The following is a 142,786-nucleotide window of genomic DNA, read 5'->3' on the forward strand; positions in this document are numbered from 1 at the left end:
ACTCTACATCAATGGGGTCTGCGTGGAAAGGGTACCAGCTTTCAGGTTCCTGGGTACGCACATCGCAGAGGATCTCACCTGGTCTACCAACACCATCACCACAGTAAAGAAGGCACAGCAGAGACTCCACTTCCTGAGGATCCTCAGGAAAACCAACCTGCAGGAGAAGCTCATGTTGTCCTTCTATCGCTGCTCCATCGAGAGTGTGCTGGCATACTGTATAACCACATGGTATGCCAGCTGCTCAGAAAAGGACAGGAAGGCCCTTCAGAGGGTCATCACGACGGCCCAGAAAATCATCGGCTGCTCACTGCCCTCCCTGGAGCACCTGTTCAGCCTGCGCTGCCTCAGTAGAGCAGGCAAAATAATAAAAGATCCATCCCACCCCGGCCACCGTCTGTTTGTTCATCTGCCCTCTGGTCGACGTTTCAGGTCAATCAAATCCCGAACAAACAGACTTAAGAACAGTTTTTACCCCAGGGCCATACGAGAACTGAACACTACCTGTGCACTAGGCAACACCTTTAAAAAATCTTGTACTTAATTTAATTGTATTTATGTATTTATTTGTTTTTGCATTTATTGCATATATGTTTGTACGCACCGTCAGGATTGGCTGTTTTTTAATTTCGTTGTACTCGTTGCAATGACAATAAATGAATATTATTATTATTATTATTATTATTACTAAGACGTTTGCATATGTTTGGAATTTTAAATTTCAGAGAACCAGTCATTATATGCAGTCAAAGCAGCGATATCAAGGGATACAGAAGTCAGGTGCAAAAGTGACCTTGAGATACCGGAACAGTTATTATCCAACTGCATGCTGGAGAAAGCATAAGATGCCCTATGTCCTACATTATTGTGGGTATCCATCTGTTTTCCCTTAGTGGTCATCACATTTCATTATAAGTTCAGTGAAAAAATAGGCCAGTGAACCATAGACTTCAGCAGTGCTTCAATCTCTCATCACCCAACAACCACCTACTTTCCTTTTTAATGTAATTAATTATTTAACAGGATCTATTAGGTTGTAGAATTTAGAATTTTTAATGAAGTGTAACCAATAAAGAGGCAAAGAACTTTGGAAAAGAATCTCAGCGTTTGATTGCCAACTAGCTAACTGTTCGATGCTCATGATGGACCTGAACACATTGCCACCTAACTAGCAGTTAGCTGGACTGCTTATCCAGACAGCTAGCTAGACAGCATTTCCATAGCACAGAAACATATTTTTACATAACAGTCTGCAGGTCAGGAGTGTGTTGGAGATTAGACGCATGAGTATCTGACCTCTTGGTCTATCCTTGGGCATTCCCTGAGATGAAGGATTGAATGCAATTTTATATGTGGTCTCAGCTTTATGCAAGCTGTAGTTGGTGCATATAGTGCAGCTTTTCATTTGAATAGAGTTGCTGAACTTTATTTAAAGGGGAGCACTTGTTAAGACTTTTGATGGTTAACCTGTATTTCAACATATATTTGTGTCAATTCCAGCAGAGTTTAACAACATGACTGCAAAATCGAGTAGCGTGACATGGCCTGGTGGAAATCATGGATGCACGATACCAGAACTAGAAGAGCCAGGCATTTCCAAGGGGCTGGAGATTGTTACCAAGTCAAGGAAGGAATAAGGTCGGGAAGCGATTACAACACAAGGTATGAAAATACCCAGATCCAGCCATTGCTCTGCTGCAAGTTGGAACTGTAGATCCGATAGCTGATATTTGAACCACTCAAATTGCGAAGAAATTATACTTAAAAATGTTGACCAAGAGCCCCCACCACAGACCTCCCTCCACTCTCTTTCCTGTACCCTGCCTGGATGCACACCCATTTCCCCCACTATCCCATCCTCCTTTCCAGTTCCATTTTTACCCCTCCACCAATATACCTTCTTCTGGCGTCACATTTTACATCTCTTCTCTCCTTATCTCACAACCTTTTGCCTTCTTTTCACTTCGAGCCTTTGTCCACCCATCAGCCAATCAACCCCCCCCCCCCCCCCTCATCCATGTCCACCTCTTACTTGCCTGGCTTTATTCCACCCCCACCTCTCTCTCCCCCCATTACTACAATCAGTCTGAAGAAGGGTCGAGACTCGAAACATTGTCTATCCATGTCCTTCAGAAATGCGGCCCGACTCGCTGCCTGTTACCCCAGCAATTTGTGTCTATTTTTCTTACAATATTGAGTGTGTTTTTGATGTTCCTGATTAATATTTGAATTCTTATGCATGATCTGATTTGTAACAGATGCACCAATCATTTTCAACAGTTTTGAGGAGCTATTTGCAGGGGAAATCCAATAGAAAATGAAATAAATGTTAACTGCATTCTTCAGGACAGGAAGGGGTGGGAGCATTGAAGCAGAGGGAAAGAGGACATGGAGCTCTGTATACAATACTGCTATTTTACCCAGTCCCAATTTAGAACAGTTTCCTGCAGAAAAAAAACTATTGTTCCTGCATAGTATTTAGCACTTACTATTCCAGATTAAAATAATGATTAGCAATGTCAATAAGTGCCTTGCTGCAACATGAGTGTGTTTCAAAAGCAAACTGAATTAAAATTGACAAAGTTAACATTAGATAATGAAAGATTTAGATCGGTCCTGTGAAGTTACTTGGAGATTTTTTTTTCTTGCCTTGGTCCATCTTGGCAGATTGTTCCTGCTGCTCAGCAATTTACTGCAGGATGGGAAGACCTTCCCTGCTGGTGCTGACTCTGAGTATGATCACATCAGAGAGGCGGAGCTCTGCAGAAACATGAAGCACCAGAGTGCAAGCAGCTCATTTCTCCCCTTATGTTTGGGCTAATTTCAACAGGAAGGCATTTTTAGCATAGGGGGAGGGTCAAAGACTGAGGCTTTACTGAACTGAAGGACTTTTGGTCAAAGAGGAAGAGGTAAAAGAAAAGATTGAGGGACAAACTGCAGCTTGACTGCAAATTTTCAATGGTAGAGAGTGCACAGTGAGCTACAGCTTCTGCCAGTCTAATGGTTAAAAGCTTTTAAGCACTGCAGATTTTTGACTGGATTCACTACAATGTCTGAGAAGGAGTCTGTGACTGAAGGCCAGACTGCGGGTAAGAGAGATTTTACTGTTGCCAGCGTAAAACCATGCTGCAGTGGCCTGAAATTACTATCAGGAACAGAACAGTACTTGCTGTCGTTTTCATTCACTGCTAGTTTATATATATGTATAGCTGTAGGATCCTGACTGCCTGTTATATCTGTTAAGTCTCTCTGGCTTCACTGCAGAGCCCAGCCATTGTGATAGTCACATGGATGTGGACTTGTGGGATTCAATGCCGCATAAGATTACAATAACTGATTTGTTCCAGGTGAAGAAACCCTGTGGCATAATCTGTTCGACCGGCCTTACATTTTTTTTAGTTATGTACTGTTAGCTTTCAGTTTTAACAGCCAGTATGAGAGCAGTACATACACAATATTCACTTTAATCTCAAATGTTACATTTTCTTATGCAAGTCAGTCATTTACTTCATTCCGTAAAATATAATGTATAGTTTCAGCATTGCTAACCTGCCTATTCTTCATGGAAGCAATAATATTTTAAATTAAATTACTTTAACGTGAATTCTAAATAAAACTAATGAAAATTTATTAAATCTACTATGACAAAATGGTTTGAGGCTTTTTTGCTTTTAGCTGTGTTTAAATAATGTTGACCACCATAAGAATATGTTTAGAGCTACTGTGCAGTACATGAATCAACAATCTCTTGAAAATAGGTTCAGTGAAACTCCTAAGTGGTCATTATAATTCTTATCATTACTTTGTTCATTTTTACAGTTATGATATTAGATTGTACCAACTTGAAAGGCTTTCTGCAAGATGTTTAATCTCCAGAGATGTATACTGTTTTACATTATTGTCTAGACACCATGCATTCTCCTCAGGACCTGAAAGAATGTAATAGCACTCAGGAAGAAATAGTTCCTTTGACCTGATGGGTCTGCCTGTACCCTAGAGATCACAGAAATGCATCACATCGACTGTTGATGCAGAAAGATCTAAACGCTAGTGAATATTCAGAGACAAGAATAATAAAAAGGTCAAAAATAAAGGAAAAATAGCTACACACACTTTAATTTCCATCAATACCAATGCTGTTTCCTCCTTTGAAAGCTAAGAGGAATAATTACAGCCTAGTGGTAACTGGACAGAAAAATATGTTTTAGTAGATTTTGCAATTAATGTTGTACTATTAAAAAAGATTGAGCATGTGTTCCTTCTGAATCACATAATGCTGGTGCTGTGATTTTTTAAAATTGTTACCTGACTAGATTTACATTCTGATAACGGGTGGGCAGAATGCAGCAAGCAAGGCCTGTTCATTCACTTAATGGGTAAAATTGTACATTGCCCCAGTAACACTGATGCAGTGGTTATCTTTCATTCACTTACTGCAGCAAGCAGCATCACTGAGAAGTAGGTGGGTATATAATGCGTAGAAAGGAACTTCAGATGCTGGTTTACACCAATGATAGACACAAAATGTTGGAGTAACTCATCGGGACAGGCAGCATCTCTGGAGATTTCTCTGAGTTACTCCAGCACTTTGTGTCTATCTTGGGTATAAAATCCCATTGAATTGCACTTCAAATTCTAAAGATTGTGAGGGGTACTTTTCACTCTTTCTTCATATACATGTGTATTCATATGTGACAGTGCTCTTCTCTTTCTCAGGTCATACTTAGGATGGAGGATGACTTGCACCAATGCTGGGTTTATAGGTTGTGAGGTGGTTGATGAACAGAGTATGGGAACCATAGATCTTTCCACAAATTCAACAGGAGGTACTTGGCAGGGTAGGTGGGTATGTGGTGAGGTGGTGATCTCTTCCGATCAACTGTGTTCAACTTCTGATCAACACTGTGCTCTCGATGCATGCACCCAAGATTCTCTACTATCCTGAAATCTCCTCTCCACTTTCAGAGGTCATGGACCAGTGGTTGATCGCATTATTTTTAAGGAGGTTTTGAGTAGTTCTTGGAATCTTCTCATCAGATAGGGCCCATCAGGTCATCAGAATCGAACCTTGATTGCACATCTCCTTTAAACTTTTTCACTCCCACCTTCAAGATATGCCCTCGAGACTTTAGCATTTCTACCCTGGGATAAAGAATCTGACTACGTATATCTATGCCTCCCATAATTTTTGAAACTTCTATCAGGTCTCCTCTTAGCCTCTGACACTCACAGCAAAGGATCCAAGCTGGTCCAACCTCTCCTTACAGTTAATTACTCTGTAATCCAGGCAACATCCTAGGAAACTTCAAGGACACCCTTTCCAAAGCCTCCACGTCCTTCATGGGACAACCAGAACTGCACACAACACTCCAAATGTAGCTGAGACATGTCTTTTATGCTCAGTATGCCAACTGATAAAGGCAAGTGTACCAAACAACCTTTTTATCACCACTTGTGTTGCCACATTTATAAAGAAAGGCTGAGATGTATTCCAGTGGAAGGGATGATTCCAGTAATGAGAGAGTCTAGAACCAGAGGGCACGGGCTCAGAATAAAATAATGTACCTTCAGAAAGGAGATGAGGAGGAATTTCATTAGCCACAGGATGGTGAATCTTTGCAATTCAGCTGTGGAAGCGAAGTTATTGGGTATTTTCTAAAGCAGAGATGAATAGATTCTTGTATAGTAAGGGTGTCAAAGGTTACGGGGAGAAGGTAGGAGAATGAGGTTGAGAGGGAAAAGTAGATCAACACTGATTGAATGGCAGAGTAGACTCAATATATATAGTATAAGAAAATAACTGCAGATGCTGGTACAAATCAAAGGTATTTATTCACAAAATGCTGGAGTAACTCAGCAGGTCAGGCAGCATCTCGGGAGAGAAGGAATGGGTGATGTTTCGGGTCGAGACCCTTCTTCAGACCAGAGTAGACTCGATGGGCTGAATGGCCTAATTTGCTTCTTACAGAGAGGTATGGACTTGCACCCCAAGATCCCTCTGTACATGAATGCTCATGTAGGTACTGCAATTTATTGTATACCTTCCTCTTACATTTGTCTTCCCAAAGTGCAACACACACTTGAGTTGATGAAACTCTGCCATTTCTCCGCCCATATCTGCAATTGATCTGTGTCTTGCTGTCTCCTTTGACAACATTCTTCACTGCCCACAATTCCACTAGACAGACTTGTGGCATCTGTCAATAGGCTTTACCCAGCAGAACTTTACCCAGCAGAGGCGCTTTACCCAGCAGAGGGGCTCTACTCAGCAGAGGGGCTCTACCCAGCAGAGGGGCTCTACCCAGCAGAGGGGCTCTACCCAGCAGAGGGGCTCTACCCAGCTGAGGAGATCTACCCAGCAGAGGGGCTTTACCCAGCAGAGGGGCTTTACCCAGCAGAGGGGCTCTACCCAGCAGAGGAACTTTACCCAGCAGAGGAGCTCTACCCAGCAGAGGGGCTCTACCCAGCAGAGGGGCTTTACCCAGCAGAGGGGCTCTACCCAGCAGAGGGGCTTTACCCAGCAGAGGGACTCTATCCAGCAGAGGGGCTCTACCCAGCAGAGGGGCTCTTGCCAGCAGAGGGGCTCTCGCCAGCAGAGGGGCTCTACCCAGCAGAGGGGCTCCACCCAGCAGGGGGCTTTACCCAGCAGATCTTTACCCAGCAGAGGGGCTCTACCCAGCAGAGGGGCTTTACCCAGCAGATCTTTACCCAGCAGAGGGGCTTTACCCAGCAGAGGGGCTTTACCCAGCAGAGGGGCTTTACCCAGCAGAGGGGCTTTACCCAGCAGAGGAACTTTGCTCAGCTGAGCTTTAACCAGCTGAGATTCTCAAGGATATTGCTAGGGAATTACCTCACAGATCCTGCGCATGGACCAGGATCCAGACCCCAATCATTTTCAGAGTGGATTGTGGGGCTGTGGGCATATGGCACAGGGGGAAGTGTTACTTTCTTAAGTTTCACTTCAATTTATATTTTCTAATTATTTATATATTTTTAATAATTTTATTAAATATTTTATTTAATCCATTATTCAGTTTTAAATGCCTCAGAACAACAGAGGTAAGTACCAATGAAAAAAATCCCTCCCAGGTTTGATGTCTGGTGTTTTCCACCTGTCAAGACATTCAGGCTAGTTACATGGAGGGGGCTCACTCATGCTCCATTGTTCAGGCCACATTGCTATGTACTGGGACATTTTGCTCCAGTGGGATTAGCCCTCTGAATGCAGACCAGGCGAGTTCTGTAGTGAAATTGCATGAGTGGAACTGAGCCAGCTGCGTTTGACTCCGTTATTTCAGGACATAAGGGGAGAGAGTTAGCAGTTGAGTTTTCCAGCTGAACTCAACAAGCATTTTATATTATTTTGATTTGGTAAAATACCATCAATATGTTTATACCTTCAGTTTGTGTAGCGAGAGGTCCAAATTGCAAACAGATGAAGGGAGTCTGTTTATGTGACATGAATCAGGTAATCAGAGGTACATCACAGGGAATGCTGGTATCCTAACTGTTATGCACATATGTAGATACTAATTATATCTCCTACTCTCATTTCCAAATCAAATATATATAAGCACACAATAAACATACTTTTACTATATGCAGTAAAATGCAGATAACATAAATTTTATGGTTTTGTGGATAGTATGCATGGTAAACTGGGTGACAGATTGATATTGAAGTGGGAAGACTGGTAGAGCTATGGCCGGAGGGATTTAGTGCTAATATGTGTGAGGACAAACAAAACCAGGATCAACACTGTAAGGGAAAGGGCCCTTGGAAGTATCCAGGAACCTTGGGATTTTCGTATTACGCCCAACTTTCCTGATTTTGACAGCACAGGTAGATAACTGTCCCCAGTGCTTAGGTGTATGGTAAAAAATGGAAGCAGTTGATGTAAGTGTGGGGAGAATAAAATGGGATTAGTGTAAATGGGTGGTTGATGGTTTGTGTGAATTTGGAGGGTTGTTTCCAAGCTACATGACTCTAGGATACTAGGCTGGTGACAACAAGCATATGGGATACTGGCTTTCAATAGCTGGGACATGGAATGGTGTGTAGATGCAGGTTTACACCAAAGATAGACACAAAATGCTGGAGTAACTCCGCGGGACAGGCAGCATCTCTGGATAGAAGGAATGGGTGATGTTTTGGGTCGACACCGAATATAGGAGCAGGCAGGTTATGATACAACTTTATATAGCATTGGTCAGACCACAGCTGGAATATTGCATGCAGTGCTATTTGCTACACCATAGGAAAGACATGATTGCATGAGATAGGTTGTCGAGCAGATTTACCAGGATGTTGTCCAGGATAGAGTACTTCCTTTGTGGGGACTGGGTTGGCTTCATGGAGTTATGGAGTTATACAGCATGGAAACATGCTCTTCGGTCCAACATGCCCATGTCGACCAACATGCCTCACACTAGTCCCATCTGCCTATGTTTGGCCTATAATCCCTCTAAACCTCTCCTACCCATGTACCTGTCCAAATGTATTTTAAATGTGTTGTAGTACCTCCCTCAAACTCCCTCCTGTGGCAGCTCATTCCAGCTTTTTTAATTATATGTATTAATATTAAAAATTATGAGGGACGTAGATAGGGTAGATGGTACAAGAATAAATCCCCCCCTCATAGCACATGTGAATGAAACCAGAGGGCAGTGTCGGATGTATCTGATGAACACTTGAATCACCAAAGCTAAGTGCTGGAAAGTGGGAAAAATATAGATGAGTATTGATGGTCATGAGCATGGACATAGTGGGCTATTATGGTTCAATGGTTCTTCATTAACATATGTACAGGTGTACAGTGAACCTTGAAACAGATGGGCTTTTCTATGCGGTTTAACGTAACCTAACATCTTTGGAATGTGGGAAGAAACTGGAGAACCCAGGGAAATCGACAAGGAGAACATGCAAACCACACATAGGCAACACCAGAGGTCATGATCATACCCAGTTTCTGGAGGTGTGAAACAGCTGCACCAAAGTGACATCATTGCACTGAGGTTTCTTGAAAATACATTGGAAGAGATCAGAACAAATAAGAATAATTAGGGGCCAAAGCAATAATAAGCTGATAATGCTCTTCGTGCTGTCAATGTATTGAAAATTAAAGTCAGAGGTAAACTAACCATCACCTAGACATAGTAAGCACAGCATGCTCAAGAAAAGCTGCAATAATGCAATACAGTCTGGTGCAATAAAAAGAGACAGAGAATACAGTATAGATTTCAGTATGGAGAAAATTTTAGAAATTACTGAGAAGTAGTTTAAAACAAACCAGAAGATGTGATTTAAGTCCTAATTTAATTATTCTTTTTGTTCTAGGTTTACAACGTTTTAGACAAGGACAGCTGCAGGGAGTTTGTGTCCTCCGTTATTTATGTCAGGATGCAGCCACATTATGGGTGGGGTCTTGGCAAATGTAACTTGGAAGCTAATTATTTTGGGCTGCGATGTCCTATCCATGTACCTGTCTAATTGTGTCTTAAACATTGCGATAGTCTGAACTATTGCCTGAACTACCTCTTCCAGCAGCTCATTCCATAAACCCGCCATCAATTACTTTCCAACGTATCAATTAAAAATTGGTACTAGATCAACTATGATGGGTCTCCCAGGTTTAGTACAAAAACTGACTTTTAATGTATAGCCTCAGATTTGAAGAATAGGCAATGAAGGTTCTTGAGCACTTTGACACTCATGAAACTTGCTGGAATATGGTTTGAACGGAAGGAAGAACATTGGTGGACAGATAACTTGCTTTTAAAAAGTTATTGATATAATATCAGTATATTATTATCTTGTGTACTGAGGTAAGGTGAAAAACTTTGTTTTGTGTCCAAGTCAGGCAAATCATTATCTTACATGAGTACATCATGCCATCCATGAGTATAACAGGTAGGGCAGTAGAAAATATGAACAAGGTACAGAATCTAGTGTTATAGCTACAGAGAAGGAACAGGTAAGAAAAAGCGCAATGGTCACAATGAGGTAGATTGGGAGATTGGAAATTCATCCCTCACATATGAAAGGTCCATTCAAGGGCATAATAACAGTGGGGTAGATGCTATTCTTGAATCTAGTAGTAATTGCTTTCAAGCTGTTACTTCTGCTCATTGGGAGAGTGGGCAAGAGAGAACTACCGGGTCAGTGGTTCTTGATTATGTTGGGTGATTTTCTGAGAGCGTGAAGTTTAGATGGATCTGATGTATGGTGGGGAGGCTGGTTTACATGATAGACTGGGCTGTGTCCACAGCTCTATGTAGGTTCTTGCAGTCTTTTCCAGAATGTGGTTGGACTTGGGACAACTTGTTGGTGATATTTACAATGACGAACTTGGTGTTACTAATGCTAATATTAACCACTAATCCACTAATATGTAGCAGATTTTCACAAATTGTGCGTAATATATATAAATAACTTGAATAAGACTATAGGGCGCATGATTGCAGATGACATGAAAATTGATGGAATGTTAGATGGTGTAATGGATAATTTAAGGATACAATGGAATATAGATTAGCTGCAAAGTTGGGCAGAGCTGAAGCAGGTGGAATTTAATCTAGACAAATACAAGATAATGCCACTTCAGGTCAAATTCTGGTAGGACAAATTGCAGGGAGTCTGGGAGTGTTGAAATACTGAAAAACCATGGGTTGCAAGTGCATTACTCCATGGAAGTGATAACATAGTTGATAGGGAAATGAAAAAGTAATTCAATACGCTTGTCCTTTTGGGCCAAGGCATTAAATTTAAGAGCGGGGACATCATATTGCAGTTGTGAGTATATGAGCATACTTGGTTAGAGTATCGTGAACAGTTTTGATTGCCACACTGCAGGTAGCAATAGAAAGTGTGCAGCAGAGATTTATTGGGATGTTGCCTAGATTAAAGGGCTTTAATTATAAGGAAAAGATTTGACAAGCTAATTTATTCTCACTAGAATGTAGGAGACTGAGATGTGACCTTATAGTAGGTGGCTGAGGGTTCATCTATAGAGATTTATAAAATCCTGGCAGGCACAGGTAGGATAGATGGTCAGAATCTATATTCAGGGGCAGGGAAGTCTAGATCTAGATAGGTTGAGAGGAGGAGAATTTAAAAAAATATCTAAATGAAGATCTGGAAGCAGTTTCTTTTATAACATTTAAAATATGTTTAGACAGGTATTTGGCTTGGAAAGGCATTGATGAATATGAGCCTAATGCGGACAAATGGGAATGGCGTAACCGGCATTGTGGTTAGCAATGACGAGGTGGGCTGATTTGGGCCTGTTTCAATGCTGTAAGTTTCCACGATTCTATGAATTTCACCTCCTCACTATGAAGGTCATAGTAAGCTGCTGCTCATTAAGGGTTATCAGTCTTGAACGTCGCCATTGCAAGTTCACTCTATTCCCTTGACACAGTCGATTCAGCAAACTCAGCAACCTCAGAGTACATGCATCGAACGTGCTGAGAATGGTGATATCACCTGCTGCAGATCTGGCACAGAAATAACTCTTCTCTGGTGCTATCAACATCAGGAAACTACTAAAATGATCACAATACTAAAACAAAAAAATGATCCTTTGCGCTTAAGCTAATGCACATTTGCTACAATTTAAATGAATATGTTTTTTCAATATATTGATCAAAGAAATGATTCCTTTTCACAGAAGTGTAAGCCTTTGTTAGGAATTAATAAATAATTAGAAAGCTCAGAAACAAAAAACCCAAAAGCAATCTGAAGGGCTTTCCACGTGGGGATGAGGCTATGTTATTCAATTTGCAAGGGTCTTGGCAAATGTAACTTGGGATCCAGGCAAATAATGTGGCATTGCTTCGATGGGAGCCTGACTTGAGTTACTTCAGGAAAAATCAGTGTTAAGAAATGTTCAAAATTTTAAAGGATTCGGCTTTAGAGAGCAGACATACTGAATTTAGAGTGGAGTTATTTATCCAAGCTTTAAAGAATTTAAAGTTTTATACAGTGGCAGAACACGTGCATTAAATTAGTAATTCTATCAGTCTGTGCTATTGGTGTGGGAGCCTGATTGCGTGCAAAATCAATCACAAATTTAGGTATTTACTGTCCATGATTAATACTCTTCAACAGTGGGAAGGTTGTGGGCAGAGTGGCCCCAAATTATAGTGTGTATGAGATGGTGTGAGGGGTGTTTTGAGGGATGGTGTGGAATAGAGCTTAGAGATATAGCGAGGAAACAGGCCCTTCAGCCCACTCAACTCCATGCCAATGATCAACCACCCATACACTAGTTTTATGCTCTTCCATTCTAAACACTAGGGTTAATTTACAGAGGCCAATTAACCCACAAAATCCTGCATGTCTTCGGAATGTGGGAGGATACTGGAAAAAACCTATGTGGTCACAGGGAGAACATACAAACTCCACACAGCCAGCACCATAGTCAGGATCGAACCGGGTCTTTGCTGTTGTGAAACAGCAGCTCTGCCGCTTCACCACTGTGTGGCCCTAAATACAATAGGATTTAATAAATCAAATCACACCTCAAATAGGGTCATAATTTACCATCACTGATAATATTGCATGAGCACTTAACACACTTGTACCAATTGCTCCTCTCTGCTACTTTCACAGAACTATTTGATCATTCTTTATGTGATACAGTTGAAAATCATTTTCAAAAGATTACCTTTCTTTAATAAATGCACGGTGATGGAGGCATCAGGTTGTTCTAATGACGCAGTACTGATATCTTGTTCTAAAGTAAGATTAAACCATGACCTTAACTCCCAGTATGTTTGATGGCCTTCAGTTGGTACACCCAAACACTGGAGCTGGCTTGCAGGTGTAGCCAAGGGGAGGAGGAGTGTGAACTGCTATAAGTAAATCAGAGGTATCACAAAAAGCTGGAGTAACTCAGCGAGTCAGACAGCATCTCAGGAGAGAAGGAATGGGTGACGATTCGGGTCTCGACCCGAAACGTCACCCATTCCTTTTCTCCTGAGATGTTGCCTGACCCGCTGAGTTACTCCAGCTTTTTGTGATACCTTCGATTTGTACCAGCATCTGCAGTTATTTTCCTATATAAGTAAATCAGTATTCTTTGTCCCCACCCTTTTCACTGAAGGAGAAAGCTATTAAAGAGACTGCAGACAAATTCTACTGTGAGAACAATAAAAGGTGACAAAGTGTACTTTGCCGTACAAATCTCCCAGACATTTGAGCAATCAAATTTATCCCAAAGACATTATGATCCTTTCTCCAATAGTTATAAAAAAAATCTCAAGCCATTTAATCCAAGTGTTCAATTAGAAGAATGTGACAGATGCTGGCAGCAACCCAAGTAATGCAATATTGCGCCAATAATACATGTTGCTCACAAATGGGGCATTAATTTGCTAAAAGCACTTATCCATTACAAAAAATCAATGGCACTGGGTTGTACCACTGAAATCAGATGCATTTGTGAGTTTCATTTTAAAGATATACCGGAAATTATTAACTGGTTGGACTGGAACATACAGTATTAGGGAATTGCTTTCATGCTTGGTATTTTAGCCACTGAAAGAAGATTTAAAAGGGAATAAGGTTTTCTTCTAAAAGGTGTTTAGTGATGGGGGGGGGGGGGGGGGGGGAGAGGGGGGGGGGAGGGAGGGGGGGGGGGGGGTGTTGCAGAATGACCCCACGCTTTCTCAGTATCTTTCAATGAAACGTTAACTATGTTGAGGTATACAATTATGCAGGCTTATAAATGGGAATAACAAAGGAAATTACTACAAGAATCTAAGTGTTTCAGCTCTTTAATCCATTAGGCAGTTGCCTCCTACCTAAAATGTATTCCTCTTCTTTCTCTGTACTTTCCAATATTGTCTACGAATCCTGGATGTGCATTCCACATCATCACAAATGTGTGGGCAAGGCTTATTGTAGTTTTCTGGGCCAGATCTCCTACATTCAATTTTGTGTCTATGGGCCTCATTCAGACACCTCACCATAGGAAACCTCTGCTTCTAACTATCCCACACTTGCACTTTTCTTCCATAATTGAAATTCTTTCAATCTCTGTAATTAGTATTGTCAAGTGTAAGAAAAGATCCATAGCAAATACTGAGGAAAGTGTTTTTTAAACATGTTGAAAGGAAAACTATTAAATCCAAAAGGAATGATTTTCTCCAGCTGTAACAGTTGTTTTCTGCCAGTGGCTTAATTAGCAATAATCAACAATAGTTAAGTTGTTAAAAATTCCTGGAATGATTTGAATTAACTTTCTTTGGACAGTTTTGCTTGTATCTCACATGCTGTTGCAATAATTTCCTAGCATGCAATGCATTTAACTGATTAAGTATTCAGCAGCTTTAGCAGAAAGCACATTTTCCTTCTCTGGGATTTTTTTTCAAAGGGAAAATTCAAAGTACACTGACATGTTGGATGATTGGTACAGGACGTGTATAGTATTGATTTCTGTATTAAAAACTGTGGCAGTATTTGGCATGTTATTCATTTATTTAATTGTCTATGCCCTCCACTATATGTAGCATCATGATGAATTGAGTGCAATAAAACAGATTTTGTTAAATTTAGGAATGCAGAACAATAACATATTATTCTTTGGTATAAAGCTAACCATGGGGCATTTTTCCTAAATTTTGTGTAAAATTATTTATGGGTTATTGCCACAGTTTAGACACAAATGTTACAAAAACGTCAGGTGAGGTTTGGTATGTTATTTTACATAGATTGCAAAAAGTTGCCAATGGCTTTACGGAAAACGTATCTTGCCAGTATTGGTTTGCAAGGTGAAAATTGGCTTTAAATTTTAATTTGTTTGTTGGTTTTGATAAACAATGTTAACAGTGCATTTTTACTTTTTCAGCAGGAGTCACACTATAGAATCATAGAAATCTTCTCCACATAGCCTAGTAAACCAGCCAAAATGGTGCTATCCAGTTTAATCCTGCCCCTTCAACTATTGGTCCATGGTTTAGCATGTCTTCATTCATGTGCTAAATGAATTTGATGAAGTATCTGGTTACTTTTTACATCATGAGTTCCCATCCCTACTACACTTTGGTTGAGATATGTTTTGTTGTTAAGGGAAAAAGCTTCTTCCTACCCATCATTTCTAGGCTTTTGATGACATTATGTAGCTCAGTTAAATCTCCCATCTGTCTATTTTGCTCAGAATAAATTACCCTATTCTAATCCATCTCATAACCATAATTCTCCAGAACAATGGAAGACACTTTAGAATCTTTGATATGGAAAGTGGCATCATTAAAACATGTGCAATGAAAATGGAGGAAGTGGGAAAATGAAATATGGCTGTTTCTGGAAGCAAGGTCAGAAGAAATGTAATCGTGGTTGCTTGTTGTAATCATTTTTATTTGCAAAGCATACAAGATTATGGTAGAAATGGTAGAACCATCCTTGGTAGGTTATTATCACTGAGGTATTTTTGAGCAGGACTTATTTATACCTGTTATTCTGATCCTGTCATTGATCAATGTCAATAACTAAGGGTGTGAAAGGTTATGGGGAGAAGGAAGTAGAATGGGGTTGAGAGGGAAAAATAGATTAGCCATAATCGAATGGTGAAGTAGGCTCAATGAGCTGAATAACCAAATTCTGCCCCTATGTCCTGTGCCTAGACAGATGGAATAAGCTTGCTGTGTTGTCTTCATTCTGTAGCAGGGCAATTAAAGACTGGTGCACTGAAATTCTTGAGCACCAAAAGAAAGGAACGTATGTCAAAGAGGACAGAGGCTTCCTGTTGAAACTATGTGCAGAGTCTAATATTACATATATTGATACAACCTGACACAGAAGGAGTAGCATCTCCCTTAGATTTCCCCATTGCATCATGTGAATTGGCATTTCAGTCACTACTTTCCTGTGGTTGTCCACTAACACAGTAATACTCTTTTGGGTTTTGGGGCAATAGAGATGGTTTTCCCCAGCACTACTTCCACCCACTCAGTCCAGAGGAGAGACAAAAGGCAGGGGTCCCATCTGTTGCAGGATAAATCTAATTATTATTGGTATATTAGCAGTATTTGAAGGAGCCTTCTGCCTAATTTGCCAACTGTATCCCAGCTATTTTGATTGAAAGCAGAAAGTTTAAGAGGTCATTCCTGTCTGATAGCAAATAGAGCCTGAAGTGCATTGGGGATGGGCCTTGCATCTCAATTGCTTAATTATGAGAAGGTCTTTTCTGCTCAGTAACTTACTGAAAAATCAAAATGACATTTAAAAAAAATGTTTCTTCAAACAATGGTGGCATTTTTACAATTGAATCTTTGCAAAATATTTCATTGAATGCCAACTTTCAATATCCTTTGTATTTTTCACATTAAAAGAGTGTGTTCTCAAAAATGGATCATTAAGAACAGCATCAAGGAAGTCGACTAGATCACATACTTTGCAGAAATAAAACAAATGTATACATGTTATCTTGTTTAATTTTGCTTTTCAAATGTTTCTGTATCCCTTCGATGTTAAGGGCATCCATGAAGGAGGATAAGATTAGAGGATTATTTAATTTTATATATTTTATGTGAGTGATTATATTTCATCAACTCTATTTTCCATTAAGGTTGAAAATCAATGTATTTTGTGGCACTGCGGTAAATTAGATTAAAATCAGATCTTTCAGACGATTTTTCTCTTGGGATTATCAAAATGATTATTGAATAAAATGGCTGGATCACTGTTTTTGTTACATTGCAGCTATTGTTAGACAATCGACAATAGACAATAGGTGCAGGAGTAGGCCATTCGGCCCTTCGAGCCAGCACCACCATTCAATGTGATCATGGCTGATCACTCTCAATCAGGACCCCGTTCCTGCCTTCTCCCCATACCCCCTGACTCCGCTATCCTTAAGAGCTCTATCTAGCTCTCTCTTGAATGCATTCAGAGAATTGGCCTCCACTGCCTCTGAGGCAGAGAATTCCACAGATTTACAACTCTCTGACTAAAAAGGGTTTTCTTCATCTCCGTTCTAAATGGCCTACCCCTTATTCTTAAACTGTGGCCCCTGGTTCTGGACTCCCCCAACATTGGGAATATGTTTCCTACCTCTAATGTGTCCAACCCCTTAATAATCTTATATGTTTATTACGTTTATTAGCTCATTACTTTGTTGAGAAATTCCTCTTTACTGCAGATTTCTGAATGCTCCCCTTTCCTGCTTATTCACCGGAGAAAGAACGTAGCAGTCCATACCCTGCAATTCTAATGCCTATTGGTGTAATAGATGTTTTCTCATGTAATATATACACATACACAATGTTAGGCTACAATGGACAATCTTGCCTTTTCAGGGTGTGGCAAGTTGACTACATGGTTGTTATATTATAATACTCCCTTTATAAAACAATTGTGTGCAAAGTTATTAACATTATTTCTCATGCTTGCTTCGTATACTCATTGCACCACTGATGAAGACGTGCCATCAGCTGCATTAGGCCTAAGCTCAGTGACTTTCAAAGATTGCAGATACAGTATGTTCACTCACTTTTCAGTGCCCTGGTGTGACTGTTGCAGGTAAACCAGGTCTCATAAGCTGAAATGAATCCTGGGATCACTGCAACCCTGCTGACCATTGGTTTTGTGTTAAGTCTGACCTTCAAATACCCTTTCTGCCTATTGACTCAAGGCTATGTGGGCACATTGAACGCAGTGAAGAATTCAGTAACGGGTGTCTACCATTGCAGAAGGTGTTTCCCAAGACACAGGAAAAGGTTCACATTTTCCATGTTCGTGCCGTGAACCTTTATTGCAGGAGGGCAGGTTGGAAAGATAACTTTTCACTTAAGGATGATCCATTTGGATCATAGCACGTCTGTACAGCACCTTGGGATTACTTTGTACTATGTCAAGGGTACAATATTAATGCCAGTGATTATCTGATAAATTCTCAGGTTTCCGTTTGGTTTGTGAAATAGTATGGTATGGTGGCGTAGTGGTAGAGTTGCTGCCTTACAGCGCTTGCAGTGCCAGAGACCCAGGTTGGATTCTGACTACAGGTGCTGTCTGTAGGGAGTTTGTACGTTCTCCCTGTGACCGTGTGGATTTTCTCAGAGATTTTCGGTTTCCTCCCACACTCCAAGGATGAACAGATTGTAAGTTAATTGGCTTGGTATTAGAGTAAATTGTTCCTAGTGTGTGAAGGATTGCGTTAGTGTGCAGAGATCGCTGGTCGGTGTGGACTCGGAGGGCCGAAGGGCCTTTTTCCTCACTGTATCTCTAAACTAAACAGAACTAAAAGTTACAGATTCGTATCAGTAATTGTGACTGTAAAATATCAAGTTGCTAACTGATTCATTTATGTGGTCGGAAAAAGGAAATCTGGTATTGTTTTCTGGTCTTGCCAATATGTTACTTCAAAAACAGCAATGTAGATATGTTCGGATGTATTTTTAACATTGATTCATGGGGTGCTTTTAACTCATTCATTCATTGGATATAAATATCTGTAGACCATCCCATGATTGAGCGTATTAAAAACTTTTTTAATCATGACTGGAACTGCCATAGAATTGTGGCCACAGCTTTACCTTGCTCATAGTGAGGTTGTAAATTATAGGGATCAAAAATAAAATGATTAGTTGAATTTTAGAACATTAGCTGCTTATTTTGTTTTCATGTCCCCCTATTTTTGAACATTTACTGAGGGGTGTTTGGATTTATGCTCAATATCAGCAGATGAGGAAAAAATTAAACGATGAATGGAACATAGTAACCAGTGCCACAATAGTTTCTTTTCATCTGGGAAATGAAGGAATTTTGAAATGTGATTCTAAAATATCAACAATACTCTCAGAAACTCATGAAGTCATGTAAAAATTGATAGGTAAGAAATTCAAAACACTAGGTTAGGGAATGAGCCCTGGTTCATCTATGTGCGTCGGAAAGGAAACCTGTTTTCTTATCTGGTCTTGTCATTATATGACTCCATCTCCAACAATGTTCAGCGGCCTTTTTAAAATTATTGAATTGAATTGAATTTATTTGTCATTCAAAATTAATTTGAACAAAATGTCATCACCATACAGTCATCATAACAATAAAAAGCAAACAAAGCATACAATTACTTACATTTAACATAAACATCCATCACAGTGACTCTCCAGGCACCTCCTCACTGTCATGCAAGGTAAAAAAGTCTTATCTCTTCCTTGCTTCTTCTCCCGCTGTCAGGCAGTCAAAGTGCTTCGTCGAGGCGAGCGAGGCTCCTGATATTGAAGCCCCCGCCAGGCGATGGAAGATCCCGCGGCCGAGCCGCGTTGTGCAATGAAAGTTCCTGCCAACGGGCTGATGCAAGCCTTGCGATTCAGGGCGGAAGAAGCTGCTGTAGCTGGAGCTCCCGAAAAGTCTGTTGCCAACCAGGGATCTGCGAGCTCCCAATGTTACAGTCCACAGGGCCCATGGCCGAAGCCTCCGAAAGTTGAGTTGCAGCAGCGATTGCAGTACCACCACAGCCTCCGAAAATCAGCCAGCTCAGCAAGTCCACAGGCTCTGCGACTGGAGCCCTCGAAGTCGATCCCAGCTGGAGGCTGCCAACTCCTCGATGTTAGGCCGCAGCGCGAACGGAGATACGACACAGAGAAAAAGTCGCATTTCCATTGAAGAGATAAAAAGATTTCCCCCGCCACTCCCCCACATAATACACAACTAAAAATAGACTATTACCTACATCTAACATGAACGATAAGACAAAGAAAGAAGAGAAACAGACAGACTGCAGGCGTGTCGCAGCCGCAGGCACAGCGCCACCACGTTATTCATTCACGGGATGTTATTGGTAAGCCTTTGGTAGAGTGATGTAAAGAAAGGATTAATCTTGTGGGAAAAAAAGCACAAAGTGTATGAAATAATATTCAAAGATCAATAGTCAATGGTACTTTATTGTCACGTGCAAAAGCCAGGCAGCATCTCTGAGCAACGTGCATTGGTGACATTTTGGGACAGGACCCTTCTTTGATGTGAGGTATGATGGCGAGTGTATGAAATATAGTGCCATCTAATGTTCACTGGAGAATAGTCAAAGGTGCTTTACTGTCACGTGCAAACGCACAGTGAATTTTCTTTTACATAAAGTTCAGTAAAGTATTGCAATACCTAAGCACAATTCCCGATTAGCTAAATGTACAGAATTGTACATTTAGCTAATCGGGAATTGTGCTTAGTTATTGCAATACTTTACTGAACTTTATGTAAAAGCTTTTGTTGCATGCTAACCAGTCAGCGGAAAGGCAATAGACCATTGAGACTGCATGTAAAAGGCGCCAAATTTGGCGACATTTTCAAACTCTGGTCTATGCACTAGGCTTTATGAGTAGCGTCTGATGAGGCAAGCCCTAGGCTGCTGCAAGAACTCCAGATGCCTTCCTTGGACATCTGGATTGACCAGTGAACAGACGTCCCTCTCCTTGCCCATCCACTGAGTATTTTAAATGGTCAGAAATATATGAACATTTATTTGGGTTCATTGGATCACCAGAGGGAATGTAATAGGAGTAGCATGTGGTAATACAACAATTGTAAGCAATAGCATTTTGAGATCGGAAATCGGGTGTTTTGCCAAGATTTAGTTTAGTTTTGTTTATTGTCATATGTACCGTGATACTGTGAAAAGCTTTTGTTGCATGCTAACCAGTCAGCGGAAAGACAATACAATACATAACTACAGTCGAGCCATACAGTGTGAACACATTTCAGACGTAACTAGATAAAAGATATATTATAACCTGGCTCAAGAAGGATACACAAAATGTAACAAGGAGGATATTATTGAAAGGGAAAACAAGTGACACCAAAACACAACAATTAGATTGAAAATATTCCAATAAGATCATGGCAATGGCAAATCCTTAGGAATGACAATGTTTTTAAACAGCACCCTGCTAAGGGTAACTTTCACAGTATCTTGTCATCTAATACAACTATATGTAGTCATCGCTTATTAGCATTATACAAATTACTACTTAATTAATATGGACTGACACCATCATCATTGCAACCGGTTCTTTGTTCATCGGCAATCAAACATCTTGTGATGAAGTCTGAATATTTCATACAATAGTGTAAATGTATAATATTCAGGAACCATGAATCAACAATAATGCAGTAATTATATGGCATGATGAACAACTCATATTGAGTATTTCATGCAGATGTTAGCAATTAGACGAAAATTGTTGGATTCTCCTGCCACTTCTTTTCACTTGATTCCGTTGCATCATCTTTATTTTGATTATCATTATCTAGTAATTGCATCTTTTATATGTTTGTGATTAGCCTTCTTCATGTTTACTGCAACAAAAATAGTTACCTTGACGATTATCTGAAAACAGTGTTAAAAATAACATTACTAGAAATTAATTCCTGACTGATAATATTTTTTAGAATGTGCTGAAACATTAGAATTGTTTGTCTGTAGAAACAAGGAACCGCACATGCTGGTTCACACAAAGGACATAAAGCACTGGGGTAACACTTTGGGTCAAGCAGCATCTCTGGAGCACATGGACAGATGATGTTTTGGGTCGGGACCCTTCTCAGACCCTCCTTCAATTGTTTGCCTTTCTGGTTCCCTTAACAGACTATTGACAGATAACAAAATTATCAAGTAATTGAGAACAAATTAAATTGAATTCTGATGTCTACCCATTACTCTGGAGAGAGCTACAATGCATAATGGGGAAGGGTGTTGAACACTATCTGAAACTGTGATATCGCAGAATCTAACTGTTCAGACGTCTGCTCTAACTGGCACTCGACATTCTCCTATCAGGACGGTGGTCAAACTATGTTACCATGGAAAGGAGCTCAGTCCTATCGATCATAAACTTCCCATATAATCCACAGAACAAAAATAGCATTTGCATTCACATTAGAATTAGGTACAATTGAGTCACAAAGAAATTCAGATGATGGTTTACAAAAAAAGACATAAAGTGCTGGCGTAACTCAGAGGGTCAGGCAGCATCGCTTCTGGCCTTGTCCTCCCATCTGCCAATCAAACCCCTCCCCTAAGTCTGAAGAAGGGTCTCGACCTGAAACCTCACCTATTCATTCTCTCCAGAGATGCTGCCGCTTAGTTACTCCAGCATTTTGTGTCTACCTTCGGTTTAAACCAGCATCTGCAGTTCCTTCCTACACCTATAACATGTCAGACTTTGTCCTGCCCCAACCTCTCTTCCAGCTTTCAGTCTGCAGAAAGGTCCTGACCCGAAATGTCTTCCATCCATGTCCTCCTGCAATGCTGCCTGACCCACTGTGTTACTTCAGCACTTTGTGTCTTTTTTAATAATTATGTACAAGCTAGTTTTAACTGTTTATGTTTCAGCAATACAAACAGCAATTGGCAACAAAGGTGAAGTAATAGTTTTATACATCTGATACGTATATTATTAACCATTATTATTAACAATCTGCACTGGTTATTACCAATTAGAGGTAAAGAACTTCAAAAGTCATGTCTTCAAAAAAATCAATGAGGGTAGATGTTGTGCACATGGATTTCAGTAAGGCATTCAACAAGGTTCCGCATAGTAGGATGCTCTGGAAGGTTATATCGCTTGGGATCCAAGGAGAAATAGCTGAAAAGATAGCAAATTGGCTTCATAGAAGGAAGCAGAGGGTGATAATGGAAGGTTGCTTCTCAGACTGGAGGCCTGTGACTAGTGGTGTGCCTCAAGGTTTGGTGCTAGGCCCGGTACTGTTTGTCATCTGCATCAATGATTTGGATGAGAACATATAGCGCAAGATTAGCAAGTTTGCTGATGATACAAAAGTGAGTGGTTTTGCAGATAGTGAAGATGGTTGTGAAAGATTGCAGCAGGATCTGGATCGATTGGCTAGGTGGGCGGCGGAATGGTTGATGGAATTTAATACAGAGAAGTGTGAAGCATTGCATTTTGGGACTCTACCAAGGGAAGGACCTACACAGTAAATGGTAGGCCTCTGGGTAGTGTTGTAGAGCAGAGGGATCTAGGAGTGCAGGTGTATGGTTCCTTGAAGGTCGAGTCGCAGGTAGATAAGGTGGTCAAAAAGGCTTTTGGCACATTGGCCTTCATCAGTCAGAGTATTGAGAATAGAAGTTGGGAGGTCATGTTGCAGTTGTATAAGACGTTGGTGAAGCCACATTTAGAGTATTGTGTTCAGTTCTAGGTACCGTGTTATAGGAAAGATGTTGTCAAGCTGGAAAGTGTACAGAGAAGATTTACGAGATTGTTGCCAGGACTAGAGGGTCTGAGCTATAGGCAGAGGTTGAGTAAACTGGGACTCTATTCCCTGGAGCGCAGGAGGATGAGGGGTGATCTTATAGAGGTGTATAAGATCATGAGAGGAACAGATCAGGTAGATGCACCGTCTCTTGCTCATAGTAGGTGAATCGAGGACCAGAGAACGGGTTTAATAGGAATCTGAGGGGTAACTTTTTCACACAAAGGGTGGTGGATATATGGAGCAAGCTCCCAGAGGAGGTAGTTGATGCAGGGACTATCCCAACATTTAAGAAACAGTTAGACAGGAACATGGATGGGACTAGTGTAGCTGGGACATTTTGGCCCGTGTCGGTAAGTTGGGCCGAAGGACCTGCTTCCACACTGTATCACTCTACAACTCTATGACTCTTTCTCACCAAGTGTTACATGCGCAGAAAGAAACAAAAATGATAGGCATAAAATGTAGATAAGAACCCGAGCCAAGAAAATGTGACTGATTTGTTGGACAAATTATAGGAGGTAATTCAGTTTTAGTTCAGTTGGCCAGCTCAAAGAAGTGAGGAGGGTTAGCATATTTATTGACGAAAGAGCTCAACTGTGTTGATTGAAATAAGAAACTGATCAATCAGAGGAGGAATGTGTGCACCTAAGGCATATGTCAAATTGCAATAATACTCTAAACAGAGTTTAGAGCATCAAAGGTACCTCTTCATATCATATCATATATATACAGCCGGAAACAGGCCTTTTCGGCCCGCCAAGTCCGTGCCGCCCAGTGATCCCCGTACATTAACACTATCCTACACCCACTAGGGACAATTTTTACATTTACCCAGCCAATTAACTTACATACCTGTACGTCTTTGGAGTGTGGGAGGAAACCGAAGATCTCGGAGAAAACCCACGCAGGTCACGGGGAGAATGTACAAACTCCTTACAGTGCAGCACCCGTAGTCAGGATCGAACCTGAGTCTCCGGCGCTGCATTCGCTGTAAAGCAGCAACTCTACCTCTGCGCTACCGTGCCGCCCTCTTTGGGTTTCTCAGGTTGTCGGATAACGTTTCACTTACAAAGGAAAAAATTATTGTGTTTGTGCACCAGGGCGAGTTGCTTCATAGATATTTACTTACATTGTATGATATTTTGATATTTGAGTATGGATGATCTTGTCGTGATTAATTTGATGTAGCAGTTCCTGTTTCCAGGTTGATCAATGTGTTTTAGTTTTTAGTTTTGAGATACAACATGAAAACAGGCCCACTGCGTCTGTGCCGACCAACGATCACCCATACTCTAGTTCTGTCCTACACACAAGGGACTATTTACAGGAGCCAATTAACCTACAGACCTGTATGTCTTTAGAATGTGAGTGGAAACTGGAGCACCCAGAGAAAACCCACCCAGTCATAGGGAGAACATAGAAGCTCCATACAGGCAGCACCCACAGTTAGGATCGAACCCGAGTCTGTGGCGTTGTAAGGCAGCAACTCTATCGATGAGCCAATGTGCCGCCCTACCTATGACAGTGAATGCAACAGCCATGTTGTACATAACAAGGTAGGTGACCAAGTAAATTGCTTTTAGTGATATTGGTTCAGACAGGAAGGTTTCCCAAGCCTGGATAACTCTATACTGTAAAGGCTGGCATGTCAAATCCCCATTATTAGAACTGATGCACCTATTGTCCATCACCCAACTGAATTCCTTTCCACTGTATAGGCCTCCACTGGAACTCCAATAGGGCACAGCCACCCAGTGTTTTTGTGTGTCTGCTATCTTCGACAGATGGACCTCAAAATATTGGCCTTCAGGAAGTAGTGCACCTGGTCTGTTGAATGACAGTAAGCACACTTGTGCTTACAGCCAGGAGCATACTGGGAACAAACTGGGAGCAATCTTCACACAGAATGGTGGCTCGACGGCCATTAGAGGATGTTGCTGCATTGGAAGTCGTAATTGTGGCCTCCGCAGTCAAGTAAAAAAGCATCAGAGAAGTTATTTGTAAATTCAACCGTTTGGATCAAACTGCAGATTTTATCATCTTTATGGCTTCAGATCAAAGCGTGCTCATTTTCTCATTAATGCAATCAGGAAAAACGTTCTTGTTTAAACAATCGATGGATTCCTGCATTGTCAGTCAGTTTAAAAACTTTTTGTCTAACATATAAGTTGTCAGCAATTTTTAGCCGTGAAATAGCAGCCACAAAGACCAATTAAATTTTGTTGATCCTGTGCATTGGCTTTAAAGGGACAGATTGAGTGAATGATTAACATTAAAAAAACAGCTGCAGTTCAACAGCTGGTGAAACATTTCTGGCAGTTTCGAGCTTTAGTTAGATGTTTGGAATCTCAGCAATGTCTATGCATCAGAAACAGGATCATTTTTACAAGGGAATAACAATGATCTTGGAAAACAAAATGGAATAAACTAATCTTCCTTCAGTCATAAAATGGTGGGGGGGGGGGGTGGGGGGGGGATTTGGGGTGGGAAATAGTACAAAACATTGAAAAAATATCTGATAGCAATGTTTTGCCAAATACCTTTGAGGAGTTTAATCACTTGTGTTTCAAATCAAAATAACTAGGATAAGGGAGGTTTGAAATAGAAAGATAAGCACAAATATTTGGGTGAGACAGTGGTGCAGCTGGTAGAGGTGCTGCCTCATACTGCTAGAGAACCAGGTTTGATCCTGACCTCAGTTGCATATATGGAGTGTGCACGTTATCCCTGTGACTATATGGGTTAACTTTGAATGCACCGGCTTCCTTCCACATCCCAAAAACATGCGGGTTTGCAGATTAATTGGCCTCTGTAAATTGCCCCTAGTACGGATGGCAGGCTGGGGAAATTGGGCATTGACACTAATGCTCAAGACTCCAACGCTAATGTTTGTGTGATGCAATTGCAGGATTGGGATCCTAGTACTTGTATTTACATGGTGATTAATGTGGATCAGGATACCGGTGATGACATTTGGTCGGTGGGATTAGGGGACTGGGTTATTGGCACTGATTTTTGAATGGATAGATGGGGGGGGATCAGATATATGGATGCTGGTGAGGGGATCAGAATGCCAGCATTGATTTGTATAGCGATGAGGTGATTGGAATATTGGCAATAAGATTTGGATGGGGGTGAACGCAAAGATTGTTATAGATGCATTTACAAGAAACATTTAGACTGATACATGGATAAGGTAGGTGTAGAGGGACATGGGTCAAACGTAGGCAGGTGAGACAAGTATAGATGGGACATATGGGCAAGTTGAGCCAAAGGGCCTGTTTCCTCACTGTATGTCTGGCCAGTGATTTTTACATCAAAAAATACTTTATTCCAGTAATAAATATTTACAAAACATTTTCTTTTCAAAAACTCCATCCGACATTCCCGGAGGTGATACATTCAATACAGATATTCATTGCAAGATTTACACAGAATCCCTCCCCTTATTTGGAGGGGCGTCTCCACCACACCCTGCCCCCATGTCCAGCAGCGGAAGGACTCTAGACTGTGGTCCTCCCCCACAGAGCCTTGGCGTTGGCTGCACCAAGCTTCAGTGCGTCCCTCAGCACGTACTCCTGCAGTCTGCTGCGGGGCAGTCGGCAACATTCCCCGACGGACAGCTCGCTCCGCTGGGAGGTCAACAAAGCTCGGGCAGGCCAAAGAGCGTCTTTCACCAAGTTGATGACCTTCCAGCAGCACTCAATGTCAGTCTCTGAATGCGACCCTGGGAACTGTCCGTAGATCACAGAGTCCTTTGTGACGGAGCTGCTCGGAATAAATCATGACAGGGACCCCTGCAAACCTCTCCAGACTCTCTTGGCAAATCCGCACTCTGTGAAGAGGTGGGCCACCGTCTCCTCTCCATAGCAGCCATCCCGAGGGCAGCGTGCACTGGTAGTGAGGCTCTGGCGGTGCAGGAAGTATCTGACTGGGAGGGCTCCCTCACTGCCAGCCAAGCCAGGTCTTGGTGCTTGTTGGTGAGTTCTGGCGATGAGGCATTTTGCCAGACATGCTGGGCAGTTTGCTCTGGGAACCACGCCACAAGATCCATGGAGTCATTCCCCTGCAGTGTCTGCAGGACGTTCCGTGCTGGCCACTGCCCGATGCACTTGTGGTCAAAGGTGTTGGTCCGGAAGAACCTTTCCACGAGCGACAGATGGTGCGGCAATGTCCAGCTGACACTTTGCGTGGCATCTGCGCCAGGCCCATCCTTCGCAACACCGGGGACACGTAGAACCTCAGCAGGTAGTGGCACTTGGTGCCCACATGCCTTGGCTCTACGCTCCGCCTGATGCAGCCACACACGAAGGTGGCCATCAGGATGAGGGCGACGTTGGGCATGCCTTTACCCCCGTTGTCTGCCGACTTGTGCATTGTGGCCCGTCGCACCCGGTCCATCGTCGACCCCCAGAAGAAGCGGAAGATGGCCCCATGGCGTAGGAGGGAGGGACGGGCCACACTTGCACCAAGTACAGCAGCCCCGAGAGCATCTCACACCTGATGACCAGATTTTTCCCTGTGTACGAGAGGGAGCGCTGCTTCCACAGCTCCAGCTTCTTCCCCACCTTGGCTATCCGCTCCAGCCAATTCTTGTCACACGCCTCAGCCCTCCCGAACCAGATCCCCAGCACCTTCAAGACGTCAGGCTTGATGGTGAAGGGGATGGAAGATCGGTCGGGCCAGTTGCCAAAGAGCATGGCCTCGCTCTTCCTGCGGTTTACCCAGGCCCCCGTGGCCGACTCAAACTGGTCGCAGACGCTAATCAGTCTGCGTACCGACGCTGGATCCGAGCAGAAGACGGCGACATCGTTCATGTACAGGGAGGCCTTGACCTGAGTGCCCCCACTGCCTGACAATGTCACTCCTCTTATGCTCGCGTCCTTCCTGATGGACTCGGCAAAGGGCTCAATGCAACAGACGAACCAGACAGGGGTGAGAGGGCAACCCTGCCTGACTCCAGACCTGACGGGGAAGCTGTCCTATTCCCACCCATTGATTTGGACTGCACTACAGATATCGGTGTAGAGCAGTTGGATCTACTTCCTGATTTCTTCCCCAAAGCCCATTTTGGAGAGCACGTCCCTCATGTACGTGTGCGATATCCTGTCGAAGGCCTTCTTCTGGTCCAAGCTGACCAGGCAGGCATCCACCCATCTGTCCGCACGTAGGCAATGGTGTCTCTCAGCAGCACCAGACTGTTTGAGATCTTCCTGCCAGGTACAGCACAGGTTTGGACCGGGTGGATCACCTGTCCCAAAGCAGACTTGACCCGGTTAGCGATGGCCTCAAACAGGATCTTGTAATCTACATTCAACAATGTGATGGGTCTCCAATTCCTTATATCATTCATCTCCCACTTCTGCTTGTAGATTAGGGTGATGCTGCCCTTCCTCATAGAGTCTGACATGCTGCCGGCTAGAAGTATGTCGCTGTACACTTCCAGCAGGTCCGGGTCCACCTAGTCCCACAGAGCCGAATACAACTCTTCCGGTAAGCCGTCGCTTCCGGGAGTTTTACTCGAGTCAAAGGAATGGCTGGAGCCAGTCAGCTCCTCCAGAGTCAGTGGTTAGTCCAGACTCTCCCGCTTGCTGTCGTCCAAGACTTCCGTGATGGAGGACAGGAAGTTCTGGGAGGCGGTGCTGTCTGTGGTCTTTATGTTGTACAAATCCTTATAAAAGGATCTGCAGATCCTCAGCATGTCTGTCTGCAAGGATGTTACCGATGCTGATTTAAACCGAAGATAGACACAAAATGCTGGAGTAACTCAGCGGGACGGGCAGCATCTCTGGAGAGAAGGGATGGGAAGAAATGGGAACCCTTCTGAAGAAGGGTCTCAACCCATTCCTTCTCTCCAGAGATTCTGCCTATCCCACTGAGTTACTCCAGCATTTTGTGTCTATCTTCAGAAACATTATAGCCCATTGATGAGCAAAATGTCTGTCTGATTTTTCCCATTGACAAAGTGAAGACTTTGTGGAAAGCTACTGCTATTCGAATGGTAGTGGGACGAGGTGATGAGAGGACTGGGACGCCAGGACTGATATGTAGGTAGTGGTGGGAAGGCTGGGTTCTCCGAAGGATGCTCCAGGATGATTGCTTCCCGGACAAGGTGACCAAAGTTCCCTGTTGCAGATAATTTTTGCCTGTCATGGGGAAAAAAAATTGCACTTAATTTTTCGGGAATTCTGGTTTGATACATTTAATTTGCTTATAGCATGTGTTCTTTTACTTATGCATCCAGGACTTGTTGGCTCTCAGTTACTCATGTGTTTAGGATAAACTATGGGAGGAGTCAGCTGGACATGATGGCAGTATCTGCAAGGCCAACATTTTGGTATGGTAGCTCCGAGATCAAAATTGGCAGATAGGCGTGCAAATTAAATAATACAACTACTCTGCAATAAATTATCTGTACAATCCAATTACAAACTGATGTATGCTCCAATATCTTGTCCAAAATGAAATGTTTGTAATTATCTTGATGAACAGATTGGCAAGGTAACTCGGAAGGATATCAGACTGAATAAGAGCCATGAGCTATTCTTCAAAGGACTTAATTGTTGATTGCATCGATTTTCAATGCTGCAAGGTTATCGGATGCAACAGCCAATATTAGAATAAAATGGGTGCTGGGACCAAGAACCCTATGTTGAACAAGAACCTCAACTCTTCAAGCTTTCACCAAAGGACACACCAACACCCAATGATCATGACAATTAGTCTAAATACAACTTTAACCAGTCAGGAAAGCTTACAGAACAGGAGAAAGATTATTGTTTTAGTGCTGCTATTACTTGTTTGTCTAGGGAAATTGTAAGTAAGGAGGCTTCCAAAAAATACATTTGGCACTTTGATTGTGCATTTCATATTAAATAAATATAGCTAATAAAATTTCCTGTCACAACGTTTGACAGCAACCCTTACTGAGTTGATACCTGCACAAAAACCAGTGCCACAGCTGATAGAGGTGCTGCCTTAGAGGAGAACCAGAGACCTAGGTTTGATCCTTACCTCGGGTGCTGTGGAGTTTGCACGTTCTCCCTGTGGGTTTCCTCTGGATGCTCAGGTTTCTTCCCACATCCCAAAGATGTGCAGGTTTCTAAGTTAATTGGCCTCTGGAAAATTGCCCCTATTGTGTAGGGAATAGATGAGAAAGTGGGATAACATAGAACTAGTAGGCATGGTAGGTCCATGCCATTTTTTAAAAAAACTTTAAAAAAGGACATACTACAGTAGCTCACCATGTTTTTTTACAACAGCATCTCCCACAATCTTTGGCACATAAGGAAAAGGTAATAGACACCTGGGGACACTCCAACCTGTAAATTAATTTTACCATTTTGACATATGCTTCAATTACCTCAATTTATGTCACATTGATTTGCCAATATCAAAAAACCTGACTGATTAAGGCAAGCATGTCAAATGCCTTCCTCACCAATGGTTCCATGGGATTTTATTGTCACGTATATAGATACAGCAAAATTCTTTGCTTTGCATCCAATTCAGTAAAATCATACAATATTTAAGCATAATCATACATAAATACAAGTACAAAGATTGTAGTATAAAAAATAGTACACTTCACTGCAGCAATACACAAGGAGCCACCATGTTTCTGGGGCCTTGTACCCTTCAAGTTTTAAGTTCTTAATAATATTGAGTCTTGTCTTGGTCTTAAAGGCCTGTTGTCCTGGCAGGGCGGTACTGGATTGATACTGTAGAGGTCGGCCAAGCCTGGGAGATGCTGTTCATACCTTCTACCACCACTCCGCTGATCCACAAGCTTGTCTGACCTCTTTCGGGCCTCTAGTGGTGCCTGATTCACACGATCCCCAGGCTGCATTGGTCTAGCTATGTTGCTGCCTTCTTGAAACCATGTACGTACCTTCATCCCTAGGTCTCTATTCTACAATAGGGACCTACAATTTATTAAGTAAACTCCCTCTGCTGGATTTCTGGTTTCTTACTCTCTCAAGATGCATTTTCATTTAACTGGCAGAACAATTGGAAATGTGGTTTTACCCTTCATGAAAAGTAAATCGTTCCCAAGTTCAGAGATTTGTCAAACAAAAACACTCATTTGATAGGATGAAGAGCCAAGTTAAATTGCTAAAATTAGATTTCATACTACAATAAAATGAGTGGGTGGAAATTTTTCAACTAACCAGAAGTGAATCCAAGTAAAAGTATCTTTTTATTCTGCTTTTGTATTATTGAGTCTTTTGGTTCGGATATTGGCCAGTTATCTTCCTTCCTGCATTTAAATCAAACTTTCACAAACACGGGACAGTGAGAAATTTGAAATGACCGGTGCACCAAACTGATGACTGGAATACATAAAATACATCAGCAGACACACAGTCTTGGCACCGGTTAAGCAAAGAATGAAAGGAAACAAAGGTCGACTTTGAAGAATTACTTTGTACATAAGAATGTTCCATTAGATATTTTTTCATGATGAGTATGGAATATTCTAGCCGGTATTTGCAGATATGCATAGTCGCCTATTTGTGATTTTCTAAAATCGATTCATGGTTGTGAATAAATCTTTGACACTGCAGTTTTCGGAAGAGAGTCAGCATGTGAATACTAAAAGCTGGACTGTTTTTATGGGCACAATGGTCTGCAAAGTGAGATGTCAATAAAAATTAGCAACACATTAATATAACGCCTGTAACATAGAAAAAACATTCCATGGTGCCACAGAAGACTATTATTTTAAGGAAGACATCTGATATTACCTTAATCCATTCTCAGAAAGTAAATTCTTCCCTTATCCTGTTTGAACATATTCCTGCATGAATTCATCTGCAGGTTTGGGTGCCAGTTGTTATAATCAGCTGCAATTGTTTTTAGTTAATGAAATGAACAGGAAGTAGCTGTTCTGGCATTGTTTAGATCACCCATTGTTCACAGATTAGTATGGTGTCACTTTCCAGAGGGTAAAATGCTTCATGCTGGAATATAAACTTACAGCGGTGTCGCATATTTTTCCCTTTCATTCAGGCAAAATCTATATACTAAAACTCTCGTCTGTTATCTTGTTTGTGACTGAACTTCAGCCAAAATGGTACACGATAGTGAGACAATTTTAGCCCCACCTTACTCACCATTGTCACTTTAGTGATAATGCAAGTAGTTTTATTGAAATCGGTGTTATATTTTTTAAGTTATTCACATTTTTAAGTTTAAAAGGAGGGGAGGAGAGGAAGGAGGGAGGAGGAGTGGGGGAGAAGGGAGGGTGGAAGGGGGGTTTGAGGAGAGAGGGGAGGGGGGAGGACAGGGTGCTGCACCAATGCAGGAGAGGTTTGGACCCAACGGGTCCACTTGGTCTAGTGTTTAATATAACCCTTTTCACATTTCACAACCTAGTGGTTAATTGGATGCTTGTAAGGTTCAATAATTGCAACAGATGGCACGTCCTGAAAAACAAAATTGTTCCATTAAATCATCCAGAACTTCATATTATGTTGCAGTAACTTTGTTAGAAGTGTGACAGGAATCCCATTTAAATATTTTAAATTTGTGTAAGAAGAGAAATAGGGCTGATCTGAGACCAACAAGGGAATCTATTGAAGCAGGCAGAGAAACGGCTGAGATATTGAGTAAATACTTTACAGCAGATTTTACCAAGGAAGGAGACACTGTTGGACTCACAAGATTCTAGATTATCTAAAATTTGATGAAGAGGAGTTCCTGAGAAGGCTAGATGCACTGAAAGTGAATAACTCGCCATGCGCAGATGGGCTACATCCTAGGTCGCTGAGGGAAAGGAAGAATTATAGAGGCCCTAGCCATAAACTTGCCAACATCTGTAGACTCATGGCTGGTATCCGAGGACTCAAAATAAAGTTGATGCTGCTCGGCTCGCTGAGTTCCTCCTGCAGTTCGCTTTTTGCACATATTATACCTCTGTTCAAAGAATTATAAATCCAGGAACTAAAGGCAAGTCATATTATTCTTAATGGTGGGGAAAGTTATAAAACTGATGTTCAGGGATCTAATAAGAAGTTACTTAGAAAAATGTGGATATGAACACACTATGTGTATGTGTGTTTGCACACATATACATCTGTCACCTTTGAGGAAGGAACCTTTGCGTCTAGATTCATCTACTTAGCCTTCACTGCAATACTATAGGCTAGATGTCTTGGACATTTGAAAACGATTGATAAACAACGGTATCTATGCATGTGAATGCATAGTTTCAACTGCATGTATGTGTGTGTGTGTGTGTGTGCATGTCCATGTATGATACATGTGTAGCTGTGCACATGTGTGTATACATGTGGCACCATGCATGTGACATTTGTTTGTCTCTGTGTGCTCTTGTGTGCATGCCTGTGTCTGGGCACATGCCCATGCAATTGCACCAGTGCATTGCAAGAGAATGCATCTGTGCCTGGCTCTTCAAAGTCTGGCAACATTGACATTCCTTAATTTATGTTTGATGAATACTTTTTTTCCCAGACAAATTTCTGACTTTTGGGTGTCTCAGCTGTGACAGTAAAATGTTGAAGTATTTATTTGCTCTGACAATAGTCAGAGCTGATACAAGCCAATTCTAGAGTCTGAAAGAGTTCTTTAATCAAATTAATACCAATTTCACAGTATTTTGTTTAGTTAATTAAAAATACACCCAATGAATAGCAAGTAATTTCATGGCTTCCTCGACCCACTCAGAGGCAATTTCTATTGATTGCATTGAATGAAAATAATTGCTATTTGTGATCAAAAGAATAATGTTTAAATAGGTATTTGTTTTGGCCAATTAGTTAACATTCTGTCGAGAAACAAAAAGTTCTAACTGACTGCTTGTACTGCAAGTAATTAGTTTTTCATTTGCTATTCATGAGTAACAGTCTAAATGTGATAATCATTAAAATAGAACTGGAAACTGAAATTATTTAACAAAACACCTTATGGAAAAAATAGTTGAAACCACATGGAATTGTGGAACTATCAGGAATGATAAAATGCATGTTTTAGAAATGCTAAGCCTTCTATACAACATTCTACCCTTTTGTCAGTTTTATTTTATGTGGTTAATTGGAATCGCTTAAAAAAATGACAGTCTTAATTCAGTTAATCGGCTTTTAGTTAAAGAGCTTCTGGTCTCAGGAAGCATTAAATGTCAATGTCACTATATTCCAGAGCCTGAATATTAAGCAGAAAGTCTATCCTTCAACTCTGGGTCTGTTGCCTAAGTTTGTCACTGCTTTAGTGTTGATTGTTTCTATTTGTTTCTTCACTGTCCTTGTGGCAAATTTCTTGCAAGTTATGTAAATCAAATGACCCGACAAGAACAAAACTAACATTTCTCAAATCTTACCTCTTGAAACTCTGGAAATTACTTTAGTTTAGAGATAGGTGCAGGGCCTTCAGCCCACTGAGTCCACACTGACTATCGATCAACCATTCACATTAGTTCTATGGAATTCTACTTTTGCATCCACTCCCTCTACATGCTAGCAATTTACAGAGGCCAATTAATCTACAAACCTGCACGTCATTGGGATGTGGGAGGGAAGCAGAGCACCCGGAGAAAACCCATGCAGTCACATAGAGAACGTGCAAACTCCGTACACACAGCACCAGAGGTCAAGATTGAACCGGGGCCACTGGCGCTGTGAAGCAGTGGCTCTACCAGTTGCACCACTGTGCCACGCACAATTTCCTCCAGGTCTGGGGTCATTCTAGGTTTCGTGGAACTGATGATGATTGTACAGATGCTGCTGGACAGAGGCCGATGGGATACTTGTTGTTGGGATAGATTTTGATAACGAAGATGCTTCTGAAATAGACAGTAATAGTACTAGTCCTCAGACTGAGGACTGCAAATGAGAGCACAGGTCAAGCTGGGACAAATGCTGGTTCTACAGGCATTTCCATGGTTAGCATTGGGGCATAGGTTTAAAATCAAGTTAATGGTGAATCCTTCTCTCGTGTAGATGTTCATGGGGGTGAATGTATCCGCACCAAGTAGCAGCTAACAAATCCCAAGATTGGAGAGTGGTCATGATGAAGGACTGACAGTGGTTACATATCTAAGCCTTGGCAACTTGTAGTAGGGCATCCTTTAGACAAGACTTCACCAGCCGTGGTACACTGATGGTAGAAGGAATGAAATTGTGCACCCATCAAGCAAAATATTTTGTGCAGCATGGTATTGAGCTTATTGTTTGTTATTGGAGTTGCTCCCGTTGAGGCAAGGATAATTTATTCCATTGTACTTGTCATTGTAGGTATAGATATTCCTTTGGGTGTAGAAAAAAGGAACTGCAGATGCTGGTTTACAACAAAAAAAAGGATAGGTAACGTTTTGGGGCGGGACCCTTCTTCAGTCTGAAACATCACCTATTGGTGTTCTCTAGGGATGTTGCCTGACGCTGGGCATATATAACTAAAACTGGGAGCTCGGAGGTGGCTGGACCCGCCCGAGTGACGGGAGTGGAGGCCAATCGGGGGGGGGGGGTGAGGAGAACTCTCCTGCTACTGGCCGCCCTGGGCCGGGGGGGTTGGGGGGGGTGGAAACCTCTCCCCTTTCCTCGCCCACTCCCGGCCCCGGGGTGTTTTAAGGGGGGGTTGAGGGGGGGGTGGAGAGGGTGAGGGGGAGGAGGGGGGGGGGGATAAGGGTGTTTGAGGGGGGATGGAGTGGGTGAGGGGGCAGGGGGGATGAGGAGGGGGGGAGTTGGGGAGGGGAGGGAGCTAAACCAATGCAGGAGAGGTTTGCGGGGTTGAGGGGGATGGAGTGGGTGAGTGGCTGTTGCTGAGGGGGAGGGGGGAGGGGAGGAGGGGGGTTGAGCAGGATGCAGTGGGTGAGGGGGGAGGGAGGAGAGGGGGGATAAGGGGGATTGAAGGGGGATGGAGTGGGTGAGTGGGGGGGGAGGGAGGAGTGGGGTAATAGAGGGTGCCAGACCAATGGAGGAGAGGTTTGGGCCCAACGGGTCCACTCTGGCTAGTTTCACTTTAAATCTTTAACTGTGCAGTTCCCAGTGAGTCATCCTTGCAAACATGCAACCCCAATGCAATTTCTGCATTAGGAGTACATGTGGTGACAATGTGCATTACTCATTTTGGTGAACTATGGGCTGCTTTAGAACACAGTGCCTTGTGCCGTTAGGCACTGATATTACAACTTGGTCTTCCTAATATGTTACTCGTTGGGAATGCCTGCTGGTAAATACAGTAACTATATTTGTCCTTGCAGTTCCTCTTGCTTCCACTACTTTCCTTGCATGCCCTCCTTCCAACCTGCTCTCCAGCTCTAATTTGATCTTCTCCCACAACCACCAACCTGTCCACCAAACCCTCCACATTCAGGATTCCCTCCTATTGAAAGCACTGGGTCCAATTTCCCTCTACGATTGTCCCTACCCCACTGATATACAACTAATGATGATCCTAAATTCAACATTCTTACCCACAACATGAAATGCTGGACTTCTCCTCATCTGCCCAACACCATTTTTCATTCTCCCTCTGCCCCCTGCCCTCCAAACAGATCAGATATATCATACATAAATACAATCAAGTCAAAGTCAAGTACAATAGATGGAGCAAAGATACAGAGTACAGAATATAGTTCTCAACATTGTAGTGTACGAGTTCCATAGCCAAAGTCCAATGTCTGCAATTTGGAGAGGTGAATCGGACAGTACCCTAGGTTATGGAAGAACCATTCAGCAGCTGAATAACTGAGGAGAAGAATCTGTTTCTCAGCCTGGTGGTTTTTCGTAGTAACTTAATATTAAAGAAGGAGTTTCTTTGTTCAGAGTGAATATTCAAGTTCCTTTAAGAGTTGAACATTTATTGGGCCAGTCGAAGAATAACTGACAATTAAAATCCTCCATTTTATAATGCTTCTGTGTGTTCTTGCACAATTACTCTATAGGTATATTTGTGCCTGAATTTACTTATGTTTAGAACTTGTACAAAGATGTTATGAAGCAGATAATTTTAATATCTGGATATGATTTTAAAAAGTCATTAAAAATATCTAGAATATGTTAAAAAAATATGCTATTAACAAGTTGACAGCAATGAAGGCATAATGTGTATGGACCTCATTCCAGGCCAGGCATCCAAATAATACTTAGTCAAAGTATTCTAATTTATGCTAAAAATAATGCACCGTGCCACTACCCAGCCAGTTCTGCATTGGCAAGCAGGCTTTATTCCGCTTTGAACAATTGAGACCAGAGAGCTTTTGATATTTTTCAATTGGATTTTGTTTTATCTCTGACTTTCTCACTTCCTGTAACTCTCCAGAGGGCACTGGGGCCTTGCTTTGCTACAGTTCCACAGAGCCTCCATTACCTTCACTAATGCCACTGACAACAGATAATTTGTCTTTGGAATAACTATGCAGCTGAGGAGTTGCCTAACTTCAACACAAGCAGACTTCGCAGCAAGGTCATTAGATTGCAATCATTTTTATTGTTTTGTAAACTTAGCTTTCACAATCTAATCCTCGACTTTTAATTGCTTCTCAACCAATTTTATAATAAATAAATTGGCAAAGTTTTTACAAGTGCATGGATGCATTCAGAGTGATGAATACTGTGTATAGATGTTTTCCTTTGTGACAAACAGGAAAAATGGATTTCTTAAAATGGATGAAATTTATATAAACCGAATGATGCCTTTTTGAATTGTTCAAAAAGCCCGTCAGAAAAAATAATCATTACTATTCTTTCCAAATGCTGTACTTCCTAAAGGGACAGGAAGCACACTATTATATTTCTCTCGCATCAAAGACATCAATATGTAACTGAGATCCACACTCAGGAAGCATTTGCTCCTGTTAATCCATTAGTCACAGTATTCCGTTATTGAACTTTACTATTTCTTTATCCTATTTCAGATGGCACTACAATTCAGATCTGTAAACTAAACTAAACTATAATCTTAGCACCATTCGGCTGTTTTGCACACCTCATTGTATTTATTGTGGTATTTATCATTATTGTATTTACACTCGATTACTCTGTGATTTTCATGTGAACAGGGAATTTCATTGCACCCTGGTATATATGACAATATGATGGGGTGGCACAGTGGTAGAGTTGCTGGCTTACAGCGCCATTGACCCAGGTACAATCCTGAATACAGGTGCTGTCTTTATGAGTTTGTACATTCTCCCCGTGACCGCATTGGTTTTCCCCGGGTGCTCTGGTTCCTCCCACACTCCAAAGACGTACAGGTTGGTAGGTTAATTTGCTTTGGTAAAGATTGTAAATAGTTGCTAGTGCGTAGGATAGTGCTAGTGTACAGGGATTGCTGTTTGGCACGGACTCGGTGGGTTGAAGGGCCCGTTTCCGCGCTAATCTCTAAAACTAAAAAAATAAACTGATCTGAATCTGCAGCACCAAAGCTTTTTGCTGAGCTAACAGCGCCAGTGAGATTAAAGAATAGATTGTTGGTTACTTTAACTTTCATAGTAGTTGTGCTAATACTCTAGATGATGATGCAGGTAGTTTCCTTTCCTCAACACGTTTGACAGAAGTATTTTTACTGTATTCTGCCCACATTGTTAACAGATGTCAATGGAAAGGATGCGCACCCCATGACCCTGAAAGATGGCCTGAACCCAAATGTTTTTTGATTTGCAGCTGCAGGCAGAACAAATAATAGAGCTTGTGATTAGCCCATAGCTGGAAAAGTAAAACCCAACAACGGGAAAAAAAAACAGGAGAGGATTTTGTGACTATCAGCTAGACTAGTGATTTATTGTGGTAATAGTAGTAACATAAGATGCCATTTAGGTGCATGGACATTAAAAATAATCAGAGGGCCTTTGCTCTCAAATTATATTTGTGTCAGATGATTTTTTGAATAATTAGGGGGGTAATTTTGACTTTTAATAAGTGTATGTGCAACATACACTTATTAACACACAGCTAATATACCAAGTACCTTCAAAGAGAGGTATTATTGAGGCTTCATCCAGTGCTTTTCCTGACATATTAGCTCATAAATGCAATAAAATCAATTTTTTCCTAAATGTTTGTAGGCAAATCAGAATGAATTATCTCATATGTTATATATGAAAAGATTATTATGTTTACTAATACTCTCTTCAATAATGTTAATGCTTCCCTTCTTGACAGAAAATGCCTTTGCATCGCCAGCTAAAAGCCTGGGAGACCCTGGTATCACCCCAATTAGCCCTTCGATGTCCCCGGTAAGATCATGTTTTCTTTCTCTACAAATATCTCATTCATTTTGATATAATATTATTATCATCACTTTAGGTCTCTGTCAGAGCATAATTATTAAATAACAGATATATAATGTAATTAATGATGCCAATAACGTAAGAGGATTTCCTTCGTGATAGCTTGCCTGATATAACAATTTAGATTTGATCCATGTTTGCATTTGGGTGAATTTTTTAAATTTAATCTTCAGTCACAAATTTGCCTCCCATGCCCTCAGCTGCTAAGGCATGAGATTCAGAAACCCCAGCCTTACCCTCTGCATCACAATCTTCAACCTCTTCTACTTTAAGAAATACATAAATCTGCTTTCTTGATTATTTTGTTTGATAAAGCCCCTATTGAATGCCTTGTGACATTTTAGCTATGTTAAAGGTTCTTTATAAATGGAAGGAGTTGCTTTATTTTAAGTGTCTTTGATGGGTTTGTTCAATATTTTTCCTTTTATATTCTCATAATAGTGATGACAAATGATGAGAAAGTTGAAAAAGCCAGTGTCTGACATGCCCAGTACTAGAATGTGATAAAGAGTCTGACTGAGAATGCATTAGTGCTGAGAGTCAATCTGTCTTAAACAATATATAAATCGAAGCCAGATAGCTTGGTTGACATTCATGAACTCTTCCCACCTTTCACCTTAGATGCATTCCATTAAAACTGGAATAAAGAAAAGGAAAAGATGCACTTCTGTCATCAAGAGTCTTATGAAACTGTGGAGTCAAAGCATCACTTTTGAGGTGTTGTCACTGTCATCATTTGGAATATTGGGAATAATCAGCTTTTATGCACAGCAAGATTCAAAAATTTGATCTAACTTTGGTTAAACGATGTACATTGGCCAAGACATTTGGGAGGACTCCATCTTTCTTCTTTGAGTAGTGGCCTAAAATTATTTGTGTTTCCACATTGGAGCTTGTACAACACTGATTGAGTGCCAACAACAAGCACTGCCCATGTCACTGTGAAGGCAAGGTTCTGTTCAATAGACTTCCAACCATTGCACAGAGCTATGAGAAAAATGATTGAAATTTGCTGTGGCTGAAAATTGCCAATGTCCAAAAAAATTAGGGATGGCACTGCGGCGCTGCCTTACATCGCCAGAGACCCACTTTTGAACCTGACTATGGGTGCAGTCTGTACACTCACACTCTAGAGACGTGCAAGTTTGGCTTCCGCAAATTGTCCCAAGAGTGCAGGATAGAAATAGTGTATCACTGGTCGGCGCAGGCGCAGTAGGCCGAACGGCCAGTTTCCGTGCTGTATCTGTTAAACTAAACTAAATTGAGTTTAGCATTGGCAGCTTTGGTTCTGTTAATGTCAAAGGACAAATGCATTCACAGAATTCATAATCTATTTTAACATGATACGATGCTCTAAATATTCCCACACCTTTGGCTATTAACTATTTTCATTTATCCTGGCCATCACGAACCATCCCTATTATTCTCTTCTCCATTGCCCCTTTTTTAATGCATGTTAAAACGGGTTTAATTTTTCCAGGTTCTGATCTAAGGTATTGCATCAACCCAAAGCAACAATGCTGATTCTTTTTTTCCACAAATGGTGTCAAACCTGCTGAATGTTTCCAGTATTTCCTGGCTTTAGTTGAGATTTCCACACCCACTATATTTTGTCTTTGGCATAATTAGTCTGCTTGTATCATAGAAAATTAACATCACAGAAAGAAGTCATCCATTCAATCTCATCCATGGAAGGTGATATAGAGCTACCCAACCTAATCCCACATTCCAACATTAGGTCTACATCCTTCTTGTCACATTTTTAAAGCACGCATACCAATACTTCTTATTGGTGATGGTTTCTACCTCTACTTCACTTTCAGACAGAGAGTTTAGTACCATCATAGTCCGTGTGAAAAAAAGTGTTCCTCAGTTCCTCTCCAATCATTCTACCAATTATGTTAAATGCACACACCTTTCAGCTAAGGAATATACAACCATCCTATTTATCTGTGTCGGAAGGAACTGCAGATGCTGGTTTAAACCGAAGATAGACACAAAAAGCTGAAGACGGGTCTCGACCTGAAACGTCACCTATTCCTTCTCTCAGTTGCCTGTGCCGCTGAGTTACTCTATCTTTTTGTGTCTATCTTTATCCTATTTATCTGTCTTGGCTTCTTATTATTTCGTACACTTAATTTAATCTTCCCTCAACTTCCTCTGGTAAATGGTAATGGTAAATGAGGGCTCTCTCCAAAGGCACAATTAGTTTAAAATTTGTGATATCAAGACATCTAGGCTAAGCACAGCAAAGGACAGATTCAGTACAAAGTTCAAAAGAAAACCCCGTCCTCTCCAAATGTTCCTTAGAGTTAATATTTTACGATCCTCTGATTCTCTGACGGCAAATCTGTAAATGAATAGTTAAACCATTTATATCAAATGCAGAGTTCTAGCAAAATGTGTGATTGCCAGCTTTTTTTTTTCACTTGGTAGTGATTTATTCCTTTTCAAAATATTGATTTACCAGCATAGTGGAAATTGTTGTATGTTAAAACATAGAACATGGAATGGTACAGCACAGCAACTGGCCTTTCGGTCCAACATGTCTGCGCTGAGCATGGATGTTGTGACAATGACTTTAATATAAATCCAGTTAAGAAATGTAACATCGACCATCCAATCTGCGCCGGTGGTCTTCCCTCTATTACATTTGGGGGCTCTTTGCTGAACCAATCGGGAGACACTGGAAATAAGCATTAAGGCCTTGGAGTATTTAGGTGAATATGTCTATTGAATAAAGGAAGAGAAGAGAAGGGCGGCACGGTAGCGCAGCGGTAGAGTTGCTGCTTTACAGCGAATGCAGCGCCGGAGACTCAGGTTCGATCCTGACTACGGGTGCTGCACTGTAAGGAGTTTGTACGTTCTCCCCGTGACCTGCGTGGGTTTACTCCGAGATCTTCGGTTTCCTCCCACACTCCAAAGACGTACAGGTATGTAGGTTAATTGGCTGGGTAAATGTAAAAATTGTCCCTAGTGGGTGTAGGATAGTGTTAATGTACGGGGATCACTGGGCGGCACGGACTTGGAGGGCCGAAAAGGCCTGTTTCCGGCTGTATGTATATGATATGATATATGATAAGAAAACAAGCAAAATGACTTCACTGTCATGAGATAAACTTCCTGAGATTGTAGAGAGTTCTGAGCGAATTTCTTTCATTTCACAATCTCTGGTGGCATTGAAATATTTTACTTCACAAAACTCCAGTTGTTTCCTTACTTTCTTTTCTTTTCATTTCTATTTCTTTTTTCTTTCCTTTTATACTGCACTGAATGGAGAAGGCTTTGGTTCAAGGTTTTTGGTAGGCACTCCAATCCAGCTGGAATTTATCATTAGGAAGGTCACTGACTCTGAAAGTGTAGGAAGCTCGATATATTTTTTGCACCTATGGCTAATAATCTCAATTAGAATCACTACAGATAAGCAGAGGACATATAGGGTCTCGACCTTAATTTCACCCATTCCTTCGCTCCAGAGATGCTGCCACTCCCGCTGAGCTACTCCAGCATTTTGTGTATGATATCAATGATCTTCTGAGGAATATGCCATGAGAATACAGAATCAAAAGCCCCTCAATTTTGAGTCTGGATGGAAAGTGGAAGCTTCACTGCCACTATCACTATCACCCCAACCTCCATCCTCTTTCATCAGGATCTATTTATAATGAACTGGAGAGATGAGTAATCGATGGATGGTGTTATGTTTTTTAACCAAAATTTCACATGTTCCAGGGTGCGATACCTTTCCCAGTTGTCATTTAGATTTATGTTAGACGCTAAGATTCAGTCCTCAGGTGTGCTCATCGCTGTTGGAATTTACAGCCCTTTTGCAAGAAATGTGGACCATAAGATCAAAAATCCATCCAGCTGGTCATTGCTCACTGCAATGATGTAGATCCTAATCTGTTACAGACAAAATGGAAGATGCTTTGTACTGAATCTGTCCTTTGCTGTGCTTAGCCTAGATGTCTTGATATCACAAATTTTAAACTAATTGTGCCTTTGGAGAGAGCCCTCATTTACCATTACCATTCAACTGACATTTTGAGGTGCTTCATTGGTACAAGCTAATAGTACATAGAACATAGCACAATACAGCATAGGAACAGGCCCTTCGGCCCACAACGTCTGTACTAAACATGACACCATTAAACTTTGCCTATATGTGATCAATATCCCTGCATTCTTTGCATATCCATGTGCTTATCTAAAAGCCTCTTTATTGACTATTGTATTTGCCTCCATCACCACCCCAGGCACCTACCACTCTCTGTGAAAAAATAACATGCCCCACAAATCTCCATTAAACTTTGCTCCTCTCACCTTAAAAGCTATGCCCTCTAGTTTTTGCCGTTTTCACCCTGTGAGAAAGGTTCTGACTGTCTACCTTTTCTATGCCTCTCACAATTTTATATTCTTCTATCAGGTCCTCCCCAACTTCCAACGCTCCAGAGAAAATAATCCACATTCCTTATAGCTAATACCATCTAATCCAGGCGGCATTTCTGTAAATGTAAAAATAAATAATATCCTCCTGATGCTGCCCATAGGTTGCAGATCCTGGATCACTTTCACTCCTTAAATACTGACCACCTCCCACAGAGAATTACTTTGGCAGTGGCACTGTTATTTAGTTTAATACATTTAACACACAAAGATAGTGAAACATTTAGAAATCCTTTTGTTTATCAGTAAAAGAGTAATTAGGGAAACTGGTCAGAAATCTCATCGAATGACAGTGAAAGACATTATATTACAACTTCCCCTAAAAAATGCCCTTTATCCGTTGCCTTATAGACATTTTAATCTGTTCTTAAGACAGGTTTTTGACATCAATAAATCAATAGTTGGTTCTAGAAAGAGTTTCATCATTCATATAGTGAACCAAAAATAAAATGATCCCATTTTGAAGGTCATTTCAATGCAGCAAATAATTTTAATAAAGTTCAATCAGCAAGCAACAATAAAAAAGATTAAAATTGCCTGCGTTAAAAATGATCATATCACAAAGATATTTTTTCTTACAGAAAGACTCAGAACAAGCTGTGTCCTTGCACCAGTCATTTGTTGTGGTGGTAGCTATTGATTTTGGCACAACATCCAGTGGATATGCTTACAGCTTCGCCAGGGACCCTGAGTGCATTCATATAATGAGGTAAGAGCTGCAATGCAGAGGCATTGCTGATTTTCAGCCTGTTTCTTCTATGATAGCTGTTTGAAGTCCAAGGCAGAGGAGTACAGCATATAATGGAAACCTTCCAGGCTTACCAGGGACTTGGCTCATTTAAATGTTTAACGGGACCTGATGTGGTGTGGTGTTTTATTTTCTTGTTGAAAACAGAAACACTTCTTGGTTAATTGAAATGAATAGGGTTGTCTGCTCATATTAAATGCTGTTCAACCACAGGAAAATAAATTATTTTTTCAAGCTACATGTCGTTCTCGTTTGTCTTCTTACACTTCATAAAAATTAGAGAATTAAAATCATTGAGTGCAGATAATATTTTACTCTGAAATTCTGGAGTATGGTGTCTGGGAATTGAAGAAAAAGAAATAATTAAAGACAAGTGCATTGCTGTGCAAAGTGCTCACTTTGTGAGCAAAAAATTATTTTTCCTTTCTTTATCTGGGAATTTTTGTCATGTCAAGCTGGATGAAATTCTCCAAATAACTTGACAATAGCTATGATGCTCACTTTCCTACTATTGTTTTTGCAAATGATTTCTTTGCCCTTTGCAGCCTTTGACATAAAATAGATATGAAATAGAGGGATGCTGGAAAAGGGTTGTTTAGGTTAGTTTCGAAATACAGCATGGAAACAGGCCCTTTAGCCCATCAAGTCACAATGACTATCGATCACCCGTTCACACTAGTTCAATGTTATCCCACTTTCCGAAACCTACACATTAGGAATAATCTACAGCAGCCAATTAACCTACAAGCCCGCACATCTTTGGGTTGTGGGAGGAAACCAGAGTACCCGAAGGAAACCCGAGGAAACAGTCACAGGGAGAACGTGCAAACTCCACACAGATGGCACCTGAGGTCAGAATTGAACCTGGGTCTCTGGCAATGTGAGGCAGCATCTTTACCAGCTGATGAGGTACACCATCAGAGTATCTAGGTCATTGCCCCTGATATGAGTGAGATGGTGTAACAAAGCCATTGGTACTTGATCCAGCTCAACACTGCCCCTTGCCCACTTTCCCAGACTGTCTTGCAGTGGACATGGGTGGTTGATCAGTAAGGCTGTACAACTTGGGTATTTCAGCAAATACGATGGTTGGAACAGTGGTGTAGTGGATCACGCTGCTGATGCACAGCTTCAGTGACCCTGGTTCAATCTTGATTTCCTGTGTTGTCTTTGTGGAGTTTGTACAATGTGGATTTTCCCCAAAGTGATTGAGTGTTCTTGCATCTCAAGGACAAGCAGGAGGATTAATTGACAACTGCAATTTACCCCCAGTGTAGGGGAGTGATCGGAAAATAATGGGGTTGTTGATGGATATGTGGAGGGAAAATAGGTTATAAAGTAAGGTGGGAAAGGGACTTGGTGCTCTGGACTGGGGAGGAGAACAAATGCAGGGGCTAGTAGGAGAGCTAAGTGGGCTGGGATGAAGTCCACAATGGTGGTGGGGAGTTGGATAAGTATAGAGAACGGTGAGAGGGTCAAATTCTGGGCGGAGTCTAGGGTTGGATGAGCCGAAAGGCAGGACAGGAAAATGAGGGAGTGGAATAGGATGGGGAGAAGATTATAGACAAAGCTGGGAAGTGACTGTATTGAACTGGAGAGAGAATTAGTGAAGGGATACAGGGATGCGAACAGTAAACATAATCTGACGACTAGGGTGGGGGAGGAGATGGGAGGGAATTCAGGGGTTACTTGAAATTCGAGAAATCAACGATCGTACCACTGGGTTGTAAGGTGCTCAAGTGAAATATAAGGTGCTGTTTTCCAATTTGCATGTTGTCTCCCTCTGGCAGTGGAAGATGCCCAGGATCGACAGGTCAGTATGGGACATCTCCCTACCGTATCTGGATTTCACTTGGACCCTCTCCAACATCTCCTGACCATTTCTGGATCTCACCGTCTCCATCAGAGGAGACAGACTATTGACCGACATTTACTACAAACCTACTGACTCCCAAAGCTATCTAGACTATACTTCTTTCCGCCCTGCTTCCTGCAAAGGCTCTATCCCCTACTCCCAATTCCTCTGTCTACACCGCATCTGCGCCCAGGATGAGGTTTTCCGTACTGGATCATCGGAGATGTCCTCATTCTTTAGGAAACGGGGGTTCCCCTCTTCCATTATAGATGAGGCTCTCACTAGGGTCTGCTCGATATCCTGCAGCTCCGCTCTTGCTCCCCATCCCCGGATTCGCATCAAGGACAGAGTCTCCCTTGTCCTCACCTACTACCCCATCAACCATCGCATACAGCATATAATCCTTCAATACTTTCGCCACCTCCAACGGGATCCCACTATTGGCCACATCTTCCCATCTCCACTCCTTTCTGCTTTCCGCAGAGACCGTTTCCTCCGCAACTCCCTGGTCAACTCGTCCCTTCTCACTCAAACCATCCTCTCCCCAGGTACTTTCCCCTGCAACCACAGGAGATGCAACACCTGTCCCTTTACCTCCCCCCTTGACTCCATCCAAGGACCCCAACAGTCTTTTCAGGTGAGGCAGAGCTTAGGTTCACTTCCACCACCTCCAACCTCATCCACTGTATCCGCTGTTCCAAGTGTCAACTTCTGTACATCGGCGAGACTAAGCGTAAACTCAGCGATCATTTCGCTAAACATCTCTACTCAGTCCGCCTTAACCTACCTGATCTCCCGGTTGCTCAGCACTTTAACTCCCCCTCCCAATCCCAATCTGACCTTTCTGTCCTGGGCCTCCCTCATTGTCAGAGTGTGGCTCAGTGCAAATTGGAGGAACAGCACCTCAAATTTCGCTTGGGTAGCTTACACCCCAGTGGTATGAACATTGACTTCTTTAACTTCAAATAGCCTTTACTTTCCCTCTCTCTCCATCCCCTTCCCCTTCCCCTTCCCAGTTCTCCCACCACTTACAGTCTCCGACTATATTCTATCTCTGTCCCGCCCACTCCCCTAACATCAGTCTGAAGAAGGGTCTCGACCCGAAATGTCACCCATTCCTTTTCTCCAGAGATGCTGCCTGTCCCGCTGTGTTACTCCAGCATTTTGTGTCTACCTTCGATTTAAACTAGCACCTGCCGTTCTTTCCTACACAGGTCAGTATGGGAATTGGAAAAGGGGTTAAAATGTTTGGCAACCAGGTAATCGGGGATTCTGTGGATGGATCCATGGGTGTTAGTATGAGAAATGATAGGTGAGGAGGATAAGGTAGATATTTGATGGGGGAACAATTGGAACAAACAGCTGGTAGAGCAGAGCGCCTTGAAGACATCTGAAGGGAGTGAAGAGAACTAGGGAGAGGGAATGGATGGGTATGACGGTGTAATTCAGAATGTTAAAAACTATTAGGAATGTGCCTCAAAGGAGAAAGGCCAGTGTTGGGAGAGCTTTCCCTGGCTGACTCCAGGTAATAGCCCAGGCAGGGATGTGTCCTTGCATAGCTGAAGAATTGGATCACCACATAAGACCTGCTTCTGCAGCCAAAATCTGCATTATTTATAAATCTTGTGTGTGGTGAGATGATTCAATGCATACTGAGAAAGTACTTTAACCCAAAACAAAAATACAGTTTTGTTTTACTTTAGAAGACATAATGTGTTGGAGTAACTCAGCAGGTCAGGCAGCATCTCTGGATTACATGGATAGATAATGTTTCGGGTCGGGACCGTTCTAAAGACTGATCTCAGGAGAAGAACTTCTTGAAAGGACTGAAGAAGGGTCCTGACCTGAAACATCAACTATCCATGTTCCCCAGAGGTGTTGCCTGACCTGTTGAGTCACCACCAGCATTGTGTCTTATTTTCTAAACCGGCTGTTTTAGTTCCTTGTTTCTATCTATTTTTTACATTAAACTTGACAATCCTGGAATCACATAGCAGCCAAGGTGTAATTGGGGAAAGAAAAATGGCGTTAAGGTTTCAAGTCTATAGCTTATCAGAAGAGTCCTCCTGAGTGTTTCAGCCTCTTTACATAGATGTTATTTTCTGCTAAAGCCAGGCTAAGTTGGAGATCCTATATTAACAGGAGAAGTTATTGAAAAGTGTCCCCTTCCATCGTGTGATTAGACTGAGTTGGTTAGATGAATGTTTGGTTAATACCAGCAGTGAGATAAGTTTGACCTTCAGTTGCGTGCTCAATGTCTTCATGCCCCACTGAACTCTGGTGTTCACTGATGCCTATAAGTACGGTGCATTTGTTCCAAATTCAAAAAAAGAGTTGGTTGTCACAGAAAATGTTTCAAAGATACTTCCCGCTCAATTATTTGTGACCTTCAGTGAGATTAATCTGCAATTTTCATGGAAAACCCATAACCAGTCACTGAATAGTCTCCCCAAAACACATGTAAAAATTCTGGCCAATTCCCCAAATTTTTTAATAGTAGGGATAGAATTGATGTCTATCATTCTGAATAAAAACAGATAAAATGGATGAGGTCCTCAAAACACAGGTTGAAAAGTCCAGAAACAAATGTAATAAAACAAAATCAGATTATTTTCAGTCACCATAAGCAACTTGTCATAATTGTAATAACTTTAATTTCACAAAATCTTCCAAACTTCATTCATAACATAAGGGACATTTAACTGCAGTCAATTTTATATAGCTAATGCAATTAGTTTCTCTAAATACTCGTACATGACAACAAGAAATAAGTAATGTTGTGCTAAGATGACATGGTAGTTGGCAAGCCTGGTTTTATCATGAAAAATTAGGCCTAAAAATTAATTTGTCTGAAGGTGCGAACTCAGCCACCTGTTGCTTTAGCACTCAAACTCTAATTAAATGTGATTTCAATAGAACACAGTATGTGGGCTCCTTGCAATCAATTGGATTTTAGCGGCAGGTTTCGAGAAGTCTTGGTGACTGAGTGGGAGGATCTTGCCTATTGTTCTGAAGATCCTGGCGAAGGAGGTCCATTTCCTTGATCATCATCGGCTATGATCTGTCGTTTTCACACTACTCTACTAACCGTTTCCATCTCCCCTGACTCTAACTGATGAAGGGTCTCAATACGAAATGTCACCCATTCCTTTTCTCCAGAGATGCTACCTGTCCCGCTGAGTTACTCCAGCATTTTGTGTCTATCCACAATAGCAGAGATGGGCTTTCTTCACAGTGTCAAGAGGTTACGTCTCACCCTCCCACATCTCTTTCCAGTGGTAGCTGGTGCTACTCAAAATACAATTCTCCTTCCATTTTTACTGCAAACCATGAATGTACCCTGTAACCAGCAAATACACCTTTAGTCCTGGGGACTCAAATGAAAGTCCAGTCTTGTTAATATTTTATGTGAATTATGATGGAAATTTCTCAAGTAAATGTTGATGGAGTGTTGAGAACATCTTTGTGACAAAGTGCCTCAGATAATCTGATATGATTCAAACATCTTTTTAAACTTCCGACTGCAAATGTACAGTAAAAGTAAAAATGCCTGTAAAATGGACTTGGAATCTTTTGCATTGACTGATTGCATCCATCATGTGACTGTTATTGGGCGAGGATGCTAACTCAACTATCCACCACAAAAATCCCATGGAGACTCCTTAATCAGGGCTAGCTGCTGATTTATGTGGAAATCAGCTGCTTAACAATTAATTGGGTGCATACTCTTAATGAAAATTGTGGTCCCCCATACCAAGATACAGGCTTGTGCTAAACATAGGCTTAACTGGTGATGCATCTGGCCTGATGGACATTTCCACCTGGCACTAATGATCAGTGAGCCACATGCACCTGCCTACACCAACTTACTTGGAGCAATGTACCCATTGCTGGCTCCTTATCTGTTCACGGCAAGCCCCTCCCTGGAAATACATTGGGAGCAAGAAAGACCATACCCAAGTTTCCTGGCTGCCAAACCAGCTGTCGAAACAGTTGTCAAACAGAATTCTTGTAAACATCTCTGCTATGCACAAATAGTGAAAAATATCCTCAAACTTTTAAAAATGAAAGATTTAAAATTATTAAAGAATTTAAAGCAATTAAAGAAATGTTAGAAAACATAAAAAATGGTTAAATATTCTTTAATTATTCTTTAAATTCTTTAAATATTCTTTAGCTAATAATTAATTTGTAAATTGGACAGCTGGTAGAGTAGCATCATCTATGAAATGAATGAATCTTTCTAACATTTTTATTCAGTTTATATCTTCATATATTTAATTTATTTGTTTGCATTACTTAAATTTATTTGAATAGTGTTTAAACATCTTCAACTATTGGGGACAATTGAAAAGTCTTTGACAGCCAGTGGTGATGCAGCGGTAGATTTGGTGCCTTTCTGCGCTTACAACGCTGGAGACCTGGGTTTGATCCTGACTATGTGCTGCCTCTACAGAGTTTGTATGTTCTCCACTTGCAGCCTCTGATCTGCGACTGAGGGCGCAGTCATTGGAAGTGTTTGCTTACACTGCAGCTGTCTCTTAAAGCAGCCATTTCTTCAGCCTCTGGCGTTTGAAAATGTGTCATTGATTTACTCCGTCAGCTGAAAGGCAAGAAATTAATTTCATTTGGAGCTAACAGGTCAGCAACTACAACTGTAAGGACTACAACTACAAGAAAGAGAGAAAAAAAACCACAGTAACAAGTCATTGAGAGTTGAACCTGGAAAGAGTGGGGATGAATTCCAGGGTATATGAGTCACAAAGAGAAATATTCATTCATTTTCTTTCAATTTGAGGACTGCCAGATGGTTGCTGCAGGCTTGTAATGCAGCAAGGATTTGAACAGCCCTGATTTACAGAGGCCAGTCCAGAAATCTCTCAATGCTGCAAAAGGCATGTTAGATTAATGTTTCCCGCTGGGCCAACAAATGTTTCCTTGGTAGTTTGGTCCCGCCCATCCCTTCAAGAATCAGATTAAGGTTTTAGAAAGAGGTCTGAAGGCCAGCTGGGTGAGGGATGGGGTGGGGGGTTTGGGCGGGGGGGGGGGGGGGGGGCAGGGGGGGGGGGGGAGGGGATGCTTGCTGATCCCTTCGAACTGAGGTTCAAGATCAGAGGATGATGAGGATCAAGCTTGGAAAGACTTGGGAGAGCTAGCACCGAGAATTTATTTTTCTAAAAATAAACTATGTTCAGAATAATGAAAAATGTATACAAAACAAGAACAATGCAAAAAATCCTTTGCCATTCTCAGTGCTAATATATTCATTAGGTAGTATATTTGATGGTGTTCACAAACTATCCTTATACCAAGCACCTTTGTCACTCATGTGCACCCCGGGATGATATCACTCCCCCCTTGTGTGAGGTGAATCTCCACCAAACCAAACCCCCCTCTCCCCAATGTCCTGCTGCAGAAGGATCCTAGTCTGTGGTCCTCCCCCACAGAGCCTTGATGTCAGCCTCACCAAGCTTCAGCGACTCCTTCAGCACGTACTCCTGCAGTCAGGAGCGGGCTGGTCGGCAACAGACAAAACCTGCTCTGCTGGGAGACCAAAGAGTGCCTTTCACCGAGATGATGATCTTCTAGCAGCACTTGATGTCCGAATCCAAATGTGTCCTGGGAAACAGTCCGTAAATTAGAGAGTCCTCTGTTAAGGAGCTGTTCGGGATATGAAATCTTGATGAACCTTTGCATCATTCTCCAGATTCTCTTTGCAAATCCACACTGTACAAAGAGGTGGGTAACCATCTCCGCTCTGTAGTAGCCATCCTGAGGGCAGCATGCATTGGTAGGAAGATTCTGAAAGTGCAGGAAGGATGTGACTGGGAGGCCCCTCGAACTGCCAGCCAAGCCAGGTTAATGTTTAAATTAAAGCGGATCAAGTGAGGTGGGTTCCAGTGTCAGAATCCACAGATTTGAACTTCTCCTGCATTCCCTTTAATCTAAGGGTTAAAGATCACTTTCCCAGAAGGATGGGAATTTTGTTGTACATTAGTACTTGATTTTAAATATTGTTTGGTGCATCTGGGCAACTGGAACTCAGGGCTCCAGATCATTATCAAGTTTATAATCCTAATCCATGAATATATTTATTGTGCTCTCATTCCGCAAACATGCCTTGTCACAAAGAGAGCAGCTACAGTCTCACTGAATTGTTCTCTTATTAGGCGCTGGGAAGGCGGTGACCCTGGTGTATCCAATCAGAAGACTCCTACTACTCTCCTCATGACACCAGATGGCAAGTACCACAGTTTTGGTTATGCAGCCAGAGACTTTTACCACGATCTGGATCCAAACGATTCAAAACAATGGCTCTACTTCGAGAAATTCAAAATGAAGCTTCATACAACCAGTGTAAGTTCCTTATTTTCACTTTACCCGGTTTGCTTACTTTAGGTAACAATTTGCACTATAGGGCGTCATTTAAAAAAATAAAGCGCATGTACAAGTTTACCCCAAGGGCAAGTGCTTTACATCATAGGGTCAAGATTGTTGTTTGTACAATTTCAGTAAACCCTAACAGCAGGAGTCTTGGTGTTATTCGCAGCCAGAGCTCTGTATAATCCCCACCCCTCAATAAAAGATAACAATTACCAATCCAAATAAATTAGCTTTGTGTCTCCACACAGGTTGGTTAATGGAGTCCTGATCGTTCTTAAAAAATGATCTCTAAACATAAACAACATTCTTCTGTTTATGTTCTGGTAATTTGTACGTACTGCTTGCCATGTGGCATGGATCATACAAATCTATATATTAACATTTACATCAAAACAGCTTTAAATTAAAAAGCAGTGTGTATATTTTGATGGTGACTAATTGGCATTTTCACTTGATCTTAAATTCTGAACTATTCAGATGCAGGTGGACTCAAAGAAAATCTGAATCCTTGACTGATTTAAAAATAACCCCTTTTACCATTATATTAAGAAGCTTCCTTGTACTGTTCTGAAGCCGAAAATAATGGTAGATGACCTCTCATCTTTCCCATGTGTGTAATTAGGGTGGAGATCAAAGATGGTGCCCCAGTGTTTTGGTTGATCCATCTTATTTTCCAAATTACTGCAAACTGAAATTAACCCCTTTGAAAGATTTCTTTTCAAGTATAAGGAGTTTAGATTTTGTTTTGTATTACAATGGTGCAGGTCACATTAAACTTCTGAACTAGCTTTTTGCCCTACATCATTATTGTGCAACACAGTGTGAAAGATGTCACAGTCGTAACTATAATTTTTAGGTGGTTGTTTAAGTCACAATTGAATTGAACACAAAAAGGTTCCACAGTGGATGAGGTTGATGGATGTGTGGGTGGAAGAAATGGAGTGCCGATAGGTGCTAAATACCTTTTTCCATTGAGATGAATGCAGCACAACCTATGAAAAATAAAAAAAACATTTTATTTGAAGTTGATCAGGAATTTTCAGGAGAAAGCTTTATAATTTCACTTCGCTCATTATGTAACCTAGATGTCACAGCAAGAGTGCCTGGATTTCTTTGAGACAACTAGTCCACATCCTACCTTCATCGATGAAGAATCACTACAATTTTCAAATTGTTGCCTGTGTGAGCCATCTTCAAAAAGACAATGAGAGAACTGACTCTTGAGATGAGCAGCTGGACCTGGGTTTCATTTTCCAATTAAATTCTGAATATAATGAGTTATGTTTTTGAGGGGACAAGGCAAACGTTGTCCACCACTGGGATTGTGTGGAATTGGTGGTGGTAGCTTCTTGCCACGGCTCTGGCGCATGTTCAGTTCTCCCCAACGAATCATTGGTTCTGTATGTGGATAGGTAAGGGGTTGGGGTTGGACGGCCAGTGCATTTATATTCATTGACATGTTATTCTCTGTGTATCTACGTCAGACATACCTTGATGATATTGGACAGAACAACCATGCAGAATACCAGCTTTGTAATAATGACACTGAATGGAACAAGAACTTGTATTTAATTAAATGTTCCAGCTTGCAAATGAGCCATCACCACATATGCTGTATATCACTGTGCCTCAATGCAGAGAAGATGGGATTGGATAAGATCGCAGGCAGTTTTTCTTCTGCATTGCAGAAGAACAGTGAAGACTCTCTCGCTGAGTTATAGACGAGTTTGTTACTCTAATCTTTCCCATGAGAATGTATAAAACAGCAAGACACAGTGGAATGATGCGACTGCATAATCTTATCAGCCGTGTAAAATATGCACCAGGTTAGCTGTGTCATTGTTGAGTAGGAGGAGATAATGCCAAGATGGGATACATGAGGAACTTGGCATGAATGAACTTATCTCGCTTCGATGACACCATTAACGTCAGGATGGCATTCAACCGCTGGCTGAAGCATGTAAATCCAAATCACGGTGGAATTGTGAGCAAGTGCCTGTGCCTCATCTCCTTTACCCCACAAATAAAGCCCAATGTCTAATGGCCCATCATGTAGTTAGACTTCCTATTCCTTGCCTTATTTTGTGAGAATATATCACACTATGGCCTACCATCTAAATAGAATTGAAAATGAAGCAAGGTTTATAACATACGTACAATATACTCTGTCAGATCACTTTCCTTTGAAGGTAGAAAATTGTCGTTGTACCTTTTTGAATAGTTTGTACAGGGTGAGCATTGAGTGCTCAGATGTAGACATGTTGATACATTGTATGTATAGTCATTGAAACCTAATTATTTTCAAGAGTTTTACTGAAGTGCTGTACAGTAAAAGTAGCACTCAAGAAGATTTCAGTGTAGCTATTTGATCGTAGGGACAGTAAATTACTTTTAAGGAATGGCTTTTAAGTGGCCTGCTTTTAAATGGAGGATTCTATGTGTGACTAGATGGAGTAGCAACTCTGTGAAAGCTTGGGCAATTGTTACTCTATGGAACTATCATTGTGTGATGCATTCATTTATTTTTCTGTCAACCAGGATCTCACAATTGAGACAGAACTGGAAGCCGCCAATGGAAAAAAGGTCAAAGCTATCGAAATTTTTGCTTGTGCATTAATGTTCTTTAAAGACCATGCCTTACAGGTGTGTTAGAAACCACTTGGACTTTTATATGAATTTGACTCCTTTTTAAATGTGTTGCTTATGAACAGAGCTTTTTTTTTGCAGACGAAAATGTGCTGGTGTGCACCTTTAACATACATGCATACCACGTGGACAGAAAATGAAATAATGATGTGTTATTGTTTTAGAAGTGCTGTTATCTTGTACCAGCACATACTGTCTCAAATAAAATCCCAGCTTATGAGACAGTTTTAATAGAGGGTTATGAATCACATATATTTTGTTTATGCTGTTCTGTACTGGTACTGGATGACAGTGGACGACCATTTTGCAATGCTATAAATCACAACAATTTTAAAGCTTGATGCATCAGACAAAAAGATTTAGTGGTTCTTAAGAATTCTCAGAATATCCACGAAATCTGATACCTCCTGTGAAATAGTGCTTTCTTTGACACATCTGCAACGATTTTCAGTTCTGAACAGATCGGGTAATGTAGCTCTTGTTAGTAAAGCTTTGGTTCAGATTTCATCATTTCAACAGACTCACTGACCCCCACAAATAACTTCACTCTTTCATCTTCATAATTCTATGTCCCAGTAATCATCCCCCACATAGTCAATTGCCAAAGGGAATGAATTCAAGACTAGACAGCAAAAACTGTGTTTCAAATTTCTGGGGTTGCAGTATGTTAAAACAAATATATCCTGTGAAAGATCCTTGTAAGCTAATTAGTAAAAGCTCATGCCATGCTGCGCCATTCTGTATAGTTTTAGTTTTAGAGGTGCAGCATGGAAACAGGCCCTTCAGCCCACCAAGTCCACACTGACTATCAATCACCTGTTCAACACCAGTTGCACGTTATCCTACTTTCTCATCCATGCTCTACACATTAGGGGAAATTGTACAAAGGCCAATTAATCTACAAACCTGCACATCTTTGGGATGTGGGAGGAAACTAGAGCACCCAGAGGAAACCTCTGAGGTCACAAACCCATGAGGTGCAAACTCCACACACATAGAACTTAAGGACAGGATCGAACCAAGGAGTCTGCCGATGTGAGGCAGCAGCTCTACCAGCTGCGCCATTTTACAGCCCTTCTAAAATGTATCACCAGACTTCATGTAAATTGCATTACACATTAAACTTATCATGGAAAAATTATAAACATGCTTTAGGTGTGATAACACTTAAGACAGGTAACTGTGTAATTTGAAGCTAATAAAAGATGGGAAAGCTTGTCACTGACATCCTTCTATTTTTAGGAGCTGAGTGACCAGGCTGGTTCACAATTTGAGAACTCGGAAGTCAGATGGGTCATTACAGTGCCAGCTATATGGAAGCAACCTGCAAAGCAATTCATGAGGCATGCAGCCTACAAAGTAAGTTAAAATCACCACAAGCCCCAAGGCATAACATCACAAAGAATCAGAATTGTTACGGCATAGCCAGAATTATCGCAACTTTACAAAACACTGGTTAGTCTGCACATGGTGTACTATGCAGTTCTGGGTACCACACTAGAATGTGTTGGGTGCTGGAAAGAGCAGAAACAAAATTCATCAGGGTGTTAGACACAAACTGCTGCAGTAACTCAGCGGGTCAGGCAGCATATTTGGAGGAAAAAATAGATGAAGTTTTGGGTCAGAAGAACATATACTTATGTTTGTGTATAAACCAGCATCTGCAGCCCTTTGTTTTCTCAACGGAATGTTGCCTGCATTGGAGGATTTTGGGGAAATGGGAAAATATTGGATAGGCTTAGCTTGTTTCCCTTTGAGCAAAGGGGGGCACCTCTTGATATAGTTTTGGGAATGATCAGCCCAGTAATTCAGTGCTGGTTTTGATTTTGCCATTGGTCGATTGCTAAATTTTAGATAGTTTTCTGAACTTATATTTATAATTGCCAGATCTTAAGTAGCAAAGCTAGCTATCAGATGAAATTATGTGAATGATCATAATATTAAAATTGCAAAATTTCAAGAATTACTTCCATACACCAGTTTAAAAAAAATATCTCCCCTTTCAAAGAGTTGGATGAATATTTATTTTGGAGAAGTCTGCAAGGATAGAAATGATCATTCATTTTGGAATTGTAGTTGTTACTGTGCTGAGTCATTCACATAATCCAGTATGGATATCCCAGTACAGGAGCGAAAGATATGATGGTGTTCTGGAGTTTTACTTCACTGTCTTTGGCAGAGAGTAGAAATTTTGAAGACACTTTTCCCTGGGGATGATTAAACCAGAGTGGATTGAACAATATCTTAGGGATGGATGTTCTCCTTAATTCCTGCTTCTTGCATCATTAAAGCAATGTCAGTTGATTCCTCTTGTTTATTTTAGATTTAAAATGGGAAAGGCCCTTTGGCCCACCGATTCCCTGCCAACCATCGAGCACCCATTCATACTAGTTTTATGTTATCCCACTTGCTCACTACCTAGGGGCAATTTACAGAGGCTAATCAATCTACAAACCTGCACACGTTTGGGATGTGGGAATTCCCACAGGAGGAAACTGGAACACCCGCATGAAACCCACACAGTCACAGGGAGAATGTGCAAACACCAGACAAGGCCAGGATTGAATCCTGATCTCTGGCGCAGAGGCATCAACTCTACCAACTGCGCCACTTTGCTGCCAAAAACAATTAGTATTCAATGTTGAAGGAAATTAATATTATGGGATTGATGGTGAATGGGAGTAATGACAATTGAAGATAGTGAAAGGTATTGTAAGGAAGAATAGAATTCTGGAATTTTTGCAGAATTTAACAGCAGGGCTTTTTAAGTGACGTTCCTACCCAGTGATGGTTTGATTGTTTAGTGCAATGCTGCCACTGAGGGACTCTTCACTAGTCTAGAATAATTAGTTGGTGCATTCAAAGGTATGCGACTTGGGAAAGTGGGAGAGATCATCCAGAGCACAGAGAGCCTAAGGAGCTCAGTTATGGAGAGGTAGATGTGGCGTGGGGTCGAGGATGAAACCTATTTGCAAGTGGTGTTTTGTGATCAAAGGATAGCCAGGTTCAGGGTGTTGTTCATTGGTGTCTGTAGAGGAAGTTCACAGGGAAGTAATAAACTCCTGGTCAAGCAAATATGATCGGGTGGTTCTAACACTGCATGGAGAGAGGTTTACTACCTGGAATGAATACTTCTGCTTCTTCTTGTCCACATCCAGTGATACATAAACATTCACCTCATAGTTTCCACCTTTCTCGTCCAATTTCAATTGTTCTGTTTTCTAAGATCTAGAAAATCTGGTCTCCTGTGGTTAAAATGACTGAAATGAAGGCTGGCGGCCAGATTATAATATTAAGTAAACAACAAAGGTCCTGCAGCTTTCATATCATGGGAGAACAACTTTGAGGCTAGTTTATTTCCTGTTCCAGCCATTTTGGTATAGAAGGTATAGAAGTGTGAAAACGCACACCTCCAGATTCAGGGACCGTTTCTTCCTAACTGTTATCAGGCAACTGAACCATTCTACTGCAACGAGAGAGCAGTCCTGAACTACTATCTACCTCATCGGGCACCCTTAGACTATCTTTGATTGGACTTTACTGTTTTTACCTTGCACTAAACGTTATTCCCTTATCATGTGTCTGAACACTGTGAATGGCTCAATTGTAATCACATATTGTCTTTCCGCTGACTGGTTAGCACGCAACAAAAGCTTTTCACTGTACCTTGGTACACGTGACAATAAACTAAACTGAACTGAACTGGTATTTTTGCCTTTGACAAGACCAACCAGTTCTCGGTGCTAAGCCTTCTGCACCAAGCATCCAGTCTGAAGAAGGATCCCTACTTCACTTATTGCCTATCTGTGCTCCCCGGATGTGCTGCCTAACCCGCTGAGTTACTCCAGCTCTTTGTGTTTTTTGTTTGTCAACCAGCTTCTGCAGTTCATTGTGTCTAGCCTTATTTACCGATGACAAAAAACATCAAGAATGAGACAAGGAAGTAAGAGTTAAATTCCAAAAGGTTTCTGCGGCAATGCACCTAGAGATTAAGAGGATTAAGAGATTTTCAAGAGCATTTGTGATGTTGCTGTTACCTGGTTCCACCTATATTCTACTTTGTAGATCAAACTAAATTAGAGGAACAGCTTCTCATATTTCACTTGGACATTTTAAGGCCCAGTGGTATGAATATTGATTTCTCTCACTTTAGGTAGCCCCCACATTCCCTCCCTCACTATCCCTCCCCCATCCAAGTTGCACTAGCTTCTCATTTTCACCCTACAACACAGCTTACAATGGCCTGTTTCCTTTATCATTGTTACTTTGTTTGCATATCTTTCATTTATTGTTTTTTATCTCTCCACACAACCATCTATATCTCTCGTTTTCCTTATCACTAACCAGTCTGAAGAAGGGTCGCGACCCAAAACGCCACCCATTCCTTCTCTCTAGAGATGCTACCTGTCCCGCTGAGTTACTCTATCTTGTGTCTATGTTCAAGATAAATTAGTAGATAGGTTGATAAGTTTTAGTTTTCACTATACAAGATTAATAATGGTCTGAATGCCATTCTACGATTTTAATGAAATGGAAATTGATAGGGTTAGACAACAGCTGCATAATTTGTTCTGCCAGATTAACACCCTCGTGGCGGCTAAAATATTTTCCCCTCGGTGAATTGTAAAGGAAAGTGAAAATCTGCGAAAGAACGCTGATTGAAAAAGTGACGCAGTTGCAATTTAATACATCAATATTAGGAAACAAACTGAACAAAAGCTTGTGGCAGGAAACAGGATGGATGAACAAAACCACTCGCAGGCCCTGGCACATCAGTTATTAAAAGTGGGCCTGCAGGTGATAAAAGTGGCAAACGAAAGCTCAACATTAACACAGGAGACACATTTTCAGTCTCATTCAATAAATAATTCCCAATCAGCATTCATAAGGTTTAACACAGGATTTTTTTTGCAATTGCAACAAATGCATTTGGAATGCAAGGATTAGTATTGAGAATGTATTTCACTGTACAGATGTAAGTAATGAGTCACTAGACCAGTAATTGAAATGAAAGAGCTACATGGTGAGGCAGCATAATATTCCTTTTAAATTAAGCAGAAAATGTGGACAACTGTACAGAATGGGGGAACATCTGTAAGGAGAGAAACAGTTATCTGAAAGGTCAACCATCCGAGTTGTTAACTCAAAGATAGACACAAAATGCTGGAATAACTCAGCGGGTCAGGCAGCATCGCCAGAGAAAAACGATTTTAGTAGGAATGCGGGGGAGAAACTGGAAACAAAGAAAAAACAAGACAAATTGAAACTAACAGTCAGCCTATCAGGGAACCTCCTTACCTGAGGTCATCTGTTGCCAGCTCTGATTTATCCTGTATTTTTAAATTCACATCCAGTTTTTTTCCCCCCACTCTCCACATTACAATCAATCTGAAGAAGAGTCCCAACCCAAAAAATTACTATTCATTTTTCCAGGGATGCTGCCTGACCCACTGAGTTACTCCAGCATTTTGAGCCCAGCAGTAATTTGTAGATTCGTAAAAATATTTATATTCAAGATATCAATGTGAGCAGTCGCACAGCTGCCTGCTGCTCTATCATGGAAAGAGATGAGTATAATCAGTTTCTAGTAAGATGGAGTTAGCCAGAACACTTTAAATTGTAAATTAAACTCTGGTGACCCCTTGAAAGTATTATTACAAATTAAGTGTGCAGTCCTCTATAATAGGCAGAAGGCAAAGCTGCAAATTATTGTACGAGGTAAAGACATGTTGATGATTTAGAATAGATTGGAAAAAAATTTTTTCAATGTGAATACAATGTTATCAATTCTAGCTCAATTTCCATCAGACTTCATTGCAGTGCTGCTGTCTTGAAAGAAAGACAAGGCAATGGGATAAAGATCCTCAATATAAAATGGCCTGTGCAAGCATAGGCGTGGCAGCAAATTATAGTTGGTGCATTATGACATGAGCAAATGAATAAAACTTGCTTGTGATGGCCCAAGTATGGACCCGGGCAGTGATCCATCATAACATGGAGAGTGGCCATGAGATACCAATATATCCACATGATCCATATACTTACAAAAGCAAAAAAATATATAAACAGATGGCATTGGAAGACCATTGACATGTTACTGATGCCAACTGCCACTGCACACTCAACATTGTGAGCTGGTGGGGTTCAGTGAGTTAGATTATCACAGATGCAAAATCAACAATCATATTTTAAAGTGGAATGAATACTTAGAAAGGACAAATGTTTAAAATAAGAAGGGTAACTGATAATTTAGTGCTACCGACAGCAACATCGCTGGATGTTGTTCTAAGGATATCTTGTTTGTGTGATTGTCCACTCATTATTAACAAACTTGGATTAAACAGTTCACATTTTTGTACCAAACAAAATCGGAATCCAATTATTGTTGTGAAACATTTTAAAAAAAGGAACTGCAAATGCTGATTTCCACAAAATGACACAAAGTGCTGGAGTGATTCAGCAGGTCAGGCATCTTCTCTGGACGACATGGATAGATGACATTTTAGGTTGGGACCCTTCTTTAGACCCAGCCTGAAGAAGGGTCCCGACAGGAAACATCACCAATCCATGTTCTCCAGAGATGCTGGCTGATCCACTGAGTTACTCCAGCTGTGTCCCTGCAACATTAACTTGGTTTCCCTCACCATAGATCTGCCTGCCTTGCTGTGGATTTCCAGTAATTTCTGGTTTTATTTCAGATTTTCGGCATCTGTAATATTTTGCATTTGGGCCAGAATAGGATCAATGTGTTGCATGACCTCCTTGTGATCCTAGGTTCCTCTTAGACTGGACTAATGTTTACTCTTTCCTTTACTCCCACAGGCAGGTCTGGCATCTCCTGATTGCCCAGAGCAGCTTATTATTGCACTTGAGCCTGAAGCTGCCTCCATCTATTGCCGGAAACTCCGCCTACATCAGATGATTGACCTCAGTGGCATGGAGGCTGTGAATGGGTATAGCCCCACTGAAACACTTGCATCTGGAATAACACATGGTATCTTTGCCTGTTTATTACTTTGAAGGTTCAAATTTCAAAGCATATTCTAATAGAAATGAAGTACTATCACTGTTGATAAAATATAGCAGATTCCCAACCATTGACTTCCATAGGCAGACACAAAATGCTGGAGTAACTCAGCGGATCAGGCAGCATTTCTGGAGAGAAGGAATGGGTGAAGTTTATATTCCCTGGAAACTATATGGCATTTGATATGTGTTAATAATGCCGCAGTGATCTGAAAAAGCCTGCTGCATAAAGCCAAATATTCCCGGAACCTGGATAGTCAAAAGCTGTGTAGTGATGCAGCTGGTAGTGCTGCTGCCTCACAGCTCCAACAGGCAGAGTTTGATACTGATCCCTGGTGTTAATTGTGATTGTGTGGGCTTTCCCTGAATATTCCAATTTCTTTCCAGGTTCCAAAGACGTGTTGGAGACACAAAGAACTGCAGATGCTGGATTCTTGCGTAGAACATAAAGTGCTGTAGTAACTCAACGGGTCAGGTAGCATCTCTAGAGGACATGGATAGGCAATGTTTCAGGTTGAAACTCTTCTTCAGACTGGTCCCAAGGGGGGTTCAAACCTGTAACGTTGCGTATTCATGTTCTCCAGAGATGTTGCCTGACCCACTAAGTGACTCAAGAACATTTGTGCTCCAAAGGTGTGCTAATTGGTAGGTTGATTGACTGCTATAAATTATCCCCAGTGAAGGGATGCTTAATGGAAAAATCAAGGGATGTTAATGGACATTTATGAGCGAATAGGTCTCAGAGAAATTAATGGGGGAAATAAGATTGCTACCATAGAGTGGATGAACCAAATGGTCTCTGTTACAATTAAATATGAGGTAAGTATGACAGGAACAGAAATAAGCCATCGGATCATCATGAATTAAGATCCCTAATTAATATCACTATGTGAAAAACACCAGGTTGTAATCACATGTGTTTTTGAGAGTTTTTTCAGCAAATTCGCTGGCAGGTATCTATTGCAAGAATGATCCTAAGCTCCATACCAATTTTCTCATGTTACGTTTAATATACCAAATGCAATCTATTTCCATTTATGCTGAACTCCTTCCAAAACTAAGCTCAGAACATTTATTTTCTTTATTGATAATGTGTGAATTGGTTAATATATCACTAGCCCTGTTAGCCTTTTTTCAGATGGCTGGCATCTATTCTATGATTCCTTCTGTTTAGCTGGTGATTACCTGGTTAGATTTGTTTTTTTCAGTATTGGTTCAAGTTTCCAAACTGTTGACCGTTGCTTTACGTGGCTACATTCAGGAAACCACTACTGCCCTTCACACAATATTTGACTCACTATGAGTCTGACAATCTGAAATTTAGTTCACAGACGTAAAATTAAACAGCCTACATTCCTCCCTAGAATAGCCCACGGTTTGTAACGGAATTACCAGATTAAGTACTCCTATTTTCTTTGAATTTTCTGTGATTATCATTTCCAAAGTATTATTGATTCATCATCAGTTACGTTCCACTGATCCACATCAAGAGTACAAAAACCTAATGAAATTGTGGTGTGCTGGCTGTGGTGGCAATTACCCATGTATTAAAATTGATAAGTTGCAAACATTTTAATGCACATTTCATAGTATGTGCATGGTCAGAGTATAATGGTAAAGGAAATTTAATATTGCTTTTAATGACTGGAAATCTGTCTGCCCACAACATAGTAATACGTCTCTTAAAGTATTTCCCAAGTATTGCTTCGTCTTGAAAGCTTATTATTTCTTGCCTTCGTGACAATCACATATAAAATATCACAAAATAATGGACAGTGATTTTCATTGGAGTGACATATTATTCAAATATCATGCATTTTCTGATGTGATCTATGCCTCTACAGTAAAACTCTGCTAATCCATGATCTAGCTTTTCAGAAATCCCTAATAATTCGACACTAACTCACTCATGAGCCCAGAATGAAAGTCAGGATACAGCTGGGGCTAGGATCCTGACAGTAGGCTGAGTGGGGGTTTGGGACCTGGAATATGGACCACGTGCATGACATGGGTTGAGGTCAGGAACATGGGTAGGTTTGCATCCATATTAGTGCCATGTATGTATTTGCATGAGTCATTGTGCTTTGACAAGTTGAAACATACAAACTGAAACCGACAAGCTAAAAATCACCATATTCTATTTCCTAGGCTCCCTGAAAAAAAAAATCTACTACTGTGTAACATCTAAAAAAAGTGAAATGAGAGTGTGTGTTAATAGGCGTAACATCCAAATCGCACAGAAAATCGGTTAGTTCAGCACCACCAAATTGCCAAGGGTGCAGGATGAATGGAGTTGTATTGTAATTCCATTTTTAACAACAATTAAGGAAACAATTTTTCATAAAGGTGGTGATCCACTTATCCCAAAGATCTATGTCTGTTCTTGTACATTCTCCCCTCTGCCTGGTCCATCAAGGGCAAACAAGAATCCAAAAATTTCGAGCATTACTACCTCATTGATTTTTGGGACAAGCCTTTGGAGATTTCATTTCTTTATTTTACAATACTTGTAGAAATAATTTTAATTCACATTCAATAAATAATTCCAAACAGCATACATGAATTCTTTGGAACAAAAGAATACTGCTCCGTTCCCAATAGCCTTGGGCTAAATTAAAATGGATGCGACCCTGTTAAATTTTAATTTGGATAGAGAAATGCTTCTGTTGTCCTGCAAGCTTTGTTATTTGTGTTTGTCAAAGCATTCTGACAACGTTTTATTCATTGCTCAGCATATTTATTAAAAACAAAAATAAATTACAAGTCAATGGGCTTAGCGACCGTGGCAGTCTATTTTCACTCTCTAATGTTCAATGAATAGATATCTGAACTTTAGGGATTAAGACGAAGTTACTACAAATTTTCCTGTGGGAAAGAGTGAGTAATATCCTCTGATGCAGTCTCTAATTATGAACTAGTTCGGTATGACACTTTCTACATTTTTATGGAACATATAAAACAGTATAGCACAGGTATGGGCCGTTTTGCCCACAATGTTTGTGCCAAACATGATGCCTGGATTCATGAACTGGTCTCATCTGCCTGTACATTATCCATATCCCGTTATTTCCTGCACTTCATGTGCCTATCTAAAAGCCTCTTCAATGCAACTATCGTATCTGCTTCCATCACCACCCTGGCAATGCATTTCAACCCCCCACCACTCTCTGTATTAAAAAAATACTTGTCCAGTATATCTCCATTAAACTTTCTCCCTCTCACCTTATAACTATGTTCTCTCGTGTTGCACATTTCCATCCTGGGAAAAAGGTTCTGACTGTCTACCCTTTCAATGCCTCTCATAATTCTATATCCTTCTATGAATTCTCCCATCAAGCTCTGACATTACAGATAAAACAATCCAAGTTTATCCAACCTATCCTTGCAGCTGAATCTCTCTAATTCAGGCACCATTCTTGTAAATCTGAACCCTCTCAAAAGCCTCCATATCTGTTGTGTAATGGGGCAACCAGAACTACACACAAAACTTCAAATGCAGCCTAACCAAAGTCCTATTGAACTGCATCTTGACTCATATATTCCATGCCTCTGCATAAAGAAATACAAATAATCAATATATCAGTTTAAAATTCAATTTATTTATGTTTCTTCATTTATTAAGTAATGCATTTCTTCTGAATGCAATCTGTGCATTAACAACTGCACATTATGAGTAGAAGTAACCAACTTAAGTGTTTCCCTCCATCATGGAAACATAGAAACATAGAAAATAGGTGCAGGAGTAGGCCATTCGGCCCTTCGAGCCATTCAATATGATCATGGCTGATCATCCAACTCAGTATCCCGTACCTGCCTTCTTTCCATACCCCCCGATCCCTTTAGCCACAAGGGCCACATCTAACTCCCTCTTAAATATAGCCAATGAACTGGCCTCAACTACCTTATGTGGCAGAGAATTCCACAGATTCACCACTCTCTGTGTGAAAACAACGTTCTCATCTCGGTCCTAAAAGACTTCCCCCTTATCCTTAAACTGTGACCCCTTGTTCTGGACTTCCCCAACATCGGGAACAATCTTCCTGCATCTAGCCTGTCCAACCCCTTAAGAATTTTGTACGTTTCTATAAGATCCCCCCTCAATCTAAATTCCAGCGACATGGAATGTCTCAGGATGGTTTACTCCTGTTTGAGCATCATCACTCTTTTTAATATTTGTAGTGGATGGGGGAATAAACCTAAACCAAACACCTGGTGCACCTTGACTATTTATTAAAAGCTGTACTGATCATTTGTTAGACTTTTGTTAAAAATCTGATGCCTTCTGCTAACTGTCCTCAGATGGGTACAGATATTAAAATGAAGATTGGGTAATTTAGCCCATAACACAACATTGCAGAAATGAACCTTGTGGTGTTGCTCAATAACAAAGATCCAAGTTCCATGTGAAAGGGAAATATTTTGTAGTTTAAAAAATGAGTTCCATCTTATCTTCGTTTTAAGTATATACTTAGAAAGTAATAACTATTACTTAAAGAATAAAAGAATGTCTCTCGTTTGAGGTGAAATCATTGGAATAGAAGAGATTACAGGGCAATTTGATCTGTTAGAATCGGACAAAGTAAACAGAAAGATACTGCTTCCATTGGTTGAGAAATCCTGAATAGGTTATTTGTGTTCTCTTTTATCTTGCCGACTAATCATCCCCCAAACTATTTCTTTACTCTTCTTACATTTTTGCACTCTCTGAATACTCCCTATTTTAATTTTATTCCGTAGCTAACATTTAATATAAACCTTTCTGTCGTTTGCTTTAATGATTTAAAATCTGTTCGTCATTTCCTTTGTCCTAATGAGACCATGCTGTGTTTATATCTGAACTATCTCTACTTTGAAGACAAGCCTTTGTTCATTTGCACTTTTACTCGCCAATCTTTATTTCTATTCTATTTGTGCCAGATCCCTTTTTCACATCACTGAAATTAGCTTCCCAGATTCTGCTTTGATTTTCCTGTCTCGCTTTCTGCAAAGACGTGAAACCTAATTATATGATGATTGCCATCAGTCAGATAGTCGCTTACTTGCACCACAAACACACCCTATTTTGCTCACCTGAACTAGTCCAAGTAACTTTTGCTATCTCATGATAAATTCAATAGATCAAGATATTTATACCCTCAAGCAAAAGATGATTTTGCCACAGAGGTTGGAATGCACAAGCAAAATTAATGATCAGAGTAACTATGATATCAACTAAGAATAGGTTAAAAAGCTAGTCATGCATAGAATAGAATAAAGGAAAATACAAATTATATTGACACTGTTTATGCGAGAGAATAAATTATGAGATACTATTTAGTTTTACTAAGCAGTTTCTTAGTTGTGTTCTGATTTCTATGCATTTGTCTAACTAAAGACAGGCCTTTCATTCCTTCAGTCTGTCCTTAGCGGACAAGAGAAAGTAAGAGAAAGAAACAGTAAATTAGTGCACTTTGAATAATTGGGTGACTGTTTTAATAAATGGAGCAAGAATAAATAAAAACCCAAATGTAATACTGCATTTGCTTTTAAGTTCAAGTCAAATTTGTGCACCAGTGAGCAGGTTAACTTGGTCATTTACTGAAGCAATTCAGTGAAGCAGTCCCTATTCTCAAAGTTTGACCTTTATTCAAAGCCAAAGTTATTCAGCAACTGAAGTCTATCACCTGTATCCATGGATACAGTGCAAGGTACCATCAGTAAACTAGAGTTATATGGGTTACAGTGGACCACTCTAGGCTATACTGAGTTTAATAACAGAGGAAACCTCTGAGATGCGCTTATTTTGGCCTGGACAGTTACATTTTAATCCACACTCAAAATTTGCTTTCTATGTATTTATTTTTCAATGGGGAATGAAAAGTCCTGCTTCAAAATATTTTGGGGAAGAGCTGTCCATGAATTAAAATATACTTGATGATGAACATATACAAAAGCATGTGAATTTTGCATGAATAAAAGTTGTTTTAACATTATATGCATCATTGCTGGTGTCATACTCCTGAGGTGGTAGCATAGAAGCTTGGCCATTCTTAACTCACATGCTGGAAATTCAATCATCGTTGCATAAAACATTTTGAAACTTCAATGAAAGAAAGTTTTACATGAAAATGGCTGAATTTCTATTATTTAATGAGTGAACCTTCTTGCAAGGAAAATTAAATTAAGTAATAATTTCTTATATGGACTGTTTAAGTGCATGTGAACTTAATTTTAGATTAATAATTATTATGGTTTGCTTGTGGTGATTTGAAGTTTTTCATTTTTAATTCCACTCACCTGAAAGTGAGATCAATCAGTTGTCAATTTTCTTCAAAATGAATGCAAACTCTCAATCTCTTGCATTTTTTAATGTGATTCTGAGGTCCATTCAAGAGGGTGTTCATAGATATGGCCTTCAGTCTCTGGAAAATCAATGGTGGAGCAGTAGGGAAATTGCATTAGTTATTGTATCCTTAACACAGACAGGGGAGAAAAAGTCAAGTATTACCAGCTCTTGATAGTCTTTTAGTCTGTGGATGACATCTGATCTTTGATGCCCTTCACTCACATTCTCAAAAAACTTCCCAGCTCCAACCAGACTTGGGCATAAAGTTAGGGAAAGTAAAGCCGTTGATTGCCAATGCAGGTAAGATCTTAACCCAACATCAGCTTGTTTTTTTCAGAAGAAAATTGGAAACAAGTACAAGAGAGGAACATATGGTTATGTAACACTGCAGTGTATCCTCAGAATGACCTGTTCCACCTATGTCTTCAGATGACTTAATGAGACACAGTTAAAATAATGAACATAGCCACCTTGATGAATATTACAAATATGTTTCTTCCTCATTATATCCATTTTATCTGCATGCTGCATTTTATTGTTGCTATTTCTCCATTTTCTTTGCGGACAGGAAGGCTTTGTTTCATACAGTACCTGTACATGATTTATACAGTAGGATTAATCTGAACTAACAAAATATCTCTCACAGCAATTCCCCTAACATTCAAGATATCCATAATTCTATTCATTCACCTTAGCTACAGAATTGGGCCAAGCAAAACAAAAATGAAAATAATAAGCATTTATTTTCTTAATTGTGCCTTGCTGAAGCAAGATCATATCTGTATGTGACCCAGACTATAGAAAAACAAATTAAATCCAAGTTCAGTTCTTTCAGCACTTCGAATGGAAACAAATCTCAAATTCTTTAGCACAATTAATTAAAAAATTAGGTCTTCAAGAGGAACGCTGTTTTTCAAGGAAGTTAATCTATATCAGTCATTTTTCAAGGAAGTTGGCATATTTGCATCCATTAATATTTGTACCCTTTCATAAGATATATGTTAAACCAGTTATTTTCAAATTTTACTAGGTAACTTTAAACTGGAGGACAAAATTAAACACAATTGAATGACAATCTCAATTCTTTAGGATAATAAATATATATTTTGATTGAATTATTGAGAATATAACGGGATTTATTTCCAAAGTTTAAATTAGTTGGGAGAAAATAAAAATTTTAAGAGGTGGGGGATTTTTAAAATGTTTTTGTATTATTTTTCTTTAAATGTCAACCTTAAATATGTATAGAAGATATTGCATGTATAATGAAAAAGAACCATCATATTTTATGACTTTCCTTGGTCTGCTATTTTCCTAATTCACTTAAATTAAACAACCTGCTCCATGAAAATAGTGGAAAGGAATTTCATATACACATAGTTTCTGTTGTGATATTTTGAGGCTATTATTATATTCATATCCTGTGACTTCCTTGACACCATTCAAAAGTTTATCAACTAAGAAAATCTATGCATTCCCAGCTTCCTTATTCCATTAATCCCTACATCCTTCTGACGTGACTAATTGTTGGAAGTTGACAACAGTTCTGTTTCTCTCTGTATTACGCTCAGTTATTTTCTCTCTATTAACAACTAGCTAAAGAATACACACGCCGTAATCGACAGAGTCGCACCTTTTTGGTGGAAAATGTCATAGGAGAAATCTGGTCAGAATTGGAGCAAGGTAGTGTCTTCTTTCCTGCCATTCTTGGCTCTTGCTATTTTCATGTTGCTGGCAATGGTGCTGTTTTTTTGTTTAACACTGCATTTTATTTTTCCGTGATACATTGTACAAATCACAGTAGGAAGAGAAATCAAAGATAAAAGGCTGCTGTTACTTCACTGCAATGTGTAACTGGCTTCACATGGTTGTGCTGCGTTCGCATCTTGCCTCGCTGCATCTCCATCATTTATCTTTAACAGTTTTAATTCTTTATGGAAGTTCACATTTTCACAATAAATTTGTAGAAATTAGTTTAAAGTGGTTTCAATAGAATATAAGCTCAGTTGTAAAAATTAATCATTATTATGTAGTAATTTTGTAATATTTTACTTACCTGATATATATTGTACTTTCCATAAAATACATAGAGCTTGTTTAGTTAGCTACAGGTGTTTATCTAAATATAAGCATGCTGGATTATAGCCTCAGCCAGAAGTGCTTCTGAGAAAAAAAAGCAAAAGCACTATTTAGATAATATTAAGTTAATTACCACATACTGTGGTAGTTAAGTTAATTACCACATACTGTGAATGGTAATATAATGGGACTTGAATTTTGTCTCTGTGTGTGTTTTTATTGTATATTAGCAAATGTGTTTACAGCAGATTTCAGTGTGAGCTATTTTAACAAGATTTGAATTTAAGTGTAAACACAATGCTTGAAATAAATGGATGTATTACTACAACATGTATTTAAAAGTCTGGCAGGAATTTGGCAAGAAGTCACTAACCAATGTATTACATATAGCTTAAAGGTATTTTAACCTTTATGTGTTCTAGGGATCAGTGCAGAATTGACGATTCTTTAGTGCAAGCAAATAGTTGTTTAATTTGTAAATCATTTAAGATGCAAAAATGCAAGCTTGTATGGCCTTTCTGGAAAACAATGGTTAAGTATTTTTTGCTGAAGGGCAATGGTCAGTGTTAAACTCTAGCTTGAAGTAAATGGATGCATAACTACAACATGTATTTAAAAGTCAGCGTTTGAACAATTTGGTAATGTCATGACATTGCACATGCATTGATAAATTAAAATTATGATGAAGTCCTTTACGAGTGTGCTTGTTTTGTTAGGTGATCGCTATCTTGTGGTCGACTGTGGAGGGGGTACTGTAGATCTCACTGTCCATGAGGTTAAACTACCTGAAGGACACCTGAAAGAACTCTATAAAGCTTCAGGTAAAAGTAGTGCTTCTGTATTTACTGACGTTACATAATATATTAATTACTACAAAGAAACAGTACAACTGTTCAGATAATGTGCAACGTGGAAATGTTAATTGAGCCTTTATACCTGCTCCTGGTGTCCTGGTTATTATGAAAACTTAGTGGATAAGTAAAAACATTTCACATTTTGCAACATTTTCAGGTCAGGCTAATGCTAAAGTACCTGTCCCAGTTACGCGATTTTTAAGGCGACTGCCGGTGACTGTCAAAGTTGTAGCAGATCGCTGAAATTTTCTTTTACCCTACGACAATGACCACGACAATGCTGAGTCGAGTTACTTTTTTTGTGAAACTAGCACCTGGCTAAGAGATTACACCGTCTTCGGAAACATCGCAAAATTCCCACGCTTATCCTGACCGTCAAACTGTCGCCTCCAATCTACCTGTCAAATGTCCTGACGGTAAATAAATTGGTTAAACAAAACTATCTTCTGGTATCTTCAAATGCCTTGTCTTAATTTAATATTACGTGCTTCTAAATGCATCTGCGACAACCTAGCAAAACCTGGGGACGGCATGCGACAGCGCCCGCAATAAGCTACGATACCTGGTGACAAGCCAGCTGTCGCCGAGAAATTTCTATCTGGAATTTTTTTCCGCAACACGGCGAGATCTGCTACGATTCATTGACGACTCCTCACGATCATGCCTGCGACACCCCGGCAAACGTTCGGTGACAGCCTAGTCGCCGGCAGTCGCCTTAAAATCGCCTAAGTGGGACAGGCCCTTTACTTATATCCTTGGAGGTGAATTTGACAGTACGTTCTTCCACACCAGTGCTGTAACATTGATGGAATATCTGCAGAAAGTGTTTTTTTCCGGTTCTGTGTATGAATTCTACCGTACTCTGTCCTCAGTGAAGGCAACAGTGGAGAGAATGATGATTTTTGACAACAAACAAAACAACTTACCTGTACGAGAAGTGTCACTCCTCATGTGTCATCCGATGAGTCCCTACCAAACATTGCACTTTGAATAAAAGAAGTGCAGTTACTGCTAAGCTCCATAGGGAATGATCGCTGTACAGAGCCCTACTCTCTCGATGAGGAAGGACTAGATTCTGAAGCAACAGCCTGGCAAATGCTTCACAGATGCATTGTTTAAAGAGGGGACAATAGTGTCATTGATGCATTGGAAGAGAATGTATTGAATTGATGGTACAATGAAAGACATAGCTTTCACCGAGTTCTTCACTGTTCCCCGAAGACTCAAAAGACTTTTCCCAATTGAGTATACTATGGATGAAATACAGTCACAGAGCCATGCAGTGTGGAAACAGACCCTTCAGCCCCACTTGCTCACATTGACCAACACAACATCTGCACTAGTCCCACCTGCCTGCGTTTGGCTCATATCCCTCCAAACCTATCCTATCTATGTACCTGTCCAAATGTTTTAAACATTGTGATAGTAGTTGCCTTAACTCTGGCAGCCTGTTCTGTTAATCCACCACTCTTTGTGTAAAACAAAAGTTGCCCATCAGGTTATTAAATGCAGCCTACCATGCAGAACCTTGTCAAATGCCTTGCTGAAATCTATATATGCAACCCCTACAGCTCCGGCCTCATCAACCTTTTTGGTCACATCTTCAAAAACTCAATAAGATTCATGAGACATGATGTTCCACGTACAAAATCATATTGACTATCCCTAATCAGCCCTTGTCCATCTAAATTCAAGTATATTTTTTAACAAAAAAGATTTAACAATTATAATGACCGCATGAAGATGTAACTTGTCAAAATCTGTCAGTGCTATTGGGGTAAAAATGAGAAGGAACCTTTTTCCATTCATAAGGATCTGGGCATTGGCAGCTTGTAAAAATGGTACCCCATTCACACAATATTTCCATCACCACCTGGAAACAATTTTATAATTCTTCTTGGTGTGCAGTGGAAGTAAGTGTAGAATGCACTATTCAATCATCTTAAAAACAGACCACTTCCAAATTTGGAAGAGGGATGTCTGATGAGATAATTTTTGTGGGGCCAGTGAAAGTCTCAAGAATTGAGCAGCCTCCTGATGGTATCTTTTATTCTCCACCCTTTCATCCAGTTATTGTCTACCATCAACACCCACCTGACACCGGCGCCCATGCCTGACTCCTCAACCACCAACACTAGATGGGTCTTCAGAGGAAATGCTGAACATTCTACTCTCTTTTGAGCAATAAGATGGCAGCCACGTGTACAATCAGTTTATCAATGACAAAAACCATGATAGGAACATGCTGTCCACATTTGGCCTGCTATTTAACCCATGCCCAATGCTATTTCATGATCCCTTGTTCTTGGAAAGTGCCTTGACCTATTTTCAGATAGGCAGTAGTTCCGTTTTGTTGGATAGGTTTATCTAGATAAATGTGACTAGCCATATTACTTGCTGGAGAAATGGTTGTTTGTGTGCTGGCTGTGTTAGGGAATAAAATAACAATGGAAAAGCACCTTTATATCATGGTTTGAAAGAGTAAATTACCTTGTATAACTGTGGGATCCTCAAATCCACAGTAGTGAGAAAATGTTAGCCATTCACAATCAGGACCAGACATATATTCTGCAGGGAAGTATTCAAAATATATTTATATGGTTTCAAAAGCCTTGAAATGATTGTTAAGAGGTTTTATAATAAAATAGTGCTGAGATAATACTCATGGCCAAGAAATACAAACACATAGTGATGTGTTGTTCAGTAGCAGATCTATGAAAATTGATTATTTCCAGAGTTTAACATGATTGCAATGATTTATTTGCGAAATTGAGAATAGGCAGACATCTGAACATACAAATGCTTAAAAGCATGACTGCCAGAATCAAAAACAGATATTTTTCCTGATAATATCAGTCTCCTGAATGGACCTCTCAAATATTAGAGATAAATTCCTGATCTTACAATCTATCTCATTACGACCCTTACACTTTTATAAATCTGCACTTTGCAGGTGTTGGTCCTGTTGTTGGTCCTGTGATCTGCACTTTGTTGGTCCTGTTACAGTAAGAGACTCAAAAAAAAGCAGGGAAGTAAGAGAAGCTGTGCAAGTGGTCCTCTCAATGATAGATTGTGACCTGATCAGGAAGCAACACAATTAAAGCTCTGGAATTACAAGAGTGCCAAATGACAGGTAACCTTAGGGCAATGTGACGTAACTTCCCAGGTATGACTCTCAGGATGAAGAATTACATTAATCCATGCACATCTGACATTTAAATCATGTCACTGGCATAGACCGTATTTCATGGCTAGTATTGGTAATGGTTTATTAATGTCATGTGTACTGGGACACAATGTTATCTAGGTAGATTATACCCTATATGAGCACATCAGGTAGTGCAAAAGAGAAAACAAACAGAGTGCAGAATATACTCTGCACTCCTCTCAAACTCCTGTTCATTCCCTAGCTCCGAGCTCCATTTTACTGGAGCTGGGAGCTACCAAGGTCCTAACTCGACCTCTGTCCCGTGACCTCCAGCTTGAGCCCTGACATGACTGACTGAAACCCTAAACTATCCCTCTTCTTGACAAAGGTCCAATTTGAGTTTTGAATCCCAAATGATGCCGTGATGAAACACCTCACACCCAGCTGTGGTCCTCTCTCCATGTATCCCGAGGGCACAGTGGAGCAGCGGTAGAGTTGCTGCCTATGGGTGCTGTCTGTACAGAGTTTGTACATTCTCCCTGTGACCATGTGGGTTTTTCTGAGTTTCCTCCCACATTCCAAAGACGTACAGATTTGTAGGTTAATTGGCTTCTGTAAATTGTCCCTGGTGTGTAGGATAGAACTAATGTACAGACGATCATTGGTTGGTGTGGACTCGATAGGCTGAAAGGCCAGTTTCCACGCCATATCTCTAAAAAAAACCCTGCCTCAGTTCCTTTCTGAGACTTTTCTTTCTGCTTGAAGACTTTACAACACTTCCTGACATGTTGGACATCAGGGGGTGGCTGGATTTTGTGCAGTGTCCCACTAACTATAATTGGTGTTGCACTGTCACACACTGATCATGCCTCCCTCAGCACCAATCCATTTCTGTTGGGGGAGTCCAGAACAAGGGGCCACAGTTTAAGAATAAGGGGTAGGCCATTTAGAACGGAGATGAGGAAGAACTTTTTCAGTCAGAGAGTGGTTAAGGTGTGGAATTCTCTGCCTCAGAAGGCAGTGGAGGCCAGTTCGTTGGATGCTTTCAAGAGAGAGCTGGATAGAGCTCTTAAGGATAGCGGAGTGAGGGGATATGGGGAGAAGGCAGGAACAGGGTACTGATTGAGAGTGATCAGCCATGATCGCATTGAATGGCGGTGCTGGCTCGAAGGGCTGAATGGCCTACTCCTGCACCTATTGTCTATTGTCTATTGTCTATTGTCCATTAAATCATAACAAATGGTTGTACAACAGCATTGATCTATTTCCAAAACAACATTAGCATTTTTACCCCATCCATGAAAACATTAATGTTTCCACTGATAGAAAAACTCTTAACAGTCCTCTATCCCATTGTTCAGAAATCCTGGTGGTTTGGCAACTGGTTCACCAAAGTTGTTTCTGTGGCCCCTTGAAAGACACCAGGGCCCTGTTTCCCTAACAACCTTTACACTCACTGTGGCATAGTTTCCTGCTCTCCCTTTAAGGACACAGGTGCCCTGTTTTCTGTCCTCCTTTTAAACTCATTGCGGCCTCATTTCCAATGCTCACCCAGTTCTGTTCACTGTGCTCCCTTTATACTCAATGAATTTACTGAATCTTTATTACAGATTTGTCTACAAAAATAGTGACTAATATATATATTGGCGTATTAACAGGAGTAATGTCCAATAGGCTGGAAAATCTGCCAGCGTTGCTTCACTGTAGTTGCCAAGATGCCGGATTATTGGAGCTTTAACGTTGACAGTAGTTGTTGATATTGTTGATAAGACATTACTTTCAATTCCAGGTGGTCCTCATGGTTCCATAGGAGTGGACTATGAATTTGAAAAGCTTCTCTGTAAAATTTTTGGGGAGGATTTCATTGATCAGTTTAAGATCAAGCGCCCAGCAGCATGGGTAGATTTGATGATAGCCTTCGAGTCTCGTAAAAGAGCTGCTGCTCCAGGAAGAACCAATCCACTCAACATCAACTTGCCTTTCTCATTCATCGATTACTATAAGAAATTCCGAGGACACAGTGTGGAACACGCCCTGAGAAAAAGCAGGTATGTGAGAACTTACAAAAGTACTCAACACTTTAATTTTTATGACATTGGTTTGTTTTGCTAGTTTTTGTAAGTATCTTAACATTCATCAGTCTTCCCTTTCAGGTTTAGTTTTAGAGATACAGGCCCTTCACCTTGCCTATGCTGACCATCGATCATCCATTCACGCTAGTTCTATTTTCTCATCCAGTCCTGGCACACTAATGGCAATTTACGAAGACCAATTAACCTTAGCCCTTCTGATCAACCCAAACATGCTTCAGTAGATATAGTCTCATGGCTCCCTGGTTTGACATCTTGAAAGGTGGAGGGGTCTATGTCCAGGCCAAGCAAATACAAGTGGTCTATGAATCCCATAACTTACATGTGCCTTCTGCTTTGTCTGGAGTACAGCAGCAGAGGCTGGGCACAGTCTTTTGTTAGTGCCATTTAACACATTAGTGTGAATGACCCTTACACAGTGGGATAGCAACAGGGTGAGATGAGCCATTTTACCTTCCCATAGTCTTTTTTTAAATGTTATTGTTCTCTTCCAGTTAGCAATGAATTGGGGCAGAGCAATTGGTGACTGGTTAAGAGGTTTTACACCTCATACTGTTCAATCTCTCAAAGGCTATTCTAATTACTCCGGCAGTGTGAATTTTGTAAAGTGGTCATCCCAAGGAATGCTAAGGATGAACCCGGATGCAATGAACGCATTGTTTAAGCCCACAGTTGACCATATCGTCCAACATCTACGTAAGTACAAAGTTATTTTTGGACTAAAGGTTATTAGATGTGATTAAAGTTTGATTAAACGTTAATTTCGAGAGCATTAATACATGCAAACATAAGATCAAGTGTGAGCTATTTTGCTGCAATCGCCTGTTCAGCTAAGCAAAGAGCTTGTGATATAACCTGATATGCCCATCTCTTCCCCATGTCCCTCGATCCCATGAGTAAATAAAAGTCATTCATTCACAGATTAGATTTAAACAACAATTAACCTGTGATTGATTGCCATTTGTGTAAGAGTTGTAAAAGTACAGCATTCTCTGTGAGTAGTGTTTCCAAAAGATCTGGCAAAAGTGCTTTGATCATGCAGGAGATGCAGGCTAAATGTTCCTGATGCTGGGGGAGTCCTGAACCAGGGGTAGGCCATTTAGGACTGAGATGAGGAAAAACGTTTTCACCCAGAGAGTTGTAAATCTGTGAAATTCTCTGCCACTGAAGGCAATGGAGTGCCTTCACTGGATTCACTGGATGTGTTCAAGAGAGTTAGATTTAGTTCTTAGGGCTAAGGGAATCAAGGGATATGGGGAAAAGGCCAGAACGGGGTACTGATTTTGGATGATCAGCCATGATCATATTGAATGGCGGTGCTGGTTCTAAGGGCCAAAGGGCCTACTCCACCTATTTTCTATGTTTCTATGCCTCTAGTCTTTAGCTACCCAAAGATAATTTTGAGACTAAAATACTTTTTTAGAGACTAAGAGATTTAAAGGTGGAAATTTTCTTTCCACTATTTAACATATCAGTTTCCCTTAATACCGGGAGGTTTAATTAAATCACCCATTAACCTTCTAACTTCCAAGTATTTATTTCAATTTCACTGACGAGGCAGTGTCTTTTGCCTATCCCTAATTGTCCTTGAGCAGTTGATGGTGAGCTGCCTTCATGAACACCAGCAGTCCTTCTGCTGAAGGTACTCCCTTGGGGAAGGAGGTCCAAGACATAGACTCAGTTAATATGAAGGATCAGATACATACGTGATAGGAGTAGAATTAGGCCATTCGGCCCATCAAGTCTACTCCGCCATTCAATCATGGCTGATCTATCTCTCCCTCCTTACCCCATTCTCCTGCCTTCTCCCCATTACCTCTGATACCTGTACTAATCAAGAATCTATCTATCTCTGGCTTGAAAAATATCAATAGACAATAGACAATAGACAATAGGTGCAGGAGGAGGCCATTCGGCCCTTCGAGCCAGCACCGCCATTCAATGTGATCATGGCTGATCATCCACTGACTTGGCTTCCACAGCCTTCTGTGGCAAAGAATTCCACAGATTCACCACCATCTGACTAAAGATATATCTTGTCAAGTTGGTGCACAACTTGGAATGACTTGGAACTCAGCTCTTTGATCTTGTTTGGACCAAGTCGATGATGATCTATGTGGTCCTAGTGAAACCGGAAATGTGCATTGGCGACTAGGTTTTTGTAGAGCATTTTTGACAACAGCTTCTAACATGTTGCTGAGAGTTTGCTAATTGAACTAATTTGTTAGAATGCACTTTTGTGAAGGAATCATGCTTGTGCAATTTTCCACAATGTCAAGTGGGGTTGCAACCTACTGGAACCGCTGGGCTAATTCTGCTCTTCAGTACCACAACTGAGATGTTATTTAGATTTTTTTTTTAGATTTAGAGATACAGCGCAGAAACAGGCCCACCGGGTCCGCGCCGCCCAGCGATCCCCGCATATTTACACTATCCTACACCCACTAGGGACAATTTTTACATTTGCCCAGCCAATTAACCTACAGACCTGTACGTCTTTGGAGTGTGGGAGGAAACCAAAGATCTCGGAGAAAACCCACGCAGGTCACGGGGAGAACGTACAAACTCCGTACAGTACAGCACCCGTAGTCAGGATCGAACCTGAGTCTCCGGCGCTGCATTCGCTGTAGGGCAGCAACTCTACCGCTGCGCCACCGTGCCGCCGTTTAGTCCTGTAGCCTTTGCTATATATTTAGTTCTCGCAAATGTTTCAGCTTTTATTGTTGCTCTAGATATCATTCTCGAGACCCAATCTATCATTTCTATGGTGTCTTGCCCAGAGGTGTGTATAATACTTTAATTATGGACCAGCCAGAACTTTGTACTGGTGGAGTATATATTTTAACCCAGTACCATGTTTAGTCAGCATTCCATTTGACATTTTAATTATCTTCTATACATAGAGGACATTTCATGATTTTCGTGCACAACTACCCAATGCATATAATTTATGAATTCTCTAACATAAACAAAGTTATTTTATCTAATGTGCAACACTTTGGTAACATGAAAATGCATCACCAATATCATTTTCATTTCAATTGTAATGTGACATCCATTGTTGTTATCACTGTCTATAAATCATATCACCCTTGTGGGGCATTTTATCAGGAATCTGTCTGGATAAAGCAGCAATAATGTCCAAAGCATGATACATAACAGATTTGGCTGTCACAACAAAGAGTCAGAATGGGCAGAAAATGTATATCTGGGTTGCAGATAAAATGTTTCTAATAATCACAAGAATCTGGAAGAAATTTCCCTCTCTCCTCCTTCCATAATGGTTTTTCTCATAAATCATTTTCAATGCCTTTTGAGAAAGACACAAATGGTCTTAAATCTCGAGTCGGTGCACACATTACATCACAGGCTTGCCAAGAAGATTAATCTCCAATACTCTGAATGCATATTTTTGTTATCTATCAAAACAATAACCAACATTTCATGCATTCTTTGATTGAGTCGATATATGTTCAACTGACATCTACTGGAAAGGAAGATGGGAAAGTCCTTCTGAAAAAGCCCAACCCCGACATTTGTCTTTCAGATGTTTACTGACTTTCGTGTGCATATTACAGCATTTCCTGTTTATACATACAACACATCAGCCACATTCCATTGAGACACTGCAAACCATGATGATGATGCAAGGCAAAGTCCTGTACATTCAAGGTTTTATCCAAAAAACAATTTTCACTCATAATTATGGATTGAAATTTATCTTAACATGTTTATGTATTCATAATAAAAAACGTTTTAATGACCAGATATACATCGCACTCACTCCTCAGAATTTCTGACATAGTTTCATTAAGCAATATCATGTACATATGACATGCCACAACAGACCTTAAAGCCATTGTCAATCCTTGTCTTGTATTTTAGAGGTGTTAATTTAAAATGTTTAATATCTTCCTTTCAGAGATTCCCTTCAACTGGTGAGAGATCATTAGTTTGTCTGTTCCATTGGTCCCATAACTTCACATATATTAATGTTTCAATGGGTGAATTTCTTTCTCACTAAGCATTCTTTGACCTAATTAATCTCCTGGCAATGGAACCACCAAAGACCAAGCAAATCCTCATTGAATAAATGAATAAATCGAGTCAATTATATGTAATATCTTCAGTCCCATTACAGAGACAAAAGCATTCCTTTACAAATCCATTTGGCAGAAACAATTTTATTAATCGTGTTATTAAGACTGCCTTATCTAAGGTCAAATGAAAATGTAATACAGAAAATCATAATAAAGAGGCTCAACTGTGTTTCACAAGGGAGTATTTCTGACGCATTGCTTTTTCTCTCCAGTTAATCTCTTCCAGAAGCCTGAAGTGTCAGGTTTAAAGTTCCTGTTCTTGGTGGGTGGATTCGCCGAGTCACCTTTACTTCAGCAGGCCATTCAGTCCAACCTTGCCGATAAGTGCCGCATCATAATTCCTCATGATGTGGGACTCACTATTCTGAAAGGGGCAGTACTTTTTGGGTTGGACCCCACTATAATTAAAGTGCGGCGTTCACCACTGACCTATGGAGTTGGGGTGCTAAATCGATTTGTGGAAGGCAAACACCCCACTGAGAAGCTGCTGGTTAAAGATGGCACTCGCTGGTGTACTGACGTGTTTGACAAGTTCATCACAGCTGACCAATCTGTGGCACTTGGAGAGACTGTCAAACGCAGTTATACTCCAGCAAAGCCATCCCAAATGATTATAGTGATCAATATTTACTGTTCAGAAAATGATAATGTTAACTTCATCACTGATCCCAGTGTGAAGAAGTGTGGCACTCTTCGACTTGACCTAACAGGAACTGATTGTCCATCACTGCCAACACGAAGAGAGATTCAAACTTTAATGCAGTTTGGAGATACTGAGATTAAAGCAATGGCTGTTGACATTACCACTTCCAAATGTGTCAAAGCTGGCATCGATTTCCTCAATTAATAAAATGTCAAAGTCACCCAAAAGCTCTGGTGCCCTAATTCAGAATTATTGATTACATCTAAAACAGGAAATCATCATTATAGCTCAGGTTGGGAGTTCACTGTAAACAAAGTCTAACAGTGCCAATCACTTCACCATGCCACCGGAATGCCAAAAAATCTTCCCCTCCCAAAATGCCACATGTGTGCAGAAAGGTGATCAAGTATATCTATACTTCCTGAATGTAATTTAAGTTTGCTCTGGCTTTAAAGAAAAAAAATGGCAGAAAGTTGCTTGGGGAATGCTACTCTATATCACAGCCTGCTTAATAGTATTTACTTCCTTAATGTATACTGTACTGATATGAAGTGCAGATGTGGTCATGCAGTAACTTAACACATATTGCACTTATTGCACTGATTCTGTTGACAACATAAATGGACAAAGATTAAAATGTTCATGATTTCTTTTCCTAACTAACCAAACCAATGTTTATTTTTATTTTTGTATATACAGTACAATATTTAAAGCATTGTACATACTTTTATTTCAAGTATTAAAAGTATAAATATAAAATATTTGATTTTGTTACATTTATTGTAACAATGAGTTGCAATGAAAGAACATGGTGGATGTTTGATTTGTAATTGCAGCCTACGCTTCATGTATAATCGCTTGTATCCATCAATGTTTGAATTGAAGATGTTAATCTTTCCAGAATATTCTTCTTGACATTTACTTCCTTAATGTATACTGTACATTTGATAATTGCTTCATTTTTTCAACTGCAGACAAAATTATCAATTGATGTGGGTATAAAATGCTGAATTCCATAAACACAATCGGATGTAATGCACCAGTGATTGCCTTGTCCCTTGGCACTTCCTGATGTAAACACAATAAAAGTAACACATTCTTGACACCATTTGTTGACTTTATTGAATTTTTACTCTTTTGGGCAGTAATTGTCTTCTAGGTTATTTCAAATAAATGCCTCTTGTTCATCTGTGATCCAAGAAATTGAGATGGTTTTTGCTGGTTGACATTGACATTAACAATGTGACAATAGTTCACCTTGGTTATTGATGGTGGTTGTTGTTTAGTAAGCAATTATGATCCCCGTTCAGGTAATTATCATTGTGCCTAATATTTTTAAATGCTCTGAGGAAATCACACTTATATTTTGGCTCTGAAGTTCAACAGCACCATCATCTGGTCAGTTATGTACCCAACAGCTAAGATTCCAGGAAAATAGAAAGCATATTCCGATTCAGATCAGTTTATTACCATATAGGGTGCAAAGAGATTTCTTGTTAATGTGAATACAATAATGATAAATGCAACAATAAATACAATAATTACAAAACAGCAAAATTTAATTAGTTTTTTGTCATGTACAGTGAAAAGCTTTTTGGTGCATGCTATTGAGTCAGTGGAAAGATTATACATGATTACAATGGAGTCATCCACAATGTACAGAAACAGGATAAAAGGAATAACATGTAGTGCAAGGTAAAGTCCGATTAAAGATAGTCCGAGGGGTCTTCAAAAGGTAGATGGTAGCTCAGGACGGCTCTCTAATTTTTGATAGGCTGGTTCAGTTGCCTGATGACAGCTGGGAAGAAATTGTCCCTGAATCTGGAGGTATGCGTTTTCACACTTGGTGCAAGTGTGAAATGGTACAAGATTATATTGCAATCTAAGGAATTATAGTGCAAGGAAAATATTAAAGTATAATTGCAGGATAACCGAATGAGGTAGCGTTAAGAGTAATGTGGCAGCCCTGCCAGAAAAAAGTGATTGTTTCATGAGAAAGAAGCAGTGGGGGAAAAAGCTGATTTTATATCTGCCTTTCAAATTCCTGTATCTTCTCTCAGTGTAGTTGAGAGAAAAGGGAGTGGCCAGAGTGGCAGGCATCTTTGATGATATTTCCAGCATTCTTGAAGAAGGAAGTGATGAGCCTGTGATTGACTGGGCTGCGCTCACCATTCCCTGCAGGTTCAGGTGGTCAAAAGCATCAGCCTGCCATACCAGGCTGAGAGGCGTCTTGTCAGAATATTTTCTATAATAGTGGTTGATGTATGGAACGAGCTGCCGCAGGAGGTAGTTGCGGCAGGGACTATTGCAACATTTAAGAAGCAATTGGACAGGTACATGGATGGGACAGGTTTAAAGGGATATGGGCCAAATACAGGCAAGTGGGACTTGTGAGGATGGGACACATTGGTCCATGTGGGCATGTTGGGCAGAAGGGCTTGTTTCCACACTATGATGCTATGACTCTATAAAACATCTGCAGAGATTTGAGATAATCCTGGTAGACATGTTGAATCTTCTCTGACACGTAGAAAGTAAATATGTTAATGCACATTCTTGATCAGTGTGAAGGGACTAGATTAGGTTGCTCATGTTATGGAAGCAAAAGAGCTTGATCATCTCGAAGCATCTCCATTGATGAGAACAGGGTTGTGTTCACCCCTCACTTCGTTAAGTCAACAATTAAATCTTTCAACTTGCTGATATTAAGGGATGTGTTTCTCTTACAACATGACATAAGGTTTGCAATCTGTTTCTTATAGACTCATCGTTGTTGTTGATGATTGTTGAACTTAAATCTACTTGACATATTTTGCCATCCTGTCATGGATGTACAGGGAGTAGAGCAAGGGACTAAGCACACATTCCTGAGGGACACCTATATTGAGGGTCAGCATGGAGAAAATATTATAATCGATTCCAATTAACTGTGGTCTGCTGTTCGAGAAATCCAGAAGCCATTTGAAGATGGTGGCCCCAGGGCCAAGGTCAGAGATTTAGTGATGACCTTATTCAGAATTATGGTGGTTGAGCTGTAGTCCAGAACTGAACGTGGTACAAGAGGGATAGTGTCCTCTTTAGACCTATTTTTCATTATATGGCAATAAGAATCAATCTTCCTATTGACACTTTTGGCAAAAATGTACTTTTCCTAGGGTTATTCCAGATTTATGGAATTTGAGTTGGCCAATATCAAAAATCTGTTATGAATGCTTTATCAAAAGTTGAAGCATCTCGTATTGAATGAGTATGAAGAGAAAGAAGAGTGACACATTGACAAATAACAAATTCCAAAAATGTTTCAAGATTTGATTTGAATCTCTCTTTGTACCTCTTTCAAATTGTGTTAATGATTCCTTTGTACAGATAAACTTTAGATATAGTAATATCATTTGTTAGTGGTAGTCCTACAAATAAAAGCTCTCAGGTTTTGCACAAGAAGTTCACTACAAGCTGTTTCTAGCATTCCTGGCCATGGGTTAAATCAGCAGCAATACCAATAACAAATTCCCAAGCCACTTAAAGTATAGTCAGACGAAACTGCCATTCATATCAAGGCTGGGCTTTGGGCCAAAAGGTATGTTCTAAAGAGGGCATTGTAGAATGAGATTGTGATATTATGATTAGAGAGAAAATTCCAGAGTTTAGCAACTAATATCTTAAAGGTAGGACCAATAACAGTACAAAGAATGGAATGGTAAATGTTTTGGTTGCAAAGTGAAAGTTAAAAAGCTAGGGTAATAAATCAATGTAGTACTGATACAATAAATCAATAGCTGCACTGCTGAAGATGCTGCCGTTCCAATACATCACTGAACAGAGCTTTGTATGTTTACTCAGTTGGGTGTAAGTGAACCCATGGTATCAGATTAAGGCACAAGGGATCTGAGGCCAATTGGTGAACTGTATCCAAAATTGGCTGGCTGATAAGAGGCAGAGGGTACTGGTCGTTGGGTGTTTGTCTGACTGGATATCTGTAATATGGTGTATCATGGGGATTGATGCTGGAATTATTGTTGTTTCTAGCATATAAATAACTTGGAGACGAATGTAGGGGTACCGCTACTAAGTTTGTAGATGACACAGTAATTGATGGAGTTGAAGAAAGTGAAGAAGGCTGTTTAAGATGCAGCGGCACATAGATCAGCAAGAAAGTTGTATTTGGTTCGGGAAGGACTATAGAGATACATGCCTAATGTGGGAAAATGAGATGCATGTAGATATGTGTCAGCATGGATGAGGTGAATGTAGGGGTATGATTAGTAAGTTTATAGCTGACACAAATATTAGGGCAAACTGTAAGGGCCGTTTCTCTGCTGTACATTTCATTGGTTCAATAAAAAGATTGGAGCTATTCCTCATGTCCAAGCCAATATTTATCTCTCAATAAACAATAATTACCTGTAATATCTCATCGCAAATTTTGAGAGAGCTTGTTGTGCACGTCATTGCTGAGTTTCCTACATTATTGAAGTAACACATCTCAAAAATTCTTCATTGATTGTAAAAAATCTTGAGATTCTGAGGTCATAAATAGAAAATGATCAATTTCTGTACATCTTTCTATCATCAGACTTCTTGTACTTGAAAGGATACTTTAAGGTTAGAGGGGGAAAGTTTAAAGGAGATGTGTGGGGCAAGATTTTTTTACACAGAGAGTGCTGGGTGCCTGGAAAGTGCTGCAGATGGTGGTGGAGGCAGATATGATATGGCATTTTAAAGGCTTTTAGATAGGCACGTGAATATGCGAAGAATAGAAACATAGAAACATAGAAAATAGGTGCAGGAGTAGGCCATTCGGCCCTTCGAGCCTGCACCGCCATTGAATATGATCATGGCTGATCATCCAACTCAATATCACGTACCTGCCTTCTCTCCATACCCCCTGATCCCTTTAGCCACAAGGGCCACATCTAAGTCCCTCTTAAATATAGCCAATGAACTGGCCTCAACTACCTTCTGTGGCAAAGAATTCCAAAGAATGGAAGGATATGGAACATGCAGGCAGCATGTTCAGCACAGACGGGCCTGTTCCTATACTTTACTGCTCTATGTTCTAAGTACAAATGCAGAACTAAAAGTGGGTTAAAGGATTTGGGAAATGCCGGGGATTCAAAATCAAAGGTCAGACATTTATATATGTCTTTTAAATATGTAAGATATATATAAAGACCATAAAGACCATAAAACATAGGAGCAGAATTAGGCCATTTGGCCCATCAGGTCTGGTCCACGATTCAATCTTGCCATTTTTTCCTCTCATCGCCATTCTCATGCCTTCTTCCCGTAACCTTCAATACCCTTACTAAACAAGAACCTATCAAACTCTGCTTTAAAAATACCAAATGATGTCCTCCAACACTGTCTGTGGCAATGAATTCCACACATCCACCACTCTGGCGAAAGAAATTATTTCTCATTTCCATACTAGAGGCATGTCCGTTTATTCTCAGGATGTGCCGTCTGGTCCTAGACTTTCCCACTATTGGAAACATCCACTCCACATCCACTCTATGTAGGCCTTTCTTTATTCAGCATGATTCATAGAGATCCCCCTCATCCTTCTAAACTCCAATGAGTACAGGCCCAGAGCCTCCAAACACTCCTCATACATTAACCCAACCATCCCCGGGATCATTGTCATAAATCTCCTCTGGACTCTCTCCAAAGTTATCAGATCCTTTCTCAGATATGGGGCCCAAAATTCCTCACAATATTCCAAATGCGGTCTGACCAGCGCCTTCCAAAGCCTCGGCATTATATCCTTTGTTTTATAACAGTATAACAGTATAACAGAGCTTTATTTGTCATTCGGTACCAAGGTACCGAACGAAACTACATAGCAGTCATACAAAAAAAGAACACAAGACACATAACCCCAACACAAACGTCCATCACAGTGACTCCAAACACCCCCTCACTGTGATGGAGGCAACAAAACTTCCACTCTCTTCCCCACGCCCACGGACAGACAGCTCGTCCCCGACCGACCCGCACAGTCCCCGCAAAGGGATGGAAGTCCCCGTGGCCGAGTCTCACTGGGCGCTGAAACGTCTCGCGGCCGAGCCGGGCGATGGAAGGCCCCGCGACCAAGCCTTGCGCAGCTAAGTCCCACGGCCGAGCCGCACCGGGCGATGTTAAGTCCCGCGGCCGAGCCGCACCAGCGATGTAAAGTCCCGCGGCCGAACTGCACCGGGCGATGTAAAGTCCTGCGGCCGAGCCGCCCCAGCGATGAAAAGTCCCGCGGCCGAGCCGCACCGGGCGACGTTAGACTATATTCTAGTCCTCACGAAAGGAATGTTAACATTGCATTTGGCTTCCTTACCAGCGACTCAACCTGCAAATTAAGCTTTTAGGAATCCTGCACCAGCACTCCCAAGACCCGATTCTGATTTCTGAATCCACTCTCCATTTAGAAAATAACCTACACCTTTATTTCTTCTACCAAAGTGCATAACCGTTCACTTTGCTACACTGTATTCCATCTGCCACATCTGTGCTCAGTCTGCAAACTTGTCTTAAGTTCTGCAGACTCCCTGATTCCTCAAACCTACCTGCCCTCCACACATTATCCGCAACATCGGCGACAATGCCATCCATTCCATCATGCCGATCATTAACACATAAATAAAAAGTAGTGGACTCAACACTGGCCTATGTGGAGCACCACTCGTCACCGACAGACAACCAGGAAAGCCCCCCTTTATTCCCTCTCTTTGACTTCTGTCATTCATAGTCATAGAATCATAGAGTGATAAATAGTGGAAACAGGCCCTTCGGCCCAACTGGCCCACACCTGCCAACATGCCCCATCTACATTAGTCCCACTTGCGCACGTTTGGTCCATATCCCTCCAAACCTGTCCTATCCAGGTACCTATCTAACTGTTTCTTAAATGTTGGGATAGTCCCAGCCTCAACTACCTCCTCTGACAGCTTGTTCCATAAACCCACCACCCTCTGTGTTAAAAAATTACCCCTCAGATTCCTATTAAATCATTTCCCCTTCACCTTAAAAGTATGTCCTCTGGTCCTTGATTCACCTACTCTGAGCAAGAGACTCTGTGCTTCTACCCGATCTATTCCTCTCAGCCAATCTTCTATCCATGCTAGTACCATGGACTCCTATTTTGTTTAGTAGCCTCCCTTGCAGCACCTTATCATAGGCCTTCTGAAAACAAATCCACTGAATCTCCTTTGTCTATCCAGCTTCTTATTTCCTCAGAGTCCCAACAGATTTATCAAACAAGATTTCCCCTTAACAAAACAATGCTGACTTTGGTCTATTTTCTCACGTGCTTCCAAGCACCATGAAAGCTGATCCTTGATAATCTATATACTAAAACTTTCGTTTGTTTGTTTGTGACCAAACTTCAGCCAAAACTGTACAAGATAGCGCAACATTTTTAGGCCCACCTTATTCACCATTGTCGCTTTAATGGTAAAAATTGTAGTTTTATTGAAATTGATGTTACATTTTTAAAGTATTCACATTTTTAAGTTTTTAAAAACCAGTGCATGCGCAGTTGGGGCCGGTCCTCACGTAAGATGGCCGCCAGACCAGCGCTTACATGTACATAAGATGGCCGCCGGGTGACTGTGCGTGTGCAGTTGGGGGGAGGGTCATCATTTTCGTTCAGCTCCCACTTCCCGCCAGACGTCCGTTGTGATTTGCTGTTGAAGACCACTGGAGCAAGTAAGTCTTCAATGAAATCAGGTATGTGCAGTTTTAAATGAAACTCTTTCTTCATAACTTAGTCATACATTTTATGATCATTGTTCTTTTAATCAATATCAAGAGAATTGGGATGTGTACGGATAAACCAAAATAGAAAAACCAAAACAAAACAATTTTTTCTTTATTGTAAAATGTATTTCTGTTCAATAACCTTTCTATAAATAGCAGAATATACTCATGACAGGCCTGACATTGTACATATAGTCCAAGAACTACAGACTGTTGGAAATAATAGTCATTTTTCACACATGAATGTAGCGCAATGCGTACGCACATTTGACGTGCATACTTATTTTTTGTTGAAAAGTTGCATTACGTGCCATATTTGATGTAAAATTCTGAATTTTGGGCATCAAAATTATGAATTTGTAAAACCGAATGTTGGGAGGTCTGTTCATGAACCATACTGCGACCACACCTCTCCATGTTGGAAGAATGGAAGATGCAGAAAGAGATTCCCGAAGCTGTTTATCGAGGAAAGCCGGGATCAACCTATTACTTCAGAATGGGTGGTGCCCTGTACTGTTCAACTCTTGAAGTTGTTCAAATGTCACATCAACGTTGAGATATGCTCCTCTGTAAAGTCGGTCAAATAAGTGTTCAAATACACCTTGAAGGGGAGTGAGCAAGCAGTTTTTGGAGTTAACAGGGGTGACAAAATTGCACAGTACTTTACTGGCAGATACATTGGTCCGTCGGAGGCAGTGGGATTAAAATTCTTGGATTTCCAACTCATGAGAGGTGCCCCGCTGTCATTCGACTCCAGGTACATCTACCACAAGAACAACAAGTCGTCATCAGAGTCGATGCTGGTCGGCTGGTGAGAAATGAGGATATCACGAGAACAACTTTAACTAAATTCATGGAATTGTGTTCTCGAGATTAATTTGCAAGAACACTGTATTACGCTGATGTACCCCGATTTTACACAAGGAACAATAAGAAATGGGAAAGAAGGAAGTTTGGGAAGATAGTGGAAGATCTTCCAGATATTTTTGAAGCCAACGTTCTGGAATGAGTGTATACCGTTTCTCCAAGATGTGACCTCTACTACTTGAGACTGCTTCTCCATCACGTAAAAGGGTCAGTATCTTTCGATTCATCGAGGACAAATAACAGACATATTCTTCCTTCCTTCAGAGACGTCTGCATAGAAAGAGGTTTGTTGCAAACTGATGACTATTGGCAACAGACAATGGAAGATACTGAGCGGACAAGACTCCCCGAAGCAATGAGAGATTTGTTTGTTTTGCTGACGATTGCTGAGATCAACTCTTCTCGACAATTTAAGAATTCAAGAATTGAATGTCTGAAGATTACCTTCAATGAGAACGGAGAACAATCGATTATCCAAATATCATGATTGATGAGAGGCATCATGATCAGGCTCTGTTGTATATTCAAGACAAACTTGTGAATTACAACAAGACACTGGGATACTTTCATGTGCCACTACCAAGACATGGAAGGATGGACCTTGATGGTGACAATTCAGAATTGCTGAGTGAACTGCAGTACAATAGACCTGAACAACAGTGATTTGTTGAAGAGAAGGAGCCCCTGCTGAATGCTGAACAAAGAGCAGTGTATGACCATGTGTGCAGCTGCTTGGAAAGCAATGTTCCTTCAATGTTTTTCATTGATACACCAGCAGGAATGGGCAAAACAATTCTCACCAATTTGATCCTCTCCAAAGTTCGAGGTCAAGTTGATGTTGCTTTTGCTGTAGCATCCTCTGGTATAGCAGCTACATTGATGCCTGGTGGAAGAACTGCACATTCTCGATTCAAGATACCCATCGAAGTGACCGATAATACAATGTGCAACATTGAGAAGAACTCCAACATGGTTCATTTGATCAGGAGTGTGAGACTCATTGTTTGGGATGAGTGCCCAATAATTAGGAGGGAGAGCTTTGAAGCGGTGGACAGAACTCTTTGAGATCTATGCAAAAAGAACGATGAGCCTTTTGGCGGCATTCTTACCTTTTGTTGTAGCGATTTTCGCCAACTCCTTCCTGTTGTGAAAAGGGGAAATGATGCCGATGTTGAAAATTCCTGCATCAAGAAATCCTATTAACGTTCAAATTATTATATTTTGTTATTCACATTTTAAACTTTAATAAATCCCTTTTCCACTTGCTGTGCCCGTCAGCCGCCCATGTGCAGTAATACCTCCATGTTCCACGTCACAATGGAAACACGACGGGCGGGAATGGCGGCGCCGCCAGAGAGCCCCTAAGAATGGACGGGGGGGAGATAAGGGGGGATGGAGTGGGTGACTGGGGGGTGTGAGGGGGAGGTGGGAGTGTGTGGGGAAGAAGGGGGGTTGGGGGGATGGAGTGGGGGAGGGTGCTAGACCAATTCAGAAAAAACACAATTTTAAAGAAAAATTGTGATTTTCATTGAGATTTATTTATTTATTTTTTAAAGCCTTTTATTTTAAAGAAAAAACTGCAATTTTTTCCCCACATCACAATGGCAACCCAATGATTTGTGGGCCCAACTTGGTCTACTTGGTCTAGTGGACTCTAAAATCTTAGAAATCGCTGAAGTCAGGCTGACCATAATTTCCTTTCCATTGCTTTGCTCCCCTCAAACAATGGTTTTTAAAAGCTTTCCAATCCTCCAGCTTCCCACCAATCTTTGCCATATTATATGCCTTCTCTTTTGCTTTTATAGTGTATTTGAGGGCCGGGTGTGTGGAGAAACCATTATCTATCTCCCTTTGCTGACTCTCCCTCCCGAACCTCCATCAGCTCTCTCTCCTCAGTCCGAGTCACAATGAATTTTAGGGACTGGCCATGGGGAACACCATTCCCATCAATGATTCCTGTCAGGATGATGACAGGGAGTGTGGGAAATTGGGCCCAGTGTTTACAGGGGAGCACGGGAAATGGGGCCCAGTGTGTACAGGGGAGCATGGGAAATGGGGCCCAGTGTATACAGGGGAGCATGGGAAATGGGGCCCAGTGTGTACAGGGGAGCATGGGAAATGGGGCCCAGTGTGTACAGGAGAGCATGGGAAATGGGGCCCAGTGTGTACAGGAGAGCATGGGAAATGGGGCCCAGTGTGTACAGGGGTGCGTGAGAAATGGGTTCCCGTGCGTACAAGGGAGTGCAATAAAGCAGTCACAGTGCAGATGGGTAGCGTGGGTAAATGGAGGACCTTGCCCATCTCCTGTGACCACTTTGGTTTCTGAGGGGCCCTATTCTCTCTATGATTACCTTATTTCCCTGAAATACTTACAGTATAAAGTATCTTTGGATTCTCTGACCCCTTTGGACCTTCTGACCACTCGACCACAATCAGTGAGGACAGGCAACAACACATCCTCCACAATAATTCTGAACATTGGTGACCCACAAGGATATGTTCTCAGTCCCTAACTATAAGGATGTGTTCTCGGTCCCTTTATAGGGTTACGCTCATGTGTGACTGTGCAGCCAAATTCTGCTCTAACGTCATCTACAGTTTTGCAGATGACATTACTATGGTGGGCTGGATCACGGAGAATGATGGAATGGAACGTAGGAAGGAGATAGAGAACTTAGTAAAATGGTGTCAAGACTAGAACCTCTCCCTCGATGTCAGCAAATCAAAGGAGCGGGTTATGGACTTCAGGAAGCGTGGTGGAGTACATGCCCCAATCGGCATCAATGGCGCTGAAGTAGAAATGTTTGAGAGGTTGAAGTTCCTCGCTATCTGTATGCAGTTTCGAAGTCTGTTTGTAGTTGATCTAAAGTGATGTATTAAATGTGCATGCAAGCAATATCTCTGGTCCTCACTTTTGGAAGCTTGTTACCGCTGAAGGTGACACTGATGCTATTATCTGACTGCTGGTAATCCAGATGGTTGCTTGGAGACCAGAGATATTGCTTGCATCTACATTTAATATGTCACTTTAGATCAGCTACAAACAGACTTTGAAACTGCATACAGAGAGCTAGTTCACTGAAGTTTCATCTCGGGTACATTTGTATATTGCTGTTAGGGCACCCATAATTCTACTTGTTTCAAGCAGTACATTTTTTATGATATGGAAGAGTTTAGTCCTTCCATGTACAGATGAGGGTGACTTGGAGTTGCAGGCTTACTAAATGTGGAATATGAAATCGTTGGTTGTGAGAGAGGAAAGGCCCTCTGGTGGCAGTGAAATAAATGTTTTTTGTGATTCTACTTGGTTTTTTTCAGGAATCCTCTCAACAAACTGATGCCTAACCGATAGGTCAAAATATGCTCCTATGGTGAAGATCATTCCAAACCGATTCAACCAATTAAATGATTTGGGGAGATAAAAATAAAAATGGGCAGAGGCAAATCAACTCTCCACATTATTTATTCTCCTTTGTAAAGCAGTCTCTACCCTTTGCATGAAAACGCTGCTAGAATGTTCAAGGATCACAAGACATAGGAGCAAAATTAGGTAATTCAGCCAGTCAAGTGTAATCCACCATTCAATCACAGCTTGTCACACCTCTCAACTCCACTCTCCTGCCTTCTCTCCCTTCCCCCCATAACCTTTGATGCCCATCCTGATCAAGAATCTATCAATCCCTGCCTTGAAAATACCCCAAATTTTGGCCTCCACAGCCATCTGTTGCAATGAATTCCACAGATTCACCACCCTTTGGCTAAAGAAATGTCTCCTCATCTTCATTTTGAAGGTACGTCCTTTTACTCTGAAGCTGTGCCCTCTGGTTCTAGACTCTCCCATTACTGGAAACATCCTTTTCCACGTCCACTCTATTGAGGATTCATAACACCCTTCTTCGTTACATTTAAAATTATTTCTGGACTTTTTGGAGTTACCTCCATGGTAATTTAATTACTGCTGGATCCATCTTGCATTGGCAAAGATGTACTCTTTAATGTAGATAGTTTCTGCACATGAAGGCATCAGCAAATGTCACTTCAGAAGGGCTAAACATCCAAGGACGTACACGCCACTGGAGATAAATGGGTCTACAGTGGATAGGGTGAGCAGTTTTAAATACTTGGGAGTCCGCATCACAGAGGATCTGACGTGGGCAACGCACATTGCCACACTGGTGGGTAAGGCAAAGCAGCGCCTTTACCACCTCAGACAACTGAGGAAATTCAGAGTGTCTCTGAGGATCCTTCATTGCTTCTACTCTGGGGCTGTAGAGAGCATCCTGTCCGGCAACATTACAGTCTGGTTTGGGAACTGCACTGCCCAGGACAGGATGGCCCTGCAGGGAGTAGTGCATTCGGCAGAACGCACCATGGGAACTACACTCGTCCCCCTGCAGGACCTATACATCAGGAGGTGCAGATCCAGAGCAAGCAAGATCATGAGGGACCCCTGCCACCCCAGTAACGGACTGTTCCAGCTGCTACGGTCAGGCAAACGCCTCCGCTGTCACGCTGCGAAAACGGAGAGGATGAGACGGAGTTTCTTCCCACAGGCCATCAGGACTGTCAACTTGTATAACTCCAGAGACTAAATTTTTGTCTACACTATTTATTTTTAGTAACTTATTAACTTTATTTATATGCTGTAACTGTAATTCTTTTTTGTGCACAATCCGCAGGCATTGCCACTTTCATTTCACTGCACATCGTGTATGTGTATGTGATAAATAAATTTGACTTGACTAGACCGAGGTGCAGCGGCAGCTAAGGAGACCAATGCTCCTCATCTTCTGCATCCAAGTGCTACAGTTCATCAGTTCATAATTTGCATCTCCTATTACAATATTTACTGTGAGGGGTTGCATCTTGATCAGTCCTTCAATGATAAAGGAAACAGGCCATTATTAGGTGGAGTAAGATGCGTGACTGTGGATGCTGTTAAAGTGCTCACAGCAAAGCATCCCTTTTTAATTTTGCAAGATATATATATTCATTCATATCTATTGACTATATATAGATATATATCTGATATGTTTGCGTAAGAAGGAACTGCAGATGCTGGTTTAAACTGAAGATAGACACAAAAAGCTGGAGTAACTCAGCGGGACAGGCAGCATCTCTGGAGAGAAGGAATGGGTGACGTTTCGGTTCGAGAAAGAAATGCAAAAAAGTAAAGATGATAAAGGAAACAGGCCATTGTCACCCAACAAACGGCTAACAATGACCTGTTTCTTTTATCATCGTAACTTTTTGGCATATCTTTAATTCATTGTTCTTTATCTCTATATCTTTCGTTTCCCTTTCTCGTGTCGTTCAGTCTGAAGAAGGGTCTCAACCTGAAACGTCACCCATTCCTTCTCTCCAGTGATGCTGTCTGTGCTGCTCAGTTACTCCAGCTTTTTGTGTCTATCTGATATATAGATATCTGATATATCAGACATATAATTTTATATATATATATAATTTTTTAACAATGGCATTAATCTTAATATCCTTAGTATTAATGTTCAGAACAAACTGCTTTCTGATTGCTATAATCTGGCCTTCTGAGAGATTTTTGCTGAAATTCAGCACAGAAACAGGCCCCTTCGGCCCATGCCGACCAACATGTCTCATCTATGCTTGCTTGTCCCACGTGCCTCTGGATTTCCCTCTAGTTCTTTCCTGTCATGTTCCTATCCAAATGTCTTCTATCAGGATGTTTAAGGTGAAGAAGAGACAAAGTGGAGAAATAGCTAAAGAAATCTGCGGAAAAATCAGCTTTTGGGGAGTTTCAATATGATTGCTATAAAGGTAAACACTTTTCTAAATCCAAATAAACTAAATTTCAAATTAATCTTAGTGTTTATCCTTACCATGCTCCTCAGTATGAAATTGTGGGCGATTTGTAATATTAATATGGTATCATTTTTCTCACATTTACTTACCTCGCACATTGGTGAAATTGTTGGGGTTAGATTAACTGGATCAAAAGTGAATAATTACCACAGTGTATGCAACCACAGTCATAAAGGGAATACCTTTTAAATGATTTAAACAACATAGAGGCTGAAATTCCTTGGGCATTCTGCTGCTGCATCTGTAATATTGCTGCTGTTTCTACTCAAGATGAGCACTGAAGCCACATAATGTCTGATAAAATTCAGGGCCATTGCTTTTTACAGGTTGGTACAGTTCTACATTTTGCTTGCAAAGACCCTTGTAAAATAAATATGCTTTCTTTTTTTTGTCCTGGCATGCTTCAAGGTCGGTGTATAATGGTTTCAAAATAAATAAAACCTTTCTGAAATGAATCAGCCATCTCTGATTTGATTTATAAAAAGCAATGTTCAACTTGGATATTATTTTGCTGTGGAAAACCAAATAGCCCATATTTCACATGACACAAGCAATTTTACCTAGAATTCATAGGCTTCCATTACATTTGATGTGTTCCCGCATTATACAATAACCAAAAGTAATTCCAAATTTCTAATGTGCATTTATTGTCTGAAGATCAGTAGCAGCATCAGAGGAATTAACCTGTTAAACAGCCAACGACCGTGGGATCAAGAACTCGCCAGCAAGTAAGACCATTCAGAAGCTAGAGACAGAAGCAGGAGCAGTTGTAGATCTTTGGACCTAAGAATCTGCCCCACTATTTAGTACGATCATGGCGGTCCATCCACCTCAAGACCATCTTCCTGCTCCAGGCTCATACGCTTTGGTGCCTTTTGTATCTAGTAATTCATCTCCTTAAATACAATTCAGTGACTTGGGCTTCACAGCCCTCCAAAAGCCATAGATTTACCCACACTCTGAGTGAAGAAATGTTTCTACATCTTGGTCCTTAATCCTTTCCACCTTAACCTGAGACCATTACCCTTCAACCTGTTCATTCCAACCACAAAATACATCCTATCTGTATCCAGTCAGTCTAGCCCTCCACTGAATATCGAGCCACTGGGTCACACACGGAGAGTCACCTCATTTCCTCAGGAGATATTTCCTCCGCACCTCGAGATCTACAAACAGCTCATTATTTCTGTCAGTTTCAAGCTCCGACAAACTTATTACTTCTTAATTTGACCATATCCTTTCCCCACTGGTCCAGTATCTTTCCACTTACATCAATGGCATGCCTGATCTTCACTGTAACATCGAACGTTACCAGATTACAAGTCCCAACAGTCTTCTCTTTACTCACAAAATGCTGGAGTAACTCAGCAGGTCAGGCAGCATCTCGGGAGAGAAGGAATGGGTGACGTTTCGGGTCGAGACCCTTCTTCAGTCTGAAGATCAGTATCAGACTGAAGAAGGGTCTCGACCCGAAACGTCACCCATTCCTTCTCTCCTGAGATGCTGCCTGACCTGCTGAGTTACTCCAGCATTTTGTGAATAAATCAATTTGTACCAGCATCTGCAGTTATTTTCTTATAGTCTTCTCTTTAGCATGCACGTTCAGTCTTTCTACACCTCCACCTCTGGGGGCCGTATTCCAGAAGTGCTGGATGGGGAAATGGCACTAGAGACGGCAACGTGACTCACAGCAGGCAGTACCTGGATGTAAATTCTAGGTAATACTAGACCAAGTGAACCTGTTGTACCCAAACCGCTCCTGCATTGGTGTAGCACCCTCTCCTCTCCTCCCCCCCCCCCACACCCCCCTTTCGCCCTCCCCTCTCCCCCCCACTCTCCCCCTCTCCCACTCCCCCCTCCCCTCCCCTCCCCTCCTCCCCCCTCCCCTCCCTCGCTCACTCCCCCCTCCCCTTCCCCCAACACTCCCCCGCTTCCCCTTCCTCTCCCCCCACTCCATCCCCCTCAACCCCCCTTATCGTCCCTCCTCCCCCCTTTCCCTCCCTTCCCCCCACCACCCCCTCCCTCCCTACCTCCCCAGGAGATAGATTTAAACTTTAAAATGTGAATAACTTTAAAAATATAACACTGATTTCAATGAAACTTCTTCCATTAACACCAAAGGGACGACGGTGAGTAAGGTGGGCCTAAAATTGTGGCGCTATCGTGTACCGTTTTGGCTGTAGTTCAGGAACAAACAAACAAACAAGAGTTTCAGTAAATAGATAAGGTGATCCAGGAAAAAGCCGTGAACAAACTTCAAACAATTGAAATTCTGGACATTTGTTGTGTATTCTATCTGGAAATGTTCCATTTCAAATTCATAATGCTTTAAACCAATTCAAAAATAATTTGAGTAGATAAAGTGCAGCAATATCTTACGATAAGATGCAAGATTATATTTTGTGTCAATCACAATATCATTATTTTATGAATTTCTAAACATCTCTTGCAGTATTACATTTTTTGCTTCACATTTTCTCACTTGCTGTGTTTTAGAATATTGTATGATAATTATATGTCAGCCGACAAAGGAGGCTATATCAGAATAATATTCTATTTTGATTCAAATAATCAGTTTCAAATTGAAGTCTTTGTGGGTGAGGATAAAGAGCACCATTCTCCCACAAGAAAAATTACATTTATAATCTTTTCTTTTCCATTTTCGAAGGCAGCCATTTAGCATTAAATTACCAAAATGACACAACGACATCGGCTGACGGGTAGGCATGCAGCTAAAGCAAGCAATTTTCATTGAGAACAGGACTTTAGTTACAACCTCCAGAGCTATGGATCTATAGGCAGCATAATGTGTAACCTTTACAAAATAGCAAATTTGCATTAAACATGGTAATATCAGCTGTCACACACAGAGCAACTTAAGTTATATTGCTGGGGTAATAAAGCACAGCATAACATCTTTAATGACCATTTGCAAGATTTTGATGATAGGTTGTGAATGTGAATATAATAAAGCAAAACAATATACCATAATTATTTCAACCATTATGCATCTAACATCACCAAAATAATTTTTTTTAAACTGTACTGAATGGAAGTCTATTACATGAGGATTGAATAACATGGTGAGATTAATCCAGCTGTTACCACTATATCTAGGAAATCAAATAATGCCCTGCAGAGGAAACATTCATCTGTGTATTACAACAGTGGGAAAGCATTGTGAAGGCTAAAAAACAATGGTTTGTGAGGGAAATAAACATTATTGTGGTGCTAAAAAGAGCTGAAACACCCTTCTTTTACAACAGACTGGTGGTGTGAGTATATCCACTGACCAACTAACTTACCAGGTTAAAAATCAGTATACCCACTATTAACTATTATCATTGTCAATGACCCACATCAGTCTTGCAATTTACTGTTTTTATAGTTATTGATTGCCATCATATTGTTTGAAGATAGTGAAGGATCACCATCACTTAATTAAATGAGGGCATTTTCAGTTCATGGTCTTTGTAACAATTGTTTCAGGGCTGTTAGCATTTTTATTAATCTTCATTTGGTGTGACTTAATTCACACAGAAAATGATTAGGTAACACAACATTTTAGGAATAACATATTATTCAAAGGGGTTTGGAGGTTAATTCTGTAATGTGATACTTTATATAGAGGTGTCACCCACTGTTGAAGAAAGCATACAATTGTCAAATACGCTACTTCTATACATCTGAGCGTAACGTGACCGTTACTTTAATGCAGGTGGCCCCTAATTTCTTTTCAGCCAGAGGTACCCAATTGATCTGGAACCACTGCCAAGTTAGACACTGAATTGTACGGAATGGTACTGGAATGGTGGCACAGTGGTAGAGTTGCTGCCTTAGAGTGCCAGAGACCCAGGTTTGATCCCAACTTCGGGTGCGTTCCCATGGGCTGCTGAGGCATCAGTTCTCCTGGGCAGGCACTGCGGCCGGCCATGGCTCCATGGGAAGGCCTCAATTCCAATGTGAAAACTCAAAAATTCAGTCTATCTCATGGAAGCACAATTAACCTGACAATATATTTTATATGCCAGCAAATAAATAGTGAATTTATTTTAAGGTTCAAGTTGGGTTTGGATCGGCTGTAGTCAAGTGGAGATTTAATTATAAAAGCCAAGTGGACCTCTGTTCTACTGAATTGAAGTTCTAAGACGTGAAACAAGTTTCAAGGTGACAGGTTGTTTGGAGCTGCCTCTCTTCTTAATTTTCTGTGTCTCTGAAACGTATTCTCTCACACAGTTATTTTTTTCCAAAAATAAACTTTATTCAGAGTGAAAATATATACGTACGTAATAAAAACCATGCAAAGCTCTTCAGACTTTATCAGCACTTATACTTTCATTCGTGACCTATCTCTAAACAAAACACCCTTTCCTACCATGTGGCTCCCCCTGGGGTGATATCCCTTCCCTTGTTTGAGGGGTGACCCCACCAGACTTCCCCTCAATGTCCAGCAGTGAAAGGCCACTAAACCACGGGCCTCCCCCACGGAGCCTTAGTCTTGGCTGCACCAAGCGTCAGTAGTTCCTCAGCACGTACTCCTACAGTCTGGAGTGGGCCAGTTGGCAACATCCCCTGACTGGCATCTCGCTGTGTTGGGACGCCAACAAGTTTCGAGCAGATCAAAGAGCATCTTTCACTGAGTTGATAATCTTCCAGCAGCAATTGATAGCCATCTACAAATGAGCCCTGGGGACAACCTGTAAATCAAAGACTTACGCCAATAATGATCTACAGTAGCCAGTAAGCTACACTCGCCTCATTTAGGACATGGAAGGAAAATAGAGCACCCAGGGAATTCCCACAATATCACCATTCCTTGTGTTCCCCACAAGATCTTGTACACATGAATAAGGTCACCTCATTCTTCCAAACTCCAAGGTACACAGACCCAAACTGGACAACCCTCATGTCCCAGTAAATCACCCTTGGACAGCCTCCAATTTTTATGAGGATCTTGCCCTGACTCCAGGGGAAAGATTGGATAGGCTGGGACTTTATTTACTGGAGCGCAGGAGGCTGAGGGGTAATCTTATAGAGTATAAAATCATGAGGGAAATTGTTATGGTTAATAACAACAGGAGGAATCAAGAACCAAAGGACACAGGTTTTAGATGAGAGGTGAAAGATTTAATAGGAACCTGAACAGCAACATTTTCACTCAAATGGTGGTGGGAGCTGCCAGAGGAGGTAGGCGAGGCAGCAGGTACTACATTCAAAAGACACTTGGACAGATACATAGATAAGAAAGTTGAGAGGGATATGAACCAAATGCGGGCAAGTGGGACTGGCTTAGATGGGGCATCTTGGTTGGCATGGATGAGTTGGCCAATGGGCATGTTGCTGTGCAGTATGAGTCTATGACTTGAATGCTACTATGTCCATGATGTGTCTTTTAATCAATCAATCAGTCCCTTTCCTGGGTAAAGGGGCTAAAACTGTGCACACTATTCCAGGTGAGGACTCAGCAATGCTCTGGGGTGCCCACAATGGCATAGCTGGTAAAGCCGATGCTTCGGAGACCCTAGTTTGATCCTGACTCGGGTGCTGTCTGTGCATGGAGTTTGAACATTCTCAGTCTGACAGTGTGGGTTTCCTCCGGTTTCCTCCCACACCCCAAAAATGTGCGTGTTTGTAGGTTAATTGACCTCTGTAAATTGCCCCTAATGTGTAGGGAGTCGATGCAAAAGTGTGATAACACAGAACCAGTGCAAACGAGCGATTTGTGGTTGGCAAGGACCCGGCGGGCCGAAGGGCCTGTTTCTGTGCTGTTTCTATAAATTAAACTAAACTAAACACAGGTAGAATGCTCTGACTCTACACAGGTAACACCGGATATCAGGTTCAAACCTGGGTTGATGGAGCCGTGAAGCAGCAACAGCACTAACTGCTGCACCACCGTGCCTACCTTTGCCCTCTCTGCTCCCCCCCCCCCCCCCCATCTCCTCTGCGAGCCCTGCATTCCTTTCTTTGTTTCTGTTCTCTTGTTGCAAGAAATCCAAGAGTGAATATGGGAAATCGCAATACATTGCCCTCTGGTGGAGAATGGAAATAAAACATTCTAAAATGCTTGATAGTTAAAAAAAAATACTGCATTGGGTTAGTATTGATGCAGTTACCACTGGTTTTACCTACACACTATATGAAAGATTATTATTGAACCCAGTGAGCTTGATACCATAACTGCGTTTCTGGCCAATTCATGACACATTTGTTGCTTCACGACCCTTGAAGTTTTCTGTGATGAGGGACGTGGTTGAGAGCGTCTCGGTAGGGATTATCAAAACACATTGGTGACACTTTGGTTGGTGTATCATTTGTGCAACAGGAGCAGATGAAGGCATGCTCCAGTTCGCTCGCTCTCTCTCTCTCTCTCTCCCTCTCTCCCTCTCTCTCTCTCTCCCTCTCTCCCTCTCTCCCTCTCTCCCTCTCTCCCTCTCTCCCTCTCTCCCTCTCTCCCTCTCTCCCTCTCTCCCTCTCTCCCTCTCTCCCTCTCTCCCTCTCTCCCTCTCTCCCTCTCTCCCTCTCTGCCCCTCTCCTCAGGTCTGGAGCCACGGTCCCTTCAGGTCCAGCTCACTTATTGCTCTTCTGCGAGGCCAAAAGCAATCGTTACGATTGGCATGTGATCCACTTGTGCATAATCCTGTCGTGCTGGGTGTTGGGGCTTCTTCATGGCCAGGCTGCACTAGCAGCAGACTGGAATGGTTTTACGTCAACGGCCATGTTGTCCGACATGTGAATGGGTAAAAAATGACCGACAGCGTCTAAAAGATGGAACACTCAAACCACACCTGAATGTTAGGAGAACTGTTTCCCTCTTGGAGGGGTTGAGATGGGGGTTGGGAGGGGGGGGGGGGGGGGGGGGGGGAGCAGTGTGACCCAGGAGAGTCAGACCCTGTGGTGTAGGAACATGCAGCATGCAGCCTGAAGAAGGGTCTCGAATACATCACCCATTCTTTCTCTCCAGAGATGCTGCCTGTCTCGCTGAGTTACACCAGCATTTTGTGTCCACAACTGAATGTGAGTTTGTCTCATGTGCTTACACTAAGAGTTGGCTGCGCCTAACGGCTGCGGCTCTCTGGCAGTCTGTTGTCTTTTTTTTTTTTTTTTTTGTTTGTGTCGGTGTTGGGATGGTTTTTGTTTCTGTTTTTGGCTGTGTATGTGTGGTGGGGGGTGTGGGGGGGTGTGGGGGGTGTGGGGGGGTGTGGGGGGGTGTGGGGGGGGGTGGGGTGGGGCAGGGGGAAACCTTTCTTTTATTAGGTCTCTTCCCCGGGGCGCAGCTCGCCCGCGGGGCCTTCCATCGCCCGGCGCGGCTCGGCTGCGGGACTTAACATCGCCGGCGCGGCTCGGCCGCTGGACGTTTCAGTGCCCGGTGCGGCTCGGCCGCTAGACTTAACATCGCCCGGTGCGGCCGCGGGACGTTTCAGTGCCCGGTGCGGCTCGGCCGCTGGACTTAACATCGCCAGCGCGGCTCGGCCGCGGGACGTTTCAGTGCCCGGTGCGGCTCGGCCGCGGGACGTTTCGGTGCCCGGTGCGGCTCGGCCGCTGGACTTAACATCGCCCAGTGCGGCTCGGCCGCGGGACGTTTCGGTGCCCGGGGCGGCTCGGCCGTGGGGCCTTCCATCCTCTTGCGGGGGCTGTGCGTGTCGGTTGCCTTGGTAGGGGTCGAGCTGCCTGTCCGTGGGTGCGGGGGGAGGAGAGGGGAAGTTTTGTTGCCTCCATCACAGTGAGGGGGTGTTTGGAGTCACTGTGATGGATGTTTGTGTTGGGGTCGGGTGTCCTGTGTTTTTTTCTTTTTTGCTGTGTCTTGTGACTGCTGAAATTTCGTTCGGTGTTTGTGCCGAATGACAATAAAGTGTTGTTATGTTATGTAAGAGAGAGGGAAAGTGTCAGTATTCTGAAGAAGGGATGGGAATGAAAACTTCTTGACTCTAGACTGTATCTTCCCCTTAGTCACTACCAGAAAATGCAACATGTGATCTTCGCAGCTCCCTTCCTTGCCCAACACCCTGCCTGGCCCAGGTTTTAGTTTGGTTTAGCTTAGAGACATAGCACAGAAACAGGCCCTTTGGCCCACCGAGTCCACGCCGACCAGCAATCCCCGCACACTAGCACTACCCTACACACACCAGGGACAATTTACAATTTTACCAAGGCCAAGTAGCCTACAAACTTGTGGGTCTTTGCAGTGTGGGAGGAAACTGGAGCACCTGAGGAAAACCCATGCAGGTCATGGGGAGAAAATACAAACTCCATACAGACAGCACCTGTAGTCAGGATCGAACCCGGGTCTCTGGCACTGTAAGGCATCAACTCTACCGTTGTGCCACCCCAGCTGTGAAGGAAAAAAGGAAAAAAACGGGAGAAAGGAAGAGAAAGGAGGAGAGAAAAAGCAAGAAAGAAATTTAGAGACAAAGACTGAGACAGGGGTAGATACGGAAACACAAAAATAGCTACTGGACTGTGGCAGCTATGAGTGGTCATAGATCATATTTCCCCCCCAGTGGAACAAGAAGTGTTGGCATGAGAGTTTAATTTAGAGTTCCTTTTCTAAGTTAGATTTCATTTATACTGTATGAATTTATCAGCAATATTTTTGTTTCAGCTCTCTTAGTCTCCCGACTTGTTAGCAGACTGAGAAATGCATAAAAAATGTAAAAACCTCTCTTTTTACAGACAAATTGTTTGCATCTTTAACTCCTATTCACCTGCGTCATGGCCAAGTAGTGTTTTCAAGACTCTCTGATAAGATATTTATAATAGTTGGTACAATACATTAATGGAATAATGCTTGGGTTTACAATTATAGATTCTAGAGAGGAATGCTGAGTGAAAGAACTGAATCTTGCACAAATTCCACCCTTTTAACAATATCTCCAACAATCCCAGCAGCATTTCAAAAATGCTTTGAGAGAGCTGTGACAATTGTTAAACTGTGACCTGGAAATGTTCGCCACATTGCCAACCTGATGCAATCCACCAAGATTTATTATTTTCCCGTTTTGAATGGGAGCACAAAAGCTTGCAAAAGGATTTAATGCAAGATGGAGTTGGCAGGCAAATGAAGTGAGGAGCATAAAGGATGCAGTTGCATAATTGGTGCATGCCAAGCATGTATCAGGACAATATTCTTGCCATTTTGCATACTGCAGTTTGATGAGGTGAACAAGCAGGAGAATGAGTTTGTATAATTGAAGTACTCGGAGGACAATCAGAAAAAAAATAGCAGAAGCCGCTTCACGTTTGGCACAATAACGCAGAATTGAACAACCGCGACATAGAATATGCATTTTTGCTCATTCAGTGTGTTTAGTTTAGTTAGTTCAGTCTGTTTAGTTTAGTTAGTTTAGAGATGCAGCACGAAAACAGACCCTTCAGCCCACCAAGTTTGATTAATTGATACTTTATTGTCACATGTGCTCGGTCCAGTGAAATTCATTGTTTTTCATTCAATAAACAAGTACATATGGGGCACCAACAAAGTTACAAAAGTATTCAATACAATCCCGGGTCCCTCTTTGTTCTCGACGGCACGTGCTCAACCGACCGACAGTCCGTATTGACCAGCGATTCCCGTACCCTAGCACTACCCTACATCTTTGGAATGTGGGAGGAAACCGGAGCACCCGGAGAAAACCCACGCGGTCACGGGGAGAACATACAAACTCTGTAAAGACAGCACCTCGGGTCGCTGGCGCTGTAAGCACTCTACCACTGCGACACCAGGCTGTCCCAAGGTCGTAAAACCAAGACACCACATCCAACATAACTTTGCAAATCACAATTATATACAAACATGCGAACATGTGACCCAGAAACAGGAAACCCTCTCAAACTTGTTCCACCGTTCAATAAGATCATGACTGATCTAATTGTAGCCTCAACACATTCCAGTCTGACCACAATAACCTTTCACCTCTTTGCTTATCAAGAATGCATTGAATTAATTCCTAACATTATTCGTTAGCTCTGCTTCCATTATTCCATCGGATTTAGTAATAACATAGGGAATAGGAATACAGAGCAAGCCCTATGATCCTTTGAGTCCTCTTTGTCATTCAATAAGGTCATGTCTGATCTGAAGAGTCTTAGCCTAAAAGCATTGACTGCAAATGTCAAAGCCTAGAGGGCATTACTTTAAGGCAAAAGGGGCAAAGTTTAAGGTAAGTTTACACAGAGGGTACTGTGTGCCTAGAACATGCTGCCAGGAGTGGTGTTGGAGGCAGAGACGATAGTGGCATTTAAGAGGCTTTTAGATAGACAAATGGATATGCAGGGAGTGGAAGGATGTGAATCACGTAGAGGCAAAGGAGATTAGTTTATTTTGGCATCATATTCAGCACACACATTGTGGGCCAAAGGGCCTGTTCTTGCGCTGTACCATTCTAGGTTCTATGTTATGCCTATTCCCATCCACATACACTGCCTGAGCCGCTGAGTTCCTCCAGCAATTTGTTTTTGGTTCAAGATTCCACCATCTGCTGTCTCTTGTGTCTCAATGGCTGGTCTGATCTTCACCTCAGCTCCATTTTCCTCTGCACTGATTAAGGAGACAAGCCCCACTCTGTCACCACTCCAACATCTCAGCGGTGGACAACTATTTTGCAGGTTTAATAAGTTGTCATTATTTCTCTGAAGAGGTTCATGCCTAAGGGAAGAATCATTTCAACGATACCAGGTTTTATCATTAAATTTTACCAAAGTTTCATGGAGGAACGATCCGAAGAAGGGTCTTGATCTGAAACATCATCTATCCATGTCCTCCAGAGATGTTGCCTGACTCGCTGAATTACTCCAGCACTTTGTGTTCTGCACTAGATTCCAGCATCGGCCATAACATGTCATCATTTGACACGGGAATGCAAATGAGATGAGGTGAATCTCAGGCTTCCTATTTAACTTCTCCTCTCTATATGGGCGCAGATCTTATGCTCCAACCAGTGTCTGGTGGAGAATAAGTGGGAGACGTGCACAGGTGTTTCACTTGAGTTAAACCTTTTTTGATTGTTGGTCTCTCACAGAAAGCGGACCCGAGTTGAAATGTAGATTTATCGAAAGGGAACTGACTGGTATCATTCACCTCTCCGATTTTAACTTCTTCCTCGCCCAGTGGAAGGGAATCTCAACCCCTCCTCTGGTAGCAGGGTCTTCAGTAGGATCCGAGAGCAAGTACAGACAGTCAGGGGTTGAGGGTTAAGGGCAGGCAGAAGATAGAGATGAAGCAATGGGAGTGGCGAACCAAGCTAAATAGAAGGTGTCAGGGCTCAGGGTCTTATTGGGCTGGGGTCCTATTTTCCAGTCAGAGCAGAAGCCTGCAGGGTAAAATTGTTCTCAGCACTTCCATCCATGTGATGTGTGCTCACATTGAGACAGGCAGACGCGCCAAGTGCTGGTAGTTGCTCACTTGATCTCACTGTTTAGATGGACGGGTGGTTGGAGGGGTGAGGGAGGGGGGGAGTGGGATGTGAGGGAGAGGGAGGTGGAGGTGGAAACTTACCAAATAATGAAAGGCCTGGATAAAGTGGATGTGGAGAGGACGTTTCCACTGGGAGAGTCTAGGACTAGAGGGCGCAGCCTCAGAATAGCGAGTACTTTTAGAATAGTGATGAGGAGGAATTTCTTCTGCCAGAGAGTGGTGAATGTGTGGAATTCATTGCCACAGACGGCCGTGGAGGCCAAGTCGATGGATATTTTTAAAGCAGAGATTGAAGGTGTGAAGAAGGGTCCCGACTCAAAAGGTCACCCATTCTTTTCATCCAGAGATGCTGCCTGATCCACTGAGTTACTCTAGCACTTTCTCTCTATCTTTGGTACATACCAGCATCTGTAGTTCCATTCCAACCAAAACTGAGTGAATGTCTTGCAACAGCAAAGATCTAAGAAGCCAGAAATAATACTACTGCCACTGCATGTCACAAAATACTTCCCTTGAAGTTTACTTATTTTGTGCTGGCTTCTATGAATCACTAGGACCCGGCTTAAGGCCCATATTTTTCCAGAGCGAGTCGGCCTGCAATTTAATCAGACCAGAGGGCCTCAAACAGTTGCTACGCTTCCTAATTGCCAATTGGGGAGCTGGACCCTACACAGTGTTCTTTCAGTAACAAAACAAAAGACACAAAGTGCTGGAATAATGCAGTGGGCCAGGCAGCATCACCAGAAGACATTGACAATCAGTCTGGAGAAGGGTCCCGACCCGAAGCATCACCGATCCATGTTCTTCAGGGATTCTGCCTGGCCCGCCCACTGTATTTAAAAAAAATCATGTCCACCATATTGGATATCTCAGATAGACACAAAAACTAGAGTAACTCAGCGGGACAGGCAGCATCTCTGGAAAGGAATGGGTGACGTTTCGGGTCGAGACCATTCTTCAGATATTTATTTTAATCAAAAAATACTTTATTCAAGAAATAAATATATACAAAACATGTTCCTTCCAAAACTCCATCCGACATTCTCGGAGGCTATACATACATTCAATACACCAATTACACAAAATTACCCCCCACCCTTGCCACTCATGTGGCCCACTGGCGTGGAATCCCTTCCCTTATTTTGAAGGGCATCTCCACCACACCCTGCCCCCCCATGTCCAGCAGCGGAAGGACCCTAGATTGTGGCTCTCCCCCACAGAGCCTTGGCGTTGGCTGCACCAAGCAGGATATCTCAGTGCCCAATTTGGGATCAGGAAACTGATAGAGGGCCTTGGGATTTCTGGTCAATTCACTCACTTGTTGGAGATGCTATCTGCTCTGCACTTTGTTTGGTGTGAATGTTGTTTGCCATTTATCAGCCCATGTCCAAATGTCACCTCAGTTTTGTTATACGCAGGTATAGTAAACCCTCATTAACAGATCTCTTTATAATGGATTTCAACTATAGCGGACGGACCTACCGAAGGCTGCCAACACCACCGCCAGCCCACACCACCTCTCCGCCTGCTTCCAGGCCATGCCTGCCGCCGCCACCACCCCCACACTGACCCTTACCAGCACTCAGGCCACCCACGAGCCATGTCCATTGACACTGCCAATTCTCGCCTCTCCCTTGGCCGCCAGCAGGCCAGGGTGGTCAATTCATCCAGTTTGCAACCGAAAAACAAGAAGGGACCCAACCCGAAAAGTCACCTATCCATGCTCTCCAGAGATACGGCCTGACCAGCTGAGTTACTCCAACACTTTGTGCCCTTTTGTGTATTAACGCAAGGTTTTGGATCCCAAGACAGGGAGATTGTAGAGTGCCTCCGAGATGGATTCTTAGAGCAGATTGTATTCTGGATTTAGTGTTGTCCAACGAACCAGATTTAATAAGGGAACTCAAGGTAAAGAAACCGCTTAGCGGTAGTGACCATCATATGATCAGTTTGAATCTGCAATTTGAGAGGGAGAAGGTTAAACTAGGAATGTCAGTGTTGCAGTTGAACAAAGGGGACCATGAAGGCATGAGAGAGGAGCTGGCCAATGTTGAATGGAAAAGGATCCTAGCAAGAATGACGGTAGAACAGCAGTGGCAGGAATTTCTGGGCATAATCCAGAAGATGCAGGATCATTTCATTCCAAAGAGGAAGAAAGATTCCAAGGGGAGTAAGAGGCAACCGTGGCTGGCAAGGGAAGTTCGAGATGGAATAAAACCAAAAGAAAAGATGTATAAGATAGCAAAGAGTAGCAGGAAGCCAGAGGATTGGGCAACTTTCAAAGGACAACAGAAGATAGCAAAAAGGGCAATACAGGCTGAAAAGATGAGGTACGAAGCAAAGCTGGCCAAGGACAGTAAAAGGTTCTTTAGGTATGTTAATAGAAAAAGATTAAGGAAGACAAATGTGGATCTCTTGAAGGCAGAAACGGGTGAAATTATTATGGCTAACAAGGAAATGGCAGAAGAGTTGAACAGGTACTTCGGATCTGTCTTCACGAAGGAAGACACAAACAATCTCCCAGATGTACTAGTGAACAGAAGATCAAGGGAGACAGAGGAACTGAAAGAAATTTGCATTAGGCGAGAAATAGTATTGGGTAGACTGATGGGACAGAAGGGTGATAAATCCCCAGGGCCTGATGGTCTGCATCCCAGGGTACCAAAGGAGTTGGCTCAAGAAATCGTGAACACAATGGTGATCATTTTCCAATGTTCAATAGTCAGGATCATTTCCTGTGGATTGGAGGGTAGCTAATGCTATCCCACTTTTCAAGAAAGGAGTGAGAGAGAAAACAGGGAATTATAGACCAGTTAGCCTGACATCGGTGATGGGGAAGATGCTGGAGTCAATTATTAAAGAGGTAATAATGGCGCACTTGGATAGCGGTAAAAGGATTGGTCCAAGTCAGCATGGATTTATGAAGGGGAAATCATGCTTGACTAATCTTCTGAATTTTTTGAGGAAGTGACAAGTAAAATGGATGAAGGAGAGCCAGTGGATGTAGTGTATCTAGACTTTCAGAAAGCCTTTGATAAGGTCCCACACGGGAGGTTGGTGAGCAAAATTAGAGCACATGGTATTGGGGGTACGGTATTGACATGGATAGAGAATTGGTTGGCAGACAGGAAGCAAAGAGTAGGAATAAACGGGTCCTTTACAGAATGGCAGGCAGTGGAGAGTGGAGTGCTGCAAGGCTCGGTGCTGGGGCTGCAACTATTTACAATATATATTAATGATTTGGATGATGGAATTAGAAATGACACTCGCAAGTTTGCGGATGATATAAAGCTGGGTGGCAGTGTGAACTGCGAAGAAGATGTTAGGAGGTTGCGGGGTGACTTGGACAGGTTGAGTGAGAGGGCAGATGCATGGTAGATGCAGTATAATGTACATAAATGTGAGGTTATCCACTTTGGCAGCAAAAATAAGGAGGCAGATTATTATCTCGATGGTGTCAGATTAGGTAAAGGGGAAGTGCAAAGAGACCTTGGTGTCTTTGTACACCAATCATTGAAAGCAAGCATGCATGTACCGCAGGCAGTGATGAAAGTTAATGGCATGTTGGCTTTCATAACGAGAAGATTTGAGTACAGGAGCAAAGAAGTCTTTCTGCAGTTGTTTAGGGCCCTGGTGAGACTACATCTGGAGTATTGTGTGCAGTTTTGGTCTCCTAATTTGAGGAAGGACATCCTTGCTATTGAGGCATTGCAGCATAGGTTCACGAGGTTAATCCCTGGGATGGAGTGACCGTCATATGAGGAAAAATTGGAAAGACTGGGCTTGTATTCACTGGAGTTTAGAAGGATGAGAAGGGGTCTTATAGAGACGTATACAATTATAAAAGGACTAGACAAGCTAGATGCAGGAAAAATGTTCCCAATGTTGGGGGAGTCCAGAACCAGGGGACACAGTCTAAGAATAAAGGGGAGGCCATTTAAAACTGACGTGAGAAGAAACTTTTTCACCCAGAGTTGTGAATTTGTGGAATTCTCTGCCACAGAAGGCAGTGGAGGCCAATTCACTGGATGAATTTAAAAGAGAGTTAGATAGAGCTCTAGGGGCTAGTGGAATCAAGGGATATGGGGAGAAGGCAGGCACAGGTTACTGATTGTCGATGATCAGCCATGATCACAATAAATGGCGGTGCTGGCTCGAAGGGCCAAGTTGCTCCCTTCCTGCACCTACTTTCTATGTTTCTATGTAACCAATAACCACAGCAGTTTGTTTCTACTACCTATACAATGATAGTCTCTTATAATCTCTTACTCAGTTGTGGCGGACGATCGACAATAACGGACACCATACCACCCCCCACTTCATGTTCCGTGAAAACAAGTTAACCATATATTTTGTTTGCTGAGAAGTTGTGAACGGAAAGGAACATTGTGCAGTCATCACCAAACATATCCACTTCGGATCTTCAGGTAAAAGGAAGATGTTTGGTTGGAACTAATGTCCTGGAGCAGGAATGATTAACCTCCAGCAATTACTACCCTCTTCCTTCCAAGTATGGCCCCAGCCATGCGGCCTCTGATGTCCCTTTGATGTCCATTGACATCAAACTGATGTCCAGTTTTACCAGGGTGTCTTGATGCCTCACTTGGTCAAATATTTTCTTGATTTTAAAGCCGCTCAGCCTCACCTCCCCATAGAACATCTGGCCCAAGACGGTGAAGAGACCTGAAACGAAGTGGTCTTGGCAAAACTCATTCTCGGCATCCATTATCAATGAGTAAGTGCTGTTGATAGTACTGTCAATGACAGCATCCATCACTTTACTAATGATTTATAGCATTACTCAATGTTTATTAAACTTAAAGAATTTTGAACCGGATTAAATGACTTACAGATTACCATCACCGTTTAATTTCCATATAATGAAATTGCTGTTCTTCCGAGCAAAGAGTGCCAGTACTGTTTGCGATGATGTAAATGTTACATTATGTTACATTATTTTATCTCACTCTCCGTATCCATCTGTGCTTTAGTTTTATTAGACCTGATTAACTGTCTGCTCTATCGAACCAGAAAAAAACCCATCACATGCTGTTGGCAACAAGCTCCCTATCTCAATATGACAATTAACAGGAGTAAAACTATCAACATGGTTGCACAAATCTGAATGTTTTTGACATAAATAACTCTTGAAAGCACCACCTTGTAATTAAATATGTCCGAAATGTGTGTTTAAATTTAAATATGTATGAAACACACACCTTCAAGTTGGTCAGAGGAGTGGCACCTGAAGGAGGCAGGGATTGGCTGAACAAATAAATCAGGAAATTGGTAAGTTAGCTAATTAATCAATTAGTCAATTTAACAGCTAATATAAGCAAGGTTTGCTCTAGGGGAGTGGCCTTGTTGAGGAAAGTGCGAGTCTTTGTGAGGAGGTCATGTCAAAATTTGGAGAGACGATATATGGAAATAACAGGTAAGCTGATTCAGTGAGATGTTTGCAGGATGTGGGAGATCATGTTGGTGCCTCTGGCTGCAACAAATGTGGTAAGTGTGTCCAGGTTCAGCTCCTGAAGGAACGTGTTGGGGAACTGGAGAGCCAACTGGATGACCTCAGGATCATCCGAGAAAATGAGACGTTCTTGGACAAGACCTTCAGTGAGATTATTACACCGAAGGTACCGGAAGAGAGAAGATGGGTGACGGTGAGAAAGGGAAGGCAGCTTGGAGTGCAAGAGACCCTGGGGGTTGTACCTCTTGAAAATAGGTTCACCCGCTTGGAAGCTATCAGGACAGAAGACACTGCCAGTCTGAGTGGTGAACAAGTCTGCGAGGCAAAACGTGGTGCTGAGCCAAAGAGACCGACGTCAGGCAGAGCTATGGTAGAAGGGGACTCCATCGTGAGAGGTACGGACAGGGGTTTCTGCGGCAACAAGCGGGACTCAAGGATGGTGTGTTGCCTCCCTGGTGCCAGGATCCAGGACGTCACGGACTGATTGCAGGGCATCCTCAAGGGTGAAGGTGAGCAGCTGGAAGTGGTAGTGCATTTCGGCACAAACGATGTCGGGAAGAAGAGGAAAGAGATTCTGCAGCATGACTTTGGAGAGCTCGGAAGAAGTCTAAAAAGCAAGGTGGTTATCTCTGCGTTGCCTCCAGTTCCTCGTGCTGGTGAAGGCAGGAACAGGGAGATATGGGATCTGAATGTCAAGTCAAGTCAAGTCAATTTTATTTGTATAGCACATTTAAAAACAACCCACGTTGACCAAAGTGCTGTACATCTGATTAGGTACTAAGGAAAAAAAAATGAAACATACAGTAGCACGCAAACATAACAGCACATACAAAACAATTCACATCGCCTCCTCAATGAGCCGCAAACGCTAGGGAGTAGAAATAGGTTTTGAGCCTGGACTTAAAGGAGTCGATGGAGGGGGCAGTTCTGATGGGGAGAGGGATGCTGTTCCACAGTCTAGGAGCTGCAACCGCAAAGCGCGGTCACGCCTGAGCTTAAGCCTAGACCGCGGGATAGTGAGTAGCCCCAAGTCGGCCGGGTGGGTTAGAAGATTTTTGATGTAGGGGGGGGAATGTCCATTTAGGGCTTTATACGTGAATAGGAGGAGCTTGAAGTTGATTCTGTACCGTACAGGGAGCCAGTGGAGAGAGGCCAGAATCGGCGTGATGTGGTCCCTTTTACGGGTACCCGTCAGGAGTCTCGCTGCGGTGTTTTGGACCAGTTGCAGGCGGGACAGGGAAGATTGGCTGATCCCAGTGTATAGGGAGTTGCAGTAGTCTAGGCGGGAGGAAATGAAAGCGTGAATGATTTTTTCAGTGTCATCGAATTGGAGGAAAGGTTTGATTTTAGCTATGGTTCGAAGTTGGAAGAAGCTGGCTTTTACCACAGCGTTGACTTGCTTGTCAAATTTTAATGCAGAGTCAAATATCATGCCGAGGTTTTTGACATGCGGTTTGACTAGGCAGGATAGGCTTCCAAGACTGCCTGTTATCGATTTGATGGAGTCGGGGGGGGGCCGAATAGGATGACCTCAGACTTGCTCTCGTTTAATTGGAGGAAGTTCTGTGCCATCCAACATTTTATGTCCTCAAGGCAGTGTAAGAGGCTGTTTAAATTTGACTGGTTGTTGGGTTTCAGGGGGAGGTAAAGCTGAGTGTCATTGGCATAGCAGTGGAAAGAAATGCCGTGCCTTTGAATGATTTGGCCAAGGGGGAGCATGTATAGAGAGAAGAGAATGGGTGGCTGAAGAGTCGGTGCAGGGGCAGGGATTTAGATTCTTAGACCACTGGGATTTGTTTTGGGGTAAGGGTGAATTGTACAAAAGGGACAGGTTGCACCTCAACAGGCGGGGGACCAGCATTCTGGCGGGCAGGTTTGCACTGCTACATGGGTGGTTTTAAACTAAATAAGGGGGGGGGGGGTGAGTGTTTCAAATGGGATAGTCAAGGATGGAGTTAAAGGGAAAGAGAGTATAGGAAAAGTTAAGAAAGACCCCAGAATTAATTGGACAGAAAGCTCATGAAGAAATAGGAATGGCTAAATCAGCCTTTTTTTGCCATGTTAACATAACTTACCAGAAAATTTCCCCCACCGGGACGAAACCGGGGGTTGCTCATTCGTGGGTAGTGGACGAGGCCCCAGTCTTTTGCAGTCAGGTTGTAAGTGGTGATTGGAGAGGGGTGGGTGGGGAAGGTGGAGTCAGGATGTGAGTAGGTATGAAGTGTTGGTGGGGGGGGGGGGGGGAGAGGGGGTACCAGGGTTAAGTTTCTGTTTATCGAACCTGCAGTAGAACTCGTTCAGGTCGTTACTCAGCTGACGATTGTCCAAGGAGCGGGGGGGTTTCCTCGTGGAGCTTGTGATTTCTTGCAAGCCCTTCCAAACTGAAGAGGGTCATTATCTGAGAACTTGCTTTTCAACTTCTTGGAGTACCTTTCCTTGGCAGCTCTGATTCCCCTTCTCAGCTTGTACTCGGCCTGCCTGTAGAGGTCTGCATCCCCGCTCCTGTAGGATCTACCCCTGCAAGCGTCAAAATGCCTAAAGTCAAGTCAACGCCATGTAAAAAACTGAACGATTTGATGAGAGTGTACGGGAGTGATATATTTTCTACAGACAACTGTGTGCTGTTTTGCAAAGCATGTGAGAAAGCAGTGAATCACGAGAAGAAATATTTCGCCTCCCAGCATGTACAGAGAGCTAAAACAAGTCGGCGGCAGAGAAACTGAAGGCGGGAAATACGCAAGCTTATCTCCTCACTACATTTACTGCTGGCTCCAGTCACAAATCTGAGTTTTTGGGTGATTTGTGCAAGGCATTCATTGATGCTGGAATTCCACTGTGGAAATTGGAAAACAAATCTCTGAGGTTTTTTAGAGAAATATACAGAGGAACATATACCGAGTGAGTCATCATTATGGAAAAATTATGTTGACAGCAACTTCAACATTGTTGTGCAGACAATTAAAGATGAAGTTGCATGCAACAAAATATGGATCTCAATAGGCGAGATAACCAATGCTGTGGGGAGATATGTTGCCAATGTGGTCATCAGTACACTGGAGGCAGGTCAACCATCAAAGGAGCATTTGTTGATATCGGAAGTATTGGAGAAGTCAAACAGCTCAACTATTGCTCAGTTGCTTACATCTTCACTTAGAAACATAGATAGAAACATAGAAAACAGGTGCAGGAGGAGGCCATTCGGCCCTTCGAGCCAGCACCGCCAGTTATTGTGATCATGGCTGATGGTCCACAATCAATAACCCGTGCCTGCCTTCTCCCCATATCTCTTGATTCCACTTGCTGTACTTTGGCCAGAAGGTGTAAAACATGAGAATGTTCTTCTGTTTGTGACTGATGCAGCTCTGCACATGAAAAAAGCTGCTCCTGCTCTTAAAGTTTTATACCCCAAAATTTTGCATTTGACATGCTTAGCTCAGACTCCATAGAATTGGCAAGCACATACGTAGCTTGTTTCCAAATGTCGATCGCCTAGTTTCCAATGTCAAGAAAATCTTCCACAAAGCACGTAGGAAATGGCACCCGAGATTCCGCTACCTCCTCTGCCCCGTTTTGACTAGGTGGTGCACATGGCTCTCTGCTGTACTCTACAATGTTGCAAATTTTGAAACGATAAAAGAAATCATCAACTGTTTTGAAGGAGAAGAATCTGCTGCAATCAGGATTGTCAGTGAAATCATGAAGGAAAAAAGTCCCTCCACTGCAATATTTCTGAGAGCAAATGATAGAGTTGAGACTCTGGACCAGCTGATAGAACAGACCAAGGTAGACATCTAGGAATGAGGAAGGCATGACTGGTGCTCGCAGTAAATCGAAGACACAGAAGCATAAATGCGTCTCGTTGTATCACAAACCATAGGTGATATCTCTTATGTGGACCGAGGCGTGGTCTATAACATAACACCTGAAAGGTTGGTAAAATCAGAAACTCTGAACAGAATTACAATTATCTTGATGACCTCTTGACATGACCCATAAGGCTGTGAATGAGAGAGGGAAGAGAGATTTGGTTGCATTTCTCTTTTTCTCAGCCAACACAATCAGACTAGACCAAATGGATTCTTTCTGTGCCGTGAATTTCTGTGATTCCACGATTTTACTCATTTCTACCGATTACTTGTCACTTTTGAAGCGTCCCAAAAGCCTGCAGTTCCGTTCGCTCTGCTTTTGCCCTGAACACCATTTCAACAGCATCCTAACTTTGCAGTTGCTCAGACTCCATTGTTGATGACTCTCCATCAACATGAAATGTATTGAGTATCGTTATTTTTCTTCCCAATGCTCAACAGCAGTGGGGGACATCGACAGCATTGCCAGACCAGGTTGAATCCATCGATCCAGTACTGTCTCCAGGGCAACGGGGATTTAAGGCCAAAATATGACTCTATACTTCTAAAAACTTAAAGGCACAAGTTGGCACTGGGAACATGGTGACTATTTGTGTACTGTCTCAGTGAAGTCTACTATGTTTGGACAACTTTTGTACTTATTTATGATAGTGTTTATCTATAGAGTGATTCTACTGAATTGTATCCAAAACAAAGAATTTCCCTGTATCTAAGTCCATGTGACAATAAAGGACCATTGAACCATTGATTAGTCAAGCCAAGTCAAGTTGAGTGTTTTGGAAATCTGATATAAAAGCAGAGAATGCTAGCAATATCCAACAGGTCAGACTATATCTGTGGAAAAGGGAACATTTCATGTCAATGACTTGCTCTGATAAAATGTCTTAAACCTGAATCATTAACCCTGTTTCTCCAGTGCCTGACCTCCTGTATATTCCGAGCCATCTTCAATTAGAGATACAGTGGAAACAGGCCCCTCGGCCGACCAACTCTGCACCGACCAGTGATCCACGTACACTAGCACTATCCTACACACTAGGGATAATTTACAATTCTTACCTCAGCCAATGAACCTACAAACCTGTACGTCTTTGGAACACGGGAGGAAATTGGAGCTCCCGGAGAAAACGCATGCAGTCACAGGGAGAATGTGCAAGCTCCGTACAGATGGCACCCGTAGTCAGGATTGAACAAGGGTTTCTGGCGCTCTAAGGCAGCAACTCTACCGCTGCGTTACGGTGGTGCCCTGTTATGTGCGCAAGTACAGTGAGGTAGAGATACAATGAAAATGTTGCTTGCAGCAGCATCACCTAGAAACAGACAACACTCAAAAGCACAAGTTACACATTACTGAAGATATTATCCAACTTGTACAGACCTTGCCTGGAGCAGTTTGGCACACAACTTCCCTGTATAACAACACCAGCAGCTACAGGTCGAAAATATTTATACCTGCGAAGCTTAATGGTTAAAAATTACTGAATAAATTCAAATCCGTATGTCTAGAAGCTCTTTGCCAATTGATGGCATTAACCCCCACTAAATAGTGGTGGCAACACACTGTATCATAATATTTACCTCTATAATTCACTTCAGTTGATTTATTTGAGGCCAAATACAATACATTTATATAATCTGAAGAAGGGTCTCGACCCGAAACGTTACCCATTCCTTCTCTCCCAAGATGCTGCCTGACCCGATGAGTTACTCCAGCATTTTGTGAATAAATACCTTCAATTTGTACCAGCATCTGCAGTTATTTTCTTATACAACATTTATATAGCCCTTCCACTAGATGTCGCTGCAGACCCATATTTCATGACCATTAAAAAAAGGGAACAGGTTTTAATTAAATGAATGCAGACACTGTCACTGCTCTGAAATAATTGGTTTTAAAATATCAGTCTGGGGAATAAAGTAAATAAATGAAGTTTAAGATTGAAAACAAAATTACTTAAGATTCTTAACCTTTAAGTCAGAACACTCACAGTAAAGAAATAGAAAAGCAATTGAATAGAAATGAGTGAAAATGAGAGAGCAAGATATAGAAAAATGGAATCAACATAAATGTTTTGATTATTTGCATCAAAGATTGTGTTGTCATTTCCAGCTGAAAACATCACTGACAAATGTTGGCTCTATCTCTTGTGATCCAAACAGTATCTTTTTATTTTGAGACCTCAGGCAAGCTGCTTACTTTTAATTTGTGGTCTGATCTGCATGAGCAAATAGTCCTCCTTTGGGAAGAACGGATCAGAAAACTGTCAGTTATGTAGCTTTTGGAGGTTTATGTTATTTTCTTTACCTTGAACAGTTTTGAGAAAATTCCAGTTTCCCCCATTTAAATGTTAGGTGATAATGTGAATTAAGAGCCTTTTAGATAGGCACATGGATCTGCAGGGAAAGGCGGGATATGGATCATGTGCAAGCAGATGAGATTATGTTGCCATCATGTTCTGCACAGGCATTGCAGGCCAAAGGGACTGTTCCTGTGCTGTACTGTTCCATGTTTTATGAATTTCTTGTTTGTTCATAAACCAATATGGAATATCCTGGAATATTAGTCATTAAGGGAAAACAGATACAGAGTTAGCAAACTGCATTCTTTTCTGCGGGATAAACATTGGAGAATGCTAGGGATATATGGAAGATCGGGCAGTGGAGAGAAATAGGGTTAATGTTTCAGGTAGAAGCCATTTCATGGCACAGTGGCGCAGCAGTAGAGTTGCTGCCTCGCAGCACCAGAGACCTGGGTTTGATACTGACTATGGGTGCTGTCTGTATGGAGTTTGCATGTTTTCCCTGTGACCGCGTGGGTTTTCTCCGGGTGCTCCAGTTTCCTCCCACACTCCAAAGACGTGCAGGTTTGTAGGTTAATTGGCTTCTGCAAATGATCCCTTGTGTGTAGGGTAGAATTGGTGTGCGGGTGATTGTTGGTCGGTGTGGACTTGGTGGGCCGAAGGGCCTGTTTCCTCGCTGTATTTCTAAACTAAACTAAACATTTGATCAGAGGAATTCATTGACATGGAATGCTCCTCTTTGCACAGATGTTGTCTGACCCTTCTGAATATTGCTAGCATTCTCTGTTTTTACATCAGATTTCCAACATCTTAGTGACTTGTTTCTAAATCCAGTCCGATGAATCAGTTGAAGGTTTCTTTTCTGCAGGCTGTAAGTTTCCTACGTGAATGCAGTCTCATTCTATATTCCAGCACGACAGGGTCCATGATGTAACACTGTTTACAATACAGGCAAAAAATAACTAGAAGCTGCTAAAGAAATGGTTTTAATGAGGTGCAGGAAATGGAAAGATTCACAGAACTTCCTGAGTTTGGAATTAAAATACTGAACCTATCTGGATTACACTTTAGCACAATATATCCAGAGGATAACTTACAGTGATGGTTTGTCTCTTGGCAGGGCTCCAACCACATTGGCAGAGGGATTAGATCTACTAACCTTTGAGCATTTGATGCTATTTATTGTAGCTTGTGATCTCCTGAGCTGATCACACTTAATCGTGCCCGGTTTCAAGTAACTCAGCACGGCAGTCTTGCTAAACCTGACCATCTATTGCATAGATTAGCATTTTCCCACATTCCCAGCAATGTTTTAGTGGACAAAATAATTTTGCAGCCAAATAGACTTTTCCTTGCTATTAAATGGGTCAGATGGGTAGTCTGTTACTGACAAAGCAAATCAGAATCTCCTTGAAATCAGTAGGACTCTTTAAGGATCACTTTAAGGATATTAAGAGGTAAAGGTTGGGAATCCCTTAAAGGAGTTACATGCTTTCCTTATATTTTACTTTAATTTCCTCCACAGATGCTGCCTGGCCTGCTGAGTTACACCAGCACTTTGTGTTTTTCTCAAGATTCAAGCATCTCCAAGATACAGTGAACAGCTTTTTACTGTACCTCTGTACACATGATAAACTAAATTATATTAAACCAAACTAAACATTTGTGTAATGTACTAATAATTGCCACTTCTAGTAAAGTCATGAACTTTTCTCGTAGACCTACGCAATTCTGGAAATTCATAGTAAGTTTTTAACAGTGGCAAATCAGCCATTATATTACACAGAATGACGTAACAAATTTGCATCCATCAGTACCAACTTTTATTTGCATCCATCAGTACCAACTCATTTATTATAGTTTATAAGGTAAAATGTTTTTTAAAAAGTAACAAAAATGGGTTTAATGAGAGCACGGGGGAATGGTGACGAGGGTGGGCCTAAAAATTGTTGCGCTGTCGTGTACCGTTTTGGCTGTGTCAAGCCCCAAACAATAAAATGCACAAACAAACAGAGGGTTTTAGTAATGTATAGATAACATTCTGAAGACACTAGAAAATCAGCTATTCTGTCACCACCAAAGTCCCATAGGTGCCAGATTAATGAAGTTTTATTGCAAGTAATACAATGTGGAGGGAGTTTATGGGAATATGGGGAGAATAAAAGTGGAATGAGTGAAAATATGTGCCGGATAATTGATCGAGATAGTTAATGTGTCTGGTTTTGCGGTTTAGTGCACAAAAATGGTAAAATGAAAAAATACTCAAAAGCAATTAAAAACATTCAAAGAACGAATCTGAAAATGTAAGCTTTTTCTGGTCCTGCAGAGCTTCTCTATTGACTGCATGGGCTTGCTGTTCCTGTGCCAAGTCTAATCAGACAAAGCACTGGGGAATTGCAGCAAGTTCACGCTCCATGAGGTATCTAATGTCACAGCACTGTTGGAGAAAGCCCCACGGTGAAGTGGATGGCAAGATCAGGACTCATCAATTTGTGAAGGAATCCCAGACCGTGTGCCACTTATGTGGAGGAATGAAGGCACTTTGCACAGAACTGTCAGCTTCTCCCGACAAATTAAAGCCCAGTATAGTCACATTGCATCACACGCTGCAGGCAAAGTGGCTTTTGGCCTTCCTAAACCACAGTAGGAAAAAGCAGTTCCTCAGCTGAAAGGTGAAGGCACTAAATTCTTTCTCAGTTTAGTTTAGTTTATTATTGTCAAGTGCACCGAGATACAGTAAAAAGCTTTTCTTGCATGCTATTCAGTCAAGATTACACCAAGCCCTCCACAGCGTACAGATAAAGGATAAAAGGTACAACATTTAGTGCAAGATAAAGTCTGATAAAGTCCAATTAAAGATAGTTCAAAGGCATCAAATGAGGTAGCTGGGAGGTACTGTAGCGGGTGAGAGGATGGTTCAGTTGCCTGATTGCAGCTTAAGACACTGTCCCTGAATGTACAAAAAGTAATGCTGGTTTCTGATATATATCTTACTTCTTGGTTTGATATTTAGGGAGCACTCATACATTCACATTGCAATTGAAAATAGCCACAGTTTCACGCTGGTACAAATTTTAGAGTGTACCTCAGGTGACAAAGCATGAAATGAAACTGAACCTCAAGCCAACAGTTTATCCAAGGGCTGATTGGATAGTCCATCTCAAAAGGTCATGTTATTAATAGCACCATCTTGTGAAAATATTTAAAGTCTCATTCTATGTTTAAAAACCCACTTGAGAAATAGTGATGGAAAGTAGAAATCATTTTATCAGGATTCATCACTGCATAGTTTGGGCACAGCTCCATCCAAGCCTGCAAGAAAATGCAGAGAATTGTGAATGCAGCCCAGACCATCGCACACACCAACCTCCCTTCCACTGACTCCACCTACACATCACACTGCCTCAGCAAGGCCACCAGCATAATCAAGGACCAGTCTCACCCCAGCCACTCTCTATTTTCCCCTCTCCCATCAAGCAAGAGGTACAGAAGTTTGAAAATGCATACCTCCAGATTCAGGGACAGTGTCTTCCCAGCTGTAATCAGACAACTGAACCATCCTCTCACCTGCTAGACATACCTCCCATCTACCTCATTTGATGCCTTTGAACTATCTTTAATTGGACTTTATCGGACTTTATCTTGCACTAAATGTTGTACCCTTTATCCTTTATCTGTACGCTGTGGACGGCTTAATTGTAATCATGTATAGTCTTTCTGCTGACTGGATAGTACGCAACTAAAATCTTTTCACTGTACCTTGGTACACATGACAATAAACTAAACTAAACTTAGCTAAACCAAATTAAACTGAACTAATTGTTACATTAACTGAGATGACTACCTATCAGTACTCACTTTGGCACACTCAAGACAGTGTTCTCACGTCACCTACCCATGTTCTCCAGAGATGCTGCCTGACCCGTTGAATTACTCTAGGATTTTATGTCTACTTTTTAATTTTGTTTGCCTGATTTATCGTAACATTAAGTTAAAGCACAAACATATTTTGTGATTGGATCTGAATACAAAGGCAAAGCCACTTTAGATTAAAATTCAATGAATCATAAAATGGTAGAATCATAAAATCTTTATCACTCAGGAGGAGGTCATTAAGCCCATGAGCGTTTATTCAATCTCCGCTACCCTGCAATTGTTTCTCCAATTGACCAGGTGTGCAAGAGCAAAGGGCCCAGGTATGAGATGAGGACGAAGGACCTCGAAGGACATTTAGAGGAGACTTGAGGGAGAATGTTTTTCAACCCAGTGGGAGGTTGCAATCTGAAACATACTGCTTGAGCCAAGTGCTCCAACAATTACAAGCATCAGGGGGAACACTTGAATTGCCAAAGATAGACATAAAATGCTGGAGTAACTCAGCGGAACAGGCAGCATCTCTGGAAAGAAGGAATGGGTGAGGTTTCAGGTCAAGACCCCTTCTTCAGTGCACACTGTCTGAAGTCTTGTCACAGTCACTAACTGACGTCTTGAATTGCCAAGACGTGGTAGGCCTCAAGCCTAGTCAGGTAATGGGGATTAGTATAGAGATGTATTTAGCGGAAGGCATGGAAATGATGAGCGGAATGATCTGTTTCTGTGCTGCATGCTTCTCTGACTACAGTTATCTATCCAACGCTCTTTAGGCAGCAACAATTGAGTCTGCTCCCACCGCTCTTTAACACAGTGAATTCAAGATTATAACCATTAAAATTATAAACTTTTCCTCGCATCAATCTTAATTCCTTTATCATTTATTCCAAACCTAGCTCTCAATCCTTCTTCCAGCGAGAACAGTTTCTCATTATTCACTCATCCTAAGTCTTGCATGATTTTGAACACCATCTATCACCTCTCTTGTTTGAGAACAATCCTGACTTCCGTCCACATATGCAACTCATTTTTCATCGCATCAAATGGCATGGTATCAAATCAAATTTGTGTATCCTCAGTTGGGCCACAAAATCTTTATGAGCAATTACCATCATTCAACACCATTTGTGGCCAAACCAATGTCGACAGTAACTTCCTATTCTCTGGATTCTACAGCTAGATGGCTATAAAAGAAAGGATAGACATAAAATGCTGGAGTAACTCAACAGCATTCCTGGAGAAATTGGATAGGTGACATTTCATGTCGGGACCCTTCTTTTCACTGATTGTAGCAGGGCGGCAGGAAGAACTGGAAGCAAAGAAAAATCAGGATATATCGGAGCTGGCAACAGTTGACCTCAAGCAATGAGGTTCCCTGGCAGGCTGACTATTGGCTGGAGACAGAGCCGAAACATCAACTATCCATTTTCTCCAGGGATGCTGCCTGACCCACTGAGTTACTACACCATTTTGTGGCAAAAACCAGTATCTGCGGTTCCTTTTTACTACGTAATGGAAAGGATGTTGTCTTCAGAAAATGTCGAGGGAACTGCAATATTCAATTAGGCTGCCGGTGTGACGTGTCCTTTTTAGCAGAGAAAATCATAACTTACTTCAAATTAATCAAGCTTCAAAAGCAGAGGGCATTGAGAAGTTTTATTTAAAAATATCTTATTATTTTCCTTTCCAAAAGTACAGTTGAAGCTGTATTTCACTTCTTTGTTTACAGTACTTATTTGCAACAGATGTGCAGTGAAATTAGTTTTATAAATCTACTCTATTGCAGTGCAGGTTTCTCTGTAACTTTATTATCAAATGGAAAATTTGATTTCCTGCATGGGACCTTCTATTTTCTAGAGAGATGCTAGGAAATGCTGGGAAAGTGTCATGTTCTAGGTGCAGTGGAACTTATTCTTGTACCCCCTTGCCTCTTATTCTATCTTTTTTAGTTTAGTTTAGAGATATAGTGTGGAAACAGGCCCTTCGGCCCACCAAGTCCACGCTGACCAGTGATCCTCATACACTAGCATTATCCTATGCACTAGGGACAATTTACAATTCTTACCAAAGGCAAATTAACCTACAAAACTCAAAGCGTTAAAGAAAAGCTTCTCAGAAGGCAGAGCAAGCATTGCTCCTTACCGGATGAACCCAATGATGGCAGCCTTTTCCCATCCCTGCCCTATTTCACCTACATCCCTCCCACTGGCTTTACATTTACAACTACTTCTCTCCTTTTCTGACATCCTTTGGCACCTTTTTGTCTCCTGTTGATCAGGAGATTGACCAAAGGTTGATCCAAAACCTGCCCAGGAGATGTGAAGGAACGGTACGTTCTGCCCTTTTGGTTTCTGAGCCTCTGCTTACTCGGTATGTTGCAAATATTGAATAAATATGTAAATAATCCCTGAAACTTCTCGGGCTGCCCTACCTTTTGAAGAAACCATCTGTCAACTGCAACCTACTTTTCTGAAAACTTCAACCATAAATCATCCACTAAAATAGTGCATCCAAACTCCCAAAATGGAAACCTGATTGTTTTACTTCCCAGGGTTTATTTTTTTAAATTGAGTGGTGGTGTCCATTTGTTCGTCTTTTACTTTAGTTCCTGCTGTATAATTCTCACGCATTAATACAGCCAGCTTTGCTCCAACTCAGCTTTAAAATTCACATCCTTGTGTTAAAATTCCTCTGTAGCCTCTTGCCACACTTCAGGCCTCCATTGTGTGAAAGTTCAGTATTCCTCCAATTACACACATCTCTCCAAAGGGTATGTTTAAAATCTTGATCTATCTGAAGAAGGGTCCTGACCCAAAACGTCACCTATTCATTTTCTTCTTCAGATTCTGTCTGTCCCACTGAGATCTTCCTGCAGTTTGGTTTTTGCTCAAGATTCCAGCATCTGCAGTCTCTTGTGTCTCTAAAATAATTGCAGTCAATTTTGTAATCTGCTGTTATTCCCATGGAGCAGGTGGGACAATTTACTGCAAACTTGATGTAAGAGTCAGGTTCTTCCAATTTCTGTCATATTTCTTCTCAAAATCTCCATCAGACTGTCCTAGCTTACAGACCCGCTCCACTTCCAATTTCTCTCCAATCTAAAATGCAAAGCATCTTTGAGGGAAGCAGACAGAAATTCAAGAAACAACTGGTTCTGGTACTCTTCAGGTGCAGCTCCTGAAGGGACGTGTGGTGGAGTTGCAGAGGCAGTTGGATGACCTCAGGGCCATCCGAGAATGCGAGAGTTTCCTCGACAGGACCTATTGTGAGGCTGTCACGCCAAGGGTCCAGGTCGAGCGAAGGTGGGAGACTGTTTCAGGGGGGAGTGGACGTGGACTACAGGAGACCCCAGTGGCTGTGCCTATTGCAAATAGGTATACCCTCTTGGGAACTGTCGGGGCAGAAGACGTTTCCAGTCCGAGTGGCGGACCTGTTGGCAAGGATACTCGACAGGGGAGACCGAAGTCTGGAAGAGCCGTAGTGGTCGGTGACTCCATAGTCCGAGGGACGGACAGAAGATTCTGTGGCAGCAGGAGGGACTTGAGGATGGTCTGTTGCCTCCCTGGTGCCAGGGTTCAACACATCACAGACCGGCTTCAGAAAATCCTAGTGAGGGAAGGCGATCAACCTGAAGTCGTTGTGCACGTGGGCACGAATGACGTCGGGCGGAAGAGGAAGGAGGTGCTACAGCGGGAGTTTAGAGAGTTGGGAAAAGCACTGAGAAGTAGGACGTCGAAGGTGGTTATCTCTGGACTGCTACCGGTACCTCGTGCTGGTGAGGCCAGGAACAGAGAGATAGAGGGTATGAATTTATGGCTGAGGGGCTGGTGCAGAGAGCAGGGATTTCGATTTCTGGACCACTGGGATCTCTTCTGGGCTAGGGGTGACTTGTACAAAAGGGACGGGTTGCATCTTAACAGCAGGGGGACAAACATTCTGGCAGGCAGGTTTGCTAGTGTGACACCTGTGGCTTTAAACTAAGTAGCCTGGGGGAGGGGTTAACAAATTGTGAATATGAAGATGAGGTAAAAGGGAATACAGGAGATATTGCAAAAGACTCTCGGAAGAATGGGAACAGAAGTTCTAGAGCGGAAAAGAAATTAAGGGCAGGGCCAATTGTGAACGATGTGAGAGAGGAGGTAAATACAGAAGTTAAAGTGTTGTACTTAAATGCGCGTAGTATAAAAAATAAAGTGGATGAGCTTGAGGCTCAGTTAGTCATGGGCAAGTATGATGTTGTAGGGATCACTGAGACATGGTTACAAGAGGACCAGGGCTGGGAACTGAATATCCAGGGGTACACAACGTATAGAAAAGACAGACAGGTGGGCAGAGGGGGTGGGGTTGCTCTGATGGTAAGGAATGATATTCATTCCCTTGCAAGGGGTGACATAGAATCAGGAGATGTTGAATCAGTATGGATAGAAATGAGAAATTGTAAGGGTAAAAAGACCCTAATGGGAGTTATCTATAGGCCCCCAAACAGTAGCCTCGACATAGGGTGCAAGTTGAATCAGGAGATAAAATTGGCGTGTCAAAAATGTAATGCTACTGTGGTTATGGGAGATTTCAACATGCAGGTAGACTGGGAAAATCAGGTTGGAAATGGACCCCAGGAAAGAGAGTTTGTAGAGTGCCTTCGAGATGGATTCTTAGAACAGCTTGTACTGGAGCCTACCAGGGAGAAGGCAATTCTGGATTTAGTGTTGTGTAATGATCCTGATCTGATAAGGGGACTAGAGGTAAAAGAGCCATTAGGAGGCAGTGATCACAACATGATAAGTTTTACTCTGCAAATGGAAAGGCAGAAGGGAAAATCGGAAGTGTCGGTATTACAGTATAGCAAAGGGGATTACAGAGGCATGAGGCGGGAGCTGGCCAAAATTGATTGGAAGGAGGCCCTAGCAGGGAAGACGGTAGAACAGCAATGGCAGGTATTCCTGGGAATAATGCAGAGGTTGCAGGATCAATTTATTCCAAAGAGGTGGAAAGACTCTAAGGGGAGTAAGAGACACCTGTGGCTGACGAGGGAAGTCAGGGACAGCATAAAAATTAAGGAGAGGAAGTATAACATAGCAAAGAAGAGTGGGAAGACAGAGGATTGGGACTCTTTTAAAGAGCAACAAAAGTGAACTAAAAAGGCAATACGGGGAGAAAAGATGAGGTACGAGGGTAAACTAGCCAATAATATAAAGGAGGATAGCAAAAGTTTTTTTAGGTACGTGAAGAGGAAAAAAATAGTCAAGGCAAATGTGGGTCCCTTGAAGACAGAAGCAGGGGAATTTATTATGGGGAACAAAGAAATGGCAGACGAGTTAAACCGTTACTTTGGATCTGTCTTCACTGAGGAAGATACACACAATCTCCCAAATGTTCTAGGGGCCGGAGAACCTAGGGTGATGGAGGAACTGAAGGAAATCCACATTAGGCAGGAAATGGTTTTGGGTAGACTGATGGGACTGAAGGCTGATAAATCCCCAGGGCCTGATGGTCTGCATCCCAGAGTACTTAAGGAGGTGGCTCTAGAAATAGTGGAAGCATTGGAGATCATTTTTCAATGTTCTATAGATTCAGGATCAGTTCCTGTGGATTGGAGGATAGCAAATGTTATCCCACTTTTTAAGAAAGGAGGGAGAGAGAAAACGGGGAATTATAGACCAGTTAGTCTGACATCAGTGGTGGGGAAGATGCTGGAGTCAATTATAAAAGACGAAATTGCTGAGCATTTGGATAGCAGTAACGGGATCATTCCGAGTCAGCATGGATTTACGAAGGGGAAATCATGCTTGACAAATCTACTGGAATTTTTTGAGGATGTAACTAGGAAAATTGACAAGGGAGAGTCAGTGGATGTGGTGTACCTCGACTTTCAGAAAGCCTTCGACAAGGTCCCACATAGGAGATTAGTGGGCAAAATTAGGGCACATGGTATTGGGGGTAGGGTACTGACATGGATAGAAAATTGGTTGACAGACAGAAAGCAAAGAGTGGGGATAAATGGGTCCCTTTCGGAATGGCAGGCAGTGACCAGTGGGGTACCGCAAGGTTCTGTGCTGGGACCCCAGCTATTTACGATATACATTAATGACTTAGACGAAGGGATTAAAAGTACCATTAGCAAATTTGCAGATGATACTAAGTTGGGGGGTAGTGTGAATTGTGAGGAAGATGCAATAAGGCTGCAGGGTGACTTGGACAGGTTGTGTGAGTGGGCGGATACATGGCAGATGCAGTTTAATGTAGATAAGTGTGAGGTTATTCACTTTGGAAGTAAGAATAGAAAGGCAGATTATTATCTGAATGGTGTCAAGTTAGGAGGAGGGGGAGTTCAACGAGATCTGGGTGTCCTAGTGCATCAGTCAATGAAAGGAAGCATGCAGGTACAGCAGGCAGTGAAGAAAGCCAATGGAATGTTGGCCTTCGTAACAAGAGGAGTTGAGTATAGGAGCAAAGAGGTCCTTCTACAGTTGTACCGGGCCCTGGTGAGACCGCACCTGGAGTACTGTGTGCAGTTTTGGTCTCCAAATTTGAGGAAGGATATTCTTGCTATGGAGGGCGTGCAGCGTAGGTTCACTAGGTTAATTCCCGGAATGGCGGGACTGTCGTATGTTGAAAGGCTGGAGCGATTGGGCTTGTATACACTGGAATTTAGAAGGATGAGGGGGGATCTTATTGAAACATATAAGATAATTAGGGGATTGGACACATTAGAGGCAGATAACATGTTCCCAATGTTAGGGGAGTCCAGAACAAGGGGCCACAGTTTGAGAATAAGGGGTAGGCCATTTAGAACGGAGATGAGGAAGAACTTTTTCAGTCAGAGGGTGGTGAAGGTGTGGAATTCTCTGCCTCAGAAGGCAGTGGAGGCCAGTTCGTTGGATGCTTTCAAGAGAGAGCTGGATAGAGCTCTTGAGGATAGCGGAGTGAGGGGGTATGGGGAGAAGGCAGGAACGGGGTACTGATTGAGTGATCAGCCATGATCGCATTGAATGGCGGTGCTGGCTCGAAGGGCTGAATGGCCTACTCCTGCACCTATTGTCTATTGTCTATTGTCTATTGTCTTGCCAATGTGCAACTAACAAGCACTGGACATTAATACCAAGAGGACCAGTCAGGCACTGAGATGAGCTATTAATCAGGGATTGTATTTACGTGGCAATAATCTTACTGATCTGAATAAAAAATAATAATTTCACTGTGCTTTGGTACCAATGATAATAAAGAACCATTGAACCATTGAACCATTGAGGTGGCAATACTCAGCACTGGCAGAAGTGCCTCATAGGCTTTATTTGCTTTTTTTCCTTTATTTCATTTGATACTTTGCAAAATAGGAGAAATTATGGCACTAATTCCATGAGGAGAATGAAACAAACAGTTTGATCAAAAGTACAAGCGTTAATAACCAACTTTCTGGTTTCCCAATTGCTGACAGGTTGATTTTACAACCATCATTCCGTGAAACAGCAGGAATCATTCAGTGCATTGGGTTGATGTGGGATTTCATCTACGTGTGTGGATTAATAATTAGGTTTAGGTCTGGAGGAAAAAGCTAAGGCCCACACAACTTCAGCAAAGCCTCCTATTTCTTCCTCCAAACCCCATCTCATATTTTCCTCGCTCGTGCCTTGCCATACTCTCTTGTTAGCCTTAATTGTGCGTTTGCAAGTTCGATCAAATTCATATGATCAGCGAGATTTAATAGTGTATAACACTTTAAAATATTCAGTTTTTTACTTTTCCTGTCAAAAAGAATAATCTCACATATTCCTGTATTGCCACACTCTATCTGTCATCTCCTTGCCTACTTCTTTATTCTGTCTGTATCCTCTCGCAGACTCTTGGTGTCAAAGTGACTTTGTTTTCTATCTAGTTTCGGTCTCATCAATATTATGCAGTCCCCTCTCTTCAGTCATTGAGATAGTTCATCAATAGCTGAAGCCTAGACACCAGCCCCTGTGGTACCACACATACTGCAGTTTGCCAAAGTGAAAATGATCCATTTATCCCCATCTCTGTTGGCCAAATCCTCTATCCATATTAATGTGTGTCCCTCGACACCCCATCTTGCCCTGTGGCCCTTCACGCAGCACCTTATCAAATCAATCCATCCATCCATCCGTCCATCCGTCCATCCGTCCACCCGATGGGTAAGTGCAATATCATAGAACTAGTGTGAACGGATGATTGGCATTGACTTGATTGGCCAAACGGCCTCTTTCCCTGCTGTATCTTTCAAACGGTCAATCAATCAAGAGATAGAATATTTTCTAAATAGAGAAAGGCAAGTGAGCAAAGTACAGATTGATTCCGGTGTGAGTTGCCGGTAGTTAGCAGGTAGTTGCACCAAGTATTTAGGATGGTAAATGTCATAATGGCCTTTCTTGCAAGACATTGGAGTTTAGAAATATTCTTCCAGTTGTGCCGGGCGGGTACAAGTGCGACCACACCTGTAGTACAATGAACAGTTTTGGTTTTCTTGTTTAAAAAGGGGCATTCTAACAATGGAGACTGTGCAAAAGAGATTAATCAGGCTAATTCTTGGGATGAGAAGGTGATCCTACCAGGTGCGGTGGAAAAATATTACATGAATTTTAGAAGAATGAGGAGTAATCTTACTGAATTTATAATATCATGAGGAGGCATGACAGGGTTGACATCAAGATGTTTCTGCTAGAAGGAGAAACATTGATCAAGGGAACAAAATTACAAGAACACCCAAGGAATACGCGAATAGAAAAGTAACCGCATGGGTTTTCTCCGGGTGTTCCGGTTTTCTCCCACACCAAAGACATACAGGCTTGTAGGTTAATTGGCTTTGGTAAGAATTGTAAACTGTCCCTAGTGTGTAGGATAGTGTTAATGTACAGGGTGATCGCTGGTCAGCGCGGATGTGTTTCTGCATTGTATCCCTAAACTAAGATAAACTAAACTAAAAATAACAGATGGTTGTATAAAACTAAGGTGCGTAGAAACCATTTTCTCGCAGAAAGTGGTGAATCTCCAGAATTCTAGACTGAAGGTTTACGTTGTTTATTGGGGGGGGGGGGGGGGTGGGGGTTTAAAGAAAAATATGATATGTTAGATATGTTGTAGGTTCAGGGAATTGCGAGGCTGTGAAGAATGAGCACAAAAGTGGAGATGGGGCCTGAGGATATCAATCATGATTATATCGAAAGGCAGGGCAGGCTTGAAGGGTTCCTATTTTCCAATGTTTTTATGTATTTATGATATATTTCTCCTTATCACCATTTTCTCTTTGTCTGTCACCATTGAAGACTTCCACCTTTTAAATTTTAGTTTTTATTTCCTCTCTTATTCTTCCTACCAAACCCAATTATTTCACAATTTGAATTATTTTTTATCTGCAATGTGTTTCCTTATTATCCTTGTCTGGCTATCTAAATACTTATTTCGGTTGTATCTTGGTAGGAGTGACAACAATACTTGGTACGTGTGACAATAATACTTGGTACGTGTGACAGTACAGCCAAGTCAGTGGATATTTCTAAGGCAGAGATAGACAAATGCTTGATTAAAACTGGTGTCAACTTGTGAACTTGTAAATAAACCAACACCAATACCAACACACAAAGTGCTGAAGGAACTCAGTGGAACAGGAAGATGGAAGAAAGGTTCCAGCCCAAAACGTTGTCTGTCCATTCCTTCCACAGACTGAGTCTGAACCATTGAGTCCCTCCAGCTCTGGGTGTTTTGCTCAAGATTCCAGCATCTGCAGTTTCTTGTGTCTCTAATATCTACTTCTTCTTTCGTATGTCTTTTAGACCTGCAGCTCCGTTGAGGTGAGCCAGGCCAACGTGTCATCGTCCAGGTCAATCGGTGGCCGGTATTTGGGGCAACTGGTGACTATGTGCTCCACTGTCTGTGTTGGGTCCCCACACTCTCTAATATCAATACCAATTTAATCCTGAAATACTTAGGAAGGAACTGCAGATGCTGGGTTACACCGAAGATAGACACAAAATGCTGGATTAACTCAGCGGGACAGACAGCATCTCTGGAGAGAAGGAATGGATGCCATTTTGTATCAAGACTTTGATTCAGGTTCATTGTACCTATTTTAATCATACATTATGCGTTACTTGGTAGCTTCAAATTCAAGTCATAAATACATAAAACTTAGTGTAATGGCAACTTTCCGACTTTTCCAGTGACTTCTTTTCCACTTGCCATTACTACACAGGAAGTAGGAGTGATCTTACGCAGACCCAATAGAACAGAACTTCCAGTCGTTATTTCCAGTTTAATAGGTTGTTTATTGAAGAAGCTGTACAAACAAGGAGAAGAACATACCAGGCTTTCCTTATTCCACATACAAGTTGTTGCTGGCTGCTCTGGTCCCAGGTCTGGTCCCAGGTCTCAGGTCTGGTCCCAGGTCTCAGGTCTGGTCCCAGGTCTGGTCCCAGGTCTCAGGTCTGGTCCCAGGTCTCAGGTCTGGTCCCAGGTCTCAGGTCTGGTCCCAGGTCTCAGGTCTGGTCCCAGGTCTCAGGTCTGGTCCCAGGTCTGGTCCCAGGTCTCAGGTCTGGTCCCAGGTCTCAGGTCTGGTCCCAGGTCTCAGGTCTGGTCCCAGGTCTCAGGTCTGGTCCCAGGTCTGTCGTCATTGGTCTGTCCAGTCGTTGGTCTGCCTCTTCCTGTCCCCTATGCCCATATACACACACCACCCTGTGCATCTAATGACCACCCCAAGTGTCCAAAATAATACGGCAACATATATCTAGACAAAACAATAGAATATGCCAACAATAGCTAGCCTAAACATAAATGGCTCCTACACTTAGAATGGAATAAAAATGACTACCATTCCATGTGCAACCCCACTGACCATACCTCTCCACCCCAGGGAAACACGAGTTCATATTTCCTTCTGGCATTAAAATAATTATTGTTTGGTTCAGATATCTCTATCATTTACGGTCCAAACCAGAATATTGATCCAATTTCAATTTACTTCCAAAACAAAAGGAAAAATAAAGCACAAATAGGTGCACTTGTCAGGATTTTATGAACCAATTAATGGTTCCAGTGTTGAATAAGCATTAAAGCTAGAGGCTATACTACTTAATTGAAGCACAGAAGCCACTTAAAGACACTTGCGTCAGAGTGAAATGTTATTGCTGTTCTAACTATATTTCCAAATATAGTTCACCCTAACTCTAAATCATGAGATGTGTCCTAAAATACGCATCAAATTTTACGGCTTCCCTTTAAATATACCAAACCAAGTGGAATGGGATTCACAATTGCTTCTGGGAAAATAAAATTAGAATCTGTTTTTGAGAAATGATGCTTCAACCTTTTGCATTCATTTGTAGGCCTTATCTAGAATGAAGCACAAAATACTTGACAAACAGGCAAATTCCTAACATTGTAATTATTTTCCTTTAAAATGTGGCATATAATGCACCTTCAATATCTGAACGTTGAGCGAGTGTATTTGGTAATATCACATAAACCTATATTCTTGCAGAGAATTTCAGTTATTATCAGTTTAATCTGTAGGAAGGAACTGCAGATGCTGGTTTAAACCGAAGAAAGACACAAAATGCTGGTGTAACTCAACGGGACAGGCAGCATCTCTAGATAGAAGAAATAGGTGACATTTCGAGTCGGGACCCTTTTTCCGACTGATAGTCAGAGGAGAGGGAGATACAGAGATAAGGAAGTGCAAGGTGTGAAATGAGACAAAGGGGATGTAGAAGTTCAAGGAGAATGTAGAATAGATCATTGTTAGCTTGGAGAAGATAACAACAAAGCAAACAGAGGTAAAATGTAATCGAGGACAGTTAGAATGGTCAGAGAACTGGGAAGGTGGAGGGGATAGAGAGAAAGGGAAAGCAAGGGTTAATTGAAGTTAGAGGAGTCAATATTCATACTGCTGGGGTGAAAGCTGCCAAAGCAAATATAATAATAATAATAATAATAATGCATTACATTTATATAGCGCTTTTCAAACACTCAAAGACGCTTTACAGGGATTACTAGAACATAGAGAAGAAAATAAATAGATAAATAGGTAAACGAACAGAAAAAGGAGACAGAAGGTGAGGTGACGGTCAGTGGTTGAAGGCAGTGCTGAACAGGTGAGCCTTCAGTGATGTTTTGAATGTGGTGAGTGAGGAGGAGTCTCTGACGGTTTGGGGTAGTGAGTTCCAGAGGGTGGTGTTCTTCCTCCATTTTGCGCTGGGCCTCACTCTGACAATGGAGGAGACCCAGGCCAGAAAGTTCAGTGTGAGAATGGGAGGGGGAGTTAAAGTGTTTAGCAACCGGGAGATCAGGTTAGTTTAGGTAGACTGAGCGGAGGTGTTCAGCGAAGCTATCACCAAGCCTGCGCTGGGTCTCACCGATATACAGGAGTCCACACCTGGAACAGCAGAAACAATAGATGAGGTTGGAGGAGGTGTAAGTGAACCTCTACCTCGCCTGAAAAGACTGTTGGGGTCCTTGGATGGAGTCGAGGGGGGAGGTATATGGGTGTTGCATCTCCTGCGGTTGCAGGGGAAAGTACCTGGGGAGGGGGTGGTTTGGGTGGAAAGGGACGAGTTAATCAGGAGATTGTGGAGGGAAGGGTCTCTGCGAAAAGCAGAAAATGGGTGGAGATGGGAAGATGTGGCTAGTGGTGGGTTGGTTAATCTGTTCAAACAGTTCAGGGCAAACTGCCCCCTTGAGGCATCGTGGCTCATGATTCAGCAGGAAATGGGCAACAATTTCACTGAAGTAGGCCCAAATCACTAGGTTCACAAGTCACGATAATGCAGTGAATTTTCATTGAATAATATGTAAATTGGTATTGTGGTCTTATAGAAAAAAACAACCAAGTACAACCTTCTGATATTGTACAATTTCATTCTCTTAAATGCAGTAAATCAGAGGCTAATTTCAATTTGGAGCCGGCAGCATAATTTAGAAAACAAAATGCAAAATGTATTGCAATTGATTTTTTTTATAGGTGAGATAGGAGAGGAGCTGTGGTTCAAAGGTTTGCAAAGCTCTTTTATTATCTGTGGTTTGTAGGAAAGCAAACTTGAAATTGTGACATTCCTTGCCAAACTACATAATAACACACAAGTTAACTGTATTATGCTTTACACATGGGGTATCAGATGAATACATTCAATTAACATATAACATATAACATATAACAACTACAGCATGGAAACAGGCCTGTCCGGCCCTACCAGTCCACGCCGACCATTCTCCCTGACCTAGTCTCATCTACCTGCACTCAGACCATAACCCTCCAATCCCCTCCTATCCATATACCTATCCAATTTACTCTTAAATAATAAAATCGAGCCAGCCTCCACCACTTCCACCGGAAGCCCATTCCATACAGCCACAACCCTCTGAGTAAAGAAGTTCCCCCTCATGTTACCCCTAAACCTTTGTCCCTCAATTCTGAAGCTATGTCCCCTTGTTGGAATCTTCCCCACTCTCAAAGGGAAAAGCCTACCCACGTCAACTCTGTCCGTCCCTCTCATAATTTTAAAAACCTCTATCAAGTCCCCCCTCAACCTTCTACGCTCCAAAGAATAAAGACCCAACCTGTTCAACCTCTCTCTGTAGCCTAAGTGCTGAAACCCAGGCAACATTCTAGTAAATCTCCTCTGTACCCTCTCCATTTTGTCGACATCCTTCCTATAATTTGGCGACCAGAACTGCACACCATACTCCAGATTCGGCCTCACCAATGCCCTGTACAATTTCAACATTACATCCCAACTTCTATATTCGATGCTCTGATTTATAAAGGCAAGCATACCAAACGCCTTCTTCACCACCCTATCCACATGAGATTCCACCTTCAGGGAACAATGCACAGTTATTCCCAGATCCCTCTGTTCCACTGCATTCCTCAATTCCCTACCATTTACCCTGTACGTCCTATTTTGATTTGTCCTACCAAAATGCAGCACCTCACACTTATCAGCATTAAACTCCATCTGCCATCTTTCAGCCCACCCTTCCAAAAGGCCCAAGTCTCTCTGTAGACTTTGAAAATCTACCTCACTATCAACTACTCCACCTATCTTAGTATCATCTGCATATTTACTAATCCAATTTGCCACACCATCATCCAGATCATTAATGTAAATGACAAACAACAGTGGACCCAACACAGATCCTTGGGGCACTCCACTAGACACTGGCCTCCAACCTGACATACAATTGTCAACCGTTACCCTCTGGTATCTCCCATTCAGCCATTGTTGAATCCATCTTGCAACCTCACTATTAATACCCAACGATTTAACCTTCTTAATCAACCTTCCATGTGGAACCTTGTCAAATGCCTTACTGAAGTCCATATAGACAACATCCACAGCCTTGCCCTTATCAATTTCCCATGTAACCTCTTCAAAAAATTCAAGAAGATTAGTCAAACATGACCTTCCAGGCACAAATCCATGTTGACTGTTTCTAATCAGGCCTTGATTATCCAAATAATTATATATATTGTCCCTAAGTATCTTTTCCATTAATTTTCCCACCACAGACGTCAAACTAATAGGTCTATAATTGCTAGGTTTACTTTTAGAACCTTTTTTAAACAAAGGCACAACATGCGCAATCTTCCGGCACCATCCCTGTTTCTAATGACGTTTGAAATATTTCCGTCATAGCCCCTGCTATTTCTGCACTAACTTCCCTCAATGTCCTAGGGAATATCCTATCAGGACCTGGAGACTTATCCACTTTTATATTCTTCAAAAGTGTCCGTACCTCCTCTTCTTTAATCATCCTAATTTCCATCACTACTCTACTTGTTTCGCTTACCTCACATAATTCAATATCCTTCTCCTCGGTAAATACCGAAGAAAAGAAATTGTTTAATATCTCCCCCATTTCTTCCGGCTCAGCACATAGCTGTCCACTCTGACTCTCTAATGGACCAATTTTATCCCTCACTATCCTTTTGCTATTGACATATCTGTAGAACCCCTTGGGGTTTACTTTTACATTACTTGCCAAAGCAGCCTCATATCTTTTTTTCGCTTTTCTAATTTCCTTTTTAAGATTCCTTTTACATTCTTTATATTCCTCAAGAACCTCATTTACTCCCTGCCGCTTATATTTATTGTATATCTCCCTCTTTTTCCGAACCAAGTGTCCAATTTCCCTGGAAAACCACGGCTCTTTCAAATTATTATTCTTTCCTTTCCACCGAACAGGGACATAAAGACTCTGTACTCTCAAAATTTCACCTTTAAATATCCTCCATTTCTCTATTATATCCTTTTCATAAAACAACAATTTCCATTTCACTCCTTTTAAATCCTTTCTCATCTCCTCAAAATTAGCCTTTCTCCAATCCAAAATCTCAACCCTTGGTCCAGATTTGACCTTCTCCATAATGATATTGAAACTAATGGCATTATGATCACTAGACCCAAAGTGCTCCTCAACACATACCTCCGTCACCTGACCCATCTCATTTCCTAACAGGAGGTCCAACACTGCCCCTTCTCTGGTAGGCACCTCTACGTATTGCTGCAAAAAACTATCCTGCACACATTTTACAAACTCCAAACCATCCAGCCCTTTAACAGAATGTGATTCCCAGTCTATATACGGAAAATTGAAATCACCCACAATCACCACTCTGTGCTTACTACTAATATCTGCTATCTCCTTACATATTTGCTCTTCCAATTCTCGTTCCCTATTTGGCGGTCTATAATACACCCCTAGTCATGGTAGGTGATTTTATATGAACCTACGATGTGTTTTGCATATACAGTAAATGACCTTTTTTTGATGAGTACCATACCCATAATATAAATTTGTTGCTAATGATTATTAGTTGATGTTATTTTTCCTTTGCTTGTTTCATCTATCATAGGTAGAATATTTATGAGGAAATATTCAAGGAAGTGACATACCTGATTCACTAATGCTCATGCTAAAAGGGAAAGTCTATCCCAAAAAAGCATAATTTATAATCATTTCTCTGAGAAAAAAGTCTCCACTTACTGTTTTTAGACACAGATTTATTTTTGCTTCTCTCAAATTACAAAAATTCAGGAGCCAATCTGGTATTTGACATTGTGCATGTATCTTTGGGTCTAGTATTTATATAATTAATCTTTACAAGCTAATTGATAGACTAGGGTGTTGAGGCAATCAAACTTTCAATATTGATTCAATGACCATTAAATTTACATGTAGGAAGGAACTGCAGATACTGGTTTACATTGAAGATAGACACAAAATGCTGCAGTAACTCAGTGGGACAGGCAGCACCTCTGGAGAGAAGGAATGGGTGACGTTTCGGGTCGTGACCCTTCTTCAGAATTTATCTCATTGGTTTTACGCAGAACGTCAAAGTAAGTTGACGTTTGATTGGAATTTGAATGGGGAATCAGAGCCCACATGGGTGGGCTTTCTGCTTGGAGGAAGGTGTGAAGAACTCTGATTTACCTACCTTGAACAACTATTGGCCACATTTGATAAGTGAGGGACTAGTTCTCACCCTCTGTCTACTAGCCCACTGAATGTGATGAGAGAGTGTCTGGCTTGTTCCCAGTCCTACATGAATTCAGGCACAACCCCAATGGAACCAGATGAGACATGGTGAAGGATGCCTTTCATGTTTTGAACAAACCCCCAAAAGCCAAGGAATTGTATCAGATCTCTGTAAGGATTCAAAGGGAAGGACACTTTGGCTCCCTAGTTGGAAGAGAAGGACATTACTCCAATGTCCCAGCATTTTGACAGGACAGGTGATCTTTGGAGATATGGTCGTGTGTCCAAGTTATTTCAAAGACGCAATCTCCAGAAGTTAGAATGGAGGGTGACATCTTTTACCAGATGGTTCCACAATATTTCCTATGTTTAGGGGTGAGCTGCCACTTTAGATGTGTTTTTCAGGTCACAGGCCGTAACTCAGAACCAGTTTAATCCCCTCTGCTATTAGACTTCTAAATGTTTTTCACATTAACCTGAGTGTAGTCCCAGTCTTCCAACCTACCCCATGCGGACTTTGGACTTTTCTCTGGAACTGTAATGCTGCAATGCTGAAAACTATATTCTGAATTCTAGAATTTTTCTCTTAGCTCCACCTTGTTGTACCTGTGTATGGCTTGGCTGCATTCATGAATAATATTGTCCTATTTAATGGGATAGCACGCAAACAAATGATTTTCACTGTATATCAGTACACATGACAATAATAAATCAATACCAATACTAATAACGATTTAAATGCAGGGTAGCAAATGATCAGAGTGTGTGTTCCTGAATTGTTGAGTTGGTTTGTGCACAGAAGCACTGAGGGACACAGAAGCATTTATGTGCAACAGTATGTACTCATCAGGTATAGTTCACATATGAATAAGTCATGTTTGCTACACCCCTCGCCAAAATGTAATTGCTCGCCTGAGTACGGTGAGAACACCTGAGGTCATCATTAACAAATGTTGAAAGATTTAGGTTTAAGATTAGGTTTATTATTGTCACTGAACAGTGTAAGGATAATACTATACATAAATATAAACAGGTCAAATTCAAGTACAACAGGTAGAGCAAAGGGGAAAAATACAGTGTGCAGAATATAGTTCTCAACACTGTGGTGCACCAGTTCAATAGACAAAGTGTATTGTCCGCAATGGGGTAGAGGTAAATCGGACAATACCCTAGCTTATGGAAGGACCATTCAGAAGCCTGATAACAGAGAGGGAAGATGTCACAAATATGAATGAACTATACATATTGGAGTTACTAAATTACACAATGTAATTAATATGCTTTCAAATGCAAATATAGAGCTTAAGGGGTAGAATTTTAAAAAGATGACAATTTTTTGGAATCGGCTGAAGCTAATCATGTGTAGAAAATACTCTCAACTGCATTTGCCCTTAAATAATGACAACTTTTATCACAATGGTCTTGTTTCATGAGTGGCATATTCATATGAATGATTTTTTAAAGTCCTAAAAATAAACTTAAGTAGGTGCTTAGCTGTCATTGAAGTATAATAGAGAGCCCTCTTTCATTGCAGTTAATGTTTGAGTTATTACTAATAATCATTCCTCTTGCCAAGTCGCTTTAAAAATCTACTACACACAAGGATTCCAAATATGTTTTGAGATATAATTTACAATGACTTACTTTTGTGCTCTTTAATAAGTGAGTGTGTACTTACTATTCAAAAAATATTTTATGTTCACCAAAACTGGGTAGGGAGCAACTATTCAACCACAACACAACACATACATTATAAAGTGTGAGATGAAAGTTAATGTCTTTTCTGTTTTATGTTTGGACTCTGGGAAACTTCAACCCCACAAAGTCACCCCCTCCAGCATCAGTGCCAAGCTTCCATTTCTCCATGCTGGCTTTCTATGTGATTCGTTGAAGCAAGATTGGTTAATTGATACCAAGTTATGATAGCTTTATAATCAACCAAGTCTTGAACTTAGATTGTCAGTTTTTAAGAGACTCTCTGCCCAAATGTTTATTTGGAGAAAGTAAATTGGACGTCGCTTAAAGATGACACATGGTGAAAGGTCATTCTGAGGTGCCACTAGCCATACTCAACAGCAGGCCTGGCTCACCGCTGCGTAACTGGGAACATCCCCAGAGAGGAAGCCGCTGAGCCCGGCCCCTGCTCACCCCATGGACCAGAGAGGAGGGAGTTGGAACAGTGGGCCGGTAAAGCAGACGGGCTGCGGGAGACAGTACAGTGCACCTCGATGATGATGTAGGCCGCTGGAGGCCCTGCCGCAGCCTGGGGCTCGGCTGGATTGGGTGCCAATCCAAAAGGCCGAGCACCTGGACCAGATGTGCTCTGCAGCTGCACGGAGCGGTAGCGCACTGAACAACAACTGGGACTTGAAATTGGTGCCAAATCAGGCGACTCTGTATACTGTTTCAGTGTACGACTTCTATACACTTGTACTTTATCTGGGATGCTTATCTAAGATGTATCTAAGTGCTTATGTATAGTGATACATGTACTTAAATATATACAAAAATGAATGTCACTATACCGGGGTACATGTGACAAATAAAGTACCATTGACCCATTGAGGCAATCTTTTAAAGGGGACATGCACTCTAGTTGCAATCCGTAGAAATATTAACCATGAGGAGAAGTAAAAGGGGACAATTTCTTGGATGAGTCAGTGGAGGTCCTGCTCTCCGAGAAGGGGGGAGATCGGTCTCCCTCCCCCCTCTCCCTTACCCGCACCCCCTAGGACGTTACTTTACTTTGTAGTTTGGACTCCGTATTTGGTGGCAATGGTGAAATAATTTTAATAACCACCTCAGCTGTCAATGTAAAAATCTTACCTGTGATCACAGCTGCCTGTCAAATCCATAGTCTCACTGTTCCCATTACTGTGCTTTTCCTGCAATCACTACTCCACAGTCCATCCCACTTCAGAATCAGATTAGCTTATTGTTCCAAGCACCAGGATGCAATGAAATTCCTTGTTTGCATGAAACTTGTAGAGTAAACAGCATGCACGATAATAATAACTACAATCATAAATACAATGACAAATGTAAAATAGCAGAATGGTAGTGCAATCTGAAATAATATTTTAAAAAAACATAAGTGCAATAATGGAATAACCAAATGAGTTTGAGTTAA

The 142,786-nt window shown here is 41.6% G+C and overlaps 1 protein-coding gene across 3 annotated transcripts; it reads left to right on the top strand.

Moving 5' to 3' along the window:
* The first annotated feature begins 1,503 nt into the window (after window positions 1-1,503).
* hspa12a (heat shock protein 12A) lies at window positions 1,504-82,906 on the top strand. Of its 3 annotated transcripts, none has more exons than XM_078413446.1 (12): window positions 1,504-1,662; window positions 39,330-39,403; window positions 44,485-44,612; window positions 52,677-52,863; window positions 55,429-55,533; window positions 56,779-56,895; window positions 62,359-62,530; window positions 70,484-70,570; window positions 71,683-71,787; window positions 76,758-77,016; window positions 77,651-77,754; window positions 81,371-82,906. In XM_078413446.1, the coding sequence occupies exons 2-12, from the start codon at window positions 39,395-39,397 to the stop codon at window positions 82,003-82,005; spliced, it is 1,908 nt and encodes a 635-aa protein (XP_078269572.1). In that variant the 5' UTR covers window positions 1,504-1,662; window positions 39,330-39,394; the 3' UTR covers window positions 82,006-82,906. The 3 variants fall into 3 exon arrangements, with proteins under 3 accessions (XP_078269572.1, XP_078269571.1, XP_078269570.1); XM_078413444.1 differs by lacking the exon at window positions 1,504-1,662 and adding an exon at window positions 2,716-3,089; XM_078413445.1 differs by lacking the exons at window positions 1,504-1,662; window positions 70,484-70,570 and adding an exon at window positions 2,712-3,089.
* The last annotated feature ends 59,880 nt before the right edge of the window (window positions 82,907-142,786 follow it).

Source organism: Rhinoraja longicauda, chromosome 16 (genome assembly GCF_053455715.1).
Source record: "Rhinoraja longicauda isolate Sanriku21f chromosome 16, sRhiLon1.1, whole genome shotgun sequence".
In the NCBI taxonomy this organism is placed as follows: Eukaryota; Metazoa; Chordata; class Chondrichthyes; order Rajiformes; family Arhynchobatidae; genus Rhinoraja; species Rhinoraja longicauda.

Coding starts and splice junctions, on each gene's coding strand:
- hspa12a (XM_078413444.1), top strand. CDS start 3,050: ATGTCTGAGAAGGAGTCTGTGACTGAAGGCCAGACTGCGG. Junction 71,788..76,757: donor AGAACTCTATAAAGCTTCAG/GTAAAAGTAGTG, acceptor TTTCAATTCCAG/GTGGTCCTCATGGTTCCATA. Junction 77,755..81,370: donor CCATATCGTCCAACATCTAC/GTAAGTACAAAG, acceptor TTTTCTCTCCAG/TTAATCTCTTCCAGAAGCCT.